Source organism: Leuciscus leuciscus (genome assembly GCF_965113295.1).
Source record: "Leuciscus leuciscus genome assembly, chromosome: 16".
NCBI lineage: Eukaryota > Metazoa > Chordata > Actinopteri > Cypriniformes > Leuciscidae > Leuciscus > Leuciscus leuciscus.
In genome coordinates, this window is record NC_138740.1 from 39,510,105 (window position 1) to 39,654,283 (window position 144,179).

The window sequence follows — 144,179 nt, forward strand, 5'->3', positions numbered from 1 at the left end:
ACCACATTTCTTCCCCATTCTGTACAAATGTCTGTACAAATCTGTGCGTGTTTTGAATAACAGAATATATGAAATATATGAAACAGGTTTGGCAGGACTGATGTGTCTGAATCTGGCTCAGATCCAGTGTTATTCTCTACATGATCAACTTCATGAGGATAAAATGAGTAAAATGATTTTAGAGCAGAGGAAGAGCTGATGACACAAATCTGACTGAATAATAAAAGATTCATGAAAACTGATTAATACAGTAACAACTTACAACTTTACTATGATGTGTAAATATTTACTGCTAATAAAGACTGAGCAGAAAGAAGAGCTTGTGTTTGAGTGTAAAGTGTTATTGTGTGTCAAATGTGGGTCTGTAAAATTATTAGAAAACATGAGATTAGTTTCCACTGTTATGCTTATTAATAATCAACTATATATTTCTTACAGACAAAATGACATTTGTATATTATCCAAGTTACCAGAGTGTGTTAAAGATATGGATGACCAGTAATGTTCTTATAATAAATGATGATAATCATAAATAACCTGATATTATTGATTGTCCATAATCCTGTCCACAGAATCTCTTGTAAACAATCTGCATCAGTGTGTGTTTCTTCATCATGTCCAGTTAAAGATCTGGCTGATCCTTCAGCGTTATTCACCTCAGAAACACCAAAATACAGAACATGTTTCTGATGCAGAAAAGTTCTTACCAGATCAAGAAAATATCATCATATAACACATAATTTACCATCTCCACACTGGTTATCTGTTACTGACTTAATTATGTGTGAAATAAGTTGATTTACAGATAAAGACAATGCTCAATTAACACAGAGAACGAAACACAGGGAATGTCTGTGATGCTCCATTGGCAGAGGAGGCCCTGCCTAACAGTGCTTTGTTCCTCCTACATCTGTAGGTCTTATATAAACGAGTGTGAGATCAGCAGTGTGTTCTCTGTATTCAGTTTCTCTCTGTATCTACTGTTGTCACTTCATGACTTTATCTTTATAGTCTTCTCTCTTCTTCTCACAGGTGAGAAACATGTTTCTAAACACATGATTTAATTATTCATTCAAGCTTTACTGAGGAGCTTTATTTTCTGACTGGATTATTTGCTATTTTACCATAAATGCTTTGATCGCTGCCACTTGTAAATTACTGAATGTTTGTAATACTATAACAGTGTAATCATCATGTCTCTCTATATTCATTGTCATTGTTTAAATTAGATGTAAACCAGGAAGAAACACATGAAGACAAAGGGTATGGAAGTAAAATAATGGCAAATGTTTTTGAAACAAAAAAAGCCTGTTGAATTGCACTGCTAAAAAAAAAAGCATTGCATTAGCCATGCTTGCATTTTAATGCATCGTATTTTTAGGGCTTGCATTTTTATGGGATGAAATTCAGCATGGTTGAATATTTAAGCTGTGAATATTTCAATTCAAAACATTTCAAACACATTTTCATCATTAAAATTTAAATCATCCATATTCATCTTTCATATTTCACTTCCAAAATATTCAGACTGTTTAAAAATACAACCTATAATATTCAACAGGCAATTTTCGGTCCATTTTATTTCTCTTTGCAAATACGCTTGCACAAATTTAATGGTTCAAATTGCTGTTAGTCTCACCAGCAGGAGGTGCAAGCGTGTGTTGACGCATTCCCCCGATGCGGATGTACAGATCCAATGTTACATTTGAGGTTGACATATATTTTTCTTGGTTGTTTAGTTGCCTTAACTTTATATTGTGGCGATGTGCTGCATGCAGTAGGCTATAGGATTTCCCTCAATACTTCAGGACAAATAAAAGCTTAACGTAGGTTAATGGACTAATACAGTGATATAAAATACCAAACTCGCAGGCAGGCAGATGGACTCAGAATAACTTAACGCGCAAAGTTTAATGCTGAGCGTTTCCCAGTGATATACTGGCATAAAGTTGACTTGACGTTTGCACATAACTTTAAAGACGGTCCCTAAATGTGCAAACGTCAAGCCAATTTTACATTTACATTTAGCAGACGCTTCTATCCAAAGCGACTTACAGTTAAACTAACAATAAGAGGACAACAATATGCAATTGCTATGACCCTTCCCAGTTTAATCTAATGCAGTACATGTAGGCATACTATATATATACTGTATATACAGTATATATATATATATTTATATATATATATATATATATAGAATAGAATAGAAGAGAAAGTGTTAGTAATTGATCAAGTGTTGATTTTATGCCAGTATATCACCGGGAAACGCTGAGCATGAAACTTTGCGTGTTAAAGGTATAGTGGAGGATTTTCCCGAATTTTAGAAAAGAACCGCCCTCTCCACTTTTTGAAAAAATGCACACGCGCAACACTCTACCTGCTCCCGAGAGGGAACGCCTATTAAACGTGTGCACAAGAGAGCATGCACGAGCCTAGTTCTCCTCGTGCACGCTCTGTTTACAAGTTGCTGCGTGACTTGTGCCAGGGCTAGCATCGCTAATCATAGCCTACATTAACTTTTACTAGCAGTGAATTGGATTTCTCCAAATAGCATGCCAAACTTTACTTTGGGCATCAGTGGGAAGCCCAACCTGTGCTTTTAGCGCACGCCAGCGTGTGAAATATTCTCCCAGAAACACTCTGGTCTTGTTTCTTTCTTCAGAGACCTTTCTCTTCTTGTCATACAATTCGTAGACACTTTTTCTCTTGCGACCCTCAGACATTTAGAAAAAACCCGGTGAGAACGGCGAGCTTCAATGAATGGCTGAAACCGTAGCTCACCACACACATACACCTGAAAGTGCGCATGCGCAGAAAGCGAAAACTACCTAGGGACGAGCACCAGAATGATTGACAACTAGGAGGACCAATAGTCTTGATGATCCACCCGGAAAAAGAAAATCCTCCACTATACCTTTAAATTCATATTCTGAGTCCATCTGCTTGCCTGTAGCCTATATAGTACAGTCTACATCACCAATAACGTGCGAGTTTGGTCTTTTATATTAGTCCATTAAGCTACGTTAAGCGTTTTGTCCCGACGGAAGGGGAATCCTTGAGTATGATGAGGTATTGAGGGAAACCGATTACAATCCTGTTCATAGTAGAGAAAGCTGATAACATGTAGGCTACACAGGGAAAGTAACAATGAAGTTATTGAATGAAACATAAACACAGCTTTTGTGTCTTTTATCATCTTTTCTGCATACATACTGACCCAGATAATCATCACAAAAACTTAATGCATGCTCAATTGCTGTAAATGAGCTTGCTCTAACTGTTGCTATGATCTTCGTCAACAACACGCGCTTGCACCTCCTGCTGGTGAGGACGACTAACAGCAGATGGAGAGTATGCTCGGCAATCTACTGCTTTTCCTGCAGTTCCTGGATGTCAATGTTTAAGTTACCTGAACCACTGAATTTGTGGAAGTGAATTTGCGCAAAGCGAAGATTATTTGAATATTATAGGTTGTATTTTTAAACAGTGTGAATATTTTGGAAGTGAAATATTAAAGGTGAATATGGCTTATTGAATTTTTAATAATTAAAATGAGATGAAATGTTTTGAATTGAAATATTCACAGCTTAAATATTCAACCATGCTGAATTTCAGCCCATAAAAATGCAAGCCCTAAAAATACTATGCATTAAAATGCAAGCATGGCTAATGCAATGACATTTTTTTTTTCCAAGTAGTGCAATTCAACAGGCTTTTTTGTTTCAAAAATATTTGGCATTATTTTACTTCCATAAAAGGGCCCTATGTTGCACCCAGCGCAATTGACTTTGTACCCCGACGCATGTATCATTCCTATTTTGCACCCGCGCACAGCAGACTTTTCCCTCCACAGACGCACGTCGGTAAATTAGGGAATGAACTTGCGCTCCTGGGGGCGGTTCAGCGCAAAGAGGAGGCGTGTTCCGGCGCAAACGTTCCCTGGTGCTATTTTGCAGTTTCAGAAAACAATTCCACCACAGACCAGGAAAAACCTCGTCTAAAGTCAGTGACGCGTTATTTTAAGGGCGCATGCTTGGCCATAATGTAGCGTGTGCACAACGCAAACACACTTTGCTTCTCTCATCTACACACACGCAGGCAGCAGTTCCAATTTTTGCAAACCATACATAATCACATGGAAAAATATTCCACACGAGGGAAATCATTGTGGTGTCCATGAAGATGTGAAAAAATAGGCATAAATCTAGCTTACACATTTACCCAAATTATACACCTGTTTAACCGAAGCTAATTTGACAATGTCACTTCTCTGTGTTTTACGGCCCTGACGAGAACGTCGGTCTCCTCGGCTGTGAACCGCTCCTGGCAAATCCGCCGTTATAATAGCAATCCACCATGGAACAAGCACGCCTGCTCTTAAAGGGAATGTGAGATGACGCTCTGATTGTTTTATTTCACGTTACGCCCAAACCACACCTATGAGTAATGAAGCTACTTCAGACCAACCCATTTTAGATTTGCGATCCCGAGATCCGCCCACAAAGTTGCGTTTTAGATCGTTAAAATAGGGCCCAAAGAGTGAAAACATAGAGAAGACGGAGCAGCAGGAGTGAAAGCAGATTAGTGAGACTAATATAGTAGACTAATATCTGTATAATTTAACCATGTGAAAACCATCTTCAGCTATTTATTCATGAATATTCTGCATGAAAGGCTTTATAAACTGACATACATAACATTTTACAGCTATAACATGAGTGAATCTATTATCTGAATCTAAAGCATCAGTTCAGTCACTGTATTATAATTATGATGATAACGGGTTGTTTTCTTCATTTCCAGTCTCTGTTGATCCAGTCGGAGCTGTAAAGTGTCGTTCTGATGAATCAAATATGATCAAACATGAGGTGAGAAGAGAAAGGACTCACATAAAATCACATTTATATATTTGTCATTTATCATCAACATATACTTATCTTTATTAAGAAAGAATATTGTAGTGTTAATATCAGATGTTGTAATAACACTGAGCTCATTGATCTGGAGTTGATCTGATGTCGTGATATAATGTTATATCGCTTTAATTAAACTGTGATTGATCTCTGAATTCAAATGGAGTGTAGAAAGAAAATCTCATATCCAGAAAACTGCTGGAGCTTCAGAAACACAGAGCAACAAAAAACAAGAAGACCGAGAGAAAAATGGAGGACAGAAATGAGACACAAACCAGTGAATCACCAGAGGAAAGAGGAGAGAGACTTGATAGACGGGAGAGTATAGAAATAAAGCCAAACTGTGAGTGTTTGATCATTTTGGAACTTCAATCCTTCATCATAGTTTTACTGTTAGATTTACTGTTGTTATCTTTCAGTCGTTCTCTCGACGTTACGGTGGACCAACGAATAGGAATCTCGCCAGAGAGCCAATCTACTTCGAGTGTAACTTAACGAGCCAATGGACATTGGCATGCAATGATTTGCAGCGGCTGCTCTGCCACTCAGCGTGGGTATGATGAGCAGAAGGTGCAACTGCATTTTTAGGCTTTCGCTGAGGAGCCGATCATCTGTTGCTCCTGCTTCTGAAAAATCTAATCATTTCGAGCCAAGGGAAGAAGCTTCTGATCGCGGTGTTTTGGCGTTACGGTGCTTGCAGCGGTGGTCACACTCAGAGCAGTTCATTCCCCCTGCGGAGAATAGCTGGGATGATCTTTTAATTCATAGCAGTTATTGTGGCATTTTGTTTTCTTTGTGGCATACATTTTGTTTTTATACTTTGTTTTGTGGCATTATATATTTTATATATATATATTTTATATTTTGCATTATATTATTGTCATTATATATATATATATATATATATATATATATATATATATATTTTTTTTTTTTTTTTTTTTTTCCTGGAAAGCACTTTGATTCACCTTGAGTGTTGTAAAGGGCTGTATAAATAAATGTTGATTGATTGATTGATTGATTGATTGATTGATTGATCTCAAGATTTCGGTGAGGGGATCTTCGGAAAGCCCCTCCCTCTTCCACACCGCAGCCAGTTGAGTTTCCGAGGGAGCGTGCCGGACCGTCTAAGCGATGTGCACCAGTCGTTTCCTTCGGGGCTCCAGCTAATGACCGGATGTCAATCGCAGCATTGGAGGGTGAGCTTAAAGGTTTCTGGGGAAGAAGATTCGGCTGCACTGCCTCCTTTGGGGACAGTAGCGTTGTTCGACTCTGACTCAGAAATGATGGCTTTGCTTTCTCCGGGCCGCTGAGAGCGGGGGTCTCATGTGGAATCCTCCACCGTGTCCCGAACCCTCGAGGCTGGATGATTGGTTTCTGGGGTCGGACCGTGCTGGTTCTCATCGCCTCACCTCAGTATCTTTCTTCCCGGAGGAGCAAGATGAGATTACTAAGTCATGGACGGCACCTTTCACTGCCCGAAACCGGCTTGGTAACTCCCCCCTCGCTACCCTTGATGGCGGGTCCGCTAAGGGGTACACGCAGATTGGACGGGACGCGGAGGTTCTAGGTTACCTACCTCATAGGGGTATTGAACACCATCACTTCAGCACAAGCAGAGTCTACGGAGAAGACCCCTGAACTTGCTTGATCAGAGCCGTGCTTTCCTTCTTGCAGCAGGGGTTGGAGCGAAGGCTGTCTTCCTCCACCCTTAAAGTCGATGCTGCTGCCATCTCAACTAACCATGACTTGGTGGAGGGTAAGTCAGTTGAGAAGCATGACCTGGTCATCAGGTTCCTTAGGGGGCAAATGAGATTAAATCCACCCCGCCCTCCTTCTTTACCCTCTTGGGATTTGTCTCTGGTGCTCAGAGCACTCCAGAATGCCCCATTTGAGCCCTTGCAATCAGTAGACTTGAACATCTTGACTCTAAAGACATTGCTCCTGGTTGCACTGGCCTCCATTAAAAGGGTAGGAGACCTGCAGGCTTTTTCGGTCAAAGAATCATGCCTAGGGTTACTCTGAGACCTCAACCTGGCTATGTGCCCAAGGTTCCCACCACTCCCATCAGGGACCAGGTGGTGAACCTGCAAGCGCTGCCCGTGGAGGAGGCAGACCCAGCCCTGGCTTCGCTGTGTCCTGTCCGCGCTCTGCGACGGTAAATGGACCAGATGCGTAGCTTTAGGACCTCAGACCAGCTCTCTCTGTCTGTTACATAGGCCAGTAGAAGGGAAAGGCTGTCTCAAAGCAGAGCTTTGGCTCGTTTAGTTACACTCGAAGTAGATTGGCTCTCTGGTGAGGTTCCTATTCGTCAGTCCAAAACAATGGTTCTGTTCCTTCCTTCTGGCAAAGAGGGTTACATACAGTACGTAACTGAGACGTTTTCTCACCTGTCATAAAATGGCACATTCAGACAGATTTATCAGATTGACTTTCTGCAGTTATGAAACATTTACATATTATATTTAATTGAGAGATTAGTTACTGATCAAGAACATATTAAATGTATAAATTCAAAGCAATGTTTATAATGATCACCTAATATGTATATGCATATTTCTAGTCTAATGATCCAGACGGGCCTGTAAAGTTCGATTCTGATGTCAAAACTGAAGTGAGATTCTCTCATCAAACCCTTCATCAGTGGGACAATCAGCAGCTGCTGAATCCTCATCCTCATCCTCATCACCATCTTCTTCATCATCATCATCACCACCATCACAATCATTACCATTGGTCTGTTCACTCCTGTCTTCTGGACTCTTCTACACACTCTTCTGAACACAAACACACTCATCAAGAACTTCTTTCTCAGTCCGAACTCTCATTTTTCTCCATCACTAATCTATAGTATTGATCTACTGTAAATATTTTACACACACTGTTTTCTTAGCTCTGATGACAGTGACTGATGAAGCTTTCAGTGTCCTGTATATAAGGCAAAATACTCACAGTCTTTTAAGAGAAACACTCAAAGACATTCAGACTCTAACTCTCTCTCACACACTCACACTCACACACACACACACACACACACACACACACACACACACACACACACACACACACACACACACACACACACAGCATGTGTTTTGATTGAGTGAAACTGAAGCTGCTGCAGAAACCTGAGCTAAAACTCCAGGAGAACAAGCAAACACCACAGAAACATTTCAGGACTCAAACTGGGACTTCATCAGCGTTATCACCTGTTATTTTATTTTTTTAATGTAGATGGAAACAAATGTCTTTCTTTATTACTTTTGCTCCATTAAACATTATCTCAAAACTTCTTGTAGCTTTTCCTTGTAACAAACACGTACACACAAAGTTCATACCTCGTAGACACAGCACAAGAGTAACTCCTCTAGCACACTACACTGCAGTGCACTCACAAACTGTGTGCTTCCTTATTACCAACCGCTCACACACTTGCACTCAGATGCTCTAATTATACACGGTCACAGCGCCACTCAGTGGACAACAGCAGCCTGCAACACAACAAATGGCTAATGAGTTTAGGTAAAAGGGAGCAGAGCCAGTGGTTGTTCTGTAGGGCAAACGTCAGTGACTTGAATCTGATGCGAGCAGCAACGTGCAACCAGTGCAATTTTGTGAGGAGAGGAGTGACATGTGCTCTCTTCGGCTGGTTAAAGACCACTCTGGCTGCAGCGTTCTGGATCAGTTGCAGAGGTATGACAGAGCAAGCTGAGAGACCGGCCAGGAGAGCATTACAATAGTCCAGTCTGGATAAAACAAGCGCTTGGACAAGGAGTTGTGTAGCATGCTCTGATAGGAAGGGCCTGATCCTCCTAATGTTGTACAAGGCAAATCTACATGACCGGGCAGTTCTAGCAATGTGGTCTGTGAAGTTTAATTGATCATCAATCACAACTCCAAGTTTCCTGGCTGACCTTGATGGAGTTATGAATGATGAATCTAGCTGAATGGTGAAGTTGTGATGAAGTGTTGGGTTGGCCAGGACCACAAGTAGCTCTGTCTTCGCAAGGTTTAGTTGAAGGTGGTGGTCCTTCATCCAGCCAGATGAAAGGTCTGTAAGGCAGGCTGAGATACGATCAGCTACCATCAGATCGTCAGGCTGGAATGAGAGGTAGAGTTGTGTGTCATCAGCGTAGCAGTGATAGGAAAAGCCATGTTTCTGAATCACAGATCCTAGTGATGTCATGTAGATGGAGAAGAGAAGCGGTCCCAGCACTGAGCCCTGAGGCACTCCAGTAGCTATATGTTGGAGCGCGGTTCCCGAGATGCCCTTCATCTTTAGGATTGACAGGAGGATCTGGTGGTTAACTGTGTCGAAGGCAGCAGATCCAGCCGGATGAGAACTGAGGATTTAGAAGCTGCTCTTGCCAGTCTCAGAGCTTCAATTACTGAAAGCAGTGCCGTCTCAGTTGAGTGTCCGCTTTTGAAACCAGACTGATTGTTGTCCAAGAGGTTGTTCTGTGTAAGGAAAAGCTAATTTAAAGCTAATAAAAGACAGAATAATGCAATTATTTCTGTACAGAAGATGTTAGAAAACGTCAATCTAAGATGAAAATAAATCAACACGTTCACAGTATATATAAAGTACCTTTTTAACAGTTGTGAAGTAATAACTTCTTCAGAACAATATCTCCTCTGAATATCTGATGTGAGACGCAGCCGTATTGTTTCCTGAAGAGTTTCAAGAGTCTGAATGTTAAATGTAAAACTCAGATCTGATAAACTCCATCAGCTGCTCATTTAATCATCTCTGATTTATTAACACTGATTTCCATCAGCAGAACATTAGTGACTTTAACAGACGAACTGAAGCTGTTCAGAACAACAACAGATCAACACTTACTCAATACTCAATATCTACTGTTCACAAACACATCATAGTATACATTAAAGCAGAAGTTGCTAGAAGTTCAGTCATTCACACAAAATGTAAAATCACATTATTATTTGTGAGTTGATAATGAATGACATTCAGTGAATTAAACTGAGAGAATGTCACTTGTTTAAAATAGAAATGAAGGCATTGTAAATAAATCTGTATGAGTGTGTGTTTTCTATTCCTCCTAACACACAGAATATGATCTGCAGTTTTCATCTTTGTCCACTAGATGTCAGAAGTAGATTTGAGGTGAAACTCAAAGGCCTTTAGTTTCAGGATCAGAGACAGTGAAGAGAAATCAGAGAATCTGATCTGAAGCTCAATGAGGATCATCATGTGTCTCATATGAAGCAGAAAAAGACTCTCATCTGATGTGAATCTGGAGGAGAAAGTGTCCCAGTAACGGAGGATAAACAGTCTGAGGATCATATCGAGATCTCTTCTACACGCTTAAAGAACAGAAACGACCTTCAAACTTAAGCGTATCAGCAAATCACTTTAGAGATTAGAGAGGCCTCTCGATTTCAAGTCTCTTTATAAACTTCCCTGTTTTCTTTAGTATATTCATTCTTTTCTTCGGTTGGTTTAACTAATTTGGTAACACTTTAAAATACGGATCCTTCGTTAATGAATAACTACACAGGAACAAATGAGTAACACAATATTAACAATCTAGTAACTACAGTTAACTAACAAGTAACTCTGATTAACGAATTAGTAAGTAATAGCACACAGATTTAAGTGGTAGTTCACTATTAACTAATCAATAACTACTATTTTTTTATATTTCACAGAGAACTACTGAATTTTTTTACAGATTTAAGTGGTAGTTCACTAATAACTAATCAATAACTACTATTTTTCAATACTTCCCAGAGAAATAATGAAAAAAATTCACAATTCATGCAAAACTAATTAATAACTAATGCAGGACAAATTACTAGCACTAGATTAACATTACTGCTAGATACTGTACACTAATTATAAATATGTAATAGCGTAGCAGACTTATGATTTGGGAAAGCTGTCAATAATTATCCTATGCACTGCTGTCTTTTAGAGAACTATTCATAAACTAAATTATTGTTTAATTAAAAGAATTGTTTTTATAAATGCACTTGTCTGGAACACTTACCCTGTGGCCGATTTTCCGGCATTCCTCTGGACTGGCTTTGAATAACTAGACTCATCATGGTGAGTACTGGAACATACTGAGTCATCAGCCATCCAAATACCAGTTATTTTATTAAAGCTTGAGTCATTTGAGACACTTGAGTCATTACTAGTTAGTTAACATGATCTTCACTTTAGAATACGGATCCAAATAGGGGTATGTAGTAACACTTGAGTCATTACTAGTTAGTTAACATGATCTTCACTTTAGAATACGGATCCAAATAATTAGTACAGTAGTTCCTATAGAGGTATGTAGTAACACTTGAGTCATTACTAGTTAGTTAACATGATCTTCACTTTAGAATACGGATCCAAATAGGGGTATGTAGTAACACTTGAGTCATTACTAGTTAGTTAACATGATCTTCACTTTAGAATACGGATCCAAATAGGGGTATGTAGTAACACTTGAGTCATTACTAGTTAGTTAACATGATCTTCACTTTAGAATACGGATCCAAATAGGGGTATGTAGTAACACTTGAGTCATTACTAGTTAGTTAACATGATCTTCACTTTAGAATACGGATCCAAATAATTAGTAGTTCCTATAGAGGTATGTAGTAACACTTGAGTCATTACTAGTTAGTTAACATGATCTTCACTTTAGAATACGGATCCAAATAATTAGTAGTTCCTATAGAGGTATGTAGTAACACTTGAGTCATTACTAGTTAGTTAACATGATCTTCACTTTAGAATACGGATCCAAATAGGGGTATGTAGTAACACTTGAGTCATTACTAGTTAGTTAACATGATCTTCACTTTAGAATACGGATCCAAATAGGGGTATGTAGTAACACTTGAGTCATTACTAGTTAGTTAACATGATCTTCACTTTAGAATACGGATCCAAATAATTAGTACAGTAGTTCCTATAGAGGTATGTAGTAACACTTGAGTCATTACTAGTTAGTTAACATGATCTTCACTTTAGAATACGGATCCAAATAATTAGTACAGTAGTTCCTATAGAGGTATGTAGTAACACTTGAGTCATTACTAGTTAGTTAACATGATCTTCACTTTAGAATACGGATCCAAATAATTTGTAAGTCCTATAAAAGTATGCATTAACACTTGAGTCATTACTAGTTATCATGATTCCATGCTGTAGTTACTAATGAAGAGCCAACCCGAAAGGGTAGAATCATCTAATCATTCACAGGATATATATACACACACATATTTATATATTGGTTATATATTATACAGTATATATATATATACATATGAACAAAGAGACATACATAAAAACAATTTTGAGAGGTAGGTTAAATAATAAAATAACTGGTATTTGGATGGCTGATGACTCAGTATGTTCCAGTACTCACCATGATGAGTCTAGTTATTCAAAGCCAGTCCAGAGGAATGCCGGAAAATCGGCCACAGGGTAAGTGTTCCAGACAAGTGCATTTATAAAAACAATTCTTAAAAATTATTTAGTTTATGAATAGTTCTCTAAAAGACAGCAGTGCATAGGCTAATTATTGACAGCTTTCCCAAATCATAAGTCTGCTACGCTACTACATATTGATAATTAGTGTACAGTATCTAGCAGTAATGTTAATCTAGTGCTAGTAATTTTTCCTGCATTAGTTATTAAGTTTTGCATTAATTGTGAATTTTTTTCATTATTTCTCTGGGAAGTATTAAAAAATTGTAGTTATTGATTAGTTATTAGTGAACTACCACTTAAATCTGTAAAAAATTCAGTAGTTCTCTGTGAAGTATTAAAAAATAGTAGTTATTGATTAGTTAATAGTGAACTACCACTTAAATCTGTGTGCTATTACTTACTAATTCGTTAATCAGAGTTACTTGTTAGTTAACTGTAGTTACTAGATTGTTAACATTGTGTTACTCATTTGTTCCTGTGTAGTTATTCATTAACGAAGGATCCGTATTTTAAAGTGTTACCACTAATTTATATTTGAGTCTTATATTTGCTACTTCTGTTTTATGGTTACTATTAGCTATTTTTGCTCTTATTTGTTTTATTTGTTGTAATGCATGTTATATCTTCTTCTAATCTTGTTGTTCTGTAAAGCACTTTGGTCAGCCTAGTGGCTGTTGTAAATGTCCAATATAAATCAAATTGAACTTGAATATATAACTTGATATAAAAAAAGGAGCTTCCAACTAAAGCCTCTTATAATGAGACACTGCCCCAAACTGATCATACAGGAGCATACCTGTTTCTTAAAGGACCCACACAGAGGAGGATCACGCTTATCTTAGAGATCTTAGAGATCTTAGAGATCGATGTCGCTGATGGAGATCAGGGGCCTGTACCATGAAGGTAGCTGAACAAACTCGGGGTTACAGGATTAGTTTTGAGTTGACAAATCCAAACCGTTGCGATCAGGCTTTATTGGTACCATGATGCAGCTCATCAACTTTCTCTGTCAACTCAGGCTTTGATCCTTAAGCTATGATTACTCCACGCGCGCGTGCACATAAAAGAGTGACGTCGACACTGAACAACCGATCGCGGGAAGCGAGAGCGATATATTTTTCCGCGGAGGAGCAAGAGATAATCATTCAGAATTACGATGAATTTAAATATGTATTTCAAGCTCGAAACAATACGGTCTCTGCTGCCAAAGCAAGAGAAGACTGTTGGAGAAAGATTGCTGATTGTTAATGCGTAAGTTAAACAAATACGTTCTATATTTATGTAAAATTATGTATGTGTAGCCTATGTGTAATATAGCCTATAGCCTATTTTTATAATATATAAAAAATGTGCATGTACTAAGAAAGATTAATATTCATTGATTTTTAGATGCAACCCCAACTCCAAATGTTCTTGGCAGCAGATAAAGACAAAATATAAAAATCATAATTCAAAGTGGTGAGTATTTACCACAACCTTTTATTACTTTTGTGAACATTTTATCACAAACACTTGTTTGCAGAAAACAGAAATAAAGAATTAAATTCAGAAAACCAGAATACACTGTGGCGGAGGAGTTGGCTCTGAGTAGGCAATAAGGGACGGCCGATTATAGATGGGATTACAGGTGCTGTACAATCTGACCCTGGTGCTGGCTCCTCTAAGCAAGTAACACTGGGTACGTGTGCAATACATTACTACTTTTTTGAATACGTTTTAAATATGACTGACTGTATGTTCTGCAGTAGAGGGAAATACAGTGTCCCTGTTGAAGCCAGCACACACACAGTCTCCCACACAGAGGTCAGTATGCAGCAGACAGAACACCAGAAACATAACCTGCTTTACAACAGTTATTCTTTACATTGGCCTATTTTTATTTATTACTGTGGAGGAAATGATGAAGACACTCTGTCTGTGTGTTCTCAGACAGTTGCTGAGGTGAATGCACTGGGCTTTTTATTATGGCAAACATTTGAATGTGTGGCATAAAAAAGGGACTGGCCCTTACACATCTCTTTTATTGTAGGATTTTTCACAACCTGCCCCAGAAACTGAGGCCTCTACCTCAATGGCCTTCAGAAGGAATGTGTAAGGATTTAAAACCCTTGACATAAATTACAGTCAGTCCTGTGTTTGTAGGAAGTCAAGGAACTTTTTGTGATTTTGATGAGCCTCCAGAAAACTTGTAATGATAATGTTTGTGGTGGAATTATGTTTCAGGTGGAAACAGACTCAGTCAGGGCCCTGTACAAAAGGAGACTCGAACTAGACTGCACACTAAAGGAGTCTTGAACTAGACTGCACACTAAAGGAGACTTGAACTAGACTGCACACTAAAGGAGTCTTGAACTAGACTGCACACTAAAGGAGACTTGAACTAGACTGCACACTAAAGGAGACTCGAACTAGACTGCACACTAAAGGAGTCTTGAACTAGACTGCACACTAAAGGAGACTTGAACTAGACTGCACACTAAAGGAGTCTTGAACTAGACTGCACACTAAAGGAGACTTGAACTAGACTGCACACTAAAGGAGTCTTGAACTAGACTGCACACTAAAGGAGACTTGAACTAGACTGCACACTAAAGGAGTCTTGAACTAGACTGCACACTAAAGGAGTCTTGAACTAGACTGCACACTAAAGTAGTCTTGAACTAGACTGCACACTAAAGGAGTCTTGAACTAGACTGCACACTAAAGGAGTCTTGAACTAGACTGCACACTAAAGTAGTCTTGAACTAGACTGCACACTAAAGGAGTCTTGAACTAGACTGTGAGCTGAGGAGGCTCCAAACAAAATCAAACAGCTGGATAAAACTGATCTCAGTATGTATAGTTATATAGAATATATAGTATAACTTATTTAACCAAGTAACACTTTAGTATGAATATTTATTAATGCAACTTTCTCTTGCTCTCTTTCTCCCTCCCATCCCACAAAACCAATAAAACAGTTTGAGACCTGTCTGCAGTTTCAGTGTGCTTTTATTAAGTGTAATATTGTATGGTGATTGCCTCTACATCTGCACCAGCTGGGTGGTCAAGTGTGATCGGGTCAGTTTCATCGGGGAGAAGCTGGTTTTGTGGTGGTTCTCGCTCCTTTCTAATGGTGGCTATGATGCGCACTATGCCACTATCTGTGATGCCCGCTCTGGTGACTCTTAAGCGCCGAACACAGTTGAAATGTGCCTTTAGGATGCCAAAGGTCATCTCTATCTTCACTCTGGTTTTACTGAGGGCCACATTGAAGCGGTGCTGTGGCCCTGTCTGAGGTCAGGGGGTTATTGTGTAGGTTTTTCTATCTCAGTTCAAATTAACAGTGTTTTGTACTGTACCAAATTTAACTTGCTTTCCTCAAAGCGCTGACACAACACAGACTCATGGAAAATTTGTGAGACAAGCACTGGAGCCAGGCCATTTGGCATCCAAACTTGATCATATGTTCATGACCACAAGTCGTCTGCAGATGAAATGTTTAGTAGATCATTGTTATATCTGTTAAAGTTACTATTAATTTAAAGATTCATCTCACAGAAAATAATCATCTCACATATTCACATCATCTCTGCCTGAACATTAAGGCTGTGATAGGATTCCCTATTAACATAATCTGCCTCATGTTCCCCTAGAGCAGTGGAGATTGGAGCAATAGACTACATACATGTTGCAATGACTCTAGGGAATCCTATCATAAGATTAATAGATGAATAATAAAAAAGATTCAAAATAATTCTTAACATGTATTGTATAGTACATTTGTGAAATTTGCTCTTTTTTTTTTAAAAAAAAGAACAAAAAAGTGTTCATGTGATATGTCACCCTATCAATATATCTTACCGGCAATTTGATAAAAGCCCTCTTTTATGGACATGGTCGATAAATGTCCGGGGAACACTATTAATGAAACTTTTCATGTACTCCTGCAGAGCGAGGACCACCTTGCGAATGGTTCGACAAACATATGTTTTCCCCCAGCTTCTGTGCGTCACCCACCATGCAAGTATGTACCACTTGCAAAAAAAACAAAAACGCAACGCAATACCATTTGCGGTACAGTAAGTGCATGAATTCGACGTGTTAAATTATTTATGTGCGGCTCAAGAAGTTCGCAAAGATAAGAAATTCCTTCCGCGGAAAATCTGTATCTTTCATACAAGTAACTATCAGGAAAGGCAAGGGGATTTTGTCAGGCTAAAAACTCTTTCTTTACAAAGTGCTCGTCTAACAATTTGCGCTGAGATGTCCACCGGATTTGGAAGAAAAGGTGAAGTCATTGTAACAGACAAGTTACGTCACCTATATGTTTCTTTGCTCTCAGCTGATTGGTCAAACTTCAGTCTGAGATCTTGAATCCAGAACATAACCTGCCCCGGAGCAGGTTAGCCGTGCAGCGTAAGATACCATGGCAACGAACACCGATTAAAGCCGAGGTACTTTCATAGTACCTAAAACCCAGGGTTGACGGAAACTAAGCTGAAACATAGCCGGCTAGCCACCTAAACCGGCTTCATGGTATAGGCCCCGGGTTAGGTTCACAGAGTAAGTTACCATGGTAACTGACTCTGAGTATAAGTTACCTCTCTTTCAGAAACGGGCTTGACTTACTCTGCTTTCTCAGGTTTAACATACCTCCCATTCTGAAACAGAAAACTCAGAGTTTCCCTCATTTCAGGGTTAACATACTCAGAGTTTTCACTTAGGCCTAACCTCCTTTCTGAAACAGGCCCCAGCATCCGCTATTTTTAAAACAGCTAGAATGTAAACACACAGATTATAGCCTATATATTTACTCCATAAACTAACTATACAAACATGGAAAACAGTGATAGATGGGTCTCTAAACCTTTATGCTGAAGAGAAAATCCAACGCAACTTTGAGGGGACCAAGCCAAACATGATTATGTTTATCTGCCCAGCTAGCAACAGTACTGTAGAGTAGTAACTAGCAACAGTACTGTTAGACAGATCGCTAACTAATAAACACAGAGAATGCAAGCAGTGTTTGCTCTGGCGTTCTCAGCGCCGCCAAAATAAAAGTCAGTCGCGCCGTCAAAATAAAAGTCACCGTGCTTGCATCACTCCCTTACCCCTCCTACCAGTTCCTATGGCCACTTGGCCAGTGCGAACGCAAACAGCGAAACCGAGTTTGGGGGAGAGTAGTTCTTAGAACTGTTTAGAAGTGGACAGTTCCTAGAACTAACCCAGCTGGCATTTTAACGTAGAGTCAGCGTTGAATCAACGTCAGGTGTCAGTGTTGGATAACCGTTGGATTTTGTTTAGATTTTGCAAATCTAATCAACGTTGAAATAGCAACGTCATTCCAACGTCAATCTAATCAACGTTGAAATAGAAACGTCATTCCAACGTCAATCTAATCAACGTTGAAATAGAAACGTCATTCCAACGTCAATCTAATCAACGTTGAAATAGCAACGTCATTCCAACGTCAATCTAATCAACGTTGAAATAGAAACGTCATTCCAACGTCAATCTAATCAACGTTGAAATAGCAACGTCATTCCAACGTCAATCTAATCAACGTTGAAATAGCAATGTCATTCCAACGTCACGTTTCTCAACATAGGTGAATTTGCCAACGTTGAATCAATATTGATTTTAGTTTAGATTTTGCAAATCTAATCAACGTTGAAATAGCAATGTCATTACAACGTCAATCTAATCAACGTTGAACAGTCAGCTAGGAAGAAGCCAATTGGTCAAAGCAAGACCAGGAAGAAGATTAATAAAGACATTTCACTGACGTAAGAAACATGCTTTATTGCATGGCTGCAAGTGTGCCAACATTTCACACAACATCATTTTACACGTGTCGAACTTTAACCTTTAGAAAAACGGCCCAAACATTGGGCAACATTGAACACGGCTGGTTAAATCTTCCCTTCTTGTTACTTCTTTCTGCCACCGCCACCTATCCTCTCTGGTGCATATTTCAAGTATTTGGCCATGTATTCGTCTACTTTTGTTGTAGTTGTATCAAATGAGCTCAAGACAGCGTCTGATGAGGGGGGGGGGAAACAGATCAGTATTAGCAAACGTTAACCTCTCAAATTAAAATATTTTGCAAATATCAACTTTTGTGGAATTGCCAATGTTTCAAGTATATAAATTAGTATTGATCAATGTGCAAGGTCATTGATAATCATGTGCTTGGGCAAGCAACAAAAGGCAGTTGGTAGTAACCAGTGCTGCCAGTAGAGAAGTTAGTCTAGAGCCCAGAATGGAGTACTGTATATAATATTTGACCATGCTCTGTAGAGTCCTCCAACTAAAATGATTTCTTCATTTCTTATGAATTATTATTCTGCTTACTATATTCAATTATTTAAAACACTGTTACAAAACTACTATGTTAAAGCAAACTCACCACAGATTATCTTGTAGAGACGGGTCTTCATGAAGGCAACCTTCCCACTTCTTCCTCTGAGGCTCATTATGGCCATCATTTTATTTGTCACAGTTCTGCCATGGTTAAACAGATTTATATTAGAATATTATATTGCAATCAAGTTCATTATGAAAATGTAGCAGAGAGTGAGTAAGTGGGTGTGTGGGGGGAGTGCATGACAGTATATGACAGGGAACATCACTGTAAACTAATGCAAAAAAGGAACATAAAGTTACTTACGCAGCCATTGACTTCTTCACATGGTCTGCAGCATCAACGCCTCCCAACATCTTCAGTTGTTTACTCGGAAAAGAACAAGAAACAAGAAATTAAAATTATAACCAGAAAATGTGGTCAGAGTCAGACCTCCACAAAGCAGGCACATGATGAGGACGAGGAGTTTGTAGTGGTCACCAAAGTGAACAAGCCAATTGTCATAATGAAACTTTGCCAGCACTTTACAAGATTAATTATTTAAAACTTACCAGTTCTACTCCCTCATTCTTGTCCTCCAAGTGATTCTCTAAAGCTTCAAGCTCTTCTTCAGTGTTTGCCGGCTTCACTTCATAACTTGTTCCAGCAGAGCTCTTGTCCCGCTGTCTTCCCGTATAGTATTTTCCTATAAAATATCCCGAAAAATGAAAATTTCAACATTCATCTTTCTGTTGCTATCCCTCTGCTGACAGCAAAACTGCAGCATTAACTATGCGAGTTGTGAAGCTAGGTCTAACGTGACTTTGCTTACAGATTGGCATGAAATCGTGCTCTCACAACAACCACGCTGTTATCTTAAAAAGGCCAATATCACGCTAAGGTTGACTTCAAGTAAGCAAAACGATGCTTTGAAAACATCTGTTTCGCTGAAAGGGCAAGGGGGTAGAAACAGGACAACAGTGCAGAGACTGACAGGTCCGATGGAAGGGCTAACATTAATGTTATGAGAGTAAGGTATTAAAATACGGGATATTTGACAGGAAAATTTGTCCACATACTGGTCCCTGGTTTCCCCATTTAACGTATCCCGGTAAATTCCACATCCTTTTCGGGATTCTAGCATCTTTTTTCTTTCTTTTCTTCTCCCTACTCTGTTTCTCCTCGTTCGACTTGCTGTATGTTTACATTCGCGAGGCCATCAACATGGCCGCCACGCCAAGTATGACGTCACGACGCCCATATTAATATATGTGACAGAGTCAGGCACACACAACATTTATCTAGGAATTTTCTAGTTATAAAATGTGACTTCAAAAACTTTGCTTACCGTTTGAGATGTTACCACCAAATTCATTCCGAACCCGTCCAGGTCAGAATCTGCCTGACGATGACAACACAGACCCACTTCGCGCATGCGCAATCGGGTGTTGTCTGGAACCGTCAGAGCCAATAGAATCACAGTTGTGTGATGGACAACCGCCGTCCTCCAATCAAGCTCTTGTGTTGAACGATATTCCAAAATGATCAATCAGACTGGAGTTGCTCTCAAAGTACGCCAGGAGATGTAGAAAGCGTCTCAATTCTCTTTTGGCTGATGTGTATTTATTTTTATTTTTTATTCCTTATGAAAACATGAATTGTATCTAAATGATGTATTACAAGATCAATTTCTTTTTTCGGCAAATTGTAACAAATGTGTTATGCAAAAAAAAAAAAAAAAAAAAAGAAAAGATGTAACGTTAGAAAGCGCTTTTATCACGACTCAACAAACGTTTAATTCAGAGTTGATCTTTCAACGTTGTATCATTATTCATGTATCAACACTTTTTCAACACTTTATTGATCAGCATTGTTTGGATGTTGGAACAACGTTATTTTTCTATTGATATATTTCAACAAAATGTTTAAAAGTCATGGTTGTAAAAAAACAATGTTGATTTGACGTACAACTAAAACAAATATTTTTATTTCTATGTTGAATCCGTGAGTTAACAACACCACTACAACCATTTAGTGTTCAACGTTGTTTTGACGTTGAATTAATGTTACTTAACAAACGTTTAATTCAGAGTTGATCTTTCAACGTTGTATCATTATTCATGTATCAACACTTTTTCAACAGTTAATTGATCAGCATTGTTTGGATGTTGGAACGTTATTTTTCTACTGATAGCCTATATTTCAACAAAATGTTTAAAAGTCATGGTTGTAAAAAAATAATGTTGATTTGACGTACAACTAAAAAATTTATTTTTATTTCTATGTTGAATCCGTAGTGAGTTAACAACACCACTTCAACCATTTAGTGTTCAACGTTGTTTTGACATTGAATTAATGTTACTTAACAAACGTTTAATTCAGAGTTGATCTTTCAACGTTGTATCATTATTCATGCATCAACACTTTTTCAACAGTTAATTGATCAGCATTGTTTGGATGTTGGAACAACGTTATTTTTCTACTGATATATTTCAACAAAATGTTTAAAAGTCATGGTTGTAAAAATAATGTTGATTTGACGTACAACTCAAATTTTATTTATATTTCTATGTTGAATCCACAGTGAGTTAACAACACCATTTCAACCATTTGGTGTTCAACATTGTTTTGACGTTGAATTAATGTTTTTCCATAAACTGACATTATTTCAACCACATTTAAACGTTTAAGGTCAGTCGAATGCCAGCTGGGAAGTTCCTGTAACTACTTGGTCAGAAAGCGGCTATTGTTTAAATTAGATGTAAATCAGGAAGAAACACATAAAGACATAAAGAGTGAAAACATGAATCTTGTGAAGTTCATCAGACGGAGCAGCAGGAGTGAACACAGATCAGACTGTGAGGAGATCACTCATTTATTTATATATATATAAATCAGTATAATTAAATTTGAAACCAAGCTTAAATAATTTTTAATGTTTTTGCATGAAGGGCTTTAATAGCTGACACACACACATTATACAACTATAACACGAGTGGAATCTGAATCTATGATCTGAATCTATATCATCAGTTCAGTCTCTGTATTATAATTATGATGATAACGGGTTGTTTTCTTCATTTACAGTCTCTGTTGATCCAGTCGGAGCTGTAAAGTGTCGCTCTGATGAATCAAATATGATCAAACATGAGGTGAGAAGAGAAAGATGTTTATTATCAGGACTCACACATAAACTCACATTTCTATATTTGTCATTTGTCATCATCATTGATTATTGTGAATATTGTAGAGTTAATCTGAGATGCTGTAATAACACTGAGCTCATGCAGATGTTGATCAGGAGTTGATCTGATGTCTCGTGATATGATGTTATATCGCTTTAATGAAACTCTGTCTGTGTGATTGAACAGATTCAAATGAAGAGGAGAAAGAAAATCAGCAGAAATCACAGATCAGCAGAAAACAAGAAGACTGAGAGAAAAATGGAGGACAGAAATGAGACACAAACCAGTGGATCACCAGAGGAAAGAGGACAGAGACTTGTTAGATGTGAGAGTATGGAGAGAATAAAGCCAATGTGTGAGTGTTTGATCATTATTTCAATCCTTCATCATATTTTTACTGTTACATTTACTCTTGTTTCTCTCCTGTCATAAAGTGTCACATTCAGACAAATTCATCAGATTTAATTTATTGTAATTTAATTTAATTCTGTTTAATTGACAGAAAAGAACATATTAAATGTATAAATTCAAAGCAATGTATATGATGATATTCTAATATATATATTTCTAGTCTAATGATCCAGACGAGCCTGTAAAGTTTGATTCTGATGTCAAAACTGAGGAGAGATTCTCATCAAACCCTTCATCATGTTCACAAGAACACACAACATCATCATCATCATCTTCATCATCACTGATCTTCATCTTCATCATCACTGATCTTCATCTTCATCATCTTCATCATCATCATCATCTGTTCACTCCTGTCTTCTGGAATCTTCTACACACTCTTCTGAACACAAACACACTCATCAAGATCTTCTTTCTCAGTCTGATCTCTCATTGTTCTCCATCACTAATCTATAGTATTGATCTACTGTAAATATTTCACACACACACACACACACACACACACACACACACACACACACACACACACACACACACATACACACACACACACACACACACACACACACACACACACACACACACACTCACTCTCTTCAGGGCTCAAACTGGGACTTCATCAGCGTTACATTCAGACACCCGTTATTTTTCATGTATATAATCATTTATTTATACTATATTTATTTTATATATTGAACATATTTTTAATAATATCTACAAGCAAGTAATATTCACCTCATATTAAAGGCAACATTATATCTGATAGTGTTTGGATGTTGTCTTTAATGCATATTGTAAAGAGTTCTGATGCTGGACTGACTCGAGCCAATCACCTGAGCTGGAAATGTCACATGACCGACTCTAGAGCTGCAGGGAAATGACATCATGTCATCACTGATTGGCCAATGAATCAACACATCATCATCTATATACTGTAATCTGTACAATACTGTATAACACTGTAAGATAATATACTGTAATCATCTTTAATGTGTTCATTGTTTCTATAAAGCGGCTCCAGATTGCCCTTTGACCCTGTCCTGCAGTCTCGTGTCTCCCTCTACAGGAGATCATCAGAATCACAGCAGAGTTAAAGAAGCTACAGATGAAAATGTGTTTTACAGCAACAAATGAAAACACTTCCAGATTTCAGTTCATCAGGGAATATGAAAATCAACAAGTTGTAATTTGAAGGGAATCATTATTGAAGTCAAACACAAAGATGTCAAATGTGCGTCACTATAAAATATGACTTCTGCTGTTTTGATATTATTCTGAAGGTTTGAATGGTTTGATCAGAATCAAGATCTCTTTAGTTCCAGTGAATTCTGTGACGCTTCCAGCTTTAATATCATAAAGCAGCCTGTGATTATGATGATGAGTTTATGACAGAATCACTTTTATTCTCCGCTTTCTCCATCATGTGCTTCATCTGTCGTTTCACACAGAAGATCTCTCTGTTTCTCTTTCTGATAGAGTTAGAAACAGGGAATAATTGATGTTCTTCCCAGAGACTGTGTTTCTGGATTCTTCTGTTAGCAGAAGCTGATGATGATGTTTCATATCAGGCAAATCTCCATCAGCTCCTGATTCAACAATATGACAAACTCAGATCACTCATACATGCATTACAATCATGAGTCTCAGTATAATATGTTTTCCTCATTTAAAAGCGACTGAAAGATGTCATTTCTCTAGAAGATGAAAATAAATCCACACATTCATTCACACAGAACATACCTTAGTACTTCTTCAGATCAATATCTCCTCTGAATATCTGATGTGAGACGCAGCCGTATTGTTTCCTGAAGAGTTTCAAGAGTCTGAATGTTAAATGTAAAACTCAGATCTGATAAACTCCATCAGCTGCTCATTTAATCATCTCTGATTTATTAACACTGATTTCCATCAGCAGAACATTAGTGACTTTAACAGACGAACTGAAGCTGTTCAGAACAACAACAGATCAACACTTACTCAATACTCAATATCTACTGTTCACAAACACATCATAGTATACATTAAAGCAGAAGTTGCTAGAAGTTCAGTCATTCACACAAAATGTAAAATCACATTATTATTTGTGAGTTGATAATGAATGACATTCAGTGAATTAAACTGAGAGAATGTCACTTGTTTAAAATAGAAATGAAGGCATTGTAAATAAATCTGTATGAGTGTGTGTTTTCTATTCCTCCTAACACACAGAATATGATCTGCAGTTTTCATCTTTGTCCACTAGATGTCAGAAGTAGATTTGAGGAGAAACTCAAAGGCCTTTAGTTTCAGGATCAGTCGCATAATCAGATTCATCACATTCATCAGAGAGATCATTACATTTCACAGTATAAACTGATTCATATCAGATGAGTGTGAACAGAATAACGGCTGAAAGTCAATGTAAAACCATTAAAGAGTTTAATTATGTATAGTTATTGTTGTAATATGCCAGATGTAACGTTTGCCTGAGGTGAAGGAGTAACAGTGGAAAAGTAAAAAGATTTGAGTTGAGTTTTTATTGATTGATTGATTTATTGATTTATTTGATAAGGACCATGCATATTAATGAACATTGTTGTATAAAAATACACCATGTAAATATGCCAGAATTTGTAAAAATAACTACTTTTCATCTGCAGTCCCTCGGCCGGTAACACAAGACTAACATAAAGACAGCCAACAATCATACAGCATTCATTCACTATAACAAAACAACATTGACAACAATATACATTGACAAAACAAACAAACAAACAAAAACAAAACAAAAATACATGATGACAAAGACATTGTTCATCCACCTCTATACTGCATTTAATTTAACAATGATAAATGTGTGACAGTTAAAAGTGAATTACATCTCTGGTTTTCTAGGAGCCACTGTTTTAAGTGAGTTTTAAATGTGTTGAATGTAAGACACTCTCTTATCGGGAGGGGCAAGCTATTCCACAGCTCACTGCCTATTATTGACAATACGTTTTGTCCAAAAGTGGTGCGTCCATATCTGATCTTTCACCTGATTTAAAAGTGAGTGTGACCAGGGCCATCTTCCATGCTGATGACACAATGGATTGTCTTAAAGGAACACTCCACTTTTTTTGGAAATAGGCTCATTTTCTAACTCCCCTAGAGTTAAACAGTTGAGTTTTACTGTTTTCGAATCCATTCAGCCGATCTCCGGGTCTGGCGGTACCACTTTTAGCATAGCTTAGCACAGATCATTGATTCTGATTAGACCGTTAGCACTTCTCTCCAAAAAATGACCAAAGAGTTTCGATATTTTTCCTATTTAAAACTTGACTCTTCTGTAGTTACATCGTGTACTAAGACCGACGCAGGATTGTGTTCTACATCACCAGCAAGAAGTAATAATACGGTGAGTTGAACGAGCCCATGGTATGGGTTATGGCTTGTTTCCACTGAACGGTACCGTACGGTACTAGTACTCCTCGGCTAGTCCTTCTGACGTTTGCGTCTCTGTAGTGGTTAAACATGAGATATAATTCATCTTGTGTATATCTAACGGGCGATTTTTGGTCTCGTGAATCTATAATTTCTTCCCTGGCCAATCGTTTTGGCTGAGGGCTGAGTGAAGTTTCATAACTTTATAAGCTATTTAACTTTACCGTTGTAAGGTTAGACTAGAGTGCTGACTTTGTATGTTTGACTGAATTGTTTGCTTTATTTCTTATTGTATAGCTTCTTATACCTTTTACTTTTATAATGGCGGCTAATATTGATAAAACTGAAATTTAAGTTTGAGTTTTGTCATTTTGTCATTTGTAATGTTGTTTACTGCAACATCTGTTGTTTAGTACAAATGCACATATTGCCTGGACCATATTAAAATGTTTAATATTTTTATATTATATTTAAACGAAAAGAGGCAGGGTTGTGTTTTATATTTCGTTTTGTTATAAATAGGCTAACGTTACATGCCGTGAATATAATCAATACACGTTGCCTGAACCACATTTGTGTGGCAATAATGTTTAAGATTTCTTTAAATGAAAACGAAAAGAGGCAGTGTGGTGTTTTATAACATATTTCGTTTTATTGTTGCCTAAAATGTACATACAGAGATAACCGGAGTAGCAGAGCGAGACGCGCGCTGTTCCATTTGCAGAATTACCGGACTCGTGTCCTCGGGATTCTTTCTCCTGAGCTGGACTTGGCAATTAAGTCCGAACTTTGCATACTTGCTATCGAGAAACGCCTAATGTCGGCGCTTGGCTTCTTGTGACAAACATGCCGAGAAGTAAGAACAAGATCTGCTGTATGTCATCCATTGTTGTTAGGCTACACCACGCTTATCAAGTAAGGGTATTGGCAGTGGAAACGCTAGCCGATTCATGGTTTACCGACCCGAACCGTACCGTACTGTACTGTACCGTACCGTACCTTACCGCTCAGTGGAAACGAGCCATAATACGCCTAATGTGGCTTAAGAAAGTGATACTGAAGCACCAAATTTAGTACACAATATAGGCTTACCTTATTAATAAAGCATACTTTGTAGAAGCAAACAGATTAAATCAGATTATGAACAACACCCATAGAAAACCATTATAAAACGCTTAAAGTGCAATAGCGCGTTGCATGTTCAATAAGGTGTATAGGCTGCTGAGTTTTATTATCACCGCCTTACTGCATTAACGTTGAGCTTTTTCTCGCTCTATGGGAGGAAACTATATATACAGACAATAGCATATATGAACGCGATGCGCAATAAAAAGAAAAAGCTTAATGTGAAATTTCGCAGTTGAGTTCATATTATAGGCTTATTTTTATCGGACTACACATTGTATAGGCTGCATATAAGCTTTGGAATTTGAAAATGTCTGTTTTTAAATGTTAAAAGTCGATTTTCGTCTGACATTTGTTTTCCCTTGACCCTTGTAATAATATTACATTTAATTTATATAGCGCTTTATTATTATTATTATTATTATTATATGATTACTTGATACCATGGGCGTCGGAACCATTGTATATGGGTGGGACAAGACCCACCCACTTTTTAAGACCAATGATATTATACCCACTCACTTTTACCGTCTCTAATTCAGCGCATTTGTCTGTTCGCTTTTCAGAGCGCCGTCAGTCAAATCCATTCCACCTGAGGAATTAAAATTATTATTTTTTAAGTAAAATTAATAAATTAAACTCTATTTCCGCTGAATCGCTACATTATATTTCTCAACGAGCCGCAACTGACGAAAGTAACCGCCCGTTGTACCCTTCCAGTCAAATATTGCGTCGCAAACATCAATAACAGCTTTAAGTTGTCAATGCTGGCAAATGACCATGGTATTAGGGGGATAATCCATGGATTGCTGTGCATTTAATGCACGACATAGAGGCAAAGAACCGCCTGACATTAAGTGGAGTTTAGTTTACTTGTTTAATTAAAAGGCACCAGAATAAAGTTACATGAAATGGTATTTACTCCAGTAACATTTTTCTGCGGGAGGACCCACCCACTTTTTTTTTTTCTTCCACAAAAACTAGTGTTGACACCATCAGGTAACGTTAACTGAATAGAACAACACCACATGAACTGCCGGGCTTTGTCCCTGTTACTAACGTTACAAATTTTACCGGACGTTACCGAGGCTAAAGAACCGTTAGCCTAATGATAGCCGTTAACGTTGAATTAGCCTGCTTAACTTATATGCTAATCGCTAATGCTTCCAGCTCGAACACCTAGCTAGTCTTGCAGTTATCTTAACTCAGTAATTTGCCATCTAATTAAATGTTCACCGTGCTAATTAAAACACTCTTACCTCTGTAAAGCCATCAGACGGAGGTACCGTGACCTAAGCCTAGTACGCCCTCTGCTGACGTTTTTTCGTAGGCTACACCGACACATGCTTTTCTTACATTCAAAACTACCAAAATGTGAAACACTTCAATAATTAATGAACCAGTCTACACACTCCACTATAGGCTAACTTAAAATCAGAATCAGAAATACTATATTGATCTTTATTGATGCTATTGATAACCCGGGGGACAATTCTTGTGTCACAGTTGATGTGCACATCAAGACATTTAAAGGAATATAAATAATAATATAAGTTGGTAAATAAACAAGTATATACATGTAAAAAGTATAAATATAGGCTATAAAATATGAAGAAGAATTATAAAGGACTATGGATATGCAGCCTACAAATTCACATTACTGTATTAACAGAATTGTGATGAACAGTACTAGTAAATAAATAGAAGCAGAACTGCAGCAAACTATATTGCACACTGAATATTAAAACAGAGAATATTGCACAGAATGTGAAGTATTGCACTACAGGGTCCAGTTTAATAACAAAGGGTCCATGTGTCAGACACTTTACTATCTTGAGGCCACGAGTTACTATCTTGAGGCCACGAGTTACTATCTTAAAGGCCACGAGATACTATCTTGAGGCCACGAGTTACTATCTTGAGGCCACGAGTTACTATCTTGAGGCCACGAGTTACTATCTTGAGGCCACGAGTTACTATCTTGAGGCCACGAGTTACTATCTTGAGGCCACGAGATAATATCTTGAGGCCACGAGTTACTATCTTGAGGCCACGAGTTACTATCTTGAGGCCACGAGTTACTATCTTGAGGCCACGAGATACTATCTTGAGGCCACGAGTTACTATCTTGAGGCCACGAGATACTATCTTGAGGCCACGAGTTACTATCTTGAGGCCACGAGTTACTATCTTGAGGCCACGAGATACTATCTTGAGGCCACGAGTTACTATCTTGGGGCCACGAGATAGTTATAATAAATTTTTTTTGACAAAGTGGGACTGGGGGGCTCCGTACTAATAGCACAATTAGTTTTAACAATATGCAACCATTGTATATCGACATGAAATATTCATTGAAAATCACCTAGCTGCATATGTAGGCTATAGGTCCATGAGAATGCTTTGACGCGCATGCATAAGGGAACATCTGCCAATTCCACTAACTGCGTTAAAACGTATAATTTGTTTTAAATAAAATTACTTTTAATATTTAAAAACTGACATTTCCCAATTTCAAAGGTTGTAGAAGGTCGTACACATTCATTCAATTTAGAATTTTGCACACGCAAGTTGAAAGGCATTTGGTTGTGGATAAAACATATCTGCAACACTTATCAAGTTCATGGATAATTGTGCTTGCGTGTGTTAATCATTTTAATACTATATTCATCCCATAGCTGTTGGACAGTGTCACTTTAGAAAAACAGTGATTTATGTCATATTTTATTGTCATATTTTGTAATATTAGCGCTTTTTTATTTTTGTACTATGGAATATTTTCTCCAATTTTTTGAGGAGGCATTGCCTGTCTTGATCAAGTTCACAGACAGAAAATGTTCTTAGATTGAAATTTTCTATCATATCTTCTACAGAGATTATTGCATTTTTACATCTTTTAGTAAATTTTTAAATAAAGAAAATAGGTAACAAATTATTATAAGGTTATTATACACATAAGTCTTAATTTGCTTATGTACATGTGGTGTGTGAGAGAGATGAAGTATGTCACGTTCTTGAGATTTTGCAGTAGGCCTTGGTTCTCTTACGAGAGGTTCTCTCGTATTGCGTAAGTTTAGCTTACGCTACGGGTAAAGTCATCTTTTCTCGAGATATGAAGCCAAAAATTATCCTTAATTTTTATATCTTGTCAACGCAGTGCGGCAGCAAGCAGACCTAGAGCAGGCAATCTAGCGTGCTGATAGGCTGCTCTGCGGCAACTGCAGCAGCCTATCACTGAGCCCTTGGCGTGACGTCACGCCCAATGAGCGCGAGCAGCGCGCCTACGCGTCACGGCCCGAGGCGGGGCGTGGCAGAGGGTATAAATATGGGCTGAGAGGCTGCTTTCACTGATTTTTGTCTTTTCAGCGAGGCTCTACGCATCGCTGATCTCCGAGGAAGCCGCCGTTGAAACCAGCGCCTTGCAAGCCGAGGATTCTGCCTGAGGAAGCCGGCCGCCTTCGCCGCCTTCAGCAATCCCTGCCTGCTTCGCTATCCGGCGAATATATCCTTTTCACTATGCATTGTATTTCATGTAAAGCTCCGCTCAGCGACAGAGACCGCCATGTTATCTGCACTCTCTGCCTGGGACCGGACCACGCCGCCCTCGCCCTCGCGGCGGGCGGCTGTGAACTGTGCGAAGAACTGCCGATGTCGACCCTGCGGGCTCGACTCGCGTTGTTCGACGCTCCAACTGTCTCTCCGTCTGCCTCCACCGGGCCGCGCAAGAAGAAGCGCCGCTCTCAGAGGCCACCGGAATCCGCAGCAGCAGCTGAGCGCTCGCCGGAACCCCTCCCGCGAGCCTCGCTATCTCCTTCCCCTCCCCCCCCTCCCGACGCGCAGCGGCCTGCCTTCGCCCGCACTGCCGTCGCCTCGGGGGATGAAGCGGACGACGCTGCTTTAACGGACAGCTGCTCTCTCCTGGCCTCGGACAGCGAGGAGTGGTCTGGATCTCTCCGCTCCACCTCCTCTGCACAGGAGTCTAGCCGGTCCCGCGCCAGTGTCGACGCGGAACTTCTCCGCCTCCTCACCAAAGCGGTTGACCAATTGGGACTCGACTGGTCCCCACCGAGGGCGCCCGCGCCTAACCGACTCGACGGGTGTTTTCTGCCTAGCCGCCGCCCAGCGCCTGCCTCTAGGTCAGCACCCTTCCTGCCTGAGCTCCACGCTGAGCTCTCTAAGTCGTGGAACGCCCCATTCTCCGCTAGACTCCGCTCACCGGTCTCTTCGACCCTCTCCCAAGTGGACGGGGCCGTCGAGAAGGGATATACACAAATTCCCCCGGTGGAAGATGCTGTGGCAACGCACCTTTGCCCGCCATCCGCGAGATGGCGCTCAAAGTCTGCCCTGCCGTCCAAGGCCTGCAGGACCACATCAGCACTCGTCGGCCGCGCCTTCTCCGCCGCCGGCCAGGCTGCTTCCGCCCTGCATTCTATGGCTGTGCTCCAGATCCTCCAGGCCGATCTCCTCCGCGAGCTGGATGAGAAAGGCCCGGATCACGCCGTTCTCACGGACCTGCGCAGCGCGACGGACCTCTCCCTTCGCGCCACAAAGTCCGCTGCACAAGCCATCGGGAGATCTATGGCCTCGCTCACCGTCACCGAAAGGCACCTTTGGTTGACGCTGGCGGATATGAGCGAATCTGAGCGTTCCGTGTTTCTCAACGCACCGCTCTCTCCCACCGGCCTGTTCGGCCCAGCGGTCGCCGGGATCGTCGATCGCTTCTCGGAGGTGCAGAAGGCGTCGCAGGCGATGAATCTCTTCCTGCCCCGCCGCTCGAGCTCTTCTGCAGGCCGCTCTCAGAATCAGCCTCCTGCACGAAGCTCGTCTCAGCGCTCTGCCCAGCCTCCTTCTTCGCAGCGACGACAGGGCGGCCGCCCTAGATCGCGCTCAACCAGCCGTTCAAGACCGCCTCCCCCTCGGGGACCCCGGCCCAAGGTGACGCTCAAGCCTGAGCCCGCGAAGTCCTCCTAGCGGCTGCAAGGAGGAAAAGATGGCTGGGTCCCGCTGCGGCCGGACCGCCATCAAAGCGCCCAGCTCTGTCAGTCCCCTTAGAAAAGGCTACTGCAGCAGCTTACATCGCAGCCAACGAGCCAGTAATACAACTCTCTCGCCTGCACACAAACGCCGTTTTCACAGCGACCCAGAGAAATCTCATAAAGAGTATGGTTTCGGGTTTTTCGGCTCATGCCGAAGGTGTCATGAGTGTAGAATATGTGCCCACGCCCCAGTGCTCACCACTACACGCAAACACGATCTCCCCGGTAACGCTCACAGAGCGCACTCTCATAAAGCGGGCACGCGCCGCTCTAGTGCTAAAGGTAGAGAATGTGCCCACTCTCCCGTGCCCACACCTACCCACTGCCCGCTCTGTCACACAGTTATCCCGGGATGCAGATCCTCTAAAGCTCCCTTACACTGGCCGTGTTGCATATGTAAGCCCTGTGCCCGCTCACGAGCGCGCGCACTTACTAACAAACACGTTAAATCCCATGCCGCTCTCGCGCCACGGGTTTCTAGCATCAAAATGTGCCCCGTCCCCAGTGACCGAGCCGTTATGTGCTGTACAGCCAGTCACCATTGTTCGCGAGCCCCCGTATTCGAGCACCGGCAGCGCGCGCGCCGCCCCGTCCTCTCTGATAGAGGTTCCCCATCCCGCCCAACGCGGCGATCCGAACCCAGAGATCATTCGACCCCTAGCTATGTGTGCGAAAGCATGGCAAGCTATCCAGGGCGTGTCAGAATGGGTGCTGAATACTATAATGCACGGCTATTCGCTTCAATTCGCTCGCCGTCCCCCGCGCTTTCTAGCACGGACAGAGACGAGAGTGAATACAGAAGTAGCGCATCTGCTTCAGGCAGAAATAGCAAAGCTGCTGCACAAAGGGGCTATAGAACAGGTGCATCCTTCTCTGAGCGAGTCGGGCTTTTACAGCCGTTATTTCCTCGTACCCAAGAAGGACGGAGCGCTGAGACCTATTTTAGATCTGAGACATTTGAACAAAGCTCTCATGAGACGGCCGTTCAAAATGATCACAACCAGACAAATCCTCGCGCAAATTCGCCCGGGAGACTGGTTCATCTCTCTCGATCTAAAGGACGCATATTTTCAGATTCAGATAATACCCCGTCACAGGCCATTCTTGAGATTCGCCTTCGACGGTCGGGTATATCAGTACACCGTCCTGCCGTTCGGTCTATCTTTAGCACCCCGTACATTTACGAAGTGCATGGACGCGGCTCTCTCTCCTCTGAGGAGACAAGGAATGCGGATACTGAATTATCTGGACGACTGGCTAGTTCTCGCGCAGTCAGAGGCAGAGCTTTTGTCTCACAGAACAGCGCTTCTCAGCCATCTGGAATGCTTGGGTCTCTCAGTCAACTGGACCAAGAGCTCATTACTGCCCCGCCAGTCGACTTCCTTTCTCGGAATAGAACTGGACTCGGTGGCTATGACGGCCAGATTGTCAGAGCAGCGCGCGCGCCGCATTCGACATCTCGCCGCGTCTTTCCAGACGGGCAGTCAGGTTCCGCTGAGGACATTCCAGCGAGTCCTGGGGCATATGGCCTCAGCTGCAGCAGTGCTCCAGCTGGGCTTACTGCGCATGCGCCCGCTTCAACGCTGGCTGAAAGCGCGAGTGCCTCACCGAGCCTGGACGGCCGGCTGCTTACGAGTCAGAGTGAATCATGGCTGTATTTCAGCCCTGCAGCCCTGGCTAGCAGCCGAATGGTATCGCACGGGAGTGACGATGGGAGTTGTCTCGCACCGGAAAGTTGTCTCGACAGATGCGTCCAACCTAGGTTGGGGAGCGCTATTAGAGGGCAGACCGGTCTATGGCCCTTGGTCAGACCAGGAGAGTCACCTTCATATAAACTGTCTAGAGATGCTGGCGGTCGAGAAAGCGCTCAAGCACTTCCTCCCATACCTACAGGGCCACCATGTACTAGTCCGCACGGACAACATGTCAGTGGTAGCCTATGTGAACCGTCAGGGCGGTGTCAGATCCAAAACACTCTGCGCCCTGGCGGAACGCCTCCTTGTGTGGGCTCAGCACTCACTGCGCTCGCTGAGAGCCGCGCATGTGCCGGGTCTCCTGAACGAGGGTCCAGACAGACTGTCCAGGGACAACGTTCCCCTGGGGGAGTGGTCTTTGCATCCCCAAACAGTCCAGTCACTGTGGCGCCGTTTCGGCAGAGCGAAAGTCGACCTCTTTGCGTCAAAAGACAATGCGCACTGCCCACGGTTCTTTTCCAAGAGCGAGGACGCGCTGGCCCAAACCTGGCCCAGCGGCCCGCTTTACGCTTTTCCCCCTGTCTCTCTGCTGCCACAAGTCATCGGGAGAATCAGGGAAGCGCGCCACACGGTGCTCCTCATAGCCCCGTATTGGGAGAATCAAACGTGGTTCCCAGATCTAATACGGCTGGCGGACACACCCCCCTGGCCGATACCGGTGAGAAGAGACCTTCTCTCTCAAGCCCGCGGCTCGATCTGGCATCCTCATCCAGAGCGCTGGTCTCTGCATGTATGGATAGTCAACGGATACCCGTTGACTTGCCAATAGGGGTTGTGAACACGATCACACAGTCTAGAGCTCCCTCTACGAGACGGCTCTACACATCTAAATGGTCTGTGTTTAATAAATGGTGCACCGCCCAAGGGCTGGATCCACAAACATGTGAGGTGTCGCGTGTGCTTTGTTTCCTCCAAGAGCTGTTGGACATGGGCAGGTCCCCCTCCACGCTCAAAGTATATGTTGCGGCCATATCAGCTTTTTCCGACTCGGCGCTGGGCCGCGCATTAGGGAGGAATGAGTTCATTATCCGCTTCCTTAGAGGAGCTAGGAGGATGAACCCCCCGCGACCCCCCTCGGTTCCTATTTGGGATCTTTCCCTGGTCTTAGAGGCCATGAAAGCGCATCCCTTTGAACCCATGGAAACTGTGGATATGAAATACCTCACGCTCAAAACCGTTTTTCTGATAGCCCTGTCTTCAGTCAAACGTGTGGGTGACCTGCATGCGTTATCAGTTAACGCGGCATGTCTCGAGTTCGGACCTAATGACTCTAAAGTCATTCTCAAACCGAGACACGGTTATGTCCCCAAAGTGTTGGGCACACCCTTCAGAGCACAGGTCATTTCTCTCTCAGCTTTGCCGGCTACCGGCAGCGAAGTTGACAGTAATCTCCTTTGCCCTGTCAGAGCGCTGAGAAATTACTTTACGCGCTCCGCCGCCATGAGGCGCTCGGAGCAGCTTTTCGTTTCGTTTGGTGGGCGCACCAAGGGTCTCGCCGCCTCGAAACACACTCTGTCCAGATGGATAGTGGACGCTATTGCAGCTGCTTATGCGTCTAAAGACCTGCAATGCCCTTTGGGCATCAGAGCCCACTCTACTAGAGGCATGGCCTCGTCATGGGCTTGGTCTAGCGGAATTTCTATTCATGACATTTGTACGGCGGCGGGCTGGGCCTCCCCGTCTACATTTGTTAGATTTTACAATCTAGAAGTTCCCGCCCTGCAGGCTAAACTTTTATCAGTCTAAATCTCGCGTAGGCCGGCCCACTTCTGTGCGCGGGCTACTGCTGTTTGATTTAGCCCTCCTGGTTGAGCTGTACAATATAAGGGTTGGTTAGTCAGACCGGCCGCGCTGTTCTGTTCCCCCTACTATGTGCTTATGTACTTGCGCTAGCCATATCATTGGCCGCCTGGCTCACACTCTCGTGTTCCCCGGGCTTCCCTGGGACTCATTCAGTGGATGCCGGGCGCGCACGGCGTTGACAAGGGAGTTCCCGTAGCGTAAGCTAAACTTACGCAATACGAGAGAACCTCTCGTAAGAGAACGTACTCGGTTACCTAACGTAACCTCTGTTCTCTCTAGAGAGGGAACGAGTATTGCGTAACCCGCCGTGCTCGCGCCACGAGCTCACTCGCTTCTGCGACAAAAACCAGTGAAAGCAGCCTCTCAGCCCATATTTATACCCTCTGCCACGCCCCGCCTCGGGCCGTGACGCGTAGGCGCGCTGCTCGCGCTCATTGGGCGTGACGTCACGCCAAGGGCTCAGTGATAGGCTGCTGCAGTTGCCGCAGAGCAGCCTATCAGCACGCTAGATTGCCTGCTCTAGGTCTGCTTGCTGCCGCACTGCGTTGACAAGATATAAAAATTAAGGATAATTTTTGGCTTCATATCTCGAGAAAAGATGACTTCACCCGTAGCGTAAGCTAAACTTACGCAATACTCGTTCCCTCTCTAGAGAGAACAGAGGTTACGTTAGGTAACCGAGTACGTTTTCCACGTTCATGAACACGTCACATGTTTTCCTGTTTCTGCTGCTGTGGTTTGTTTGCTCATGCAGGGTATTAAAAGGTTCAGGTTTCAAGTTCCCTCACACTGCAGAGACTCAGCTGTGGTTCGCTGTGGCTTGCTCATTAAAAGGGACAAGTTCTCTCACACTGCTGAGACTCAGTTGTGGTTTGCTCATGAAAACACACAAGTTCTCTCAAACTGAAACTCAGCTGTGGTTTGCTCATGAAAAGGGACAAGTTCCCTCACACTGCTGAGACTCAGACGGAAGTTCTGTCTTGCTGGTGAATGTCAGTCAGAACAGTGTTGTGGTGGAGATATAACTGTTGTGTGGTGTGTGGTGTTAAGAGAGTTACTAAACTAACAAGGGCTTTCTTGAATACAATTTATTTTGCAGGGAAGAGGATGACTTTAATTTGTGTGTGCCTTTTTTTTTTTTTTTTTTTTTTTACAGTTGATTTAAGAAGTTGTTTTCTAAACATTATAAGGAAGGATGATTTTTGTTTGGCTGTCCTATTTTTATTTTTAACTGTTTTTATTGCAGTATTTGGACCTGAAGTGAGAGAACTAATTTAATGTTAACATGAGCAGACATGAACTATTCTATTTGAATTAACTAACAAAACTGAATATTACAACAAATGTGTTAATGAATTAAATAATAGAACCTTACACTGACTGTTGTAAAGCAGATGCCAACCCATGAGAAAACAAAAGGCTCTCCTGAGAATTAACATTTGAACTACAGTACTGTGCATGTTAATACCCCCCCCCCCCCCATTCTGTGCCCATTCTGTGCCCATTCTGTCACAGTAGGTTCACACACCTTCATTGAGTTCACAGTGATTAACTTCCTAGCTGCCATTAATAATATATATAATACAAATAAGTAGGTTTTACTGAACTGATCCGAGGAGAAACCATCAAGAAAAAAAACAACAACAAAAAAACACGGTGCATTGATATATCTCTTCCTGAGACTTCATTTACAGTCTCTGTTGATCCAGTCGGAGCTGTAAAGTGTCGTTCTGATGAATCAAATATGATCAAACATGAGGTGAGAAGAGAAAGATGTTTATGATCAGGACTCACACATAAACTCACATTTCTATATTTGTCATTTCTCATCATCATTGATTATTGTGAATATTGTAGAGTTAATCTGAGATGCTGTAATAACACTGAGCTCATGCAGATGTTGATCAGGAGTTGATCTGATGTCTCGTGATATGATGTTATATCGCTTTAATGAAACTCTGTCTGTGTGATTGAACAGATTCAAATGAAGAGGAGAAAGAAAATCAGCAGAAATCACAGATCAGCAGAAAACAAGAAGACTGAGAGAAAAATGGAGGACAGAACATCACTGACAAAGTATCTATGTGGCATGATTTCCTGAGTTAAATGGTTGGGCTGGGCATTTGAATGTCATCAATTGTGCGGGCTATAAAAGCCATTGTCGAAAGCGTCATTTCCCGGATGTGGTGTGGTTTCCACGTGATTGAACGTGTGATTGAACGTGACTCGGGTTCGGTAAAGGAGAGCGGCTGTGTTTATGGCACGGGGCAATGTTTCGGAAAACACTGAAGCTTCCCCGGGCGCCGCCATTGATTAGCGGACCCTCACCTGCTGTTAGCATTCCATTGACTCCCATTCATTTTGGCATCACTTTGACAGCGAATAACTTTACATCTGAGGCGTTTAAAGACTCCATTTGTCCATTATTTATTTCTAAAGAAACACGACAATGTATAAAATGCTCCATTACCTTGTAGCTTATGTTATGGCCCTGTAGAAGCAGTTTTTGTAAAATTAGGCTAACGATTGCGTCATAACCACGCGACTCTCTGTCGCACAATAGAGAGATTACCGTATGGACAGGAGAAGCTCGCGGGCAATCGGGGGGACGTGGAGGCTAAATGACAAAATAATTAATCAGAATACTTAGCAAAAGTTTCTCCTGCTCCAAGCTCATGGACAGCTCCTACTCACACTCTCCGTCTCTGCAAGTTTCGGAAGGGAATGATTCAGATTTCTCTTGGCACAGCTACTAGAAGACAGACGGGTTGCTCACGTTACATCTACGTCTTCAAGCTCAGTTTGAGTCTGCACAGTCACTCAGCCATCAGGAAGTGAGAGCTTCTAATTGACTTTTCTCCGTTGAAGTCTATGGGGTCGCTGTGTCCATTTCTTTTACTGTCTATGGTTTATGGCTGCTTCGGCGTTTGCCGTTTTGTCACAGCTGCTCTAATCGGCTGACGGCTATGAGTTTGCATCTGTCCTCCTCCAGGTATGCGTTTAATTTATTATATCCGTTTATCAGCTGTTGAAGTGGTGCGAGTTGCAGTTTGTGTTTTATTTCAGTTGCTGTTTTGTGTACGGGTGACGGCTGTTGCAAATAGGCTGAGTAATTAAACTTACAGCTACATCCCGGTTCCCGCAGCTGTCATTTGGTAAGTCATAGTTTTTCTTGTTTTCTTCATAGATTATTGAATGTTAATTGTATGTTTTTGTTGCGCAGATTGCAGGGTGAATAACATTCTTGTAGTTGCAGCACCGCTGTCTCGTCCTATGGTCAACTTGCATTGAGTCCGTGTGTGTTTTGGGTCGCGGTGGTGTTTGACCCGTGCCAACGAATTGTGTCTTAGTGTGTACATGTTTTGAGTGTCTTTATTTTGTGTTGTACTTAGTTTTGTTAAATTTGTTGGATTCTTCATTTATTTCACAAGTTCACACATACATGAAATCAGATGCGTATTTGGCATGCTGTCCGGGGGAGGGCTCCGAGCTCGGAATTTGGCAGAACCCAGAGTACTCCCCCTTTTTACTGGGATAGAAACCAGCCGAGAGTGAGGTGATGGGGTGGTGGAGGGATGCTGTGAAACTTGACATGAGACAGAGGTGAGGAAAGGCTTTATTTATATACCGGCTTCCTCTTGTGCTGATTGGTTGATTACCTGAACGTGCTCCTCCCGAACTTTGTTACATAAAACTTCATTTAATTCAAATCAGTTTGTATTTTGCGTATCAGAATTTTTGTTTGATCGTGGTTTTGTAAATTTAGTATTGATTCGGTTTCTTTTGTATAGTAATTTAGTTTTCATTTAGTTTAGTTTTTGTATAGTAATTTTTAGTAATAAAGCTGCAGGCATTATTGACCAGGGCGACCATTCCTCTATAGATGGTGGTGGTGTTTCTTCATTGTGTGCTGTGGTCTGTGGCGTGCACTGGGGGTTCTTTAATTGGTATGTGAGTGTGCTGTACAGATTGGGAGATCCCTTATTATTGAAGCATCTTCCCTGTAGTTTGGCCGCAGCTCCATGACATTTGAAGTGACTTATGTAAGTCTGTATTAACCCTCTGGGGTCTGAGGGGTTTTTGGGGTCCTTGAGATGTTCTGACATGCCCTGACATTTGTGCTTTTTTCAGTTGCTTATAAACATATTAATGGCAAAGGTGTAATTTCACTCTAATTAGCACAAACAGGGCTACCATAATATGTGAACAACATGCATGTACATGTTTGTATTTTTGAGAGAATAATGTTTATGCATGGTTTTTGAAAAAACTAAAAACTAAAGTTTCTGAAATAAGGCCACAAAACACATAATAAATATGTGTCAATAAGACTTTTGACTAATGGATGTCGTTGCCTAGAGTTTTTTCTTCAAAATGATGTGAAAATCATCCTGCCTAATCATTGACATAACACAATACATTGATTTGTATTGTAAAACACTTTTTGTTTGTAAAGGCAATATGCGCAAGGGGCGTCAACAATCCAACACCATCGTGCATATTTAGTGGTTCACACCTGAGGAGACAATGGGGCCCGCATACTTAATGAGCCATTCATTCAGGTGTGTCACCTATAGCCACAAGAAAGAATGCAAGAGCAATATATATATATATATATATATATATATATATATATATATATATATATATATATATATACATACAGTATATAAATATACAGTATATATATATATATATATATATATATATATATTCTACAAAATTGGTTCACAATTGGAAGCATCTCAATTTTTATTTAATTTTTTCACAAATTGTGCTTGCAAATTGTATAATATCCAAGGAAAACATGTCTAGTAATTGTGCAGTTAATTCTCATACTGTATTTTCAGTTTTGGAATATGAATCCTCTCCCCAAATTTGTCAATAATAAAACACAATAAAAATTATTTAAAGAAAAGGCTTATATTTACCTTTTAAAATTGGTTTACATCTACCTTGTAAATATATTTTTTTATTAAAAAGGTTACAATTACAACAACAATTCAAGTGTAATCTTTCTTTGTAAAAACTAAAGTATACATTTCATCATGCATATTTCAAAGTTAAGGATTCATTACTTTGGATTATAGCCTACATTGACAAAACATACTATATTTAACATATTAGCAAAAATTGGCAAACAAAAGCTTTTTTGAGGTGGCAGATATTTTTACAGTAAAAATGTGTAATCTATCCAAAACTAGTCAACGAAATGTTGTCTTTCATATGTCTGTAACATAGGTCTTTCGTTTTTATTATAAGGAATATAAATGTTAATTTGCAGTTTAATACGTTGCTTATACAAATACATTTTATTTCAACATATTTCAGTCGATTTTTACTCAGTATATAGCAAAATAGTTTGCTAAAAGCGAAACATTCATTCACACACAGAAACGCAATTCAAATTTAAACCGTCTTTTTGCGAGTTGTGGTAAACAGCACATCTCTGCCGTTCATTCATTCACACAGAAACGCGATTTACTTGAGAATGAAAAAAACTTACTACAGTATTCCATCCGTTGCTCCTCGAAATAGCAGCACTTCTGAGTTACATTTTCCATTATTATTATTCCTCACAGCGCCGCAAGACGGTATAAACAAGTACAATGATCTGAATAAACTTGATGTGTTTTCTCGAGCTGATATGGGGGCGTTCACAGTTTGCATGAATTGCCTCAGTCATTTGCGTTTGAATAGCGCGCGCTCTCCGTGGGCGGGGCAGATTAATTTGATCGTCTCAAATTTATTTGCTAAATTTACCTGGGCCACACTGGGCCTCGGGTCATATACATGGGTCACGGTGGTGCTATATATGAAGAGCTCTTTTCCAAAACGCAATAAACGCCATTTCACTAGTTCACACTTACAAATAAGTCAGATAGAATAAATGCGTATTTGGCGTGCTGTCCGAGGACAGGGCTCCGGGCTCGGTATTCGGCCCGAACCCAGAGTACTCCCCCCGTATTCTTGGCTGTAAAAGAATGAGCCAAGAGTGAGGAGTCGGGGTGGTGGAGGGATGCTGGAAAACTGTCAAGGAATGTTAGGTGAGTTGACAGAGTGGATATATATATAGGCCTAGGGGAGAGCGGGGTAAGTTGTCACACGGGTAAGTTGTCACTCTGTCCATAACTCCAACACTAGAGGCTCTATCTCAAAAATCAAATAGCCACTTTATGTGACTTCTTCTTCTATAGTCAACTTCCTGTTCACATGTGGTCAAGATTACTGTAATCTGAGGTTAGCACAATTTTCTTATTTTTCTGCTTAAAAAGTAAAATAAATTCACTTTACATTTTATGCAATACAACTTTGTTAGGTATGAATGTTTAAAATTATTATTTTGCACAAAATAGAGGAGACAGTAACGTGTCTTTTGGTACTTTAGCTAAAGTGATATGTTGAGCTAAACTTGAGATTTAGCCAACATTAGCTCACATGTCAATATGGGGAAAGTTGTCTCAATTACTTTGGGGCAAGTCGTCACATGCGATAACTTGCCCCTGTACAAATAAACACAGCACCAGCACCAACCCTGTCCTGCCTAGCACACCCAGTTGCTTCTGCTATCACCAGCTCACCCTTACCCAGCAATGCTATTGCTGACAGTGGGCTACCAACTCCAGTGGACATCCGGCCATATCCAAAAGATGGCCCCCGAAAACCAGCCAGCAAAGGAAGAAAACGACGCAAATCAGCAATACTTACTAACACGCCAGTGAAGCAGCAACTAGAAATAGAAAAGAATAAGTCTCAATCTAGCAAAAAGCTGTTTCAGAAGAAAGGGAAGCAGAAATCTGGACCTATGAAAAACAAGGAAGCTACATTTACATTTAGTCATTTAGCAGACGCTTTTGTCCAAAGCGACTTACAAATTAGGACTAATTTAAGCGGGTCATTGTGAAGAGGCAAAAAAACAAACACAAGAAGTGCTCAAAATACGAAGTTCAGGCATTTTTCAGAGTAGCATATGCGTAAAATGTGTAAAATGCAACAATTGGGACCATGATGCTTGCCCCTCGGGCTAGGCAATTTATGTGTGTCAGAATTGTGACTCTGGAGATGAGTCCGATTAGTCAGATACAGGGCATCTGTTTTGTTCAGAGGTTAAGTTAAGCAGGTTATCTGCAGCATTCCATTCAGTTATCAGGATCTATGTGCAAGCCATAGAACGTTTGAGTTTAAAGTTCAAAGTAAAGTGGTTTTGTCACTTAATTGAAATGTGCATTATTTGGATTGAAATAATTGTTTTTCCAGGTTCTCCAGGCACCGATGTTTATATTTCCAGGTCTGTTTTGAGTTCAAAAGTTAAAATCAATATTCACAATTAAGTAGGTGTGTTCTTATTTTTTAGATAATCTAGTGTGACAACTTACCCACCCTAGTGTGACAATTTACCCGCCGATGGGGCAAATTGTCACAAGTGCACACTCGCTATTCAACAGTCTACAACTCCGTAATGAGATAAGATATGAAGATGTTATGAAAAACAACATATGTGCCCAAGACTTCCTTCTTTCATTTGGTATGAGATTTATACCATTTTGATGTATGGTGCTCAGTAAATGTTAGACAGTGTGAAAAGTGTGACAACATACCCCGCTCTCCCCTACTTCTTGTCATGCTGATTAGGGTAGACATAATTGTTTGATGACGAGTAGATTGGATTGATTATTTGAACGTGCTCCTCCCAAACTTTGTTTATAAAACATTTTTTTTTTTTTTTTAAATGAGTTTGTCGTGTCATTTTGCTGTGTACTGAACCTATTCACTGCTCCATCAACGTTTCATGCCAAATCGCTATATTTCCTTGTTTAAAATGTACTGCAAGTTGCAGTTTCTTTCCAAACCGCGATAAGCGCCCAACAAATTTTTAGCCTAAACGCGATATATCCTCTGGACTAATAAGAATTCTCTCTCTCTCGCTCGCCCTCTCACCCTCAAATCACTCGCGCGTATCGCGCCAGACGCTCAATTCGCCTCATTCGCGCGTCCGCACCGCGCTAAATTCACGCCTCAGGACCTCCAGATGCGCGTAAACGCGTCTTTACATTGACTTAACATGAAAATCACTTGCGCCAGACGCTATTCGTGTTTGGTGTGAACGCCACTCAATCACATACACAAGGTCATGTCGTGATTTGTTCTATGTAAAGTGGACAATGGTTCGAATTTTTATGGGTTCGACACTTTACTGAATGCCAATGTATTTATTATGCCTTTTTTTTTAAAGACAAACCATCAATTTTTGGAAAAAGTTGATGGATTTATAGCGTTTTGGAAAAAATAATATTAACTTTGAATTTATCATCAACAATTTTGTTGTTTGATTTAATAATCATTGTTCAACATGTTCAGACTGAGCCAAAAAAAAAAAAAACATTTTAAAAGGATAAATTGAATATTCACAAAATGTGTGGGTCTAGGTAAAAAATGTTATTTTCCTGAAAACTATAAATAGATTTATAGCGTTTAGGAAAAGAGCTGCATATATATATAGCAGTCTTTAGGGAATGCTGCACATGTTTTCACCAGAAGTGAAACTTCCTGTACAGGAAGTGAAGAATGGTCACACTTCCTTAAAGAACTTGGAAGTACCTCCCAACCAACAGCACATGAATGAACCAACAGGAAATAACTAACTTATGTGGTTAAAAATGATTCAGACACCAGATGTCATTTTTGATATTTGTTTACTAGTGTGTGTAGGTCACTATAGTTCATTAGTGTAAGTGAGGAGAGCAAAATAAAGTAAACTGTGACATATACCCAAATATTCTTCATACAGTGACTACCAGTAAAACTTATACAAATTATAGCATTTTTCATAGACTTTAACCTGATCATGTTGTGCCCAAAGTTATCTGACATTATCAAGATGGATTTGTTCTGACACAGTTTAACTCTGAGTTATTGTCATATTTTATTACCATTTTTTAAACTGAATAAACTGTTATAATGTGGGAAATGTTGAAAGTGTCTGAATAAGTGGTTCCTGTGCACAGGATGCCTTGAGTATTAATTTAATGACTGTATGAAATAAATAATGATTGACTGATATATCAGCTGATAACTGATGCTTGTCTGGCTAAAAAAGATGTAATTTTCTTTGGTGTCAGTTGAAAATCTGACAGTGTTTGTTACACAGAGTGTGTTAAAGACATTAAAGACTGCTATATAATAATCATAACTCATAACCTCTTCAAGACATTAGAGCCTCTCACATTTGACTCAGTGTTTGCTTCTCAAAAACACTCTCTCTGTTTAAATCTAGATTAAAGTCAAATGTCTTTGGCCAAACATTAAACCATCAAGATGTTCAGAGAGGATTAATTGGTGGATTCTGCCTTTGGAAAAGTTCAGGCTGGGAGTGTGTTGTCATACACCAATCCACAACATTATTCACATCAAGATACTGAACATGGAGGTTTTTGTATTTACATAAAAATGCTGTACAGAAAATGTTTAACACCTTTTCAGAGTAATTTATATTTACATGTTTACATCACTGCACAGTGCTGGTAACACCAAAGAATCAAAGTTATTTATATGTACATGTTTACATTATTTACATTTCTACAAATAAATGCAAATTCTTCCATCCACAATTTCTCAACTAAATATTATTTTAATGAATATATTGTGCTGTTCTTTTTTTATTGTGAAGACTATGAATGCACTCTTAATAGGAAGTAATAGCAAAGGCCAAAGGGTATAATATGCAGAAGATGCAAGACCTTTAATTCATGTGCCCCTGCCGACTGCATTCATGTACATACAAAACTGCAAGTACAGGAAGCGGCCTGTGGTGCAACGACCAGCCATTCAAAGTACAAAACTACGCCTCCTTATATCTGATTGGCCGGTTGTGTTGTTGTGAGTGGGCGTGTCTTCATTAGGTTATAAACTCTCACATCCTGAAGCTCAGGCACAACAGCAGCAGAGATGTCAGATCTACTCTCTTCAGCTCATCACAAGGTGAATAAATCACTTTATCTTTTTATTCATTCATGAGGTGTGTATTACAATATGATTTACAGTATGATTACAGTATGATGTCAAAATACAGATTTCTGACCATCAGTGACAGGACAGAGAAACTGCTACTAAAAATAATGATGATGATGATGATGATGATGATGATAGGGTGACCACCATCAAACAAACCAAATGTGGGACGATAATAAGTTTGTGTGGGACAATGTGGGACATGTTACCAACACTAAAACATAATCTGAAACTGTTATATAATGTTTATCTAACTTGATAAAAAACATTGGTATTCTGCCTTTCAGCTGATAAAAGTTCTTTATTCTTTAGTCCCTTCCAGAAAACACCATTACATCACAATGTGTAAATACAGCTGTTGTAAAAGAACATAACAATTCTTTAAGGTAAATGAAAATTAGCAGTTTGCTTCAATAGTCTGTAGTAATTTATGGAATTACAGTAATGAGAAAAAAAAGGTAGAAACTAAAAGTACATACTGTAATTCGAACAAATAATTGAGGGGCTAATCCTGCCTCTCTCTAGCATCAGGCCACAGGCTTTCATCAACATCACATCTAATGTTCTCTCTTGCCATGCACCTGGGGAAGAACCCTCTGGAGTGCCTTATCCATCCCTGGCTTTCGAGCTCTACCTATATAGATATGTGTGTGTGTTCACTAACAAGTCTAAAACAAGACACCTGCTTAGCCTTTCAGCTGAAATTGCACTCAGCAGTGTGTGAAAGGCACAAGGCTGACATCTCTTCTGTTTTGAATGTGTGGTTCACAGGTTTGACAGCAGTGTGTTAGCATTAGAACAAAGTGCTGTAAATCCACAGTGTTGTGCAGGTTGTGGTTAAAGTCATGGGATAAGTGTGTAGAGTTTTGAAAACTGTGTTCAAGCAATGAAAAACGAACTAGAGTTTGGTCCACATGAGCTGCTGCTGTGCAGACTGTAGTTAGAGTTTTGCACATGTGACTCCAGTTGTGCCCACTGTCGTTTAGCAATCGAAAAAAAAAAAAAAACTGTAAGAGTTGTGTTGCTTGGAGTGAGTTTTGCAGGTGATGTGAACTGTTTAGCTCAGGTGACTGTTGGTAGTGCAGACTGTAGTTAGAGTTTTGCACATGTAGCGCTTGTGCTCTACACCAGTTGTGCTCACTGTCGTTTAGCAATCGGAAAAAACTGTAATGATGAGTTTTGGGTGAACTGTCTCTTTAAGAGCTCTGTGATCATACAGTGATGATTGACTGATCAGAGTAACTTATTCCAAAATCATCTTATGTCGTTATGTCTGTGTGATTGAACAGATTCAAATGGAGAGTATAAATGAAATCAGCAGAAATCACAGATCAGTAGAAAACAAGAAGACTGAGAGAAAAATGGAGGACAGAAATGAGAAACAAACCAGTGAATCACCAGAGGAAAGAGGACAGAGACTTGATAGATGTGAGAGTATGGAGAGAATAAAGCCACACTGTGAGTGTTTGATCATTATTGAACTTTAATTCTTCATCATATTTTAGTTTTACTGTCAGATTTACTGTTGTTTTCTCTCCTGTTATAAAGTGTCACATTCAGACAAATACATCAGACTGACTTTCTGCAGTTATTAAACATTTACAGATTGTGTTACTGATTAAGAACATAATAAATGTTAAAATTCAAAGTAATGTATATGATGATAATCTATTATATATATTTGTGATTTCTAGTCAAATGATCCAGACGAGCCTGTAAAGTTTGATTCTGATGTCAAAACTGAGGAGAGATTCTCATCAAACCCTTCATCATGTTCTCAAGATCACACATCAAGAGCTTCTTTCTCTTCTTTTTAGAAAGATCCTAAAAACATGAAAAATGATAATAAAAAAATATATCCTAAACTCATGTGTTATGAGTTGTGTTGTAAGTCTTCTGAAGCCATATAATAGCGTTTTTTTGTCTAAAAATACTAAACTTGAAGTTATAATTCAGAGTTCAAATGTCTTATATTAAAATGCAAATGATTAAGGTATAAGAAAAAAAAAAATGCATAGCATTATTGGCACCAAACCTGTAATATTGTTTTTCTGAGTAACATGAATGAGATTCGAGAGCATGAGGGAATATTTTCAGAGAATAACTGATTAAAAAACACAAGTACACAGTCAAACAATACAGTTTCACACAGAGAAAGTTCATAGTAATAAAGTACTTGCATGTGGTGTAATTCAGTGTTGCCTCTAAATGTTCAGATTATTTTAGAAATGTAGGCTAATGGTTGTTCTGGGGATACAAAAGAACAAAGCTGATTAGATCCCTTCACAACATAATATTTATTGGCCAGTAAAGGGCTTTAAAGGGGTATTGAGGGAATGAGGACACCTGTAGTGAATAAACAAAAACAGACCAAACTAACATTATATGAACCACTTGTGTTATTCATAACTAACAACAATGAGACAGCAGGAATCTGCTAAATTAGTTATATCAGCAATCTGAAGACACAGTCGTACACAATACGTTGAATCGAATGACTAAAACAATCTAAGACAATAAACGAGTGGTAAACACTGTAAAAACATAGTAATGTATAATAAATTTAGTTTATATATGTATGTGTTTGAATATATAGACTCTGTATTTGTATTTCTTTAGCGAGTTTACAAACCTTGTAACGACTATTGGAGAAACGGCGGAAGTTTTGATGAGAGGACTGGAGCCGTTACTTTGATGACAATCAGCTGAGCTTTGTTGGGCTCAGCCAAGCAACATGATCTGCGCTCTCAGAGGTTGAGTGGAGAGGAATACTGTAGCAGCAGTCTTTTCCAGAATCCCCACTCCTTCGCTCCTTCAGTCTTTAATGCTGGTTTGAGCAATAGTTCATAGATTACACACACTTTAACATTACATTCAGCTCTGTTCAGTTTATCAGCTGACCAAACATGATGAAGATACATGATAGAAACACAAGTAGATGAACAGCAAAGCAGATCGTGTGTGTGTGTGTGTAGCCCCTTTCACACAGCGCATTGAGCCCGGGAAATTGCCGGCAAATTGCCGGAACGCCTTCTGTGTGAACGCAAACACGACCTGGGATTGATGCCGGCATCGATGCCGTGTTGGGGACCTAGTAACATTGCCGTGTTCAGTCCCGGAACGCGCGCTGTGTGAACAAAAGCCGTAATAATGCTGTGTCGCAGTGATGACGCTGAAGCCGGGATCGTTCGCCAGCTGTGAAACGGTACGAAATGCGCAATTTTATGATCGAATCAGAGAAATAAATGCACAAGTGTGGTTTCTCGAGAGAGAAATCGCAGCTCATAAGCAAACTGAAGACGCTGCTGAGACATTACAAGTCACATCGATGTCACGTGTCTTTCCGGGACATACACGGGTTGTGTGTGAACGCTCTCTGATTCCAGAAAATCACTGGCAGTGTGAATGAACCAAAATCAAACGAACCCGGGTCAAATCCCGGGTCACTTTATCCGTGTATTTTCCGGAATCTCTGTGTGAAAGGGGCTTGTGTGTGTGTGGCCTGGTAAACCCTACATTATGGGGACAAAATGTCCCCACAAGGATGGCAATATCCGAAATCCTTGTTCGTGTGGGGACATTTTTTGGTCCCCATGAGGAAAACGGCTTATAAATAAAAAAAAGTTATGTTTTTTTGAAAATGTGAAATTGCAGAAAGTTTTCTGTGATGGGTAGGTTTTGGGAATAGGGTTAGTGTAAGGGAATAGAATATACAGTTTGTACAGTATAAAAATCATTATGTCTATGGAAAGTCCCCATAAAACATGAAAACACTACGTGTGTATGTGTCTGTGTGTGTGTGTGTGTGTGTGTGTGTGTGTGTGTGTGTGTGTGTGTGTGTGTGTGTGTGTGTGTGTGCACGTGTGTGTGAGAGGAGTGTAGCGTATGAGCAGGTCATTCATTCATTGGTTCTGAATTAATGAATCGTTACTCTCTCATTCGATTCCTTCTAAACACATTCTTTGCTAAGATTACTAAAGCTTTTAACCTCCTGACTCTCAGATGCAAATTATAGCCTGAACGGCAGAAAGTCTAGGTCAAATACCCCTTGACTCCTTTTATGGGCCTGCTGAGTCAGGAAAAGCAGACATTCCACGCGAGTCACGTTTGCCAGCTTCAGAGAGATAACGAAACCTCCACACACCCACCCACAAACACACAAACACACACACACTGACACACACAAAAACTTACCTTGCATTTAATTCAGAATGATTCAGAATCTAAGATGATGTATTAAGGCCTGCATGTTTGGTTAGCCCTTTCATGCCATAATTATGATTTTCTGATTTGTAACTTGGAAGTGTTTCTCCTAATTAATGTTCTCAAATAGAATCATGGTCTTGTAACCTGACCCCCCTGCTGTGTTGTTTGTTTCGAGTGTATATACATACATATTCTTGTAGTTCGATGTATTATTAGTTCAATTATTAAAACCATTATGTTCTTGATTGCTTCTGTCTAAAATGCTACAAAGTCAATGAAATGTTTGATCCTAGCTACAAAGCTTTTATTATTTACTACGTTGAGTAGTTTAATTTTATAAACACAGGAAAATGAATGTTCACGGCCATAAAATTAATATTTCTTGGAGTTTGTAAGAAATATTTATTGGTATTTGATAAGGAAGTCTTATGCCTGGTTCAGATTACACGATTTTAGCCCGATTTTGGCACGATCCGTTTGACGTAGGGTGTCGTGGGGATTCGTAAACGACAACGGGCGTCGGGACGCAAGATTCGATCGTTTCATCTCGTATAGTGTGTCATAGTGGGCGACAACCTACGTCGCATCTGCGATGTATCACGACATCACGACAGAAAGACTCGCATGTTTAATTTTCAAACGGTCCTCCACGACGGTTCCGTCAAGAGTGAGTGAGTATGTGAGCGAGAGTGAGTGTGCGAGAGTGAGTGTGCGCGAGTGAGTGAGTGAGCGAGCTACAGTGAGTGTGTGTGTGTGCGTGCGCGAGTGAGCGCGCGTGTGTGTGTGTGTGCGTGCGAGTGAGTGAGCGAGCGACAGTGAGTGTGTGTGTGTATGTGTGCGAGTGAATGTTTGCCAGTGAATTGTGTGCATGTGACGGCACGCGATGACTGGTCGGAAAGCAATGTGTAGTCTGACATGTTTCTTGTCCATTACAGGACAAGATTTTAGGAGTCAAAATCGTATAATCTGACACCGTGACTATCATAACAGACACAAAAATCTTGTAATCTGAACCAGGCATTACATAGAGTTTGCGGGACAAACAGTAGGGTAGAGTGGGGGAAAACGCCCCCCTGAAGGAAAATGTGACATTACAGTGAAACAAAACATAAATGTGACTAGAATTGCCATCCCGGTTTTGAGTGACTATGGCAGGAGTTATTCACCAAATATTAAAATTGCTCCGCCTTCATAATTAATTAGTATTTTCACTGAAAATATTTTTGTACAAAGGGGGCGGTGGGGTAAAACGCCCCCCAAGGTGGGGTAAAATGCCCCCTTTCTTACCAACCAGTTTGCTTCATAGATCAACAGCAAAATTAACAGACAATAGTTTTTAATCTCTAAAGGTAAAAGGCAAGTAATTTATCAACATGTATATATATTAATATTTATTTCAGCAATGTTCAAAATAGGCAAAATTAACTACCTTCCATCAGTGAGCTAACTGTGCTAGCAAGCTAGCTAGTTAATGCTCACTTGAGGTAATTTTTTCATGTTTTGTTCAAATATTTTGATTTTACCACCTAGTTATACTGCATTAAGTGTAAAACAAAGGATTTGATAGACAGAAATATTTTATTATAGTAATTATGATAGAGAAACTATGCCCCCAGGGGGGGGCATTTTACCCCTCAGCGTAGGGGGCGTTTTACCCCACAAGCTATGAGTTTTTAAAAAAAATGTTTAATTTTTAAAATATAATTATATTCCTTATAAATAATATATGATCTCAAACTTCACTATTCATCTATCATACATCACTGCGATATCCTGCAGAACAATATTCTCTTAAACACTTATTTACTAATATCTGAAAATTATAGCATTTACCATGTAATCCTCTTCTCTTCAAATATGTCGCTGGTGTCAGCTTCTCCATAGAGATTTGTATATCCCCGTTATCAACGTAGTGCATAGCAACAGTAAAAATGTATCTTGACTACTTTTAGTGGTTATTTTGGGAAAAACAGGTGGGGGGCGTTTTACCCCAGGGGGGCGTTTTCCCCCACTCTACCCTATGTTTAGATAACTGAAATTAATTCTGAATAAAAGTTACCCTGACAAATTGATCAAATATTCCCTTTTTGGGTAATTTAATCTGTGTAGATGATAAGCAAAATCATATTCATAAACTCATGAATATTCCCCTTCATTTGAGTTAGCCTAATTATTCCCCAGAAGTGATTATCACTACAGGAGTAAGAGACTCCAGACAGAATCAATAGACCAACAGTCCTCTATATACTGATACTGATATACACCTGTTTAACTGTCTGTATAAATGATATTTCAGTGATTATATGTCATCATTATATCATCATCATTACTCCAGTCTTCAGCGTCACATGATCCTTCAGATATCAGTCCAATATGATGATTTATTATCATTGTGGAAACAGTTGTGCTGCTTAATATTATTTTGGGAAACTTTTTTCAGGATTCATTGATGAATAAAACTAAAAAAAATAACATAATTTATTCCAAATATGTATTACAAAATGTTCTAACAATATAAACCTTTACTATCACATTTGATCAATTTAACACATCCTTGCTGAATAAAAGTATTCATTTCTTTTAAAAAAAAGACAAAGAAATTGTAGACCCCAAACTCTTGAACAGTGTATATTGTTACAACATATTTCTATTTTGAATAAATGCTGTTCTTTTGAAACTTTTTGTTTTAAATATCTTTAATCTTCTAATTATAGGAATAAAATCCCAGATTAGTCATAAATGCATTGCAAGGAGTTTCACATGATGGAAACACTTTACAGTGAGTGAGAGTAAAGTTATATTATAGTTAATGCATTAACAAATTTGTTATTCATTTTTGTTAGTTAATTCAAGTACAATTGTTCATTGTTTGTTCATGTCTGCTTATGTTAAAACACCATTATGCTATATGTTATGACATAAAATTAGTTAATGTTGAAGATTTTATTATTTAAAAAATAAGTAATTTAGCCACATATTTGTACACTATTATTTCCTTTGTGTGTGTGTGTCTTTGGTTTGACTTTGGAAGCCTGAGAGCAGGAATGTGTTGCAGCAGAGAATTATATTTCAGTAATGTCACATGGTACAAACTATTTCTCAAAATAATCTATAGGAGGTGACCATTTGTGGACAAGGAGAAGTGTGTATATATGTTAAGCTGGACACTTTTTCTGGAGTGCCTTTTCTGCAGAGGAGGCGTTTGGCTTTGTTTGTTAATAAAGTCTAATATTTCTGCCATCAAAGATCTCTGAAGTCATTTCCCTGGAAAGAATGAAACCACAACATTCTCTCATCTCCGGGTCCAAATAGGCTCCCAAAACAATACAGGACGTAACAGCCTCATTGTTCTCAATCTCCCTGCACATTTCGCCAAGTGCTTACTGTACGAATAACAACTTCCGTTTAATGCAGTGGGAAGAACCTTGAAATTTAAACCTTTTAATACCCTGCATGAGCAAGCAAACTACAGCAGATCTACAGGAAATTAAACGTGCATGCGTTGATGAACGGGGAAAACCAAGTAGCCTACTGCAAAATCTCAAGAAACTGGTATACTTTATCTCACTCACACACCACATGTACATAAGCAAAATAAGACTTATGTATATAGTAACCTTATAGTAAATTGTTATTTTTCTTATTTAAAAATGTACTAAAAGTTGTAAAAATGCAATAATCTCTGTAGAAGATATGAAAGAAAATTTCAATCTAAGAACATTTTCTGTCTGTGAACTTGATAAGACAGGCAATGCCTCCTCAAAAAATTGGAGAAAATATTCCATATTACAAAAATAAAAAAGCGCAAATATTACAGAAATGACAATAAAATATGACATAAATCACTGTTTTTCCTAAAGTAACACTGTCCAACAGCAACACAGGTAAAGTTACAGTGGGAGTCTTGCCTCATCTGAGCCCATTGGTGGGAGGTAATTGAGAATGAATATAGAATATATCAGATATATGTACAATATAGGCTACGTGTACAATAATAATTTTCAGAAAAACTGACATATGTCCAGAAATAATTTTCAATAGTAGCCTACAGTGGGTTTCATTTGTTGTTTAATGACATCTACAAATAAATATTGTTAGTGCCGGGAATTTTGACGTGAATGCATGGGAGATTTCAGGGGGGCACAGGGGGGACCAAGAACCATTGAGGGGGGCCCATGGGAAATCAGAAAATTCAACTGGAAATAAATACTTTTTTAGAAAACATTAAGCACGATTTCAATGCCCTTTGCCCTAAGATGGTATTAAATGTGGCTCTGCATTTATTGGACCACACAGTTTTGTTCTAATAAATAAAAAACAAAAAAAGACCATAAACAGTGACGTGTCGACAGGGCCAGCCCTGACCAATTTGTTGCCCTAGGCAAGATTTTACCTGGTGCCCCATGCAGCCTATTTTACCCGTCATTGTGTTCATGATTATTTAGCCTATATATATATATTACATGGCTTGTTTGAATTCTAATGTAGAATGCGGTGTGTTATTTCTTGATATCAGGCCGCTGCGAAGTATAACACACCGTTGCCATGAAAAACAGAGCGTTGCTATGGACGCAGGATTCTAACCGTAGAGACGGAATGGACTATTTTCTTTAGCGAAAGCAATACAATCGTTTTTAAATCAATATTTTGTGTCAAATTATTGATTAATTTGGTAGGTAGCCATGTAATAAGCAGGATAATGTAGAGCGAGACGGTTGTTATAGCGAATACAACCTTCAGGCTGATTCAAGCTCCGCTTCATGTCGGGGTCCCGATCAGCATGTCGGGGTTGTATTCGCTATAACAACTGCCTCGCTCTACATTATCCCTTATATATATAAGGGATAATGTGTATGTGTGTATATATATATACACACACACATACACATTACAGCCTAAACACAAATAGCAAGAGCATTACATCTAGCATTCAAGTCAAGGCAACCTTATTTATATAGCGCTTTTTACAATACAGATTTAATGTATATTTAAACCTGTATATAAATATCATTACTAATTTTGGCAAATACATTTTAAAAATGCCATATATCCCCCCCAAAACTACACAACTGTAGAGTAAAACATTAATTTAAAAAAGTGATACAAAATGTGTCTAAAAAACTGACATGATTGTTACAAAAATCACACTGTCTGGGGGCTCTGGAGAACTCACAACAACTGCTAGCATAAAGTTTAAGGTAAAAATAACTGCCATTAAACTATAGTTTAATGATGACTTGATAGCTAGGACTGTAACTGTAGCTAGTTGAGAATAAGTGACCACTGTGGTGCTTCGGTAAGAATGCAATCGAATGCTCTTCAATGGATTTATTGACAGCCAGCAGATGATTATCTGTCTTCGTGAGTGTACAGTATGTGTGGTTATGTCTCTGAACGCACACATGCACAGATAGCGACACAGACGACAACTATGCACTTCAGAAATTTCTCATTATCTCATTTCCTGGTTTCGGAACGTTCGAAATCTCCAAGCAGTGTCCTCGCTCTTCCGGTGGTTACTTAGTTACCAGGGAAACTCTGGCTTCCTCCTCTCGCCGGTGCTATTGCAGTGTGCCGGGCTGCTCAAAACAAAGGTTCCTTAGCTTCCATGACTTCCCAAAGGACGAACACCTCCGCAAGGCTTGGGTGAGATTAATAAGGAGGGACAAAGGTCCTTCGTTCCATATAAATTTCTACAATGTGCTTCCCGGCCACTCTCACTACTAACTCAAAAACGAAACTTATCAGTCAGCGCAAAACAGGTGTCCTCTCTGTGACCCCAAAACAAAAGCGCTGATTGGCTGATCCCCGTTACCCCGAACATAAATAGCAAGTCCTTCTTTTCATATAGTTTCTTACTACTATGCAATTATATAAACTGTTCATTCATTACATCACTTTACCTCTGTCTTTATCCCCTTCACTGTAAAAAATTTGTAACACTCCCAAATCAAAAATTTCAATTGACTGATAACATCTACATTTTTCAATTGGCCCAAGTGAAAATCTGTACATTTAATTTTAGAATTTACAGAATTTCACTTGGGCCAATTGAAAAATGTAGATGTTATCGGTCAATTGAAATTTTTGATTTGGGAGTGTTACAAATTTTTTACAGTGTTTTATCCTCTTCTCTTCTTTTTGGCACTGTATCTATTGCAGACTATAATGCTAATTTATAATGTGTCATGTTAATTCAGCCATCTGTCACAATCAGGTAACATTCACCGTGTCTAGACCTGGCGCGATCATGGGAGAAGAGAAGTGTCACACCATGAAATGTAAACAGAAATTTACTGGAATTCAATGTCAGGGTTCTGCCCTGGCAGCTTTGTCTGTGTCTTTGTTTCATGTATCTATGCTTGTGTTGTACTTCAACATGGCTCTTTGTTTGTGTTGGCCATGTGCTCCTCTGTTCCTGCCTCCTTGTTTCCCTGTACAACTGCTGCTCGGCTAGATACAACGGCTGTCATTGTGTCTCAGAGCACATTGCCCTGTCCAAACTTAATTCCTTCCTTATCTCTGCATCCCCCTCTCTCTCCACCCGTCCTCTCCCCCTGAGTCAAGTCGCCAAAAATGTCTTTATATCACATATGATGTATCTTGTGAATCTATTCAGGCATATGATGATATTGTCTTGATCTGGTAATAACTCTAGCTGCTGTATTTTGCACTATAACTGTAGTTTGTTGATTGATAATGATCAGGATAATCTAGTAATGCATTACAGTAATCCAGTCATGAACGCTTTATGAGCTTTTCTGCATCAGAAACATGTTCTGTATTTTGGTGTTTCTGAGGTGAATAACGCTGAAGGATCAGCCAGATCTTTAACTGTACATGATGAAGAAACACACACTGATGCAGATTGTTTACAAGAGATTCTGTGGACAGGATTATGGCCAATCAATAATATCATGTTATTTATGATTATCATCATTTATTATAAGAACATTACTGGTCATCCATATCTTTAACACACTCTGGCAACTTGGATAATATACAAATGTCAGTTAGTCTGTAATAAATATATAGTTGATTATTAATAAGCATAACAGTGGAAACTAATCTCATGTTTTCTAATAATTTTACAGACCCACATTTGACACACAATAACACTTTACATTCAAACACAAGCTCTTCTTTCTGCTCAATCTTTATCAGCAGGAAATATTTACACATCATAGTAAAGTTGTAAGTTGTTACTGTATTAATCACAGTTTTCATATAATAGATTCATGTATCTTGTGACAAACAACATCTCTCGGGTTTACAGAGTAAACGTGATCCTGATTGGATCTTCTGTAGTGTTTCTGTAGTGTTTAGTTCCAGATTCACTCTGAGCGAATACTTACATCAGTTTATCAGTAATATCTTTAACAACAGTCTTCATCCTCACAGTGATGTCTGTCTGATACACAGGATTGATTAATATGAGATTAATATATACTGTTGGTTTATTAGAGCACATGATGATTCTGTCTGTAGTCTCTTACACACTTCATGTAATTATAGTGTTTCTAACATGTTACTACATCATGTTTGGTCTCTTCTGATAACTTATAAACTGAATAGAATTGTGGTGAACATAATAAAGATATTAAAATACTAATGTACAATCTAGGAAATATTGCTCAAACAAGCAATGAAGAGGAATTGAAATGTGTTTCTCTATCAGCACTCGTCTCGTCTGGCTTTTGGTCTTGTAGTTTCATATCATTCGATTTCCTCTTTGTGAAGACTTTACACAGTTAACACAAACCACACACACACAACCTTTTCCCTTTTGGTCCTTCCCACCAGCACACACTCCCTGTGTCTCCCTGCGCTCATGTCTCCTAGTTACTGTCAGCATCTAAACATCTGTTCTCCTATCAGCTCTGAGAAACACTTTTACATGTAGGAACAAGACAGTCAAGAATAACGACTTTAATCCAGTCACGTTCCTCCTCTGGTCTGAGGTGTTTTCTGGATGTGTCCTGATGTGTTCTGACATGCTCTCACTGTCTTGACACCCAAGGTACAGTAGTGAGCACTGAAACAATAATGCCACAATGTGGTTGCAGTGTTTTCCCACAGAACACACTCTAAAAAGTTTAAAGGGTAACTAAACCCCTGGTCAGAGCCTGACTCCACCCACTGGCAATATTTGAAAAATACTGGAAAAGTGGGCAGAGCCCAGCGGAGATAGAGGGGAGGAGCCGAGGGCGGGGCCGAGCGGGGGGGCGTGCACCTGAGACCCGCTGTCAGACTCTAAAATGGAGAGCGACTCACAGGGTCGCAAGACGACGTAAAGTACATGCATCTGATGAGTTTTATCGAGTTGATGTCAATAGCGCGCGCTCTCTGTAAGCATATTCATAATCATATTCATAGGCCAAGTGCATGCAACCACTGGCGCCTAATTTCTAAGTCTGCTGGAAAGCTATACAGTCCAGCAGTGCTGTTGCAAACCAGCAACACTACACCTACGTACCGTCCTGACCACTGTATAAAATACAGATAAATCTACGCTAACTTGAAGCTAACCTAACTGATGCAATACTATGTGTGGTAGCTCGTACCAAGGGAGGACGTGGTGAGCTGGAACCTGCTTACGTCACGTACCACCGCAAACATCCAATAGGAAAATTCAACTGCAGTAGCCACCGTTCAACCTGAAGAGGGCAGCACTCAGACGTTTTTACACCATATACTGTATTGTAGAATTAAAACACTTTATATATACCCAAATGTCAAAAAAGTTACTCGAATCAATGAACAGCACTAATAAAGCCCCATTCTTACAGATCATTAACTAAAAAAAGTTGGTTTGGGGTTTAGTTACCCTATAACTATGATTAGCTCAATTTTTTTGGTGAAACATTTTTACTCTCAAAAAAAATTAAGTAAATTTTAAAGCTGTGAAATCAGTGAAATATACTGTATGAATTGAGTAAATGCAAGTAAATAAATTAAGTAAATATGAGTATCTGAATCTGGCACATTAACAAATACAATTGAGTAGAAATAATTTATCATTTAAACATTTAAAAAACAATATTTATGAGTAATATAAACTGTTTTTATTATGAGTATTATTATTTTTTTTTATTTCCTCTAAACCTTTGTAAAATAGTATTCCACACAACCACCAGTATACATGACATTGGCCTTTATTGCCGAAGAGTACAGCAATACAGCACATTTTAACATGTATACAATATTGCCTACATTTAAAAGCTACTGAAAGATGTCATTTCTGTACAGAAGATAAGTTAGAAATTTTCAATCTAAGATGAAAATAAATCCACACATTCATTCACACAGAACATACCTTAGTACTGCTTCAGAACAATATCTCCTCTGAATATCTGATGTGAGACGCAGCCGTATTGTTTCCTGAAGAGTTTCAAGAGTCTGAATGTTCAGTCATTCACACAAAATGTAAAATCACATTATTATTTGTGAGTTGATAATGAATGACATTCAGTGAATTAAACTGAGAGAATGTCACTTGTTTAAAATAGAAATGAAGGCATTGTAAATAAATCTGTATGAGTGTGTGTTTTCTATTCCTCCTAACACACAGAATATGATCTGCAGTTTTCATCTTTGTCCACTAGATGTCAGAAGTAGATTTGAGGTGAAACTCAAAGGCCTTTAGTTTCAGGATCAGAGACAGTGAAGAGAAATCAGAGAATCTGATCTGAAGCTCAATGAGGATCATCATGTGTCTCATATGACGGCCATTCCCAAACTGTGGTCCGCGGACCACTAGTGGTCCGTGAGGGTACTGCAGGTGGTCCGTGGAAAGGCTAAATAAAATATAAAATAATATTTGTTTACCTTCATTTTACCAGGAAATTGCCATTAAAAAAGTAAAAAGAATATGTAGGCCTGTACTGATATACAATTTAAATTAAACTGTCAAGTTATTGTGTGATTACTGAAATAGGCTAGTGGCGCTCGGCCGTGATGTTCAAGTTCAGTGCTGTTAGAACCACAACATGGATCGGTGAGTAGCAACAGGTTCTCTGAAGAGAAAAGTGGCAGAGGCAGATATGTTCTCATTATCACATCACACGCATAGCCTTTAGTTTATAGGCAGTTTATGAAACGAAATGTTTATAAATGGAATGAATAAGGCCTGTTATTATTTTATTCAAGCCTAACGTTACTTTTTGAGGACTTGTAAAACTCGGAAGATTAATAATCCCCTAAAATCGCCAAAGGTTTTGAAATGTTGACTATATCCAAGTGTTCTTATTACTACTGTATAGATTTCATACTCCATTGCTATGGAAATATGCATGTTGTTCAAATGAACCTGATTATGCCCTCGGGTGCTTGAGTAACGTTAAATAAATAAATAAAATATGTGGCAACCGTTGTGAGCAGTAAACTTTCTTTTAACAAACCGTATACTGATGTGATGACCAGTTATAGTTTTAGTGCTAGTAAGCCTATTTAGAGGTGCGGATTAATTCAGGTATGTGTAGACATATTTTATTATGTGTATTATGAGGTGGTCCGCGAAAATTCTTGATTACAAATAGTGGTCCACACACACAAAAAGTTTGAAAACCCCTGTCATATGAAGCAGAAAGAGACTCTCATCTGATGTGAATCTGGAGGAGAAAGTGTCCCAGTAACGGAGGATAAACTCCACAGTCTGAGGATCATATCGAGATCTCTTCTACACGCTTAAAGAACAGAAACGACCTTGAAACTTCAGCGTATCAGCAAATCACTTTAGAGATTAGAAAGGCCTCTCAGTTTCAGATCTCTTTATAAACCTCCCTGTTTTCTTAATTTATATTTGAGTCTTATATTTTCTACTCCTGTTTCATAGTTACTATTAGCTATTGTTGCTCTTATTTTTTTATTTTATTTGTCGTTATGCATGTTATATCTTCTAGCCTTGTTCTTCTGTAAAGCACTTTGGTCAGCCTAAAAGGAGCTTCCTACTAAAGCCTCTTATAATGAGACGCTGCCCCAAAGTGATCATCCAGTGATCGTACAGGAGCGTATATTCCTGTTTCTTAAAGACCCACACAGAGGAGGAACAAGCTCAGCCTATAGAGACATAAACTGAGACATAATCTGAAGAGCACGTCCACCGGGGGGAAACAATCCAGCCCAGCCTATTAGACGTTGAATAGACGTAAATCTTCAACGTCTAATTACAACTTTTCAACGTTGAAAACAAGCCAATCTTCAACGTCTTGATGGAATATGTAAAACTCCTTACATTTATTTGAGATAATAATGAACATGGTTTGGTAGTTTGTTTTTCTCAGTTATTTTAGCATGTATAACAGTCTTATCCTGTCTTAGATTATCAGTTGAAATCACGTCGTGAACCAGTCCAGCCGAAACTACTTAGTTGAAATCACGTCGTAAACCAGTCCAAGGCGGACCGACTTATTTTCAACCATATTTCAACGCTGAAAGACGGTAATCGTTTACTGGGAACGTCTCCATTGACTTTGTATTGTGTGAGGCTTCCTTCTTGTCATTTCTGACTTATAACAAAAACTAAACAAAGTCTAAAAGGTGTTCAGCAAACAAGCTAAAAAAAACAGAAATAAGTTTTTATAAACTGTCGACCCCAAAAACACGAGCGTTTAAGGAGACAAAAGTGGATCCAGGCAATAAGACGTGAAGCATCAGCAGGAACTAATGGGTAAATTGTGGGAAACTCAGTATGCACTAAAAATACATGTGTGCAGAAAACATTTTGTCACTGGTAAGTCAAATATCTAAATGTCAGTTTTATATATTATATTTCTGTAAGATTAGCTAACCCTGTCCTGATTATGTTCCCCTCAGTGGGTGTAAGTCAGTTCTCAGAGTAATATGACACTGTCCCAATTGCCTGTATCCACTTTTGTGTTCTTAATGCTCCATTTGGGGGTTATTTCTAGTTTTTTTTAGCTTGTTTTCTGTACAGCTCGTCACACAGCAGCTTTTAGACATTGTTTTATTTATTGTTATAAGTCAGAAATGTCAAAGAGGAGCTTCACACAATACAGAGTCAATGGAGACGGCTGGATTGTTCATTTCCCCCGGTGTGGCCTAAATGTGGTCTCTATCTTAGAGATCTTAGAGAGCGATGTTGCTGATATGAAGCTCAGGTGAGTGGACGCCTCAGAAGAACAAATATCTGTAGTGAGAGGAGGACAAACAGGAGCCATCTTAACGACATCTATAATACATCTCATCACTGCAGAGAGAAACACCTTCATATCTCTGTCTAGCTGGAGCTCTACTGTATACAGTATTCAAACAGCAAAAGCACAAAAGATCAATGAAAACTGTAAGACTGCAGAATCAAAGTGAGTGAGAGATTGATGATCAGCGTCACGTCTTCATGTTGGTCCTCAGGAGAGCATCATGCTTTACCAGTGAGCATTGTGAGAACTCATGACCCCTCGATACATGAAATGCTTGAGGACAATGAATAATAAAGTGTTCTCAGGCAACATAGGAATGTTTGTGGAAGAGTTGTAGAAAGGCTCAGGTTGAAACGGATAAAGTGCTGGTTCACTATAATGAACAGAAACCCTTGGCAGTGTTTGAGACTCTTGGGCTTCAGGCTTTATTCCACATGGTCTTAATGGATGAATTATGCCATATTGATAATGAAGCTTTGGTGAATGTTTTTGCTGTCAGGAAGTTTCACCAGTATCTCTCAGGCGCATTTCGTGATTTTTACCAACTATAAACCCTATACTGAGACTCCTGCACTATTCCCAGCCAATGCCATCCTTTCAACACTAGAGTTTAATCACTTACGACTATATGTTTCCATCACCCTGTTTTCAAGCGTATTCTGAAGTATCGCATCAGAAACAAGTGATGCAAATGCCAAATTTTAGGGAAAAAAAACTTTAATTTGCAGAAAAGCTTTTCCATTTTGACTGAAGAGTTAATGTGAATAATGGGAGATGGAAACGCATTTGCCGAATAAATTCTGATAACGGATAGCCGGTTCAGACTCTTCCTCTCAAGTATCTTACAATGCCTACCCTAGTATACAGACAATATATTTTACAACAATTTATAACCCTCATTTTTTATTTATAACCAGCCTTCCACTCCAGTGATGTAGAAATAATACTGACAGTTCTGGTGTAATGTTGTCTTGTAGAAAGCAGCAGTCGGCGTCACTAACACTCATCAACAGAGACAAGATCATAGTTAACACCAGCAGTTTTACTACGAGAGGAATGTGCATGAATGTATTAATATATGCTCATATAGAAGATGTGTTTCTGAATAATCTGATTCAGTTGTACAGTAATCACTGATGTAATCTCTGTTTTTACTGTATGACACACATGTAGATGTTGAGGAGCATCACAGTAAAGTGTCAGCTGATGTTAAACTAACAGTAATACTCTAATGAGAGTTAGTCGACGAGTAGTTGCACAGTTTCTTACAGGCTAGTTAGTACAACGTTTTTAAAATAGGCAAATAGGTTATTTAGTATCTGACTCTAATAGAGTTAACCTGACTGCATTAAAGTTGTTATAACGTCTTGTTCCTGGTAAAAGTGTTTCTTAGAGCTGATAGGAGAACAGCTGTTTAGATGATAAGTAAGGGATAATGTAGAGCGAGGCGGTTGTTATAGCGAATAACAACACCGACAGGCTTATCCTCCGACGCGAAGCGGAGGGATCTTGAATCAGCCTGAAGGGGTTTTGTTATTCGCTATAACAACCGCCTCGCTCTACATTATCCTGCTTATTCTACCTACAAAATAAATAAATAATTTTATTTGACACAAAATATTGATTTAAAAACGATCGTATTGCTTCCGCTAAAGAAAATAATCCGTTCCACGTCCATAGCAACGCTCTGTTTTTCATGGCAACGGTGTGTTATCAAGAAATAGCAGACAGCATTCTACATTGGAATTCAGCCAAGCCATGTAATAACAGTAAACAATAATGTGCGCAGGGAGGTGTTCATGCACTGGAGAGTTTGTGTGACCAGAAGGAACTTCCTCATAAAACTCTAGTGTGAATGACATGGCATATCTGACTCTGCATGTAAGCTGGAATGACACAATAGGCCATAAGCCTGAAGGCAGATTTGTGCTGACAGAGAAACACATTTAATCTCCTCCTCACTGATTGTCTGAGCAATAGTTCCTATATTGTACATTAGTATTTTAATATCTCTATTATGTTCACCACAATTCTATTCAGTCTAGAAGCTGCCAGAAGAGACCAAACATGATGTACATGTTAGACACACACATATAGCATGTACAGCAGATCATGTGTGCAGTAATGATAGAGACGTGTGTGTGTGAGAGGCTCCAGATTCACACAAATAGTCGTTTCATTTCTGCTTCGTTTGTGCCGGTAAACATTTATTTTGTGCTGCTTTGGTTATTAAACATAAGACACTGAATTAAACTACAGTTCACATTTTCATAATAGTTTATTGGCATTGGGTGAGTACAGTAATCTACAGCAGTGTCGACAACAACGCCTGACATAAACCTCTACAAGTGTATCTGTGTCCTAATAAAACAGATATAAGCTGGTGTGAGTATTTCAACTTCAGTTTATTTATAAAGCACAATTAAACACAACTACTGTTGACCAGTGTGCTGTAAAAACCAGTAACAGAATAAACACAGCAACAAAGATAAAAACAGCATCAACAGTCATACAGTATGTCTGTCCCTCAGCCATTCTCCAAGCACACCTGAGACTGATCCTCAACTCAACCCAGATCTGACAGATATGAATGACAAGCACACAATGACTCATCCGTAAAATATAATTTGTGGATGTGTGCCAAGATGCTTATCTTCCTGCACACAGATCTCAGAAGACAGCGCTGGATCCTTCTTCTTTACAGCTCATCACAACTCATACATTTGCTTTTTATATTTAATGGTTTTTATTTAAATCTGAGCATTGCTGACTGTATTTAAACTGAGACCATGTACATTTGGAAAACTGTTTGCTTTTAACATTACCACACAAAATCTCTTTGATGCTCTAAAGTTGCCTAACCAACTGATTTCAAATGTTATAATGTCTAAAAATATACTATTATAATTTTATTTCAGCTATTACATTTATTACCATTCTTTAAATGTACAACGGATCATTTGCTGTTCAAAAGCAGAACATTAAATATCCCACAGTTCATCATAAATATTAAACAATGAAAAACCAGCTCATTGTACAACTGTAAAGACAAAAAACTTTCTCTCAGTGAGTTTAAGTGTGTAACTCACACACTCGTGTTTATTTACTCAATGGAGCATCAGATGCAGTTGTGTCCTCCATCAGTTATTTTATGAAATATGATCATTTTTAGAGGACAGAGTAAAGTTTATATGCAGTTTTAGATCATAACAGGACAAGAAGATGTTCAATGTTAAAGAAAGAGGGTGAAGTGAACTTCTTTCCCTAAAATAGACTTTGTTGGATATCTTCAGATTAGAGAAGCGTACGTCCTCTGAATGTTCCCCAGTGGAAGAGGACACTGCATGTGTGGAGCAAACATTACAGGTCAGGTGAAGCACAGTTCATCAGTTCCAGCTACAGTCTATCCTTTCCTAAATCAGTCACAAATGTCCAATGTCACCCACTGCTGATCAAACTATTAGAACTATTCAGTGTTTGGATAGAAACAGAGCGACACGAGTATTAATCTGAAAACCATTTCTGGTGGTGGAAAGACAATTATAACAAAAGAACAATGTCTAAAAGCTGCTGTGTGACATGATGTACAGCAAACAAGATAAAGAAACAGAACTACGTTTTTATATATACTGTGGGATTTTTTATTTTTTTTATGTTGTTTGTGTCTGTACAAATGATATTTCAGTGATTATTTGTCATCATTAAATCATCATTATATCAGTGGTCAGCTCTGGATCTCTAGATAACAGTTTCTGTCGGTCACTGAAACACAGGCCTATTGGTCAACATATAGAAATAATACCTCGTATAATACAGAACACACAATAACACACACAGTTACAGTAACACACTTTTACTCTGTAAACTCTAGAGATGTTGTTTGTGGAAATCCCAGTGGATCAAGAGTTTCTGAACTCAACAATAATGACTCAAGCACAGTTACTTAAACATCCTTTATTCCCCGGTCTGATGCGCGTATATGAACTTATGTGTGTTTTGCTGGAGGCATTTATCCATCGTGAGAATGAGAATGGTGACTCACGAGTTATTAGGTTAAGCTGATGCATTGTGCTAGATAGGCTATAATGTTCAGCTGATAGACTTCATCAATAATGCTACTTTATACAGTATATGTAACACTTATTACTGTTTTGTTTGTTTGCAGCTACACACATACACTCAATTACATAATGTAAACCAACCTTTCCATCAATATAAGCTGAGAGGCAACTACTATATTCAAATCTGCACCTAATGTGAAAGTGTGGCATCGCTGTGATCAATCAGTAATCAACTCAGGACAAGATAAATAACAGCAGAACCCACCTCTGTTCATTGACAGTTTATCAGCATCCCACCTCCACCCCATCTCCTCACTTCTAGTTCCATCTACTCTTACCAACGAGGGGAGTACTCTGGCTTCGGGCAGAAATTCCGAGCTCGGAGCCCTCCACCCGGACAGCACGCCAAATACGCATAACCTTTACCGTAATAATTATATGTAGATGTGAACTCATGAGTGAGAGGTTTGGAGAGAGGTATGTTAAATATGGGATACATCTGGTATAACTTAAAGAGGCCATACTATGCTCATTTCAGGGGCTTTTAGTATGGTATTGGACCTCAGTGGAGCACATATGAAAGTTTACATCAACAAAAAACTATGTTACTATTGCATACAAGCTGGCTGTGTATTCCTCCATTCTGGCTCTTTCCTGCTTTGTTCTCAGATCTAGTGCTTCGCCCCTCCCCTCCGCTGCATGCAGCAGCCCAGGGGGAGGTGGGAGAGACGCTTCTGCTCACATTCGAGGAAGTTGTCACACCCAGTATACAGAAATCGGCTTGTTTACTGTTACAAATGTCGACTTCATCCATACAACAGTACGTCTTGAACCCGGAAACTGACCCAGACAACAAAACACACAGCCTGAAACTGAGTCTTAGCAGGTGCTCTAGAATAAGTATCCAACATTTTAAACATGAAAAACTGGAAAAGCAATAACTGGTTTAAAACTACAGTCTTTGTTACATTGATGTCACATGACAACAGTGATGTTGTCATGTGACAGAATACAGCAGAAATAGTAAGATAACTGTATTAGTATGTTTTATGAACATAACCCAAAGTCATGACTGATAATATTATTATGGCAATGCTATGATAGGATTGGTCAGTAACGGCTGAGGTTAGTTAAGGATAATTTACTGGTTCATTCCTGTTTCTGCAGGTTTTAGTTTCATAACGTTTAGATGTTTGCATGTACAAATTGTAATTTATGAATCTTTTTTCAGAAGTGTCTAGTAACGCATGCACGTGAATGACTAATGAGTTTTGCACCTGTCACGTGATAAAACCCTGTGTATTTCCTGATAGTGATCCAACAGGGGATTCCTTCTGTAAGGTATTTAAGGCGAGACACTACAGGTGAATAGGGTAAAAATTTTAACTAGCAGACATTAAGATGAGAAAAAATGTATTACAAGTTTTCTGTAATTTAATGTTTAAATATGCAAATTCTTTCTAACTAATCTATCTTTCTTTCTTTCTAACTAATCTATCTATCTTTCTTTCTAACTAATCTATCTATCTTTCTTTCTCTCTTTCTTTCTAACTAAACAATCTTTCTTTCTCTCTTTCTTTCTTTCTAACTAATCTATCTTTCTTTCTTTTTTCTAACTAATCAATATTTCTTTCTTTCTCTTTCTAACTAATCTTTCTTTCTTACTCTTACTCTTTCTTACTCTTTCTCTCTTATTTCTTTCTAACTAATCTTTCTTTCTTTCTAACTAATCTTTCTTTCTTTCTAACTAATCTATCTTTCTTTTTTCTTTCTTTCTTTCTAACTAATCTATCTTTCTTTTTTCTTTCTTTCTTTCTTTCTTTCTTTCTTTCTTTCTTTCTAACTAATCAATCTTTCTTTGTTTCTCTCTTTCTAAGTAATCGTTCTTACTAACTTATTTCTTTCTAACTAATCTTTATTTCTATCTATCTTTCTTTTTCTTTCAAACTAATCTTTCTTTCTTTCTTTCTTTCTTTCTTTCTTTTTATTTCTTTCAAACTAATCTTTCTTTCTTTCTAATTTATCTTTTTTTCTTTCTAATCTATCTTTCGAACTAATCTTTCTTTTTAATTTATCTTTCTTTCTTTCTAATCTTTCTTTCTTTCTAACTAATTTATCAATCAAAATTTAAACTACTTTAAACCTCAAACTACTTCAAACTTCTAACTACTTTAAACTTCTTCAAACTCTCTGGTCCGGCTTTCTCAAACCAACTTAAAGTTTGTCTCAAACTTTTTTTCTAGTTTTTTTTTCTAGTTTTGTCTTTCAAAAGGTTTACCCTCTTACACACCCAATGGCCCGCGGTCGACCCGTCAGAACACCGACTATTTATAAAAAATTAATTAAAAAAAGTACTCAAAAAACAAGAGAACAAAACTAGTTTGTGTTGATTCACACTGATAAGTGACTGTAGTCACACACTCACACCCAGACGGATTCTCACTTAAAGCAACAGACGCCTGAGGCGATGACGGTCTCTGCCCTCAGCCACACCTAAAGCCAGGGCCAGCCCGCGGCATAGGTGGAATAGGCAAATGCTAGGGGCGCCACTCATCCATAGGGGTGCCAAAATGAGTGAACGACTGATTAAAAAAAAATATATATATTATTATTATTATTATTTTTACTAATACTATTTTAAAACCATTAAATCGAAATACTACCAAATAAAGCAAAAAAAAAAAAACTTAACTAAGTCCCCCGACTCCGGTCAGGCACATCAATCTTCCCCTGCCCAGCGAGTGCTTGAAGTGCATCAGAAACAGAGCGCGCACGATCAGTTGTTGGTAATTTGTTGTGTAGCGTCGCCTCTTGCCGCATCCAATGTAGACAGCACTGCTTTTGTTTGAGGGCGCTTTACACACTCACACCGTGTCCTAACTACACGCGACGCGACGCCGCGACATGCGATAAAAGGTATCTTTTCCATGTTAATCAGATTTTTTGTCCTAACCAGCCGCGACGGCGACACGCGACAATTCTAATTTAGAAACGGTTTCTATTTTTCTGCGACGTCGCGCTGGAACAACAAACACAAAGTGTGGCAATGATAATCTCAGGTACTGTTTATGTGTTTTATTTAATTTTAAAAGCGTGTCATGTGACTCTGAATATCATTAGCCGCGTTTCCACTGTCGGGCCAGGGCCGGGCCGTGCTAGTGTGTGCCAGGGCCAGTCGCGTTTCCACTGTCACTTCCGGGGCTTGATCGGGGCTTACTCGGGGCCAACGGCCAGGATTTCTGGCCCGTCGAATACCTTGGGCCAGAGCGGGCCAGCTCGGGCTAGAGGAGTGGTTACGAACAGAGGCGGAGTTTACCTGAGTCGAGAGACGGCAGCGCCGGATAATTCTGTCAGCACTCAGCATTAAAGACTTTTAAAATAATTTAACTCGCGTTCATGTTTGAATGCCTTGTGTTTGTGATGCAAGAGACTATGCGCGCTAACCGTTACCATAGTAAACATAGTAAACGCTTGAAGATACGCAGAGTAAAAAAACATACGCTTGAAGAAATCCGACCAATCTTAAAGGCTATCACAGTCATGTTTTTATTTTATCTGTCAGTAGCCTACGTCTCGTCTCTTTATACCGGACTATCATAAAATAAAGCAACTTTTTTTTCGGGAGCTTCCTCTGTGCAGAAACGAGGACGTTATAAAATACATCGTTGCTGAACTTGCTAAGCTAAGCATTCAGTGAACAACGCTTCAAGTTCGGGAAAAAATAAAAAAGTTGTGGGCGCAGTACAAGGCGATTAAAACGCACAATGGACAAAGCGGTGCCCAGAGAAGGAACTTTCCATGGTTCGACTTGATGGACGGTGTGCTGGGTCACCGTCCATCTGTTAGTGGAGAGACAAGTCGGGACACTATGGCAGCCGCGGACGGTGAGTTAATACATGCTATCTTCTTAAAATCTAAGTTTTCTAACTTCCTGCCTGAATGAACATCATAATTCCCGCTGAAATGGGTGGGGTTGTATGACGTTTGATCCAGGAAGGCGTGTTAAGGGCGGGGTTTAGGGCAGCGCTGCAGGGCTAATGGCCCGGCAGTGGAAACGCAAGCCCGGTGCTTGAGGCCCGAGGCCACTGGCCCGGCTCGGCTCGCTGTTAGCCCTAGCCCGGCCCTGGCCCGACAGTGGAAACGCGGCTATTTAGTGCTCCAGCTTTGTAGCTCTAAAAGCAACAATGGATAATTCACCTCAGATCTTGAAATTAAACAAATGGAAACATGAACGTTCAAACTGTGAACAAACAAGTGTATTATTTGACAAAGATTGTTTTAGTAACTCAGTAGCCTATGTATTTTTTAAATGGTGTAATATTTGTGAATTTGATTATGTAGCTACTTATCCATTTTCTTGCGAGTGCCGTCAAGTTTACTCTCTATTGCTGTGCACTCGCCGCGAGACTCCGCCCACACGCTGTTCTGATTGGCTGTGATTTTTGCGTCTAGAGTGGACAGACACACTACTATGGAAAGCCTTTAGGGCCAAAAACGAGTGAATTTTAACGCGTATTTGACGCGTATTTAACCTGCATTTCACGCGTTAAATACGCGTCAAATACGTGTTAAATACGTGTTGTTTACGCGTGACAAATTAGCGCGTTAAATACGCGTATTCGACGCATGAAATACACGTAAAATACGAGTTAAAAATCAGTTTGAACGCGTCAGTATCATTGGCTGCTGAAGACTTGGGTCTAACCATTTCTGTGAGCTTAGGGGGGTGTACTGTTCAGACTACCACCATTTAACATGCTATCAGCTAATTCAACTTATTCAGCCTATTTATTTTGTCCTTTTTTTGTATAACCTATAGAAATAATATATTTAAATTGCAGTTTTATGAAAATTTTGATACAAATAAAATTGCCTTGTTTTTCTCCACTCATGCCTTTTTGTACATAAACACATTAGTGGACATTCTAGCTTTAACATCAAAGCATTAGCATTTGTGTGGGGAAATCAGTTACAGTGGAGGTTAGCAATCAATGCAGGTATATGATACAGACAATTCAATATCTGTCTTTGGAAAACAACGTCTGTCATGATTCTGCCTTCTTGTCTCTGATTTTCCCTGGTCTTGAGGCAGGATCATGACAGGCCCATGTTTCATGCGCAGCACATGGCCATTTGTTTGGCCATGTGCTTGCGTTGTCTCGTCATGTAACCCCGCCCCCTTGTTTAGTCATTATTGTTTCACCTGTGTCCCTGGTTAGATTATTGCTTTACCTGTGTCACCTGTTCCTGATTAGTTTCTCCCTTTTTAATCCCCTCATGTTTTCTGTCCTGTGTCGGTTCATTGTGAATACTGCTGTGATGTTACTCTGTGAATCTTGCCTGTGCTATTATTTCATGTGAGTCATTGCAAAATAGTTCCTGTGAGTATCCTGTCTTCGTTACGAGTCCTGTGAAGATCCTGTTTGTGTATTTGCTGTTAGTTAGTGTCTAGTCTTCTGTCAAGTTTATAGTCTAGTTAGTATCCTCAGTCTTGTCTTGTTTTACCCCATTGTGGGCTTTATTTTCCCCTTTTTGCCTATAATAAATCGTGTTTAGTGTACTTTGTCTGCGCCTGGGTTCTCCTTCCTCATCATCATAACAGAATGAACCGAACATTAAAGAACCCAGCAGACGGTATGTTCTCCCAGCTCCAGCGACAATCGGAATTCCGTGAACAATGCTGGTTGTCAACTCCCACCGACAGAAAGGTCAACCTTCCATTCTCGTCCCAGGGTGAGTGGATCCTGAAGAATTATGCCCAACTCTGGGATTGTTTCTCTCGGGAGGAGCCGCAGTCTTCTTTCCCGAGGTCTCCACCCTCTGTCAAGCTTCCTGTGATCCCTGAGGGTCGTCTGCTAGCCGTCGCTACACATGGGGACCAACCCAGACCCGCCGCTACTCCTGAAACACCGTCCACGTCCATCAATCTTCATGGTAAGCGTGGAAGACACCCGTCGTGGGAGTCAGCATCGGAGTCTTCCTGCCCGGAGTCCTCCTCGCCTGCGCTGAGCTCCCCAGTTCCCTTAACGGTTCCCGCTTCACCTCCCTCTCCTGTCACCAGTCCGTCCATGGCATCTGCTCCGCGGCCTAGGAGAAAGAAGAGGAGAAAGGGAGCCTCTCGTTCTCTGTCTCTGTCTGTTCCTGAGCCCGCCACGGCAAGCGCTGTTCCTGAGCCCGCCACGGCAAGCGCTGTTCCTGAGCCCGCCACGGCAAGCGCTGTTCCTGAGCCCGCCACGGCAAGCGCTGTTCCTGAGCCCGCCACGGCAAGCGCTGTTCCTGAGCCCGCCACGGCAAGCGCTGTTCCTGAGCCCGCCACGGCAAGCGCTGTTCCTGAGCCCGCCACGGCAAGCGCTGTTCCTGAGCCCGCCACGGCAAGCGCTGTTCCTGAGCCCGCCACGGCAAGCGCTGTTCCAGAGCCCGCCTCGGCAAGCGCTGTTCCAGAGCCCGCCTCTGCAAGCGCTGTTCCAGAGCCCGCCTCTGCAAGCGCTGTTCCAGAGCCCGCCTCTGCAAGCGCTGTTCCAGAGCCCGCCTCTGCAAGCGCTGTTCCAGAGCCCGCCTCTGCAAGCGCTGTTCCAGAGCCCGCCTCTGCAAGCGCTGTTCCAGAGCCAGCTTCTGCAAGCGCTGTTCCAGAGCCAGCTTCTGCAAGCGCTGTTCCAGAGCCAGCTTCTGCAAGCGCTGTTCCAGAGCCAGCTTCTGCAAGCGCTGTTCCAGAGCCAGCTTCTGCAAGCGCTGTTCCAGAGCCAGCTTCTGCAAGCGCTGTTCCAGAGCCAGCTTCTGCAAGCGCTGTTCCAGAGCCAGCTTCTGCAAGCGCTGTTCCAGAGCCAGCTTCTGCAAGCGCTGTTCCAGAGCCAGCTTCTGCAAGCGCTGTTCCAGAGCCAGCTTCTGCAAGCGCTGTTCCAGAGCCAGCTTCTGCAAGCGCTGTTCCAGAGCCAGCTTCTGCAAGCGCTGTTCCAGAGCCAGCTTCTGCAAGCGCTGTTCCAGAGCCAGCTTCTGCAAGCGCTGTTCCAGAGCCAGCTTCTGCAAGCGCTGTTCCAGAGCCAGCTTCTGCAAGCGCTGTTCCAGAGCCAGCTTCTGCAAGCGCTGTTCCAGAGCCAGCTTCTGCAAGCGCTGTTCCAGAGCCAGCTTCTGCAAGCGCTGTTCCAGAGCCAGCTTCTGCAAGCGCTGTTCCAGAGCCAGCTTCTGCAAGCGCTGTTCCAGAGCCTGCAGTCATGAGGGCTGCAGAGCGAGCAGCGGCCGATTCAGCTGCTAAGGCTGTTTTGCGGTCGGTTTCGGCGAGCCACGAGATGCCAATTGTCATCGCTGCAAGAGCCTTGTCCGAGTATCTGTCCAGTCTAGCCAAGATTCTGGAGATGCCTGTCCCAGCTGATGTGTCCAGTCCTGTCCCAGCTGATGTGTCCAGTCCTGTCCCAGCTGATGTGTCCAGTCCTGTCCCAGCTGATGTGTCCAGTCCTGTCCCAGCTGATGTGTCCAGTCCTGTCCCAGCTGATGTGTCCAGTCCTGTCCCAGCTGATGTGTCCAGTCCTGTCCCAGCTGATGTGTCCAGTCCTGTCCCAGCTGATGTGTCCAGTCCTGTCCCAGCTAATGTGTCCAGCCCTGTTCCAGCAGATGGGTCCAGTCCTGTCCCAGCTGACAGGAGGATGTCTGTGTCCAGTCCTGTCCCAGCTAATGTGTTCAGCCCTGTCCCTAATTTTGTGTCCAGCCCTGTCCCAGCATCACAGTCTACATCTTTCTCCGCTCCCTTACCACCTGCCACACCCATTGTCTTCGCTCCGCCGCCGGCTGTAGCGGTTCCCTCTGTCACCCGACCTCTGTTTGTTTCCCCTGTCACCACTTCACCCCGGACTGTTTCCCCCAAGACTGTTCCTCATGTGTCCCCATCAAAGTCTGCCCGGACCCCTCGCCCTCAGCCATCGTCCTGTCCACCCAAGACCACAGTCCCACCCACCCACCCTGGACTATCCCCCATGAACTCTTTGTCTCCACCTCCTCTGCCTTGTTTGTTGTTTTTGATTTTTCATCCCAACCCTGTTATAGTTTTTTCTTGTTTGCCGTTGTTGTTGTTCGTCATGTTTTGTTGGTTTGTGTCCTTGTCTCAGTCTGTCATGTCACGTGTTTAGTGTTCCCTTAGGGAGCGTCTGGAAGCCGCTCCTTAAGGGAGGGGTTCTGTCATGATTCTGCCTTCTTGTCTCTGATTTTCCCTGGTCTTGAGGCAGGATCATGACAGGCCCATGTTTCATGTGCAGCACATGGCCATTTGTTTGGCCATGTGCTTGCGTTGTCTCGTCATGTAACCCCGCCCCCTTGTTTAGTCATTATTGTTTCACCTGTGTCCCTGGTTAGATTATTGCTTTACCTGTGTCACCTGTTCCTGATTAGTTTCTCCCTTTTTAATCCCCTCATGTTTTCTGTCCTGTGTCGGTTCATTGTGAATACTGCTGTGATGTTACTCTGTGAATCTTGCCTGTGCTATTATTTCATGTGAGTCATTGCAAAATAGTTCCTGTGAGTATCCTGTCTTCGTTACGAGTCCTGTGAAGATCCTGTTCGTGTATTTGCTGTTAGTTAGTGTCTAGTCTTCTGTCAAGTTTATAGTCTAGTTAGTATCCTCAGTCTTGTCTTGTTTTACCCCATTGTGGGCTTTATTTTCCCCTTTTTGCCTATAATAAATCGTGTTTAGTGTACTTTGTCTGCGCCTGGGTTCTCCTTCCTCATCATAACAACGTGAGCTTTTGTTGTGCTTAGTACAGCTATCACAAGCAGGTGGCGCTAATTGAAACCTTTTTGTTCAGAGATTGGGCACTCATCAGACAAACAGTAATTAAGTACACAGGTGATATTAACAATTTAAATTAATTTAAAGACTTAAATTATTTAAATATGGTATTTAAGACTTTATATATGAAATATTTAAGACTTTCAGGATTAGAATGAGAGCTTGTGCTCAGCTCAGGACAGGTATAAGAACTTGATTTGGCTTTCCTGACTGCAGAATATTCTACTGTACTAAAGTAGGCCACCCTAATAATTGGTATTAAAGCAATTTATCTGTAAAAATTATGAGGCAATTTGTTAAAGCACTTTTATAACATTTAAGTAAACATATAAACGTAAAAATACTAAGTAGCTGATTATGTTTTTTGTTTTTTTTAGAACCACACAGTTTATATCTGCAAGTAATCTGGATTGTTACTATTACTTGCGAAGCCTATTGTACACTTCATAACAGCTAGAATTAATTTTACGGCTGCTTTTGTGACCGTTTATATGCTTGTTTAGCAATGTGACAGACTTGATTGGCTTACTGAAAGAATTAAAAGGCTAGGAGAAGACTAATTGTACTGCACACTGCTCAAGGACCTACTGTATACCATGAAGGTAGCTGAACAAACTCAGGGTTAAAGGATTAGTTTTTAGCTGACATAACCAAACCAAAGCAATCAGGCTTTGTTGATGCCATGAAGCAGCTCATGAACTTTCTGTCAACTTTGATCTTAAAGCTGATCTTGAATATCTGTAATATTTAATGTTATTATATTTACTCTGCATTTTCTGTTTCTATAGAAAACCACACACTAAATACACCCACAACTAAGGAGAACTATTCAATCCTTGTTAACTGAGTTGTTGTGGTGACAAATAAACAGGTTACTCTCAAATTTCCAACATCTTTTCACCAAGTCTCTTACCGGACACTCTGTGAGATTTCAAACCTAACCAGCAGTTTACTGAGATGAGACTGTGCTATTAAAGCTAACTCATTTTTTCAGTCCTCCACTTACTTTACGTTCCTCAAGCACTGACAGAACACAGACTCTGACTGAGCCAGGCCAGTTGACATCCAAGCTTACATTCATACAAATCATCTGCATGATAAAATGTACAGCGGGTCGGTCAGTTTGTTAACATATACATTACTAACATATACATTACTATTTTAAATCAGAATTTATGTCACTGAAAATGTATTACATTTTGAAAAAAAAAATAAATAAAAAAATAATAATAATTAAGCTGAACTCTGTAGGGCAGAGGGCACTGGCCCTCCAGGACCATGTTTGCCCAGGCCTGCATTAGTGAAACCTGCTGATGTAAAAAAATTGTAAAAGGTTAAATTCAGTCATTGCAGTGTCACCTGTCAATGTATCTTTCTTAGCTATTTTATTAAAGTCTTCTTTGATGGACAAAGTAGATAAATGTCCATGTAACGAAACTGTGAATGTACCCCTGCAGTGTGAGGCCCTCCTTGATATATGGCTGCATACATGACCACACACAAGTATATACTGAAAATAAATAAATAAAATAAATGAAATAACTTTTATATTAAGTGTCCTTAACTACTATGTACTAACATTGAAATAATGAAATAATTTGATACAATGCACTTATTGTGTACATACATGTTTTTACATTGTACTTTTTATTTAAAAAATTCAAGTGTAAGTTCAAGTTCTCATCAACTTTGTCTGCTGTCTAAAGTCAAACCTTTCCTTAATCATAAAAAACTCTAGCGATGGCTGTTCATGCTTTTATCACCTCATGTTTAGACTACTGCAATTCACTTTACTGCTGGATTTCAAAGTCTTAAATTGCTCATTTTTAAATTTTGGGTGAACTATCCCTTTAAGATAGGACGTTTCTGTAATTTGGGCCCTGTGAAGCATCTTGGTGGCACCCTGCTCACCATAGCGATACATTTAATTAAATTAAAAAAAAAAGTTCATTACAATTGCATTGATCAAGAACCACATCTGTACACTTTTCCCCAACCAAATGTTAGCTTTTAATGTTAGAAAACTTGAGGTGTGGTGAATGGTGTTACAGATAGAATGCTACTAATGTGCAAAAGGGGGCAATCTTATCTTGTTAAAAATACAATTTGGCCTACACAAGAAAACGATGAAAATGGAAAAAAAGAAATAGGAGAATATTTAATTGTGGTAGCAGTAGAATACTTCTGCAGTCAGGAAAGCCAAATCAAGTTCTTATACCTGTCCTGACCTGAGCACAAGCTCTCATTCTAATCCTGAAAGTCTTAAATACTTTATATATAATGTCTTAAATACCATATTTAAGTCTTTAAATTAATTTAAATTGTTAATATCACCTGTGTCCTCAATTACTGTTTGTCTGATGAGTGCCCAATCTCTGAACAAAAAGGTTTCAATTAGCGCCACCTGCTTGTGATAGCTGTAAATGTAAGAACAACACAAGCTCACGTTGTTTTCCAAAGACAGATATTGAATTGTCTGTATCTTATACCTGCATTCATTGCTAACCTCCACTGTAACTGATTTCCCCACACAAATGCTAATGCTTTGATGTTAAAGCTAGAATGTCCACTAATGTGTTTATTTATAAAAAGGCATGAGTGGAGAAAAACAAGGCACTTTTATTTGTATCTAAATTTTCATAAAACTGCAATTTAAATATATTATTTCTATAGGTTATACAAAAACAGGACAAAATAAATAGGCTGAATAAGCTGATCTATAGCATGATAAATGGTGGTAGAATGGTACACCCCCCTAAGCTCACAGAAATGGTTAGACCCAAGTCTTCAGCAGCCAATGATACTGACCCATTCAAACGGACTTTTAACGCGTATTTCACGTGTATTCAACGCGCTAATTTGTCACGTGTAAACAACACATATTTAACGCGTATTTGACGAGTATTTAACGCGTCAAATACGCGTGAAATACGTGTTAAAATCCACGTGTTTTTGGCCCTCATGGCTTTCCATACTATGCCTGTTGCTGGAATTTTATCGCGTCGCGTGTAGTTAGGACACGGTGTCAGGCTCCCCTGTAGAAACGGGCCTGGCAGCTCGCGCCAGATCTAGACATGGTGAAAGTTCCTGATTGTGACGGATGGCTGAATTTACATGACACATTATAAATTAGCATTATAGTCTGCGATAGATACAGTGCCAAAAAGAAGAGAAGAGGATAAAAGGGGATAAAGACAGAGGCAAAGTGATGTAATTAATGAACAGTTTATCTAATTGCATAGTAGTAAGATACTATAATTTAATGGCAGATAAAACTCGTTAGCGCCAACTAGTGGCTGATTTCTTTCAAAATTCTTACAGACCTCTAGGGCCATGAGTTGAACATGCCCATCGAGTTTCGTTCCGATTTGCCTCCGTTAACCTTGTCTAATAGATGCTCAAATTCATTGGCCGATAGGATTTTGTAACAATCACGTCAGTTTTTTAGATGCATTTAGACCTACTATCACTTTTTTAATTAATGTTTTACTCTTTGTGCAGGTTTGGGGGGATATATGGCTTTTTTTCTTTTTGCCAAAATATGATATTTATATACAGGTTTATTACAATAGCAATGTTTTATGTAAAATTCACATTAACCCATTTAATCCCACCGGTCACAATAGTGACCGTAAAGTTTTACAAAGTGAAAACTGAGGTGTTTGTCAAAGACCTGATCTGACCTGATCTGTGATAAAAGGGAGATAGCTCATAAAACTGTTGATAATCATCTGTCTGTTTCTGTAACCCACACACTATGAAGAGAAACTCTCTTTCCTGCACTCAATGAAGAGGATTCCCTCAGTGTCTGTCATTCGAAGGTGATAAGAATCAGCTTCTCATTGTTCTTGTGGTTATGATTGTATGTGTGAGAAGATTTTTGAAGTTATTTGAACTCTTGAAAATAAAGGTTCCAAAAGAGGATTTTCACAGTGATGCCACAGAAGAAACTTGTTTGGTTCCTCAAAAAACCTTTCAGTGATTTTTCTTAGTTTGAAAAACATTTTAATAATCTGAAGAACTCCTTCAGCTTTTGTAGAATGGAAAGATGTTAAAGATTCTTCAAGCATCATCAATGACAATAAAGAACATTTATTATGACAAGCATAGCAAGCGAAAGCGGTCATATAGGGATTGTCAAAGTTTTGTTTTTCTTTTTTTTTCGTCATCTACTGAATTTTTCGTCAACGATACCAGGGACACCGAAACACCGGGGAACATGAAATTTGGTGGGCATGTAGCCCCACTAGACTTTTACGGAAAAATTTCGTTTGGTCCCCGGGGGCCACTACAGCCAAATTGGCGCAATACAGCCAAATTGCTCCACGTCATTTATTTTTGTGGAAAGCCAGTGCAGGCCTGAGCGGCGGTCATATTTTGTACCGTCATGCGGTACATCTAGTTTTTAAGAGTGTATCTTGTAACGCACATCAAATAAATGTTACATATTTCCCTGTTTATGGAAATCTTTCACAAACCTCCTGAAGCCAGTAACGGTCACCAGCTGGAGTGCCCTTGAGAGTCTCCAGAGGGCAATCCACACCAGACTCTCATGTTCACTCACAGACTACATATCCCATCATTCTCTGCCTGGACTCATGAGCACTCATTATCACATTCACCTGTATCTCATCTTCTTGTTTAGTTCACCCCTTATAAGCATGGTTCACCCCATCACTCACCACGAAGTTGTGTATGTTGTTGCAGTGCACTTCTGAGTGTTTTCCCTGGTTTTGTTGCCGCTTGGTTTTTGGATTTCTTGCCTGTTCCGTGGATTACTCTCTTGCCTCTGACCCCGGCCTGTTTTGTTTTGTTTTGTTTTGTTTTGTTTACTTGTGTTTTGACCCTTTGCCTGTTTATTGGATTTCGTTTTTGGATTACCCCTTAATAAAGCTGCATTTGGATCCTCAACCTTCGTGTCTCGGAGCAGTCGTAACAAGCCAGTGCAGATATATTTAATTTTATTTTTACCTTAAAAAGTCTCTTTTCTCTTGAAGTTACTCTGAAGTGCAGCACCTTATGCAGTTTTATTTATCGAGTTTGTTTAAATGTCGTCCTCTGTGAAACACATCACTTCTGATAAAACTGTAATGATTAATGCGTTCTTCCAAGATAAAATTGTTGACATTCTTAACTTTAGCTGAAGCATGTGGTGCCCTCAGTCACTGTGTGTTACTGTCACTCCAGGCTGTAAGTCTCAAGAGCTTCTGTGTTGTTGTTCACTCGTTGAGTCGGTTTACAGAGAAACCGTTTACACTCATAGACGCTCTTAGCTCTTGTTCACCTTCCTCCAGTTCAGATGATCTAATATCTTGAGAGCGCTAGCAGAAGCACAGCAGCAAAACCAAGACGACCGTTTTCTATAATGAGTCAACATTAATCATCATAATCAGCTGAAAGAGGATTAACATCAAAGTTATACATTTCGCCATCCCCTTAGCAGTTTTCATGAGGTCTTAGAGATAAAATCAATTCTGTAACCCACACACAATGAAGAGACATTTGGGTTTCTGCATACAATGAAGAGGATTTCCTCAGTGTTTGTTATTCGAAGGTGATAAGAATCAGCTGCTCATTGTCTGTGTGCGGTTATGATTGTATGTGTGAGAGGTTTTTTGGCACTGATGATTTCTGAGCTTTTTTGAACTCTTGAAAATAATGGTTACAAAAGGGGATTTTCACAGTGATGTCACAGAAGAAACATTTTTTGGTTCCTCAAATAACTTTTCAGTGATTTTTCTTAGTTTGAAGAACTTTCACAAACCTCCTGAAGCCAGTGCAGATATATTTAATGTAATTTCACCTGTCTTAAAAAGTCTCTCTTCTCTGGAAGTTACTCTGAAGTGCAGAAACTTATGCAGTTTTATTTATTGAGTTTGTTTAAACGTCGTCCTCTGTGAAACACATCACTTCTGATAAAACTGTACAGGAAACATAATGACAGAAATCATACAGACATAAGAAGAAATAAAACATCAGGTGAAGAAACAGGGAACACACCTGAGCCTCCAGATTCATGTTTAAGTTTTTTAAGAATCATTAAATGCAAGTGACAAATATCAGTAACGGAATCGGCCAAAACAAATTCATTCCCAATTGGCTCACCGCCAAAAGCACAGCTTATGTTTGACATCCTTTACTTGTAGAAGACAGAATGTGGGATAGGAACGAATGTGGTGCCGTCAGTCACTGTGTGTTACTGTCACTCCAGGCTTCAGGCCTCAAGAGCTTCTGTGTTGTTGTTCACTCGTTGAGTCGGTTTACAGAGAAACCTTTTACACTGATAGACGCTCTTAGCTCTTGTTCACCTTCCTCCAGGTGCACAGTTTTCTATAATGAGTCAACTTTAATCATCATAACCAGCTGAAATAGAGGATTAACATCAACGTTATATGTTTTCGATAATAGCAACTACTGGACACCAATACTAAAATTTTCTATATGTCACAATCATTTGTTAATAAACAAATTCATTACTTCAATGAGCTCATTGTTTCTGCTTTAAATTATTACATTGTTTAATATCTCTATTATGTTCAACACAGCTCTATTCAGTCTAGAAGCTGCCAGAAGAGCCCAAACATGATGTACATGTTAGACACACACATATAGCATGTACAGCAGATCATGTGTGCAGTAATGATAGAGACGTGTGTGTGTGAGAGGCTCCAGATTCACACAAATAGTCGTTTCATTTCTGCTTCGTTTGTGCCGGTAAACATTTATTTTGTGCTGCTTTGGTTATTAAACATAAGACACTGAATTAAACTACAGTTCACATTTTCATAATAGTGTATTGGCATTGGGTGAGTACAGTAATCTACAGCAGTGTCGACAACAACGCCTGACATAAACCTGTACAAGTGTGTCTGTGCCCTAATAAAATAGAGATAAGCTGGTGTGAGTATTTCAACTTCAGTTTATTTATAAAGCACAATTAAACACAACTACCGTTGACCAGTGTGCTGTAAAAACCAGTAACAGAATAAACACAGCAACAAACACACAGATATAAACTACAGAACATAAAACAGGACAACAGCATCAGTCATATATTCATGTGTGGCATTATTTGTGTTATTCTTCATTTATTTTGAAGACTAAAGCTTTAGGAATGTAATCAGAAATCAGAGGAAAGAATTGTAAAGCAAGATTGACAGATCTGATGTGTCTGAATGTGACTCAGATCCAGTGTTATTCTCTACATGATCAACTTCATGAGGATAAAAATGAGTAAAATGATGTTAGAGCAGAGGAAGAGCTGATGACACAAATCTGACTGAATAATAAAAGATTCATGAAAACTGTGAATAATACAGTAACTTACAACTTTACTATGATGTGTAAATATTGACTGCTGATAAAGATTGAGCAGAAAGAAGAGCTTGTGTTTGAGTGTAAAGTGTTATTGTGTGTCAAATGTGGGTCTGTAAAATTATTACAAAACATGAGATTAGTTTCCACTGTTATGCTTATTAATAATCAACTATATATTTCATACAAAATAACATTTGTAAGTTGCCAGAGTGTGTTAAAGATATGGATGACCAGTAATGTTCTTATAATAAATGATGATAATCATAAATAACATGATATTATTGATTGTCCATAATCCTGTCCACAGAATCTCTTGTAAACAATCTGCATCAGTGTGTGTTTCTTCATCATGTCCAGTTAAAGATCTGGCTGATCCTTCAGCGTTATTCACCTCAGAAACACCAAAATACAGAACATGTTTCTGATGCAGAAAAGCTCATAAAGCGTTCATGACTGGATTACTGTAATGCATTACTAGATTATCCTGATCATTATCAATCAACAAACTACAGTTATAGTGCAAAATACAGCAGCTGGAGTTATTACCAGATCAAGACAATATCATCATATAACACCAGTTTACCATCTCTACACTGGGAATCTGTTACACTACTGATGTGTGAAACAAGCATTTATATGTGGGTTTCATTCTTCTTGAGGTGTAATGCGGTAATAAGATATTTCAGGAGGAGTGGAGTGTGGTCACTGGCGTGGGCATTTGTAATAAAGTCTCAGTTCTGCTCCTCAGACTCTCAGTAACACTGGAGCTTCTCTCTGTCCAGATCATCACAAGGTAATTAAACACTTTCATCTTTACACATTTTGTAAGAGTATTTTTAGATATTAATTATGAACAGAGGTGTTAGTGTACAAAGTATTGTAGTGAAACTGAAGATAAATATGTATTAAAAATTGTGCAGAATCTGAACACAAGAGAAATGAATGCATGACAGGAATATATCTGGACCATCACAAACTACAGAAGAAGGACTTTATCTTTATATATTCAGTGTGATTTAATAAACTCTGGATTATTCTATCTCTCTTCTTCACACAGGCGAGAAACATGTTTCATATTTCATTTCTCATCTTTACTGAGGAGCTTTATCTTCATATGATGACTGGATTATTTGCTATTTTATCACAAATGTTTTAAATTCTCTATTTTAAGTGCATGTTCTCCGTTAGATGATCTGAGTCTATATCATCAGTTCAGTCACTGTATTATAATTATGATGATAACGGGTTGTTTTCTTTCTCCTCTTCATTTGAATCTGTTCAATCACACAGACAGAGTTTCATTAAAGCGATATAACATCATATCACGAGACATCAGATCAACTCCTGATCAACATCTGCATGAGCTCAGTGTTATTACAGCATCTCAGATTAACTCTACAATATTCACAATAATCAATGATGATGACAAATGACAAATATAGAAATGTGAGTTTATGTGTGAGTCCTGATCATAAACATCTTTCTCTTCTCACCTCATGTTTGATCATATTTGATTCATCAGAACGACACTTTACAGCTCCGACTGGATCAACAGAGACTGTAAATGAAGAAAATCAGCAGAAATCACAGATCAGCAGAAAACAAGAAGACTGAGAGAAAAATGGAGGACAGAAATGAGACACACACCAGTGGATCACCAGAGGAAAGAGGACAGAGACTTGTGAGATGTGAGAGTATGGAGAAAATAAAGCCAATGTGTGAGTGTTTGATCATTATTGAACTTCAATCCTTCATCATATTTTAGTTTTACTGTCAGATTTACTGTTGTTTTCTCTCCTGTTATAAAGTGTCTCATTCAGACAAATTCATCAGACTGACTTTCTGCAGTCATTAAACATTTACAGATTGTGTTTAATTGACAGAAAAGTTATTGGTCAAGAAGATAATAAATGTAAAAATTCAAAGCAATGTATATGATGATAATCTAATATGTATATTTCTAGTCTCCTGTGATCCAGACGAGCCTGTAAAGTTTGATTCTGATGTCAAAACTGAGGAGAGATTCTCATCAAACCCTTCATCATGTTCTCAAGATCATCATCATCATCATCATCATCATCATCATCATCACTGACATCCATCAGCAGCTGAAGACCTGATCATCTATTTATAGATTTTATTTATGTGAATAAACATCATTCAGTCTTTATATTGTCTGTGAAAGTGTGTTTAAATAAGACAAAGTGTGTCTGAGAAGTGCTTCTGTTTTTAACCTGTTAATGACCTTTCTAGATGTTTGACACTGAAACACAAGAGATGAATCTGGATCTGTTATATTACAGGACCAGTGTTATTTAAAATATATAATCAGCTTTATGAGGATAAACTGGTTTTAGAGAGAAAGGAAAGAGTTCATGACACAAATTTGACGATTTTAAGGTGATGGAGAACATGTATGAAAGAAATGAAAGTTCAAACACACACACACACATCAGAATGTCCCTTCAGCCCTGTGACAGTGGAGTGTCGCCCTCTGCAGGAGATTACCAGCATTACAGTTAACACACACACACACACACACACACAAACAGGTGCAGCTGTCCCCTTACACTAACCCTACCCCTAAACCTACCCATCACACACACACACACACACACACACACACACACACACACACACACACACACACTAACCCTACCCCTAAACCTACCCATCACAGAAAACTTTCTGCATTTTTACATTTTCAAAAAAATATCATTTAGTATGTTTATTAACCCATTCCCCTCATGGGGACCGCTGGCTGGTCCCCACAATGGAGGTGATCTCAGGTTTTACTATTCTTATGGGGCCATTTGGTTCCCACAATGTAATATAAACATACACACACACACACACACACACACACACACACACACACACACACACACACACACACACACACACATCAGAATGTCCCTTCAGCCCTGTGACAGTGGAGTGTCGCCCTCTGCAGGAGATTACCAGCATTACAGTTAAACGAGTTTTAAAGTCCACATGAATTCAAAATTGACCATATTTACTTTGTTTGCCTAAATTGATCGTTTTGTGGTGAACAATTCATCCATCCAAGTCAATCCACACAAAAAAAATTTTTGGCTTCGTAATCTTTAATCAAAATCTGAAAATGCCCCTCCCCTCTGCATTGGAGGACCTTCCCTGATGACGTATGTTTGACGGCTTGGTTTGGGAAACGCTTATCCACTCCCCTCAAACCGTTAGTCTGCTATGAGCGAGAGATGGAGAGGAGGAGCGCTAGAGTAAAACCCTGCCCTCTGTTCAATATTCCTTTTCACTGGGAAATACGTCACAGCACTGGAGAAAAGTTGTTTGCAACTTCCGGTTCACGCGGACTTTAAAGGAATTGTAATTGTATTTTAAGGGAAGCGTTACTGAAGTCAAACTCAAGGATGTCGAATGTAAAAGTCAAACGGCTCATTATATCAGATCAGTCCTGCTGTTTCTGTGTTATATTGAAGCTCTCAGTCATTTCATCAGGATCTAGATCTGTTGTTCCAGTGAACTCTGTGTTTAGAGCTTCATTTAAAGCCTCTGGTCAGTGTTCAAGATCTGAATTAACTGAGTTTGTGTTTCTGACAGAATCATGTTTATTCTCAGGTTGATTTTCTCTGTTATTTCAGTAAAACACACAGAAGATCTGTAGCATCTTTAATCCGCTGGTATTGGTAATAGCGTGAGCAAGTTTTAGACGGCGTACTAACAGATGTAAGATGCAAACAGTGTCTTTCTTTATTGGGCTTCAGTTAATAAACATCGCTTACAATTCGCTTCCTATGGTGTCATTCTTTCAAGTTAACAGAATATACATCTCAAGCATGATCATGATGAAACACACACACACACACACATACACACCACGCTAGAGCGCCACCCAATGGACAAATATAGAATCGCATAAAATGGCCCCTACTTAAAGCATTAGTTCACTCCAGAATTATAATGTCCTGATCATTTACTCTACTTCACGTCATCCAAGATATTCATGTATGTCTTTCTTCAGTGGAAAAGAAATGAAGGTTTTTGAGGAAAATGTTCCAGGATTTTCCTCCATATAGTGTCTTCAATGGGGTCCAACGGGTCGAAGGTCCAGATGTGAGTTTCAGTGCAGCTTCAAAGTCTCGACACGATCCAGCCGAGGAATAAGAGTCTTATTAGGCTAGTGACAATGCCCCCGAATTTTTGAGATACCCTTACCGGAGGTAGAACTAAATCCAACAATGTTTTTCCTCATCTCTAAGGTCTCCCATACATGAAATGGATTCTTGGCTCAAAATATTTTACTGCTAAGATTGTTAAATTAACAGATATTGTTATACACCCCAAAACCAAAAAAGGACTAAAATATTGCCTGTCCGTATGGGAGTTAAGGCATATAAACTAATGCAGATCAGTCACACAAGCCCTGAGAGCTTTGAAACTTGGCATGTCTGTAGTCAGGAAGTTGGTTTACCTACTAGAAAAGACTGGATGTGAATATCTTGATGTATGGAATAAATAGAGACATATAAACACATACCTAAAATAAGCGGACATGCACAAATTGAATATTTATGCAGAATGTTTTCATTTACTTTGTGGTTGCTTTGCCTGGGATTATCATAGAAACACACATCATGACTTGTTGGAAAGATGGGGTTGTGCTGAATCCAGCAATACCAAATATGTAAATATAGCATGGCAAATCAGGGTGTTCTGTCACTCAATGTATGAGGTGTCTAAAATGAAAGAAAATGGAACACTGACATAATTTAGTCCAAATCACATTATCAGAGGTGAGAAGAACGGTGATAAATTCTAATATAAGATACATTTAATAATGAAACATTTCATATGGCACCTTGTACTATATGGAAACAAAGATTGATATCGAAAGATAAGACCTTACCATTGCACAAACAGGAGAACAGGAGTCAGGATTGCAGTTTGACCTTAATGAGCCTTTTAATAAAACTATAACTTAAAGGGATACTTCAGGATTTAGCATTAAGCTTTGTATTAGTAGAAAACCTGTAGTATTTTCGAATTACCGTGCTTTCCACCCTCATATCCCCCTGAGACGAGAGATTTATGTATTTTTTTGTCTGGAAAAAATCCTCCAATGACGCAAAAATCATCATTTTGCGTCATCAGAGGATTTTTTGGCCAGAGGCTAAAGACTACAGCCAGTAGTAGGGGCTGCCCCGCATGTGTTCAACCCGCCCATAGAGGGTGGGATCTCACTCACAGAATGTACACATAAGCCGTTTCTCAATACCAAGTACGCAAAGTTTCGGACTTGAGTCCTTGGTAGTTCGGACTTGACAAGTTCGACTCAGGAGAACGAACTCCCGAGGACGGGAGGACGCAAGTCTGATAATTCTGAAATGGAACAGCGGCGTTCTTGATAGCGTCACTCAGCTCGCTCTGGCTTCTCCGGTTATCTCTTTATGTATATCTAGGCTGTGGTTCAGGCAACGCAATTATCTTCACTGCATATTTATAACAACGCGAAATATAAAGCACAACCCTGACTCTTGATGAATGATGAATAAAAAAACTTTATAATATTGATCATTAAAACTAACATTTAGCAAAAAGAGACAGGGTTGTGTCATTTTATTTTATTATGTACATACAGTGAAGAGAATGTAGGCTATAATAAAATATTTTATATGTTTTAAGTATATAAAATAAAATGACATAACCTTTTTTTATTAAATGTCAGTTTTAATGATCAATAATAGCCATTATAAAAGTATAAGTAGCCTAAAAGGTATAAGAAGCTATACAATAATAAAGCAAACGATTCAATCAAACAAAAGTCAGCTCTCTAGGCTACAACGTTAAGTTAAATAGACTAAATAAAACTATGAAACTTCACTTTGCCCTCAGCTTAACGTTTTGCCAGGGAACAAATGATAGATTAATGAGACAAATAAAATAAATAAATCGCCCGTTAGATATACACAAGACGATTTATATCTCATGTTAAACCACTAGACTAGAGACATCCGAGCCAGCGGCAAGTCAGCAGCACTTAGCCGAGGAAAGGCTGTTCTCGGCGGGGTACGAGCGCCGCACGGCCGATTGCCTGGTTCTCACAACTCAGATCAAACATCAGATCAAATTTTCAAATAGGCGCTATCTTTATAAATAAACCAAAGATTTGATCTTTAAACAACTACATTCTCGCCTGAAATACTCTTAAAACTATATTTCGTGACACAATTACAGTAGTATTTTTAAATTACGCGGGGTTTCTCCTCCGCTATTGACGCTTGCTGGTTGGTGTGAGATGCATTCTGGGATACCTGGCTGTCTCAAGTCCGCACAAGTCACCTCTCGATGCATCCTCGGTAAAAGAGGCGGATCAAGAACACATCCGGGGATCTGAACTGGACTTGGCTAGATGTGAACTTTGAATTGGAGAGACGCACCGGTCTCGTATCTCTCACGGAGGAGCGGGAATTTTCTTAGCAATATTAAAACGCACATCAACCGATCACTTGTTTAGCGTTCATGTAAACACTACATTCAGATTCACAAATCGGAATGAATTCAGTTAGATTGAAACAAAAGGTGTGCATGTAAACACTGAATGGCGACTGCAGAAAGCAAAAGCCGAATCCCGGACATTTTGGACGATCTCGACAGCCGGACATGTCCGGGAAAAAGAGGATGGTAACCCCTACTACTCAGCTTTCTCCACAGAACAAGAGCCTGCTAGCTTAGCTTCCAAAGAAAGACGGCTGACACTATAGCCGTTTCTCAATATGCGTTCTTGTCTGTACTTGTGTTCTTGTGGACTTGTGAAACGTCATCAGTCGCTGTCCAAGTACTAGTAATCACGCCACCGGCCTCTCATCGTTCTCCCGCGGCCGTCAGCCTCGTCCTGCTCGCCACAGTAAACATAATGAATGGCGACTGTAGAACGCAAAAGCCGAATCCCGGACATTTTGGGCGATCTCGAAATCCTGGGCAGACTCGTCACGGAGATTCACTAGTAGCCTAGCCATGTTCGCGCTCTCTTACCGGTAGGCGTGGCTTGGGAGTGGCCTCCTAGGGCAGCGAAGCAAGTGCATTCTGGGAGTTGTTGTCTTTCAGCCACATAAGCCAAAAATACATTTTCTGGCTTTTCTCAGTCTAGAAAGCTCCAAATTCAAAAATAATTTCACATTTCTTCTACATAAATGACCCATTTTAAATACACATTCATCTTTTCAGAGGTGAAGTATCCCTTTAACTTAACATAATACAAATTAAATTACTGTCTTAAATCAAACAAATGGCAATCTAACAAAACAAACACTCTAAGGGGGAATGAGCCCTCTCTTTTTTTCTAGCAGGAACCATTTGGAACATGAACTGCTTTCGGTAGCCATGCTGAGGTCAGCCCCCCATGATGTTACAACTGCAACACACCAATGTCACTCATCCACTTTGTCATCAGTGACAAAGTGGGTCATATCTGGACAGTCTGGGAAAGCCATATCTGGACAGTCTGGGACAGTCTCTGAGCCTCCATCCTCTACCAACTGGGTTCCAGAGAAGAGGTTTGGCCAGGTGGCTGTGACGCCACACTGCTGTTTGGTACAATGCTCTCAGCACATGTTGCTGGAAGGCATCTTCTGTTGGGGGTAGATTTGCTGCTGTGTGTACCTCAGCCTCATCCAGGTTGGTTCAAGGATGCCCATCCGCCTTTTTCTTTTGGCCATACAGGAGGAGGGCACACCTTCTTGCCACAGTGTGCTTTGCTTCTTGCAAAAGCCTTTCCTTTTCTAGGCTACCAGAGAGTCCTAATTTGGTCATTTCCTGTAACTTACAAAGATGGATCTTCAGTCTTGTGAAGTCAGTGGCCTTCCCAATTCTGTACAAACTGCTTGTGGTGTCACAACCCGTAAGGGCATGGCATGCAGGTAAACACTCACAAAGCACTGCTCCAAGCTTCTGAGCGATCAAACAGATAGGGACGAATCTTTCCTTAATGCCATGTCCAGAGTGCATAAACACTGCTGAGGATCCAAACATCCCTTTGCTTGAATAGTACAGAAGCAAAACTAGTACATCTGTATCATCACATTTGACAATTAGACGAGAATGTGACTGTGCAAGATGTATTGCATGTAACACCAGCCTCGTGTCAGCCTCCTCCTGGTCACTGTAAAGATCTTTCAAGCAGTCAATTCAAATTTCAAGCCCAGAATTTGGAGCCCCAACTCGGCTTGGCTCCCGAGATACACCCGGTCTAACTTCCAGCTTGACTCCAGCTACAACTCCAGTCAAGCCAACTAAAAGCTCCAGACCACCGACCACTAACACCTACCCCTCCCACCCAGGGCTTTAATCAAACATTAGCAAAAGGATTTTTTTTTTATTCTTCCCTGTCACTGAATAAATATATTGATGTTTTACTTCTTTAAAAATCAATAAAAAAAATATATATATATATTTTGTGAATCAAAGACGATGTGGGCTTATTTGGAACACATGCGGGCTTAAATGGTGCCAAAGTACCAATTAAGCCCATGCCAGACTTCTGACTTTATTCCTAAATTATCTTAATTTTATATTCTAAAATGTACATCAACTAATTAATAAATTAATAAATATAAAATATAAAATATAAAAATAAATTTTCAAATGAGAGATTGATCTTGCATTTTAACAAATTATTTTTCTTATAAACTATGTCAATATCTATAAAAAAAACCTAGATTTAGATTTTGGTGGGCTTAATGGGTACACTTACACAGCAAAAAGTCCAGTGTTGAATGAACTCTCACAGAGTTGATTTCAACACTTTTTGAGAGTTTATATAGCTCCACACTCTCTGGAGTTAAATTAACACTTTCACAATACACTGTAAAAAATGGCTGTGAAATCTACAGTTATTTACTGTAGATTTCACAGTAACAGTACTGTATAATATTTTACAGTAGAATATTGTAAAGTTTACAGTAAGACCGTAAAAATCACAGTAGTCCAAACATTACAGTTGAAATCACAGTAGTCAAATCATTACTGTAAAAAAAACACAATTTAGCCACTATAGTACTGTAAATATTAAAGTAAGCTACTGTATTTTCCTTTTTTTATCATATCTTTCTTTGTACCCCTTTCACACGGACGGCCCCAGATTATTGTTGTTCAGAATTCATTACCGGAATATGATATAAATACTCGATGGTGAGCTTTAAGTAAAAGTGTTTTAATAAATTAAAATATGTCATGTAACTTGTACTCTGCACCTGCTGCAGGAGCTTTCTATTCCATACAATATCTTTTTTTTAAGAATTCACATAAGATTCCAAGAATATTTTTTGTTTGTTTGTTTTGTGACTGTAAATGGGTGTTTGGGTGTAAATGGGTGTTAACAGGGAAATAAAATATTTGATAAGCGTTAGTCTCCCCAAAGTCATACCCAAAGTCTCCCTTGACATGGTCTAACAATATAGGCTTCATAAATGCATAATTTTTTGAGATATCATCCTCAGATTTGAAATGAAGCATGACCATTGGTTATAAGTTGCAATAGTATATTCAAATAATTATGTTATTAATATTAAAATATTCATGTTTTTTATACATTTAATAAATATATTCTTAATATTTGTTGTTTTTATTTTTGAGCTTATATATCTCAATATTAAAAACATCTGATTAATTTTGAGTTTTAAACTTGAGCCAAAACTCTCAAGCTTTCTAAGGTTATGTGTCTCAGAATGACTTTTATTTTGGGTAGGCAAAAATTGGGGCTGTCTGGTTAACTAATAAATACGTCCCATGGGATTTTTATTTTACAAAAATCAGTGTTATATATTTTTTTCTTCGGAAGCAGGAGAGATAAACATGCAAAGCTGTTTCTGAGATGCAGGGCGAAATAAGGCGCCGGCAGAGTGGGCGGGGTTTACCCAGTCTAGAAAGTTCTAGAATCTGTGGGAAAAAAGCGCGAAAGAAGCAGCACTTGAATTTCTGACTCGTCGTCAGTGACAGAAAAGCTCCGTTAATTCTCAAATGTACGTTTATTTACACACGGCTTTGTCTTGTGGTTGTATTTATTTTGTTTTCGTCTTTGTGTTGATTTCTTTCACTTTTTGCCTGAGAGGAATTCAGCGAAAACGTTTCCGTGAGAGCTCCCCGACCGACGGAGACGTTTTCACAGCCGTTACAGACTACTCAAATTTACGTTTCTTTATACACGGCTTTGTCTTGTGGTTGTATTTATTTTGTTTTCGTCTTTGTGTTGATATATTTCACTTTTTGCGTGAGAGGAATTCAACGAAAACGTTTCCGTGAGAGCTCCGACGGAGACGTTTTCACAGCCTTTAACGTTATGTATTTTTCCCACCCGTGGCCTCTGCTGGAGTTTCCATCTTGGAATCGCGGATCCTTCACCAACTGCTTATCGGGACTTCCAGAAAATCAGTAAGTACATTTACCATCACTGACGTACTATATATGTATATAATCTACAAAGTCTAGGTCGTCCAGTTGTGTAAATGGGGTCCATTGGATCCCATTGCGCCTGTTGTCAGTGGCTTGCCGCATGATCTAACGTTAACTTAGTCGGCCGCATGATCTAGTCGGCCTTCGAAGAGGAATGGTAACGTTAATCGAGAAAGTAGACAGCCTTGACTAACTCCTGTTGGGATGTGAAATGCCTCTGTCTGCTGGCCTTTATGTATGATTCTACATTGCTCACTGCACTTACAGTTATTCATTAATGTGTACATATTGTCCCATCCCCTAACTCCTATACTCATGTTCATAGGTTTTTAGTCAGGATCAATCCTGACTCCAACAAGTGCACTGCCAAGGAGCAGATGAGCAAGACGACAGGGAGAGTGGTGAAGCGGAAGACTTAATACATGAACCCCTATGTAATATCCTTCATCAGGGACTTCACGGAGTTCTATTTGCTAACTGACTAGATACAGGTGAGGTTCTGATAATAGCTTTAATAATAATTATAATATAATTAATAATATAGGTATATGTGGGTATAATATAATTAATAATAATTTGATAATAATAATATAGGGATGCACCGATACCGGTATCGATATCGGGCCGATACTGAGCTCAATGTACTCGTAAAAATGATTTTTGTACTCCGATACCAACAACCGATACCAGGCGTGTAAACAGTGTTTGTGTTTAGAAAACGCGTGAGCTGGTCGAGCGCATCCCTTTAACCAGACGTCATTGGAAAGTTTGTAGTTCAGTGTGATGTAAATGGCAAAGAAAGTCAAACAAGACATAATGTAGCTTATCAACGTTAACTGAGAGAGAGAGAGAGAGAGAGAGACTTGTTGATTGCTCTTGATTGACTAAATCATATATGCAAGTAAAACATAAACTGTTATTTATTAGGGCTGGGTAAAAAAATATAGATTTTTTTATTTGAATCGATTCTCATTCTTACAAAACTGATATCGATTCTTAAAAAATTTTCATAGAGACATAAGTAGCTATATTACTAATATCAGTGATACACGCCTTCATTCATAAAAATATTCCATTAACATATAGGGCTGGGTAGGGATGGGTACCGAAAGCCGGTATTAAATGATCATGAAAATCGGTTCTGCTGTCAGTACTTGGAAAAATACACGTAATGTTATTATTGCTATCCACCTTATTCTGCTCAGTCTAAACAATGCGCGCTGCCATGACGACGACTCTGGTTGCCTACTTCCGGTTCGTAGCGCTTGACCTGTACTAGCAGCGAGAGAATGAGTTCAAGCTCCTCATGTGCTGTTGTTGTTTGTTTTAACAATTCAAATAAGATTTCAAACTTTTTAGAAACTGTGTTTCGAGCATAAGATAAGAAGGAGATAAGAATTTATTTTTTAAAGAGCTGTGAGTCAAAAGAACCGGCTCTTTTCAGTAAGCTGAGTCAAACGAGCCGAAATGTTTACTTCACATCACATCTCACATTTTTAATTGTCCATAACAACCCGAAAACTTGCCTGCTTGCCTTGCACATCTAATTAATTGGCAAAGTTTTCCGACTTTTTTTCTTATGCTTCAGTTTTAACGCTAACCACTCTAAACGTTTACTTTATTGGATGTATCTGATACGGAACCGGACATGGGCATTATCTCCTTCTTATCTTATGCTCGAAACACTCAAGTTTGAAATCTTCTTTGAATTGTTAAAACAACAAACAACAGCACATCAGGAGCTTGAACTCATTCTCTCGCTGCTAGTACAGGTCAAGCGCTACGAACCGGAAGTAGGCAACCGGAGTCGTCGTTATGGCAGCGCGCATTGTTTAGAGCAGAATAAGGTGGATAAAGACGTTTTATCTCGCCAGCCATTTCTATATAGGCTACCATAATATTAAACCATTTGTCTGTGATGCATTTTTGCTATTCGCAGTCCAAGAGAGAGAGAGAGCTCCACAGCGCGCACAACATGACAGCCCTAATGAGTGATGACGGAGGACAGAACTAAACATTCAAACGTAGCCTGGTTACACTTCAGATTTGTGATTAGTCTGATTTTATTTTAGATTTTGGCTTCCAAAGATTATAATAATAATATATTTTATAATATAATATAAGATTATAATAATAATATATTGAGGTAAAACCATTAAAAACTATAGCTGCATTCCCTTCACAGCAGTAGGCTACGCTCTCATTTTTCCCTAAAACTCAAACGTAACGACAGAATCAGATTCAGCATTCAGTGATTGTTGTAAAATGCAGGCTAGCTACTGTTGCTAAATTGCGGGACACGTTTAATAATAAAAAGAGCTATTAATAGCACAAAAATATGCTCATGAGATGCTGTTCCCAAGGTGGCGCGCGCGCTCCGAAACACACCGCAAAGAGATGAGCAAATTTTCGGTTTCATGTGCAAATGATTTTAATGTTTACGTAAACAAAAAGTGCATATTGATGCTAGGGCTGAACGATACATCGAATTTTCATCGTCATCGCGATATGAACTCGCGCGATGAACACATCGCAACAGACAGCCTGACACGATGAATAATGCCTGGTTCAGATTACAAGATTTTTGTGTCTGTTACGATAGTCACAGTGTCAGATTACACGATTTTGACTCCTAAAATCTTGTCGTGTCGTGGACAAGAAACATGTCAGACTACACGTTGCTTTCCGACCAGTCATCGCGTGCCGTCACATGCACACATTCACTCGCACGCACACATTCACTCGCGCACACACACACACACTCACTCACTGACCCTCACTCACTCGCTCGCACACACACACGCTCACTCGCACACACACACACTCACTGTCCTCGCTCACTCACTCGCGCACACATGCTCACTCGCACACACACACACACACATGCACGCACTCGCACACACACACACACACTCGTCTCGCTCACTGGCGCACACACACTCTCGCTCATACTCACTCACTCTTGACGGAACCCGTCGTGGAGGACCGTTAAAAAATTAAACATGCTAGTCGTGATGTCGTGAAGCATCGCAGACTTGGCGTCGGTTGTCGTCCACTATGACACAGTATACGGGATGAAACGATCGAATCTTGCGTCCCGACTCCCGTTGTTTTTACGAATCCCCACAACACCCTACATCAAACGGATCGCGCTAAAATCGTGTAATCTGAACCAGGCAGGTAATAAACGTTTGACCTATCACGCAAAGAACCTATTAAAGCACTAAGACATGGGAACAGTATAGCTAACATACACATTTGAATATTTATCGCAAATCATATCGTCATCGCAATATTAAACAATGTTATCGCACATCGCAGTTTTTCCTCATATTGTGCAGCCCTAATTGATGCTAATCAATTTGTTATTTGCTGTTTTTCAACATACAACTTGTTGAATTGACTTCATTCTGTAGTATTAGTACTTTTTGAAAAGGATTCTGTGATAACCGTGATAATTTTGGTCACTTTAATCATCTCATCATTTCCTCTCTAGTTATGATCAACTATGATCAACTAAAATCAACAATAATTGTGTTTTTACAGTATAATATGCAAAAGTACAATTTTCTATTAAAAAAATATCTACCTCTCCCTCTCTCTCACACACACAATCAGATAGTCCTAGATAGATAGAAAGATAGATACTCTAATGATCCCGAGGTAACTATCTAACTTGGATAATGCGTCGTGTAGGTGTTAAATTTCAATCTTTATGGTCTTAAAATGTCTTAAAAAGGTCTTAAATTTGACTTACTGAAACCTGCAGAAACCTTGTAAAAAAACGTTGCCTTATGTACTCTGAAAATTGTTACGCATCAGCTGAAATAAAAACACTTTCAATAAACAAACAAAACTATCCAGTGATGAAATGTTTCCTGTGTTGACAAAAATCTTGTGCAATGTCCTAAACTCCCGGGATAATAAAACGTGTGCCATAGTCCGCTAATGACACATCCGATTCTCGAACTAATGACTCCTTTGAACCGATTACATTTAATGAATGGTTAAAACAACTGACCTGTCCAACACTGAACTCACGAGACGTCTGAATCGGTGTATAACAAATTGGTAACACTTTACAATATGGTTCCATTTATTAAACTCTAGTTAACTACATTAGTTAACATTAACTATTAATAAACTGCACTTCTACAGCATTTATTAATCTTTCTAAATGTTAATTTCACCATTTACTAGTAGCCTACATTATTTAAATAAAAAGTTGTATTTGTTAAAAGAACACTCCACTTTTTTTGGAAATAGGCTCATTTTACAACTCCTCAAGAGTTAAACAGTTGAGTTTTACCGTTTTCAAAACCATTCAGCTGATCTAATGTGTTTTCTTCTTTAATTTCAGGGCTCCAACTAGGATTCTAGGTCTCCAAGGTCGGGGCATGCAAGAGGTCATAGACCTTTGTCAAGTGGCAGGGAAAGTTTATTTTCCTTTCTGTTTTAAATGTTCATGCAAATGTTAAATATTTTATTTTTTAATGTTCAATGTTTTATTTTATTTCAATACTGCCATAGTGTTATTTATTGCTCTTTAGAATGTGGTAATAATCAGTTATTTGCATGGATTTAAAGTAGTTAAATTTTTTGACCGTATTGTATCAATTTGCATTATTGTTCCGTCATAGCAACCAGTCATGCGGAACTAGTGAATGAACTAGTAACAGTTTGCTCTGTAACTTTACAAAACTTGTAATGAAACAGCCTCGTTTTGTAAAATCTTCTTCAGTCGTAAATTAAATTTAGCAACAGTGTAATAAGCGGGATAATAGACTTCACGCCATTAGACTATCCAAAGTTAACACACTCCGCTGGGCGTTGTGGCCGCATTACAAACATAGAATGTGCGTTAACTTGGATGGTATAATGGCATGTTGTCCAATGTCCATTATCCCTTTATGTTGTACCTGTTTTGTCATTCCTGTTCACCAAATGTTTTTAAATAAATAACTATTAACAATTTTCTTATTGTCTGCAGCTGATTGCAATGTTTTAGAATATGGGTGATTCTTTTAATGATGGCTAATATTAAATCAGTGATACAGTATTTAAATTGTACAGTGAGAAACTGAATTTACAGTGATTAACTGTTATCTACTGTTTATAGTACTGTATTGCATACAATACATAAAAAACAGTGCTCAATTGTTTTTTGTATGTAAATGCAATTGAAATCACAGTATTTATTTTTTTCTGGCAACAATTAGCCAGTAAGTTACTGTAAATACAACTAAAATCACAGTTTTTAATTGTTTTTTATTTTACAGTGAATACACAAAATACTGTAAATGGAAGTACAGTACCCTTACTGTAAAACATATTCACAGTAACTTACTGGCAACAATTAGCCAGTAACTTACTGTAAATACAACTAAAATCACAGTATTTAATTGTTTTTGATTTCACAGTGTATACATAAAATACTGTAAATGGAAGATTTGCCAGTAAGTTACTGTAAATTTTACGGTAAATTTTTTACAGTGTAGTTAAACATTTAACACTATACCAGAGTTCCTTCTTTGACTCTATAAAGTGTTAAAATAACACAGAAAAACAACACTGTTCAGAGTTACATGTTTTATTAATTATATGCTACAGGTGACTAATAAAAACAAGGAGGCAGTTTAACAGACTCAACTTTACTCTGTTCATAGTGCAATACTGTCTTGTTCCTTGCTTTCTGAAGAAGCCAAACACACGTCTGCATCTGTCATTACAAGTGACATATCATGAAACTCTGACTTCTCCCGTGTGTAAGTGCTATAATCGGCTCCCAGTGCTTCTACCAGCCCTGATATGAACCCCTGGCGTATTTCTGTGCAGTGTGTGTGTGTGTGTGTGTGTGTTTAAACCTGCAACATGGATCAAGATTGTTCATAGTTTCACTGCAGAGATACACCCTGAATACCAGACCTGACAACCTGAAGACATGATCATAAAACCCCAATCTTGGCTTCACTTCATCGGCTGACAGTCGATTTGAACATTCTTTTATTAGTTCACAAGTGTTTGAATAACTTTGCAGCCCTTCTGATCTTCTGTCTTCACACAATCCTTCTAGAGATCAACACTTTTATCTGTTCCTATACAGACTGAAGTAAGGGGACATTGTGCATTTCTATTGTGTGATACTATTTCTACAATAGGGGAGGGAAGGGGTTGTCAGTGGTTATGAATAAAAAATGAGGGTTATAAATTGTTATAAATATATTGTCTCTATACTAGGGTAGGCATTGTAAGATACTTGAGAGGAAGAGTCTGAACCGGCTATCCGTTATCAGAATTTATTCGGCAAATGCGTTTCCATCTCCCATTATTCACATTAACTCATTTTCACACAAGTCAAAACATAAAAACTTTTTTCCCTAAAATTTGGCATTTCCATCACTTGTTTCTGATGCGATACTTCAGAATGCTATTGAAAACAGGGTGATGGATGGAAACATATAGTCTTAAGTGATTAAACTCTAGTGTGAAAGGATGGCATTGGCTGGGAATAGTAGTTTGTAGTTTGTAAAAATCACGAAATGCGCCTGAGAGATACTGGTGAAACTTCCTGACAGCAAAAACATTCACCAAAGCTTCATTATCAATATGGCATAATTCATCCATCAAGATCCATGTGGAATAAAGCCTGAAGCCTGAGTCTCAAACACTGCCAAGGGTTTCTGTTCATTATAGTGAACCAGCACTTTATCCGTTTCAGCCTGAGCCTTTGTTCAACTCTTCCACAAATATTCCTCTGTTGCCTGAGAACACTTTATCATCCCACTGTCCTCAAGCATTTCATGTAGTCGAGAGGTCATGAGTTCTCACAATGCTCACTGGTCAAGCATGATGCTCTTTTTAACAATGACACTGTGAACTTTGAGCCGTTTGAGCCGTTGTGTGTCATTCATGACATTGTGGAGCGAGTCCTGAGGACCAACATGAAGACGTGACGCTGATCATCAATCTCTCACACACTTTGATTCTGCAGTCTTACAGTTTTCATTGATCTTTTGTGCTTTTGCTGTTTGAATACTGTATCTGTACAGTAGAGCTCCAGCTAGATGTCTTTATAAGATGGCTCCTGTTTGTCCTCCTCTCACTACAGATACTCGTTCTTCTGAGGCGTCCGCTCACCTGAGCTTCATATCAGCAACATCGCTCTCTAAGATCTCTAAGATAGAGACCACATTTAGGCCACACCGGGGGAAATAATAGGGGAACATAATCAGAGACAGGGTTAGCTAATCTTACAGAAATATAATATATAACTTACTAGTGACAAAATGTTTTCTGCACACGTGTATTTTTAGTGCATACTGAGTTTCCCACAATTTACCCAGTCGTTCCAGCTGATGCTTCACGTCTTATTGCCTGATCCACTTTTGTCTCCTTAAACGCTCGTGTTTTTGGGGTCGACAGTTTATAAAAACTTATTTCTGTTTTGTTTTTAGCTTGTTTGCTGTACACCTTTTAGACTTTGTTTAGTTCTTGTTATAAGTCAGAAATGACAAGAAGGAAGCTTCACACAATACAAAGTCAATGGAGATGTTCCCAGTAAACGATTACCGTCTTTCAACGTTGAAATATGGTTGAAAATAACCTTGGACTGGTTCACGACGTGATTGACTACATGTTTTCAGCTTATCATCTAAGACAGGATAAGTCTGTTATACATGCTAAAATAACTGAGAAAAACAAACTACCAAACCATGTTCATTATTATCTCAAATAAATTCAATGAGTTTTACATATTCCATCAAGACGTTGAAGATTGGCTTGTTTTCAACGTTGAAAAGCATTAATTAGTCGTTGAAGATTTACGTCTATTCAACGTCTAATAGACTGTTTGCTAGCTGGGTTGGATTGTTCCCCCCCGGTGGACGTGCTCTTCAGATTATGTCTCAGTTTATGTCTCTATAGGCTGAGCTTGTTCCTCCTCTGTGTGGGTCTTTAAGAAACAGGAATATACGCTCCTGTATGATCACTTTGGGGCAGCGTCTCATTATAAGAGGCTTTAGTAGGAAGCTCCTTTTAGGCTGACCAAAGTGCTTTATAGAAGAACAAGTTAGAAGAAGATATAACATGCACAACGACAAATAAATACAAAAAAAAAGAAGAGCAACAATAGCTAATAGTAACTATTAAACAGGAGTAGCAAATATAAGACTCAAATATAAATGAGTTAAACCAACCAAAGAAAAGAATGAATATACTAAAGAAAACAGGGAGGTTTATAAAGAGACTTGAAATCGAGAGGCCTTTCTAATCTCTAAAGTGATTTGCTGATACACTGAAGTTTGAAGGTTGTATCTGTTCTTTAAGCGTGTAGAAGAGGTCTCGATATGATCCTCAGACTGTGGAGTTTATCCTCCGTTACTGGGACACTTTCTCCTCCAGATTCACATCAGATGAGAGTCTCTTTCTGCTTCACATGAGACACATGATGATCCTCATTGAGCTTCAGATCAGATTCTCTGATTTCTCTTCACTGTCTCTGATCCTGAAACTAAAGGCCTTTGAGTTTCACCTCAAATCTACTTCTGACATCTAGTGGACAAAGATGAAAACTGCAGATCATATTCTGTGTGTTAGGAGGAATAGAAAACACACACTCATACAGATTTATTTACAATGCCTTCATTTCTATTTTAAACAAGTGACATTCTCTCAGTTTAATTCACTGAATGTCATTCATTATCAACTCACAAATAATAATGTGATTTTACATTTTGTGTGAATGACTGAACTTCTAGCAACTTCTGCTTTAATGTATACTATGATGTGTTTGTGAACAGTAGATATTGAGTATTGAGTAAGTGTTGATCTGTTGTTGTTCTGAACAGCTTCAGTTCGTCTGTTAAAGTCACTAATGTTCTGCTGATGGAAATCAGTGTTAATAAATCAGAGATGATTAAATGAGCAGCTGATGGAGTTTATCAGATCTGAGTTTTACATTTAACATTCAGACTCTTGAAACTCTTCAGGAAACAATACGGCTGCGTCTCACATCAGATATTCAGAGGAGATATTGATCTGAAGAAGTTATTACTTCACAACAGGGAAAAGCTTTTAATAAGTAAACTGTATTATGTGTGTAAGGATGGACTTTTACTAAGACTGAATTCAAGAATCCTAAACCGCAATAAAACAATAAAACTCACTAATCTGAAGAAGAGATCTATGGGACAGGGAGCACAACACAACTTCTCCAATCTCGTCTCTTCCCCCCATGCTGAGTTCCTGACTCCTCACACTATCTTCTCCCCCCAGGTCTCATTCAGTCATGCAAAACACACACACCTACTGTCTCCAGTTGTTTTATGAGAGGTCAAAATAAATACTTCTGGTGCGAGTGGTAAAGAAGTTTCATTCCCGCAGCAGCAGAACAGTCAGAACAAAGAAAACAATGCCTGTTCTTCTGATGTGGGAAGATGCCCCAATAAAGATAATAGATAACCATTTGTGTTTATCCCCCAAACTCAGGCGTGACCACTTGGGCACGAGAAAGGGTCCAGCAAAAGCTGAATAAATATTTGGGTGCTAGATGTTTATTGTTCTTTTATTCCACTTGGGTATTTAAAGGGAATTGGCAAACCACTCAAGGAAGCATCTGTAAACAGAACTTCCCACACTGTTGCTGTGTGTCTCTATTGCCAGGTATGCTGACTCTTTGAAACTATTTTTGATATTGCATTTTAAATGTTGTCTCTATTATATGCTGATGAGTTGTGTATTATGTATTCTTTTTAATTCTTTTTATTGGATGTTTAATTCTGCCTGGCAAAAATAAATGTTAACCTTGATTTATTCTGCATTCTTCTGAAATCATTATTTCCAGTAGATTAATGTGTAGTCTGGTGTTTCCGCAAAACTTTGTCCAGAATAGATCAAACTGAAGGCACTTTGAATGGACCATGGGGCACATCTTAGGAAGACCTCCTGATTTCTGACTATTCCCTGACTTAGCATGTTGTATGCTGCAAATATTATATAAATTATGCCTATGGGTCTGTAGTGTGCGGCCGCATAGGGTAAAATATTTGTACTGCACCCTCTGACTATTTCAGGACTGGCTAGTTTGTGATCGTGAGCGCGCAGTCGCGACGTGACGTCTCAAAGTGACACCAGGTCCGTAATGAGCGAATATTTGAAAGTATGAGATGCCTAGAATAATTCTTGGTCTAAATTAAATCACAACTAATCTGCGGATCAGCTGTTAAGATAGACAATTGGAATAAACAAAGAGTCACTTAAAATTTGGAGTCAGATTAAATTATTCATGGAGTCAGAATTAAAATTGGAAATCCACTGTTTAATAAATTAAAGTGATTTTTCCAGAAGCGCCCGAAAAGACATACACGCTGAATTCCCTTCGAACCAAGACACTGGACACCGTCTTTGGGCCGGTGATTGGAGCTTACATGTGAGAATCCTCGTAATGCATTCATCACTAATCAATGATTTTATGAATATTGTTCAATTAAGAGATGATGAAGATTTGCTTGATATGAAACATCATCATCATCATCATCATCAGATGAATCCAGTCTCTGGTAAGAACATTAATTACTGTTCTGTTCCTGTTTGATTTCTAAGAAACTCTTCTGATCTTATTAAAACTCATAATGTGGATCATATTCCCTGATCAACTGTAAGATCTGTACATGTGTTTCATTTATGATGCAGTGAAATATTTGCATATGGAGATTTAGTAATTCTGCTGTGATCCTGTAGAGAGAAACACTTCACTGTTTTTGAGGCTCTTAGAGACATTTATTTAGAATAAAAGCAGATATGTGTCCTGTCTGCTGACAGTAATACATTTTTAAGGTGCATTTCCCTCGTTGGACTTGATGACTCCAGCGCCAGTCAGCACAAACTCAATAACCTGTTTGGTCCCCATCCACATCATCTGGAAGGGCGTCCCTAAGACCAGTTCAGCTACAGTCCAAACTGGAAACCAGTAAACAGCATGAGATCACAAGCAACAACACTGTAACACACACATTTTTGACTTAATAAACTATTTTTAAAATTTTGACTTTGATCCTTTCCCATTATCATGCTCCTGCTTTTACAGTACATTTAATCTTTTAGCAGACACTCCAAAAGTGACTTACAAATGAGGAGAACAATAGAAGCAATCAGAGCAACAAGAGGACAACAGTGTTAAAGTGCTGTAACAAGTCTCACTTAGTTAGAACGCATAGCAAGTTTATTTTTATTTTTTTCAGAAAAAAATTCCCAAATAGAATAGTGTAGTATAGAATAGGAAAGGTAAGTGCTAGTATTAATCGGTCAGCTGCTGGCAAAAAATACAGTACTGTAAGTGTCTTTCAGCATTTTTTGCAAACGGCAGTCCACCAGCTGGGACCGGTCCAGGAAAAGGTCTGCGAGAGTGAAGGTTTCACTCCTCTTTTTGGCGCGATGATTAAAGCAAAAGAAAATAGAAGTTCAAAAACACTGAGTTATGTGGTTATTTTATTTCGTCATAGGCAGTGGGTTTACATTTTTATTAGAAAACAATAGCTATGATCTTGGTATTTAAAGGGGCGGATGTTTAATAGTTTATTTGGTTCTGTGGAGTAGACATCGGTGGAGAGATGATTATAAAGGTTAGATCAGACTGTAAATACAGCATGTGCATCAAAATATCCTTTATGGCCACTAGCAGAAGAGCAGCGAGATCCTCACAATATGGAGCATGAGCAAAACTATCACCCACAATTAAACACAGCGTGATAGCAACTTCACATTGTCTATAGTCTCATTTTCTATTCACATCTTTATTCGTATTTACGTTAATTTGCAGTATGCCTATCTTACAATCACACACACTTGCCAGTATACATTCATCTGTCGTTATAATAGAGTTGCTCTGTTCCTGAATGTTAATCTGGATTTAAGCACGACTGCAGGAGAACGGCTGATGCTAAATCTACACATTCATATAATGAAGAAGATGAAGCCGAGTTAAGGTGGAAATACATATAAGAGTGTTTTATCTTAAAGATCATAAATACTCACAGTTTGGTGTGTCCATTTGTCTGCTCCAAACAGCACCGTTCATGATTCTAGTGCAAGACAGATTTACATAACATTTTCACCAATGCAAACATCAATGTGGAGTAAAATGTACTCAATTAAAGATAATAGTGTTGTAATCACCACTGATGAAAGAGTGGATATCCACTGTAGATCTGAGATCTCTGATGTTCAGTCTGAGCTGGAGTGTGTTTCAGCTTTAGATCCGCAGTTCCTGTAACACACACCTATAACACACACACATGTAACACACACCTGTTGATCTGGGCGTGCACACACTGGTTTGATCATTTGGGATCAGAGGTGGACAAAGTACACATTTCCTTACTTGAGTGAAAGTACAGACACTACTGGTCAAATATTGCTCCGTTACAAGTGAAAGTTGTAAAGACCGATTTTTACTGTAATAAAAGTATAGAAATACTCGGTTTTAAAAGTACTGTAAGGAGCAGTCTGTAGAATGACAGATAGTGTTTTATCATATATCTCATAAGTACACAAGCTGATACTGATATAGAGAGCCAGCGCTTCATGGCTGGTACAGTAATGATATATGATTATTACTGAAATAAAATCAACACTATTTTTTTCTTTCAAAATATTCACTCAATTTACTAAAAGCTTGAATTTGAGATCAGAACATGTTCTTCTCTTCTGGGTTTTCCAGGAGTTAATGTTGATTTAACTGTCGGGTTTGGGTGTTTTTTTTTAGAAACAGAGGAAAGATGTGGACAATAGTCAAATATTTACCAAAAGGTATTTTCTAAAAGAATTGTGCAGCTCTTAAACACCATTCATTTTCTTAATGCACTCAGTTCTTTTACAGTTTGCACTGGGTTTTTGCTGGACAAAATTCATGAACTACAAAAGAGAAAACATATTCCATATTCCAATAGCTTCAAAATAGTGAGACCCCTAATTAATGTATCATGACTGATCCATGATTTTACACATATGCTTATGAGATTATATTTGTGGAAAATAAAACCTCAATAAAATCTCACTATCTACTCATAATTTGCAACAAAAATATAGTTTTTTTTTTTTAAACAATTGCTAAGACACTAAATTCCATCATACACAGGGCAACTTTTTGAGCAATGATGCTGTCAACGGCCAACAGAATGAGACACAGGGCCCACGACTGATCTAAATTATCCAGATAGAAATGTATTTCCCATTTTCATTGTGAAAGTGCCCAGGCAATAATCGCTCGGCAAGATTGCCCAGCAACGACGTGACTGCGAGATGCGTCTAAATCAATCAAAACCCACAGCCAATCAGAACAGCGTGTGGGCGTGTCTGGTTTCTGTATACGCTCAATCTCAAGCAAGGCAAGGCAAGTTTATTTTTTATAGAACATTTCATACACTATGGTAATTCAAAGTGCTTTACACAGATAAAAGGTTATTGTCCATGTTAATCGAGTGTTTGTCCTATATCATCAAAATAAGAATCGCAAGCATCAAAAAAAAAAAAAGAAGCCATTAAAGCTACATTCAATGCGTTTTTTTTTTTTTTTTTTTTGATGCTTGCGATTCTTATTTTGAGGAATATGTTTTACTCTCATTCCAAAATTCATTGCGATGATATAAAGTGTGAATCGATGGAACTTTTTCTAAATCGTTTACATAGATGGGCCTATTTGTGGGGTAAGCACATTTATCCGTGCAGCTTTTAGTGGGCAGGAGTTATTGGATCGATGGAGTGGGAAAAGAAACACTGATGATACACCACAAAAATCTTCAGCTTACATAGGGTAAATGGTGTCAAATGAATCTAAATTAATTGTTATTTAAAATTTTAGTTAAACGTTCTAATTAATATAATTAATATAAATTGAATTTCACAAAGCATCTGAAAGTTGTGTTTGAGAGCGGTTCACGTATAAATAGAGTGTTGCGATGAACTTTTTCCAGTTCGGTAGTGAGGTTTAAACACTTTAATATGTTTGAAAAAACATACATAACATACATTTAACACTTTGATATGTTTGAAAAAATAAAATATGTTTGCCCAGTTTCACAGACAAGGCTTAAGCCTCAGACTAAAATGCATGTTTGAATATATCAGTGCCATCGGTTTGTCTCAAGATGCACACCAATCTTTTTTTTTCTCTAAGTTTTTTTTTCTTTTCTTTTTTTCTCTACTTCCTGACCTGGGCCCCAATTTGTAATTTTTTATCTCTAAGACTATGAGCCAAATTACTAGAGAAAAGAGCAGCACCATCCCAGAACGGATGAATACCATCTCTTTTCAACAGGTCAGGTCTGCCCCAAAAACGTTTCCAATTGTCTATGAATTCTATATTATTTTGCGGACAAAACCGCGACAGCCAGACATTGAGTGAACACAATCTGCTAACTATCTCATCACTCCTGCGAACAGGAAGGGGGCCAGAGCAAATTACAGTGCCTGACATCGTACTTGCGAGTTCACACACCTCTTTAATATTAATTTTGGTGATCTCCAACTGGCGGAGTTGAACATCATTAGTGCCGATGTGAATAATGATCTTAGAGAATTTACGATTAGCATTAGCCAGCACTTTTAAATTTGCTTTGATGTCAGGCGCTCTGGCTCCCGGCAAACATGTGACTATGGTGGCTGGTGTCTCTATTTTCACGTTCCGTGTGATCGAATCACCAATTACTAGGGCACAATCAACAGAACTCTCAGTGGGTGTTTCACTGAGCGGGGCAAATCGATTTGTTATGGTAATCGGAACGGAAGAGTGTTTATTTGATCCGCAACTAGAGCGATCCCTCACTGTCACCCATTTGCCCGGCTGCTCAGGCTCTAATTCAGCTGGAACCGAATCATGTAAAGAGTTCGGTAACACTTTATATTACGACCCGCAAACAACTGGGTAAGTAAACCGAAATTACGGTGTATGTTTCTGTAATTATAGTGTACTTCCGTGTAGGTATAAGGGAACAATATGTTAAGTTTTGGGTAATAAAGGGGTAACAAGCAGATATACAAGCAAATTATTTATAATGTAATTATTTTGAAACTAACAGGTACCTATTCTGTTATATTCCAGGCAAAAATTGTACATCTGTTGTAGCCCATATAAAAGTTTTTATCACATTTCTAGCAAAATATGTTCTTGTGCAATGTAGTTACAGGGTAATTTTGACATCTGTGGGTTGTAAATTAAATACACACACACACACATACACACACACACACACACACACACACACACATATATATATATATATATATATATATATATATATATATATATATATATATATATATATATATGGCTGTATGTAAGCACAGTATGATAAAAATTTAATTTATTGGCTTTTCTTACTAAACTACTAATGTTAAGCCAAAAAAAAAATTAGTTTCTGCTATGATTTTAATTTAGAACGTACCATGTAGTACTTACCTTATCACATTGTATTGCAATGACACTTAAATGTCAGGGCAAATATACTGTGTAATTAAAACGTTTAATGTTTTCTTAATAAGAGTACCTTTCTCTGTAATTGCTGTGCAAATGGTGTTGTTTCGTATTGTTACATAGTAAGTAGTGTTTGTTACCCGTTTCAACTGTGTATTTAAAGGGTAAGTGTAACTCCTGCGGGCTGTGAATTAAAGTGGAGCTTGTTACCCCCTTGTTCTGTGTAGTTACAGGGTAAGTGTAACTCCTGCGGGCTGTAAATTAAAGTGGCGCTTGTTACCCCCTTGTTCTGTGTAGTTACAGGGTAAGTGTAACTCCTGCGGGCTGTAAATTAAAGTGGAGCTTGTTACCCCCTTGTTCTGTGTAGTTACAGGGTAAGTGTAACTCCTGCGGGCTGTAAATTAAAGTGGAGCTTGTTACCCCCTTGTTCTGTGTAGTTACAGGGTAAGTGTAACTCCTGCGGGTTGTAAATTAAAGTGACGCTTGTTACCCCCTTGTTCTGTGTAGTTACAGGGTAAGTGTAACTCTTGCGGGCTGTAAATTAAAGTGGAGCTTGTTACCCCCTTGTTCTGTGTAGTTGCAGGGTAAGTGTAACTCCTGCGGGCTGTAAATTAAAGTAGTGCTTGTTACCCCCTTGTTCTGTGTAGTTACAGGGTAAGTGTAACTCCTGCGGGCTGTAAATTAAAGTGGCGCTTGTTACCCCCTTGTTCTGTGTAGTTACAGGGTAAGTGTAACTCCTGCGGGCTGTAAATTAAAGTAGTGCTTGTTACCCCCTTGTTCTGTGTAGTTACAGGGTAAGTGTAACTCCTGCGGGCTGTAAATTAAAGTGGCGCTTGTTACCCCCTTGTTCTGTGTAGTTACAGGGTAAGTGTAACTCCTGCGGGCTGTAAATTAAAGTGGCGCTTGTTACCCCCTTGTTCTGTGTAGTTACAGGGTAAGTGTAACTCTTGCGGGCTGTAAATTAAAGTGGAGCTTGTTACCCCCTTGTTCTGTGTAGTTACAGGGTAAGTGTAACTCTTGCGGGCTGTAAATTAAAGTAGTGCTTGTTACCCCCTTGTTCTGTGTAGTTACAGGGTAAGTGTAACTCCTGCGGGCTGTAAATTAAAGTAGTGCTTGTTACCCCCTTGTTCTGTGTAGTTACAGGGTAAGTGTAACTCCTGCGGGCTGTAAATTAAAGTAGTGCTTGTTACCCCCTTGTTCTGTGTAGTTACAGGGTAAGTGTAACTCCTGCGGGCTGTAAATTAAAGTGGCGCTTGTTACCCCCTTGTTCTGTGTAGTTACAGGGTAAGTGTAACTCCTGCGGGCTGTAAATTAAAGTGGCGCTTGTTACCCCCTTGTTCTGTGTAGTTACAGGGTAAGTGTAACTCCTGCGGGCTGTAAATTAAAGTAGTGCTTGTTACCCCCTTGTTCTGTGTAGTTACAGGGTAAGTGTAACTCCTGCGGGCTGTAAATTAAAGTGGCGCTTGTTACCCCCTTGTTCTGTGTAGTTACAGGGTAAGTGTAACTCCTGCGGGCTGTAAATTAAAGTGGCGCTTGTTACCCCCTTGTTCTGTGTAGTTACAGGGTAAGTGTAATTCCTGCGGGCTGTAAATTAAAGTGGCGCTTGTTACCCCCTTGTTCTGTGTATTTACAGGGTAAGTGTAACTCCTGCGGGCTGTAAATTAAAGTGGAGCTTGTTACCCCCTTGTTCTGTGTATTTACAGGGTAAGTGTAACTCCTGCGGGCTGTAAATTAAAGTGGAGCTTGTTACCCCCTTGTTCTGTGTAGTTACAGGGTAAGTGTAACTCCTGCGGGCTGTAAATTAAAGTGGCGCTTGTTACCCCCTTGTTCTGTGTAGTTACAGGGTAAGTGTAATTCCTGCGGGCTGTAAATTAAAGTGGAGCTTGTTACCCCCTTGTTCTGTGTAGTTACAGGGTAAGTGTAACTCCTGCGGGCTGTAAATTAAAGTGGCGCTTGTTACCCCCTTGTTCTGTGTAGTTACAGGGTAAGTGTAACTCCTGCGGGCTGTAAATTAAAGTGGTGCTTGTTACCCCCTTGTTCTGTGTAGTTACAGGGTAAGTGTAACTCCTGCGGGCTGTAAATTAAAGTGGCGTTTGTTACCCCCTTGTTCTGTGTAGTTACAGGGTAAGTGTAACTCCTGCGGGCTGTAAATTAAAGTGGCGCTTGTTACCCCCTTGTTCTGTGTAGTTACAGGGTAAGTGTAACTCCTGCGGGCTGTAAATTAAAGTAGTGCTTGTTACCCCCTTGTTCTGTGTAGTTACAGGGTAAGTGTAACTCCTGCGGGCTGTAAATTAAAGTGGAGCTTGTTACCCCCTTGTTCTGTGTATTTACAGGGTAAGTGTAACTCCTGCGGGCTGTAAATTAAAGTGGCGCTTGTTACCCCCTTGTTCTGTGTAGTTACAGGGTAAGTGTAACTCCTGCGGGCTGTAAATTAAAGTGGAGCTTGTTACCCCCTTGTTCTGTGTAGTTACAGGGTAAGTGTAACTCCTGCGGGCTGTAAATTAAAGTAGTGCTTGTTACCCCCTTGTTCTGTGTAGTTACAGGGTAAGTGTAACTCCTGCGGGCTGTAAATTAAAGTGGCGCTTGTTACCCCCTTGTTCTGTGTATTTACAGGGTAAGTGTAACTCCTGCGGGCTGTAAATTAAAGTAGTGCTTGTTACCCCCTTGTTCTGTGTATTTACAGGGTAAGTGTAACTCCTGCGGGCTGTAAATTAAAGTGGCGCTTGTTACCCCCTTGTTCTGTGTAGTTACAGGGTAAGTGTAAAGGCCATTGCACACTGAGTCCGAAATTCGCATCCGAAATTTTCGCACGTTAAAAAAAAAATTCGACCTCACGTTATGTCAATCACGCTTGCACACTGTCTACGAAACTTTCGTCCGTAATAAAAAAATTCGGATCGGGTTCGATTTTCTGCGTTTTTCGCATCCACAGCCAGTATTTTGAGAGGTTTTTTGGACAATTCAGAGCCACCGTACAAGCGAATGACAAAATCTACAATGGATTGAGCAGCCAATTCGATTACTAATCATGTATTATTTGGGTATAAAATATAACCTGTATACAGCTGTTCTGTCTGCCCAGCGCTTCCGCCGGCCGTGTGTGTGTGTGCGTGTGCGTGTAGGCTATGTGTATGCGTGTGTGTGTGTGTGTGTGTGTGTGTGTGTGTGTGTGTGCGCGCGCGCGCCCATACCTTAGACATGCCAGTCTCTGTTCAGGATCGATTGGTTCACGGAAATTGGTGGTCTTCTTTTTGGCTCCAGTATCGCTAGCAAAGCATCAAACTGATCCACTGACATTCTGTGGTAAATTTTGAATCGTTTGGGATAATTTCGCAACTCCTTGATAAGGAGGTGAAACTCCTTCCTCTCGGCGCAATCTCAGGATTGGATGGACCCAATATTTCCTCTTTCTTTTTCTCTTTTTAAGAAGAAAGAGGGCAACAAAAACAAAATCATCCTCACTGCTTGACGAATCCATTTTGTATTTTTTGCGTTTTTTCCCGCAAAGGTTTAATAAATACGCATCGGACTCAGTGTGCAAGGTTTCTGTGCGTGACGAATTTTAAGGCTGACGAACACGAAAAAACGCATACGAAAATTTCGGACTCAGTGTGCAATGGCCTTAACTCCTGCGGGCTGTAAATTAAAGTAGTGCTTGTTACCCCCTTGTTCTGTGTAGTTACAGGGTAAGTGTAACTCCTGCGGGCTGTAAATTAAAGTGGCGCTTGTTACCCCCTTGTTCTGTGTAGTTACAGGGTAAGTGCAGTAAATATACAATAAAGGATCCCATTTAATTTCTGACTTTTATTTTACAAAAAAAATTCAAAACACCTTTTTATCTTATTTATCTTGTCTTTTCTACAGTATACTCAAACAACAAAGTAACACATTATATCCCCCATAACGTTTTCCTGAGATGTTGGTTTATAAAATACAATTTGAAAAGTAGTCCGATTTAAATTATAATTACAATATATTATCATATTTCCTACATTTGATCACTAAATTAATGTCAGACATTTTTAAAGGCCAAGGAGAAGTTGTTGTCATGGTGAAACCTCCAAACATTTGGTGTTTCTGAAAAGTCCTGAATGTGCTCTTTACAGGTCACACAGGTGTGACATGTGACGTGTATGATGTCAGAGAAATTCACTAAAATATAATGTCTACAGTGGACAAAAGTCTATTTCTGGGTCCCAGGAGGATAGTGAGTGTGAATGTGCGTTGTTAAACTCACCGCTGAACGCACTAAACCTTTGCGGGGACTTTGATATCAGATTGCGAGGGGTTTTAAACATCAAAAACCAGTTGGAGGGCCAGATAAAAATTATCTGGGTGCCGCCATTTGACTCGCCCTGGCATAGATAATATTTTGTAGCCCAACGAGAACAAAGGGAGTAAATAATTAAAACAAAATGAACAGCATTAGCTGCTACGTGTGAAAAGAAACCTGCTTTGGATGTATTATGTTAAGGACCAACGTAATAGCACTGCTTATACAGTATGTTGGCATGTAACGCAATTGCGATTTGTAAAATAGCTTTCTCAGAACGTATTTCATTAGTGATACAGGGTTGTAAATTGTAGTGTTTGGCCAAATCTTGTGTTTGACTTCTCGTACTTGTGTATATTTTTCTGGCTTGAGTCACATGGCATGAATACTGTAGTTCAGAGACTGACTGAATCTAAAGGGTACCGTAATCTTTAACGGTAGTTGTGTTTAATTGTGCTTTATAAATAAACTGAAGTTGAAATACTCACACCAGCTTATATATATTTTATTAGGACACAGACACACGGTTTATGTCAGGCGTTGTTGTCGACACTGCTGTAGATTACTGTACTCACCCAACGCCAATACACTGCCAATGAACTGTAGTTTAATTCAATGTCTTATATTTAATAACCGTAGCAGCAATAACAGAACTTTAACCGGCACAAAACAGCAGAAACGAAATGAGACTATTTGTGTGAATCTGGAGCCTCTCACACACACACGTCTCTATCATTACTGCACACATGATCTGCTGTACATGCTATATGTGTGTGTCTAACATGTACATCATGTTTGGTCTCTTCTGGCAGCTTCTAGACTGAATAGAGTTGTGCTGAACATAATAGAGATATTAAAATAGTAATGTACAATATAGGAACTATTGCTCAGACAAGCATTGAGGAGGATTTTAAATGTGTTTCTCTGTCAGCACAAATCTGCCTTCAGGTTTATGGTCTATAGGGTAGACTGTGTACAGTTGAGACACTTTTTGAGTTTTGATTTTTCACACAAAAATACATACGGAAAAGAATTGAATTTTCACATGAAATGTGACATTACATTAGCATGTAGATTAATATATTATCAATCAGTAATAACCATAAGTAGTTTACATTTTCCACAATTAGCGAATAAAAATAAGGTGCTTTTTGTGTCAACTCTGTCTCAACTGTACCTATGTACGGGACAGTTGAGACAGTACTATGGTACAGTTGAGACACCCATTTTTAATGAGGGAAATGTAACAATGTTCATTGCAAATATAATAAAAAAAGACTAATGAAGAGATGAAGCTCTTTTCTTTTTTTCACATATCGGGCCAGTGAAGCAACAGGAATCGTTATACTGTTTTGTTTTTTTTGTCAAATTAAATAAACACAGATATTAAGGCTCTGTGTTTCCTTTGAAAAAAAAGTGTTTCATTTGACCCTGAAAGTCCCTCCACTGAGAGCTTGAACAATTAACTTACCCTGAATATAAAAAAATAAAAATTAATCAGTATTGTCCACATTAATAAAAGAAAAGTGATTTACACTAATATGATTTCATGCACAAAGTTTCAGATTCAACACTGAATCTAGTTCAGTTCTCTGATCCAAACATCTTTACTGATCTAAGCTCTGTGTTCATTGATATCAACATTCATAACAGTAGTACTGATGATTATGATAATATGCAGACAGATGATCATCTGTTCAGTTCTGCAGTGGCTCATATGTTCCTCTAGATGGCGTAGTTTAGTGCTCTTTCTTTAAAGGGTTAGTTCACCCAAAAATGTAAATTCTGTCAGTAATTTCTCTCCCTCATGTTGTTTCCCCGTAAGACTTTCGTTCATCTTCGCAACACAATTTAAGATATTTTTGATGAAATCTGAGAGCTGTCTCACTCCTTCATTCTACAGTATGAACAGATCCCGGCTCCGCCACTGTTAGGACTATGTGCCCATTAGTTCATGCAGTGATATTTGTATAGGCCTGTATTTATTTAAATGACAGACTATAGTTTGGAGGTTTTGTTAATGGTATTTATTCCTGCAAAATAAAAGGATAATAACTTGCACTTTGTGATTAAGAAGATTGAGTGAATGTAGGTAATAGTTCTGGTGGATGAAGGGCCCCTCATGAGGTTATAGTCTTATAGTCTTAGTGTGGCTGCCTGCAGGGTCAGGGTACTTACTGAGACTGAACACACACACACACACACACACACACACACTTCTGTCAGAGATCTAGACTAGTGTTCTTGTGTTATTCAGCCTAATGTTGGCGCTATAGTGCTGATTGACAGGCTTAAGTACACATGACACACACATAGAATACTACTTAGAATTTTGATTCATAATATTATAAGTTGTTGATGAATTCGGGTGAGGAAAAGAAAGTCATGTCTTTTCCAGAACAAACATGAACACAGCAGAACTATAAAGGCTATTCACACGAGCTCTTTAAACAGAAAGATTTGTAGTTTTAATAATTTGATACACTACTCCACCACATTAAAAATGAACGTGACTAATGACAACAAGCGGGCGGTTTTAAATCTCTCAGTTAGAGCTGCAGATCCAGTTTCCACCACAGACTCTCACTGGAATACAGAGTGGCGCTGTAGAGCTGGAGAGACTCACACACGCTTATCATCATATCTCAACACACACACATATTAGTTGTTGAATGCGTTTACGATTTACTATTGACTCAGTTTTGTTACGTGGCTCAAAATGGACGCAACAAAATAGGGACACACAAGAAAGGCAAACATTTAAAGCAAAAAATTTATTATCAAAAGGAAAACTAAACAAACGGTGTGTAATAGAGGTGGGAATCAGAGGTTAACGCAAGATACGATACTATCACGATATTTTGACCACGATAACAATATAGCACAACATTAGCGATTCTGTGACAGACAATATATTGCAAGAAAATCATCCACGCTATATCACGATATCTGTAAATGAAGACCAAAAAGTTCATGATGTATATAATTTATTAGCAGTATATATCTATTTTATAAGTGCATAAAGAAAGTAAAAAAAGGTCACATAGCAAATTCATCCAAAAAAAATATATATATAATAATAATTGTGAAGGCATACACGTGATGGTAAAAGAAAAAGACCTATAAAACCTTCTGTAACAAAATAAATCACATTTTAGTTTCAGGGGGTAGCCTACAATTAACCTGTATTCTGTAAACATGTACATTGACTCGAGTGTTTTCTAACAAGAGCTTTCTGTATATTCACAAATTTAACGGAATGCATAGTTGATAGAAAAAATTGGATGACTAATAATTTCCTACTACTAACTTCTGAAAAACTCTTCTTTTCTCTGAAACATCTTCTAAAACATCTTCTAACTTCTGAAAAAAAAACAGATTTGAATTATTGGACAAAAAACATCCTCAAGTAATAATCTAGAATACTGTCTAACACTTGATGGCTGCTCTGTTAAGTCTTCGTCGTCGGTTAGGAACCTGGGTGTGTGTGTGTGTGTGTGTGTGTGTGTGTGCTCTTTGATACCAATCTTTCATTTGAAAGTCACGTGTCTAGTATCTGTAAAACTGCATTTTTCCATCTTAAAAATATATCTAAATTACGCCATATGCTCTCATTGACAAATGTGGAACAATTAGTTCATGCGTTCATGACCTCAAGGCTAGATTATTGTAATGCTCTACTGGGTGGTTGCCCTGCACGCTTAATAAACAAACTACAGCTAGTTCAAAACGCAGCAGCTCGAGTTCTTACCAGAACCAGGAAGTATGACCATATTAGCCCAGTTCTGTCAAAACTGCACTGGCTCCCTATTAAACATTGCATCAATTTTAAAATATTGCTGATTACTTACAAAGCACTAAATGGTTTAGCTCCGCAGTACTTGAGCGAGCTCTTAACGCATTATAGTCCGTCACGTCTATTGCGATCTCAAAATTCCAGCCTGTTAATAATACCTAGAATATCAAAATCGACTGCGGGCGGCAGATCCTTTTCCTATTTAGCACCAAAACTTTGGAACAGTCTTCCTAACATTGTCCGGGAAGCAGACACACTCTGTCAGTTCAAAGCTAGACTAAAGACACATCTCTTTGACATAGCATTCACATAATACATTATAGACTTCTATAATTCAGTGTTAGGCTGCATAGATTAGGTCAGATGGAACCGGGAACACTTCCCATAACTCCTGATGTACTTGTTACATCATGAGAAGAATGGCATCTACGCTAATTTTAGTGTCTTTGTTTATCCCGAGGTTTTCCCGCAGCCTGCCGGATCTAGGCCGTATCCAGATCAGGGTTATTATAGTTTTGCATTTTTCATTAGTTTTTTTATTTTTATTTTAATTTTACTTTTTGTTTTCAAATTCAGTTTAGTTTTAATTAGTTTTTAAAGTGGGTTTGCTAGTTTAGTTTAGTTTTTATTTTTTGAAAATGCTTAGTTTTAGTTTAGTTTTTGTTAGTTTTAGTGTTAGTTTTAGTCTTTTTTGTAATTTGGGTTATTTGTCAGGGGCAAGATTCAAAAAGGTCAGAAAAAGTATTATGTAATAATAATAACTCAATAAAAACATAAAATTTTAGAAAAAAAAAAATCACACCCCATTGAAATTCCTTTACCTCTTACAAAATCCACACGCAGTACCAAAAATCTACACATCTTCTATACAGAATTCACACCCTATAACAAATACCACAGCTGCAGGCCTACAATTTTCACACCCTATACTAAATTTACCCTATACAGCCAATAGCCTAGTCATCTGGATTGAAGCAGCAAACATTCAGTGTAAAAGTAAAAAAATTACATAACATTATTTAATATTTGAATCACAGCTTATATAGTGTTTGACATCGACAACCACAACCAAAAAGTGCATTTTACCTCAAACTTGTGACTAGTTAACTTTCTAAAGAAGGCGCAATCGCTTCTCGGGTCGACATCAACACACTGACAAAATTATATTCAGAATTTAAAATATTTTTATAGCTACCACTTTTGAATGTGTGTTTGTGTAAAGGTGTTCATGATATAGAGATACCAACCTTTCGCGAACTTGCTTTCAACGTCGAACGAACACTCGTTCTCATGGAGACGCGGTGTGCACGGAGGGGAGGGGAGGTGCTGTGTGTGTGTGTGTGTGTGTGTGTGTGTGCGCGCGCATGTGAGAGACGAGTGACAGCGAGGCGGAGGGAGAGCAGGGAAAGGAAATGCAGCGTGTTTTAAATAGCGTTAAAAAATGAAAGACCTTGACGAAGACGAAAACTAAGGACATTTACTCTATAATTTTATTTTATTTTAGTTAGTTTTGCCAAACACACATTATAGTTTTAGTTAGTTATCGTTTTTTTGTAATACCTCGTTTTTATTTTTATTTCAGTTAACGACAATGTTTTTTCCCACCTAGTTTTCGTTTTTTCGTTCGTTTTCGTTAACGATTATAACCTTGATCCAGATCTGATGAAGGACCTTCGCCTGGACCCTATGACAACGCAGTGCTGAAGTGCCAGCTAGTCTCTCCCTATGGAGGATCCCTTTACCACTCTACAGATAAAGGGTTGTCTGGAAAATTTCGTTTGACATACCTACCCCGAAGTGACAAAATAAAATTTTGTATCAAAATTTATAAGGAAAGTCCAGTACATTGTTTAGGCTTGGTTTGTAGGGAATTACAAATCAGTTTTTCGGGAATTTGCCGCTGGCTCTTATGTAGGCGTAGACAGAGGTTAAACATGAGATATAGTTAATTTGGGGTCCATCAAACGGGCGATCTTTAGTCTTATTAATCTTAAATATTTAATCCTATCTTAAATAATGTGTAGTATTTGCTATTGAGAAAGAATCCTGATATGGACTTCAGGGAAAGTTACATTATTACGCCTCTAGATGGCGGCAAACACTCTCTTTATGAGTGAGTCAGAACAAGGAGTTTGTTTTAGCAGCGCTGTCATGTTTTAGTCGTAGCCGTGCGATATCGGTGTATATGATATACACCGATATCGCACGGCTACGAGTGTGATATTGCTCATATAAGCATGTGCAAGTGTTCACTATCAGAGGCAGAGAACACTAGTGTGTCAGTAAAGCAGAAGTGCAGGATTGAGACACACATCTGAGGAAGAAACTGTTCATGAGTCCAGGAGTCCAGTCAAGGAGAGTCATGATGAAGATGATGATGAAGATGATGATGAAGATGATGATGAAGATGATGATGATGAAGATGATGATGAAGATGTTCAGGTCTTCAGCTGCTGATGGATGTCACTGATGTTGTGTGATCTTGAGAACATGATGAAGGGTTTGATGAGAATCTCTCCTCAGTTTTGACATCAGAATCAAACTTTACAGGCTCGTCTGGATCACAGGAGACTAGAAATCACAAATATATATCAGATTATCATCATTGCTTTCTGTTTGGTTTTTTTTATGTCCTTGATCTATAATATATTCTGTCAACATTTAGTATACATCTGGAAACATTTACCTGTGACTGTAGAAAGTGATGATCTCTCTGAATGTAGAACTTTATAACAGGATTATGAAGACAATAGTAGCAACACTATAAGAGTAATCAGTGGCGTCATGCCCATTCAAAGTGAGGGGGCACGTGCCCCCTCAGATTTTTCCTCCCTGATAATTTTTTTGTCACAACTTTATTCCTATTATGCTCCATAACATACCAGAGCCTATAACGACTCAAATGTATTCTTCTGGATGTGTAATAATAAATCGGTCAGCATAACTGCATCAGCCCTTTTTCCTAATATGGTGTCTGTGTATCAAAGATTCTAGAGCGCTACACGCGTAGCGATCTAGAATTTTTGCTGTGCATGTTCAAGCAACTCACTCGTCTCGCACGGTGAGCTGGCAATGTTTTACAGATGGTCTGTAAGTGGTAAGTGGGCAAAGCAACAAATCAGCATTGAATTAGTTATCGGATGATATTAAAAGGTAGTGGGATTATTTGTGGTTGACCTGGAAATTTTAACTTGATCAAAAAGTTATGGATTTGATATTAGCTGCGAATTCAGAGCATTAACTTAAGTTGTGTCAGTGTAACTTTATCGATAGCTAGCCTAGTCTAACCGTAAACTAGTTGGCCAACGTTACTGCCATACAAAGCCATAGTAACGTTATCTGATCAGAACATCTGTTCTGTTTTGTCTTGTGTCAAAGTCTCCAGCTGGTTCAATTGTTTTCAGTTTCATAGAAACAAGGGTGTTAAATTTGTTGTAGGCTAACTACAAAATCCAACCTAACGTTATCAAGGCATCGACTTGATGTTTCTCCCATAGACTGTTATTCACGGTTCTTCACGGATCAGGCAGCTAATTCAAATGCAGTGAAAAAAGATAGGCTACCCGTTCGAAAGCTACAGCATAGCTACAGCATAGCTGGGACACTTTTAAAGTCCTTCATCACATATTAATATTAAAATAACTTAATTTCAGAGCACCACAAAGTTAGACCTCAGCACCTTCATGTACCTTTAATGTAAGATCGTTCTTAGGTCACATACCAATTTAAAATCATAACATAAAAACTGCAATGGTACTGTTTTTAAAATCATGTGTAGTAGGCCTAAGTGTACAGTAAGTGTGTGTGTAAACATGCTTTAATGAAGTAGACTTCAAAAGCTTTTGAATTTGAGCTTACAGTTCTTTCATCAACCTGTCTTTTACATAAACTTACAAAATAGATACTTTAACTTAGTCCTCAGATAGAGGAGGGTTGCTGCTAGCTCCGTTAAGGTATTTCTGTCCCTCCCAAACTGCATTGAAATGGTATGTTTAGCAGCCAGAATTAAAAAAATTTCAGGGGGAGAAACCCCCTGACCCCCCCTAACATGATCCATTTCACCCGTCAGAAAACAATTTCAACGTCTCAGATTGTGCCCCCCCAGAATTTTGGCTTGCATGACGCCCCTGAGAGTAATAATGATCAAACACTCACACATTGGCTTTCCTCTCTCCATACTGCTCGATCTATCAAGTCTCTCTCCTTCTTTCTCTGGTGATTCACTGGTTTGTCTCTCATTTCTCTCAGTCTTCTTGTTTTCTGCTGATCTGTGATTTCTGCTGATTTTCTTTCTCCTCTTCATTTGAATCTGTTCAGTCACACAGAAAACAGTTAAAGCCAGTCAGTTCAAGTGCAGGTTCAGTTTATATCATCCATAGCAGTAACAGATATTAGTCAACTGTAACTTTTAATCATTCTGTTCAATGAATGAAAACATCACAAAACATCAAGACGCCCAGATGAACGACAGAGAAGAAAATAAAAGTGCAGTGAACATTCACCATCAGCATCAGTCTTTCCTCATGTTCTAGTTCATCTCTCTACAGATACGAGGGAAAGAAACTAGGACTAAATTAATAACTTTTTGTAAAACCAAAATTAACCATCACAGAACTTCCTTAAGCTGGACTGAGACGCTATTTTCTTCTGGAAACAAACTTTTTTCCATTATTTTCCTGTTATCTCTGTAAAGCTGCTTTGAAACACTCTGCACTGTAAAAAGCGATATAAATAAATGTGACTTGACTTGACTTGAGACAATCTACTTAATACAGACAACTTATTATAAAGAAAAACAACAAATACAAAAAAAAATATTTTAGTGAAACATTTAGTGAAAAAAAAAACATTATTTAGTGGGGAACAAATAAGAGACAATAAGTGTAGTACTAAATCAGGTAAAACATCACACATTGCTCTTTGTATTGTTGTAAAATACATTCATGAAAAACAAGATTAAAAAATCTTGTTATAGTGTTACAGTTATAGTGCAATAACTGTCTAAAACTAACACCAGATGGCATTACAAAAACTGCATTACTCGTCATGTTTCAGTTCTTTTGCATACAATAGAACATATGAAACAAAATCATAAAGCATAGTGTTTCAACAGCAGTGGTTTTGCTCTCGAGGAGTTCATCATGTCTGATCTTGTTCAGAAGCACCATCACTATTATCAGTCATAACTGATCTCTGATTATTAAAAGCTTCATTGATGAAAAAACTAACTTTTCTCACTGAGGTTCAGTCATAGAAACACAACATACAACAAGAAAATAAACAAACTGATCCAGTATTTTACATTTTACACATCAGTGTTTAATCATACAGTTCTGTAAAGCTTCATTACAGAGATTAATTCATGCACAATATGAACAAACAGTGAATTTGGTGAATATTCTCAATAGACCAATATTCACACAGCTTCTGGTGATATCACGTGTCACGAGAACTCTCTGATTATGATGTGTGAAACATCTGAATGAATCACTTTAAACCAAACCTGAATGTGCTGCGTATCTGCAATAAACAATAAATGCTGAGTCAACCTGACACTTTCTTAAACAGAAGCTGGAAACCAGAAACCGCACATCAACATCACAACAGCAAACAGAACAGTGGTGTAGTCTAGTTTACATGTTAAAATAGGCACAAAGATGTTACCACAACTATTTACACACACACACACACACACTCACATACATCTTTAGGTTTCTTTTCACCACTAACAAAATAAATGTGTCAAAATTGTGTCAAAGTCAATCAGAATGATCTTTATGTTCATGCAGAAATTATTCATGTGATCACTCTCTGTGTCTCTGTTTCTCTGGAACCAGAAGCTGAAACTGAAGCTCATCTTGTGTTTGAGTTGGGTTTACTTGTGTGGAAACTGAAGCTCGTCTTCCAGATCACTGACTTTAACCCTCGCCTGCCTCGTGTTGTTGCTCTGTATATTGTTGCAGAGACGATATTGTGAAATACTTTTAAAGTTACGGGTAATTGTAGCTTACTGAACTTTAACTCACTGTTGTTGTCGCCACTATGTGTTTAAACGCACTGGAAACCGTTTTATTTCTGTAAAACCCCTTTCTCCTGTGTTTGGCTGTTTAAGGAGTTAGTGAACATTTCTGCTGTATATATGAAAATGAAACTCCTCAATTAAGTAGGCTAAAAATAATCATTAAATTATGTAGCCTATTTAAAACCAAACATATATCTCACCTGTGAGAAGAAGAGAGATGTGGAATGATTTGTTGATTTGGAATAAAATCCCTGAATATTTATAAAGGAAAAGTCCAGAGTGAGAATCCCAGAGTCAGCGAAGATTTGCAGAGATTCTCCTCAGACTCAATGAGCTCAAAGTCAAGATCACCGGGGCAGAAAACACACCTGAGCGGGGCAGAAAACACACACACATTCTTCTCCCTCTCCAATTCAAGGGCGTAGCTTTGATTTTGAGTTGGAGGAAGAATCTGAGGAATCAGGAAATGAATAGGATTGCATGTTTCTGCACGTATCTTCCCACGGCGAAGTCATTTGGTTTTCGCAAGCAACACCAGTGTTACCAGTGTAAATTAAAGCTTGAACACCTCAGGTGTTAAAAGTACATATACCCGTTCAATGTCAAAAGTTCAAACAAAGCATGTAAGCTGTCCTGTCGTCACTGCAAGACGAGCACTGAACACTATCTGAGGATTTTAGTCTATATTGACCTTAATAATACGTTCATTAATGAATTGTGTAATGCTACAGGTGACTAATAAAAACAAGGATGCAGTTTAACAGACTCAACTTTACTCTGTTCATAGTTCAATAGTGCAATACTGTCTTGTTCCTTGCTTTCTGAAGAAGCCAAACACACGTCTGCATCTGTCATTACAAGTGACATATCATGAAACTCTGACTTCTCCCGTGTGTAAGTGATATAATCGGGTCCCAGTGCTTCTACCAGCCCTGATATGAACCCCTGGTGTATTTCTGTGCAGTGTGTGTGCAGTGTGTGTGTGTGTGTGTGTGTGCAGTGTGTGCGTTTAAACCTGCAACATGGATCAAGATTGTTCATGCTCAGCAAGTTTAGTGTCACTGCCAGAGTTACACCCTGAATACCAGACCTGATAACCTGAAGACATGATCATAAAACCCCAATCTTGGCATCACTTCATTGGCTGACAGTCGATTTGAACATTCGGTAACACTTGAATAACTTTGCAGCTCTTCTGATCTTCTGTCTTCACACAATCCTTCTAGAGATCAACACTTTTATCTGTTCTATACAGACTGAAGTAAGGGGACATTGTGCATTTCTATTGTGTGATACTAGCATTTCTACAATAGGGGAGGGAAGGGGTTGTCCGTGGTTATGAATAAAAAATGAGGGTTATAAATTGTTATAAATATATTGTCTGTATACTAGGGTAGGCATTGTAAGATACTTGAAAGGAAGGGTCTGAACCGGCTATCCGTTATCAGAATTTATTCGGCAAATGCGTTTCCATCTCCCATTATTCACATTAACTCTTTTTCACACAAGTCAAAACATAAAAACTTTTTTGAAAAACAAATTTGCCATTTGCATCACTGGTTTCTGATGCGATACTTCAGAATGCGCTTGAAAACAGGTGATGGAAACATATAGTCGTAAGTGATCAAACTCTAATGATCTGTGTTGAAAGGATGGCATTGGCTGGGAATAGTGCAGGAGTCTCAGTGTACGGTTTATAGTTGGTAAAAATCACGAAATGCACCGGCGAGATACTGGTGAAACTTCCTGACAGCAAAAACATTCACCAAAGCTTCATTATCAATATGGCATAATTCATCCATCAAGATCCATGTGGAATAAAGCCTGAAGCCCAAGAGTCTCAAACACTGCCAAGAGTTTCTGTTCATTATAGTGAACCAGCACTTTATCCGTTTCAACCTGAGCCTTTCTACAACTCTTCCACAGATATTTTTCCTTTCACTATAAGGTTGCCTGAGAACACTTTATCATCCCACTGTCCTCAAGCATTTCATGTAGTCGAGGGGTCATGAGTTCTCACAATGCTCACTGGTAAAGCATGAGGCTCTTATTAACAATGACACTGAGCTTTTCTGAACGGCTCATATTCTGCACAGCTGGTTTGATCACATCATTAGAATCAAGTGTGAACACTTTTGAGCCGTTGTGTGTCATTCATGACATTGTGGAGCGAGTCCTGAGGACCAACATGAAGACGTGACGCTGATCATCAATCTCTCACTCACTTCTTCAGTCTTACAGTTTTCATTGATCTTTTGTGCTTTTGCTGTTTACTGTATTTGTACAGTAGAGCTCCAGCTAGACAGAGATATGAAGGTGTTTGTCTCTGCAGTGATGAGATGTATTATAGATGTCTTTATAAGATGCTCCTGTTTGTCCTCCTCTCACTACAGATACTCGTTCTTCTGAGGCGTCCGCTCACCTGAGCTTCATATCAGCAACATCGCTCTCTAAGATCTCGAAGATAGAGACCACATTTAGGGGGGGGGGGAATAAACAATCCAGCCGTCTCCATTGACTCTGTATTGTGTGAAGCTCCTCTTTGACATTTCTGACTTAGAACAAAAAACAAAACAATGTCTAAAAGCTGCTGTGTGACGAGGTGTACAGAAAACAAGCAAAAAAAAAAAAACTAGAAATAACCCCCAAAACGAGCATTTAAGAACACAAAAGTGGATACAGGCAATTGGGACAGTGTCATCCCTTGTGAAAAAAAAGTGCACTTAAAGCTATAGTAGGTAATCCTTTTCAGAAACACTTTTTTTTTATACTGGGTGAAATGGTCCTTCCATTCTAAGAGTAGTCAATACATTATGTGTTCAGAAAAAGGAATGAAAACAATCAGACCTCTGTAGCAGCTGCAGGACAGTAAAAACTCATCACTGCCATTCGGTGCGAATGTAAAGAACCAATCAGATGCCTTCAGAGCCAGGAGGAGTGTCTTAGCAGTGTCAATCAAGTTCGCGTACGCGCTGATCGCCCCTCTCTTGCACAGCGCGTACCGTCATTCAAAATCAAGATTGCCGGTGTGCCGAGCAGCTGTGCTAATGGCGGACAAACAACCAAAACTGCCAATTTCTCGAGTGGAACCTGCTCATACAACAAAGACAGGTAAACGGAAAAAGACAGATGACGATAAACAAGCCCGTCGGAGCCCATTGACTCAGTGTTAAAACTCTAGCCGCATAACATACAGATAAAATGTCACGCACTGTGCAAAGCAACAATTGAAACCTGCCAACCTTATATCTAGCGACCTTATCCGTCGTCATCGGTGACCCTGCATGTTTACTAGCCTGCGCGTTCACGGCAGGCTCCGCTGTGGGGGGAACTTTACATAACAAAATACATGTTTAACAGCTAGTAGGCCTAACGTTATATGTTATAATCTTACACGAAATTCATCTTCATCACAGTGCAACTAATGGAAATGGAAAAACGTGTATCAATGCATCCTATTTTTAGCTTTGCCTTATAGTTATAACTAGCTCGTTAGCGAATCAAAAAATATATATTTTAAACTTTACCAATATCGATATGATAGCTTGATAGTGAGTAGGCTACTAAAATACATCTTATTTGTTTATATTCATAATGATAAAGTTCGATTTTTTTATTACATGTGATTCTGACATGATGCTACATGCACTGCGCTCCTTCCTCTCCGCTCGTCTCAGGTAAATAATGCGTCTTCCAGCTCAGCGGTCGGAGTCGCGCGTTCATGTGTTTTGGGGGCGTGGCTTTGGAAGGACCCCAGAAGGGAGAGGGTGGACTGAATGGAAATAATGAGCTGTCTTTAAAACAGTCGTTAGAGGTCTACATACACTCAATTTTTATACTTTCTTTTTCAGAATACTTACATTTTAATTATGTATTGACATATACATAAAGTTTAAACAAATTTGAAAAATAAGTTTTTTAGACCATTCTTACCTACCCCAGCTTTAACTCAGAGTCAGTCAACTCAGAGTTGATTGAACTAACTCATTTCAGCTGTTCTGTAACCAAAAACTCAGAGTTTCCCATCTCAGGGTAAGTCAACTCAGAGTTCAAGTTTTAACTCAGAGTTGGTTGAACCTCCTTATTGAAACAGGCCCCTGAACAGCCTCAGTTCTCACTAAAGGCACTGATGATCTGCTGATGTAATCAGGTTTGTTAATAAGAGTTCTTCAAGTTTAAACACTTTATAAGTGGTGTGAATTTAACCTGTAGATCAAGACCTGAAATGCTTTAGGAAATAAAGCATATAAACGAATATTCTGAAAAAAAGTATATGCTCTAGATCGTGACAGTGAGATTTACCTTCACGGACATTTTATAGGTCAATTGGTTATTGTTGACTGCTGTAATGATTTATGTCTGTGTTCCTCTCTCCTGTCCCGTGTTCAGCAGTTCCCCGTTATGTTGATTAGTCTCCCCAGGTGTCTCTGATTAGCCACGCCCCTTGTTATCTTGTTTAGCTTGTCTGTCTGTATTTAAGCCCTGTGTTTAGTTCAGTCTTTGTCAGTTCTTGTATATTGTTGCACCATGGTGGTTGTTCTGTTCCTGAGTCTCAGTCCTGAGTTTGTGCATGTGAAGTTTTGAGTTTATTTAATAAAACACTACTACATGTGGATCCTGCTTCCTCCTCTGCTTCAACCAAGACGTAACAACTGCATATATTTTCTATTTTTAGATGCCTTAAAACTCTGCTGTGATCATGATGATCTCCTGTAGAGGGTGACACTTGTACAACAAATAACTATTGACAAAGAGCAGGTTTTCAGCATTTAATATCCAAATGCAGTTTGTGATTTTGCTTTTGTGATAAATGAAAATGAATGAAATGTATGAGGCAGTGCAAAATGAAACAAACATTTTATCAAACAAAACGAGTGTCTGTTTGGGCATTAATGATTGTGGTGTAAAAACAGGTTTGCAGTATCAGATAACGTTGCACTGATTCCTAAGTGATGTTTAGATGAATATGTGAATATGTGCTGCGCTTTCCTCTCAATAACTCAATAAACACACAACAAAAATGAGAAAACTGCAAGCTTTTTTAATAAACCAGAAGAAAAGCATCTGAACACGTCACTATTATTTTATAGCAGCTTTACAGTATTAAAGATGAAAACAGTGTCAGTGTCTCGTTTCATCAAAAGTAAAACTTCATTTGCCTGTCATCAACAGATTATCAGCTTTATCATCATCATTATTATTATCTTGTGCAGTTTTAGTGTTGTATGTGTGTGTTCTGTCTCTCTTTAAACTGAAGATAATATTATGTTTCTTCATACACAGTTTCTGTGGATCCACACACTCCTGTAAAGAGTGGATCTGAATCATCAGAGAAGATCAAACATGAGCTGAGATCATGATATCTGAATCAATGATGTGAGGAGGCCTGAAACTAATGTAAGATCATGTTTGGCCATCATTTCTGTGATCATACACTGCAGCTCTGATGATCAGATGATCAATATTTTATTTATATTTCAGTAAATATTGATGAAGATGAAGATGAACACGGCATGTGTCTCTTTATAAAGTTTCTTCTGGACTCTGGAGATCCGGACAGCATCTTCATTCATAACAGAACATGATGAACTAATATTTCCAGACCTTCAATCTTCATCAGAGAACAAACCAGCGGGAGAAATCAACTGTGTCCGTTTATTAGGCTTTGGAATAAGTGTAAATGTTGTTATACTATGTAGTTGTGTAGTTTTTTGTTCTGAATCTAAAATTCTCTTTATGTCAGTTATCAGTGAAATACTGCATGTTCATCTGGTTGTGACAGTATTGTGTTTTCATGTTAAATATGATCCTCCTCATGTGAGGTTCTCTGATACACACACACACACACACACACACACACACACACACACACACACACACACACACACACACACACACACACACACACACACACGTTTGCATCATTTACTCCTGCTGTTTTCTGTCTTTATCTGCATTATGTGTCATTTTGTTTTCCCTGTTTAAGATTCTTTGTCTAAATCAAGTTTCATTTCTTTGACACAGTTACTGTAACAGTAAACTAAAGACTGAATTAATCATGGCAATAAAAGTCCAGATACAGACACACTATTATAAATAAAAAGCATAAAATGATCAGTTGTGTGTTTGTACTGAACACTTTCTGAACTCATTTTCTCCACGGCTCATTCAGTGCCGGTTACACTCATGACCTTTATTCTCCTGACACACACAAGATCATCTTTTACAGTAAAATAACAGATCTGAGTATAACTTACAGTCTAATCTCACACAGCAGAATATTTAAAGTGTGTGTTCACCCATTAATGAAGTTTCTGTCAGTAATTACTCTCCATCATGTCCTTCCAAACCTGTAAGATATTCGTTCATCTTCGGATCAGAAGTGAAGATATTGTTGATGAAATCTGAGAGGTTTCTGATCAGACTATTGTTCATGCGCTGCAGAAAAGACAGAGACTAATCAGAGGCCAAGCATTAAAATAATAATTAATGTGTAATGTAATGCATTCAGGACTGCAGAGATTTCTAAGACATTTATGGGTCAGAAAACAAAGTCTCTGAAGAATGTGTGAGAAAACCTGTTTATCCAGGAGGGTTTGAGACAAAAAAAAAGTATTTTTCGCTTGACCATCCAGCAAAACTCACTGACTGAGACTCACTGGTGATATTTATTTGTAATCTTTCTGCATGACTTTCAATATGCTTAGAGACGGATAATATGGAGGAGGCTCGTCACCTTCAGGTTTTTCTGATTCATGTTCTGAGTATCTCACAAAGAGGTTAAACTGAAATGCATGTCATATCTCTGTGGGAAAGCACTGAAACCACATTGTGGCGTTATTGTTTCAAAGCACTCACTGAGCACGTAAGAACACATCATGTCACCTCCTTTACTCTGTAAACCCTAGAGATGTTGTTTGGCACAAGATACGTGAATCTATTACATGAAAACTGTGAATAATACAGTAACTTACAACTCTGATGTGTAAATATTTCCTGCTGATAAAGATTGAGCAGAAAGAAGAGCTTGTGTTTGAATGTAAAGTGTTATTGTGTGTCAAATGTGGGTCTGTAAAATTATTAGATACATTAAAACTCAAATTTTAATCCCAGGGCCATTTAACTATAAAATAATGCAATCTTTGTTAAGAGGCTTTCATTCTGTTGGCAAAGGCTTCAAAATTGAAATTTTTACAATTTTTTACGAGATGATGCCATTTTCTCAGATTTGGCCTATAAAGCAAACACTCGCTTTATTCCTGTTTTCTGCTTCTGGATATTATAGAGCCAACTGGATCAATCATGTAGTGATAATGTGTGTGTGTGTGTGTTGGTATGGATGTCACAGTGTGGTTTGTATGCGTGTAATAAAGAAGTTGTGTGTGTTTCAAAATAGGCTGTCTGCAGGTCACCAGCCGTCAAGGTGGACGCAGAACCGGATAAAGAAACTCAAATGGACCAGGCTGCAGGCGGGTGAAAGGCACAGGTATTTGCTTTCAGAAAGTGGACACTGGGAACGACAAGCACTGACTCCACTTGGCAGAAACAGCAGCACAGACTAGCAGGCTTGACACAGGATAACAGGTGATATCTCTCGTCTGAGGTGGAGAGAGTACTTCAACACCCGACTAAAGACAAAGAACAACTGGAATGAACTGCCACAGACAGATCCTGTCCGAGGACCGACTGAGAACATCACAGACGCAGAGATTAGCTCACAACTAGAAAAGATGGCAGCTAACAAGGCACGAGGACCAGATGAACTATAGAGCTAGTAAAGATGATGAAAGGAACAGGGATTAAATGGATGACATCTTGTTTGAGGGAATTTGGAAAGGCAGGCATACTATCTGAATGAGGAAAAGCAAGATTACACCCATATACAAGGAGAAAGGAGACGCCCGAAGCTGTGGAAACTGCAGAGGAATTAAGCTCTCTCAAGCTATGGAGAAGCGAGAATAAGACGTGTAGTCCATCAGCGACAACCAATACGGATTTGAGAAAGGAAAATCGTCCACCGAGCCCATGTTCTGCCTGAGGATGTTCCCAGAGAAATATAGAGAATTTAACAAGGAGCTACACATGGTGTTCATAGACCTGGAGAAAGCACACGACACTATCCCAAGAGACCTGATTTGGCACTGCCTCAGGTTAAGAGATATACATGGATATGTATATAGATATGCAAGGACTCACAACGCAGGCTATTACCAGGGTTGGAGAGACAGAGGAGATGGAGACTGAAGCTGGACTACAGCAAGGTTCAGCACTCAGCCACTGCTATAATCATGGATGCGATCACGGAAGATATACGAGAGGAGACACCATGGGCAATGCTGTCAAGTCAAGTCAAGTCATCTTCATTTATATAGCGCTTTTAACAACGTAGATTGTTTCAAAGCAGCTTCACAGAGATAAGCGTATAATTTAAGGTAACAGAGATTGTTTTGGCTTTATAGCAGAGTTAAGTTATTTTCCATCTAAAGTTAGTTTTGATTGATTTGCTTCCGTCGCAACGATCATTTGTTATTAAATTAGGGGCCGCTAAGACGACACCATTCCCTCTACACAGACTTTAAACGCGAACCTGTGAGAAACGCTGATGGCGTTCACATGTGCATTTAGAATGGGTTCTATAGTTATGTGCGTTTGAAAATACGCAGGTTTGGAATTCCCTACAAGCCAAGCCTAAACAAAGTACTTGTCTTTCCTTATAAATTTTGATAAAGAATTTTATTTTATTTTGTTGCTTTGGGGTAGGAACGCAAAACAAATTTTCCCGACAACGCCTTATCTGTATAGTGGTAGAGGGATCCTCCATAGGGAGAGACTAGTTAGCACTTCAGCACTGCGTTGTCATCGGTCCAGGCGAAGGTCCTTCGTCAGATCTGGATACGGCCTGGATCCGGCAGGCTGCAGGAAAACCTCGGGATAAACACAGACACTAAAATTAGCGTAGATGCCATTCTTCTCATGATGTAACGAGTACATCAGGAGTTATGGGAAGTGTTCCCGGTTCCGGCTGACCTAATCTATGCAGCCTAACATTAAATTATAGAAGTCTATAATGTATTATGTGAACGCTAGGTCAAAGAGATGTGTTTTTAGTCTAGCTTTGAACTGACAGAGTGTGTCTGCTTCCCGGACAATGTTAGGAAGACTGTTCCAGAGTTTTGGTGCTAAATAGGAAAAGCATCTGCCGCCAGCAGTCGATTTTGATATTCTAGGTATTATTAACTGGCCGGAATTTTGAGATCGCAATAGACGTGACGGACTATAATGCGTTAAGAGCTCGCTCAAGTACTGCGGAGATAAACCATTTAGTGCTTTGTAAGTAATCAGCAATATTTTAAAATTGATGCAATGTTTAATAGGGAGCCAGTGCAGTTTTGACAGAACTGGGCTAATATGGTCATACTTCCTGGTTCTGGTAAGAACTCGAGCTGCTGCGTTTTGAACCAGCTGTAGTTTGTTTATTAAGCGTACAGGGCAACCACCCAGTAGAGCATTACAATAATCTAGCCTTGAGGTCATGAACGCATGAACTAATTGTTCCGCATTTGTCAATGAGAGCATATGGCGTAATTTAGATATATTTTTAAGATGGAAAAATGCAGTTTTACAGATACTAGACACGTGACTTTCAAATGAAAGATTAGTATCAAAGAGCACACACACACACACACCCAGGTTCCTAACCGACGACGAAGACTTAACAGAGCAGCCATCGAGTGTTAGACAGTATTCTAGGTTATTACGTGAGGAAGTTTTTTGTCCAATAATTAGAAACTCTGTTTTTTCAGAATTTAGAAGTAGGAAATTACGAGTCATCCAATTTTTTATATCAGCTATGCATTCCGTTAATTTAGTGAATTGGTAAGTTTCGTTAGGTTTTGAAGAAATATAGAGCTGAGTATCGTCGGCATAACAGTGAAAGCTAATTCCATGTTTCCTAATGATATCTCCTAATGGTAGCATGTACAGAGTGAACAGCAGCGGTCCTAGTACTGAGCCCTGTGGTACGCCATACTGAACTTGTGATCGATGAGACATCTCTTCATTTACTGCTACAAACTGATAACGGTCAGATAAGTATGATTTAAACCATGCTAGTGCATTTCCCGTAATGCCAACATAATGTTCTAGTCTATTTAAAAGAACGTTGTGGTCGATAGTGTCAAATGCAGCACTAAGATCGAGTAACACTAATAGCGAGATACAACCACGATCGGATGATAAGAGCAAATCATTTGTGACTCTAACGAGAGCAGTCTCGGTACTATGGTATGGTCTAAATCCTGACTGGAAATCCTCGCAGATATCATTTCTTTCTAGAAAGGAACACAGTTGTGACGATACTGCCTTTTCTAGTATCTTTGACAGAAAAGGTAGATTCGAGATCGGCCTGTAATTGACTAATTCTGTAGGATCAAGTTGCGTTTTTTTTAACAAGCGGTTTAATCATAGCCAGCTTAAAGTTTTTTGGTACGTATCCTAGAGACAAAGACGAATTAATGATATTAAGAAGAGGATCTATGACCTCTGGAAGCATCTCTTTCAGTAGCTTAGTCGGTATAGGGTCTAACATACATGTTTTAGATTTAGATGATTTAACGAGTTTAGTAAATTCATCCTCTCCTATAGACCTTATGTAGCTCCGCCCCTTTTCAGCGCTGCGCTCATTGTCTTTTGACTTCCGGTCTGTATTTTCACAGCGTTTTGCGTGTTTATTAATGAACGGCTCGTTTCAAAATCTTCCCGGTCGATTTACATTTGTTAAGTCATCTGCTTTAAACATTACAGTCCTCATGATAACTTTCGTTAACTTTACATTAAGTAAATCCACTTAAAAAGCTAATTACTCCTGGACAGAAATGCCATATAAATATACAGAGCGACCGCAAAACGGAAGTTAAAAGACAATTTTCCAAAGATGGCGGCGCCCTTGTTTCTCTGGTGCATAAGGTCTATAGCAACGAATGAATCAAATTTTTCCTCAGGGAGACTACAATGCACTGCCTGATGCGATACTGTAGTAGACGGTTGCATAGTTATAATTTTGTCCCTGATATTATCAATCTTGTTAGTAAAGAAGTTCATAAAGTCATTACTGCTGTGTTGCTTGGAAACTTCGGTGCTTGAAGCTTTATTTTTCGTTAGTTTAGCCACCGTTTCAAATAAATACCTAGGATTATGTTTATTTTCTTCTAATAGGGTTGAAAAATAAGCAGATCTAGCAGCTTTTAAAGCCTCTCTGTAAGCAATCGAGCTCTCTTTCCATGAAATGCGAAATACCTCTAGTTTTGTTTTCTTCCAGTTGCGCTCCATTTTTCTGGCTGCTCTCTTAAGGGCCCGAGTGTGCTCATTGTACCACGGCGTTGGACTATTTTCTTTAATCTTCTTTAAGCGCAACGGAGCAACTGTGTCTAAAGTGCTGGAAAAGAGAGAGTTAAACGTTTCTGTTGCAATATCTAGTTTTTCTAAGCTATCTGGGATGCTGAGATGATGAAACTGATCAGGAAGATTATTAATAAAGCTATCTTTAGTGGCAGAAGTGATAGGTCTAACATATTTGAAACACGGAGTCGGCTTTGCATCCTTGGCTAAATGTAATTTACACGAGACTAGATAATGATCTGAGATGTCATCGCTCTGCTGCAGAATTTCAACGGCATCAACATCTATTCCATGTGATAATATTAGATCTAGAGTATGATTACGACAGTGAGTAGGTCCTGACACGTGTTGTCTAACTCCAATTGAGTTTACAATGTCTTTAAATGCCAATCCCAATGCATCTTTTTCATTATCGATGTGTATATTAAAGTCGGCATGAAATCAAAATGGACCCTATTTACTTTGTTAGCGCATATTACTAGTCTTGTGGTGAACAATTAATCCGTGCAAGTTAAAACACAGAAAAAAATTTTTTGGCTTCATAATCTTTAATCAAAATCTGAAAATGCCCCTCCCCTCTGCCTTGGAGGACCTTCTCTGATGACGTAGGTTTGAGGACTTGGGTTGGGAAACGCTTAACCACTCCCCTCAAACGGTTAGTCTGTAATGAGCGAGAGATGGAGAGGAGGAGCGCTAGAGTAAAACCCTGCCCTCTGTTCAATATTCCTTTTCACTGGGAAATACGTCACAGCACTGGAGAAAAGTCGTTTGCAACTTCCGGTTCACGCGGACTTTAAAATCATCAACAATTAGTACTTTATCTGCAGTCAATATTAATTCTGATAGAAAGTCCGCAAATTCTTTGATAAAATCTTTATGGTGCCCTGGTGGCCTGTATACAGTAGCCAGCACACATCTCAAACGTGATTTATCATTTATACTATATATATTTTACATTAAGTACTAACACTTCAAAAGAATTATATTTAAAACTTGATTTCTTAGTGGTTTTGAAACTATTACTATAAATTACAGCAACACCACCCCCTTTGCGTTTAAGACGAGGTTCATGTTTATAACAGTAGTCTTGCGGGGTGGACTCATTTAAAGTAATGTAATCATTTGGTTTTAGCCAGGTTTCTGTCAAACACAGCACATCTAGGTTATTATCTGAAATCATATCATTAACAACGAGTGCTTTTGTAGTAAGCGATCGAATATTCAGCAACCCAAGCTTTAGCATTTGCTCATCTGTATTATAGCTGTTTTTTATTTGTTGAACATCAATTAAATTTTTAACCTTAGATGGGTTTGGAAGTTTTTTGGATTTCCAAGTTCGGGGAACAGACACAGTCTCTATGTGATGATAGCTAGGTAAAAGAGGCTCTATGTGATGGGATTTATCTGACCTGGGTAACGCGAGGCCGCTAGCGGACGGTCGGTTTAGCCAGTCTGTCTGCTTCCTGACCTGAGCCCCAGATTGTCATGTTTGAGCTCTAAGACTATGAGCCATATTACTAGAGAGAAGAGCAGCACCATCCCAGGAGGGATGACTACCATCTCTTTTCAACAGGTCAGGTTTGCCCCAAAAACTTTTCCAATTGTCTATGAATTCTATATTATTTCTATTTTATTTTATCTCATCACTCCTGCGAACAGGAAGGGGGCCAGAGCAAATTACAGTGCTTGACATCGTACTTGCGAGTTCACACTTTAATATTAATTTTGGTGATCTCCGACTGGCGGAGTCGAACATCATTAGTGCCGACATGAATAATGATCTTAGAGAATTTACGATTAGCATTAGCCAGCACTTTTAAATTTGCTTTGATGTCAGGCGCTCTGGCTCCCGGCAAACATGTGACTATGGTGGTTGGTGTCTCTATTTTCACGTTCCGTGTAATAGAATCGCCAATAACTAGGGCACAATCATTCTCAGTGGGTGTTTCACTGAGCGGGGCAAATCGATTTGTTGTGGTAATCGGAACGGAAGAGTGTTTATTTGATCCGCGACTAGAGCGATCCCTCACTGTCACCCATTTGCCCGGCTGCACAGGCTCTACTTCAGCCGGAACCGACTCATGTAAAGAGTTCACTATGCTAGGCGCATCCAAAACATCTGAAGCTTTAGCACTCTTACTATCCTCAATTAAAGTTTGGATGCGTGTCTCTAGTTCTGAAATCTTCTTCGTCAACCTAACTGTCTCCTTACATTTATCACATATAAATCCTATATTGCCAACAGAGAAGGATATGCTAAACATGTGACATGAAGTGCAGGTGACAATAACAGGACAAGACATTACTCACCGTGTTTGTGTCGATTCTTACTCACCTGAGCTTTTTACGAACTCAAAGGCGCGGACGCGCGAGAGAAAAATAAATAAATAAAAATAGCTGAGTGCACGGGTGGCGCATTAACAGGCTAGCGAATTACTAGCGTGTTGTGCTAGTAGTACTAGTAACGGAAGCTAGCGATGTCAGGTTAATCTGAGATGTTGGGTAAGATGTATTTTAGTAGTATAAACAACTAGAAATTGTAGTAAATGATGGTTCAAAACAAAGAAATACGAGGCTTAAACGGAGCTTACAGCACCGAAGCAAACACACTCACAGCAGGCAGCGAGGCAGACAGGAGCAATCGATCAGCAATCAGGGATGACACATCACATTCACGAGATTAGAGAACTAGAGTTTATTTATAAAGCGCTTTTCACAGATAAAATCACAAAGTGCTGTACAAGAGAATAGGTAAAACAAACCATATAAAAATGTATACATGTGTAAAATTAAAGTGACACTAGTGAAAACCCATCAACCAAAAGCTTTCCTAAATAAACATGTTTTCAGATCCTTTTTAAAGAGACAACAGAGTCTGCCAGACGCATGGACATTGGCAGGGCGTTCCACAGTCTGGGAGCAACAGACTGAAAAGACGGGTCCCCTCGGGTCTTATAACAAGTCTTAGGGACTACAAGCAGGTTCTGGCCAGAGGACCGAAGAGTGCGGCCAGAGGAATACGGCTTCAAAAGGTCCAGGATGTTCTGTGGGGCCTGACTGTTTAAGGCCCTGAAAGTCAGCACTAAAATCTTAAAATCAATCCTGAATTTTACAGGGAGCCAATGGAGAGCCAACAAGACTGGAGTGATATGAGACCTTCGAGGGGCACCTGTTAAAAGTCTAGCAGCAGAATTTTGAACAATTTGCAGTTTGTTCAGAGCAGACTTATTCAGACAGGTAAAAACAGAGTCAAGTCTTGGTGATATGAAAGCGTGAATTATCATTTCCAGATCCTTCTTTGATAACATTTTGCGAATTTTAGAGAAAAGCAATTTCGGACGAGCTGTTTTGAGTGTGTCTCCAAAGACATGGCCTGGTCAAACACAACCCCCAGGTTTCTGAGGCTGGATTTGACGTGCTATTACACGTTAGTTGGCTAGAAAAAAAGAGCTATAGAGATTTTGCTAAATATGTGTAGCCTACTATATTATGTATTTATTATATTTTTACTTGACATATTTTATTTTACTTTTACTAAAGTTGTTACTTTTAATAAAAAACGCATTATATTTATTTGAGTTATTTTTAACCCTAAATAATACTACCAGCTGATAGGGCTCTGTATGTTTACAGCATTAGGTAAGATTTTTTTTTTCTTGAGAAAAATTAACGCCTATCTTGTGTACCTAATATTAATCCAAATGATTCAATATTAAATCAAATCACAAGAATTTAATTTAATTGAAATCATGAAATTTGTGTCAAGCAAAAAAAAAGTAGCTTACCAGTAGGCTAATTGTACCATATAAACATTGTAACATGTTGTCACTAAACCTAATAAAATTCAGTCTAGTTACTAAAATGTTTTGACAATCACAATACACTTATGACAATAACACCCCCCATCCCCCCTTCTGTGAACACAGAAACACTGAAACAGGAAAATGAGTGTGGCATGATTGACTGTGTATTACCGCATCCTGAGAAAACCACATCATAATCTAACCAGAGGAGGAGTGTAACCTTCACACTGTATAAAAGCTGAGTCTGATCTCTCAGCGCTGCGCTGGATGTGTCCTCTCTTCTGCTCATCACAAGGTGACTAAAACACTTTATCTTTAATTGTTCTCTAAAGAGATTTTTATTAATTTTTTTAATCCAGACATTAATGTCTCTATTATAGTGAAACTGAAATGTAAACCTGTATTGCTCAACAATCATTAACTGATGTCAAACTTAACTCTGAACTGAACTACTGTATTCTCTTGAACAGATATTACCAAAGTCAGAATATATGAGACATTACAGCATGGAGAACATGTGTTGAGCTTCACAAACTACAGGATAAATTACACATGTGACGAGAGAGAACAAAAAGTTACAATCTAACAAACCAAAACAGGAAATGACGCAGAGTCTAGTCAGACACAACAGCATTAACAGCGGTGAACCAAACTGAGTATTTATGATGTTTAATATCAAACACTGTTTTTGCATCGTTATTTATGAACAGTGTTTCATCTTCTAGTGTCTGAATGTGAAAACAGCATCAGTTCTAAACTCTAACTTTTCATTCACTCTATTGGAAGAGCATTATATATATTATATAAATCATTTACATTATCCACTCCATAAACTATAACTCATGTCATTGTAAACCCGCGCTAAATCGGCCCAATGGAGGCATCCGACCAGCACGGAAGGTCTTTACGTGTTACTGTCCTTTTCTCGAGGCAAAGTATTTTTTGATTAAATGCAATATATTAATCATATATTTACTTGTTAATTCATCTGACTCCATAAATGAAAGGTTCTAATAATATCTGTGCCTCACTAAAAGTGAGCGAATGTTTGACTATTCCTTTTAACCATTAAATGAACAATGTCAAAATCAGTTAGAATAATCACATGTAACAATTTAATATTTCAGATATCAGAGATCAATTCCACAATCAATTCAAATATCTAGAACATGGTTATACATTGGTTACACCAAATAATCTTACCCAGCTTGTACCTGAGAGAGAGAGAGAGAAAGGGAAAGAGAGAGAGAGAGAGAGAGAGAGAGAGAGAGAGAGAGAGAGAGAGAGAGAGAGAGAGAGAGAGAGAGAGAGAGAGAGAGAGAGAGAGAGAGACCCCCTATTCAATTCGTATCCAGCAAAGAAGAGCCCAGATAGAGCACGCACACCTTCCTTTATCCTGTTTGACCAGGTGACATGAGGGATGGGGGAGACCACCCTCAAATGGCTTCTATTCAACGAAAGGGGGGTTGCCTTATCTGGCCTTATCTCCGAACCAGTTTTCTCTAAACTTCTCTAAACCTTATTACCTTTTATTTTATCTATCTGGATATGAGATATCTGTACCACTCACTTTGAGACATTTCAAATGACACCAAAAACATAACCGTCAATGATAAACATTCACATTAAACCATGTTCGTGTGTGAGTTCCTAGTTGTTTTCCGAGAGGAAGTGAGGTTGTATGGGGGAGGTTGAATGTTAATTAGCCAGCAGGGCCCTTTTGTCTCAGACCAGGCCTCAACCAGTATTTTCAGTCTTCATGGAGCCCAAGACTGGTTTCCCCATTATGATGATAATACACAGATTCCTGACGCAGACGCACACATAAAATCACATTTATATATTTGTCATTTATCATCATCACCACATACTTAAACAGCTTTATTAAGATCTTTTGAACATTGTAGAGTTAATCTGAGATGCTGTAATAACACTGAGCTCATGCAGATGTTGATCAGGAGTTGATCTGATGTCTCGTGATATGATGTTATATCGCTCTAATGAAACTCTGTCTGTGTGATTGAACAGATTCAAATGAAGAGGAGAAAGAAAATCAGCAGAAATCACAGATCAGCAGAAAACAAGAAGACTGAGAGAAAAATGGAGGACAGAAATGAGACACAAACCAGTGGATCACCAGAGGAAAGAGGACAGACACTTGTTAGATGTGAGAGTATGGAGAAACTAAAGCCACACTGTGAGTGTTTGATCATTATTGAACTTTAATTCTTCTTCATCAGTCATTAAAAATTTACAAATTGTGTTACTGATCAAGAAGATAATAAATGTAAAAATTCAAAGCAAAGTATATGATGATAATCTAATATGTATGTGTATATCTCTAGGCTAATGATCCAGACGAGCCTGTAAAGTTTGATTCTGATGTCAAACCTGAGGAGAGATTCTCTTCATGAAGAACCCTTCATCATGTTCTCAAGATCATCATCTTCATCAACATCATCATCATCATCATCATCATCATCACTGACATCCATCAGCAGCTGAAGACCTGAACATCTTCATCATCATCTTCATCATCATCATCTCTTGACAAACATTATTTATGACCCACAAAAGCAACACACTTGAGCTGAAACTGTGTTGCTTCAGGCCTTTATACACTGTAAAAAAATTCTAACCTCCCTAACTCAAAATTTTCTAGTGACTGATAACATCTAAATTTTTCAATTGGCCCAAGTGAAATTCTGTAAATTATCAAATTAAATTTACAGAATTTCACTTGGGCCAATTGAAAAATTTAGATGTTATCAGTCACTAGAAAATTTTGAGTTAGGGAGGTTAGAATTTTTTTACAGTGTATGTATAGATTACAAAATGTAAAAATACAATTAAATGTATTTAAAACTAAATTAAGATCAGCTGTGAATACAAATTTATGTAATCCTTGAAATATTTATGTGAAGAAACATCATTCAGTCTTTATATTGTGTGTGAAAGTGCTTGTTTTTAACCTGTTAATGACCTTTCTAGATGTTTGACACTGAAACACAAGAGATGAATCTGGATCTGTTATATTACAGGACCAGTGTTATTTTAAATATATAATCAGCTTTATGAGGATAAAATTGGCTTTAGAGAGAAAAAAAGAGTTCATGACACAAATTTGATGATTTTAAGGTGATGAAAAACATGTATGAAAGAAATGAAATGTGGATTAATTATAAGTATGTCCAGTATAATAAATAAAATGCCATGTAAGATAATTAAGACAGTTTCAACTTTCATAAAGAAATAAACTATTGACTGTATATGTGAATACTCGTAGAGTATTAACTGTCTAAAACGGCAAAATATATGTAGTGAAGTCAACAGGCAGTCATGTGTGCAAAAGTGTTTCTGGAAACCGGTTTTAAGAGGTTAATAGAGGAGAGGAGAGGGAAAAGCTGGCAGCGAGTCATTATAACTGTTGTTTCATGTCAGTTTTCCTGCTAAACTTCTAAGTCTTCAACTTCCTACAAATATCAGGAAATGCAGCCCAATAAACCCTCACTAAACACATTTAAGAAACGTATAAAGATACATGTAGGCCTATATATAATTAGAAACCATAAATATAATATACAAACAAACAACTGAATCTCCTTATGACTCAAACTCAGTGTTAAAGGTCAAACACACACACACTGTTCAGAGATTCACACACACACACACACACACACACACACACACACACACACACACACACACACACACACACACACACACACACACACACACACACACACACACACACACACACACACACACACACACACACCTGTGTTTCATTAACCAAGTGCCCTAATACACCATGCCAGAGCGCCACCCAAGGCACAAATATAGGATTGTGTAATGGCCCCTCCTTAAAGGGATACTCCACCGTTTTTTCATATAAAACTATGTTATTCCCTTAACTAAGACTAGTTGATACCTCTCTCATCTCTCTAATCGCTCTAGCACGCGGTGACACTCTGATAGTACTTACTTAGCTTAGCCCAGTATATTCAATGGTATCTAACAGCAATGAATTTAGAAGTGACCAAACACATCAACGTTTTCCCTATTTAAAAACAGTTACACGAGTAGTTAGATGACCAAGTATGGTGACACAAAATAAAACGTGGCGCTTTTCTAAGCGAGTTAAAAAGGAACTATAATGTATGGAGGAATAGCACTTTTGGGAGTAGTTCGACTCGGCGCAGTAAGAAGTCACGCCTGATCCTCTTCCCACTATTTACTGCGCCAGTCGAAGTACTCCCAAAAGTGGATAGCTATCCGTTTTATTTTGTGTCACCATACTTGGTCGTATAACTACTCGTGTAACTGTTTTTAAATAGGGAAAACGTTGATGTGTTTGGTCACTTCTAAATTCATTGCTGTCAGATACCATTGAATATACTGGGCTAAGCTAGGTACTATCAGAGTGTCACCGCGCGCCAGAGCGATTAAGTGCACGCACTGAGATGAGAGAGGTATGTATCAACTCGTCTTAGTTAAGGGAATAACAGTTTAATATGAAAAAACGGTGGAGTATCCCTTTAAAGAATTAGTTCACTCATTCTTCCATCTAAAGATTAGATGGGTTCACTCCTCCCGAAATTACGTTGTGAACTTCACTTTATTGACCAATGTACTTGCTTTGGACCTTCGATGATTCAGTTAAACCATAAGCAAAAATGACTACAGATTTTTTGTTTTTTATTGGTAATGTAAGTGTTAAACTGCATCCTATTCCTCCGTTATCCAGAATAACAGCAGCTGAAGGGTTAGTTAGTGAAGAGTGTGTGAAGATTCAGACAAACACCAGCATGAAACTACAGATACTTCTTCTATAGTGTGTTTGTGTGCAGGACTGACTGAAGATGGAGAACAGAAACACAGGCTCTGTCTATTCCTCCTGTTAGTGTATACCACCACCTACTGCACATCTACACACACTGCACATATTTGACCTTAAAGCTACACTATGTGTGTGTCTTTGAGTTAGTCTGCACATCTCGTCTGACACGTCATGAAGTGTTGAAGGATCCTTGGAAGACAGTCTTCGTTTCCATCCTTCATTCGGCCTGTTCTGAAGGAGTCATCATATCCTTCGTGTCCTTCACAGCTGAAATTCAGCATCATTACTCTAGTCGTCAGTGTCACATGATCCTTCAGAAATCAGTCTAGTATGAGGTCAGGTCGTGTTTCCACTGTCTCTTCCGGGGCTTCCTCGGGGTCAAAGGCCAGGGTTTGTGGCCCGCCGAATACCTCGGTCCAAAGCGGGCCAGCTCGGGCTGGAGGACTGGTTACGAACAGAGGAGTTTACCTGAGTCTGGAGCATTAAGCATTAGCATTAAAGACTCATTTTAGTAAGTGTTTGAATGCCTACTGTTTGTGATCCGATATGGATTCTGATCACCGTATAAGGCAGAAATATTTGTGATGCAAAAGACTAACCATTACCATAGTAAACATGGTAAATATGACTGCTTGAAGAAATCAGACAAATCATAGGCTATCACAATCATGTTTTTATTCTATCTGTCAGTACGTCTCGTCATACCGGATTGTCTGATATCCATATTTAGCTCCGCATAGCCTATCTTAATAAAACAACTTTTTTTTCAAACTCTGTTCCTCTGACTGAAAATATCACTGTACTGGGAGAGAGTAAACTCGTGTCAAACTGTAACCTAGTGTTGGGTCCGAGTCCACCTTTGTCCAGTCCGAGTCGAGTCCAAGTCCTTACCAATCAAGTCCGAGTCCAAGTCCGAGTCCAAATGGGCCCGAAGTCGGACTTGAGTCCGAGTCCTTCACATCCGAGTCCGAGTCGAGTCCGGCCGAGTCCACAAAGATTTCAATAATTTTGAAATTGACCTTTCACAAAGACCCGCCCCTCTTAGTTACTGTTGCTACGTCCGACAAGCCATTCTGCTCTCAATCCACACAGTGTTCTCACACAGTGAAAAATATATTGCGGAGCAAAGAGGATACTGACAATGCGCCAACAGACAAGACAGAGCAGGCTCCTTTTGGTATAAAATAAAGTCTCAGCTTTAAAATTGAGTCATTTTTTTGTGGCGCTTTAATGTATTAGTTCAAGCAGCATGTGAACTGATCATCTATTTTAGTTATAGCACGATTTAAACATGAGTGAACATTAGAAATGCAAAAAGATGTCAATACACACCTTTTGGTTTTGGTTTGGTTTGTTTGTCAGACAAAAATGGTGGATATCTGCTTTATGATTGGTCACATATTCAGAATCTGCAAGGTAATGCTCAAGAGTATGCAACACCATGCATTAAGAGCCAGGGGTAAACGTTTGAGCAAGAAGATGGTGATGTGTACATTTTTCTTATTTTCTTTTATACAGTATGTTAATATCTTATTTAGCCTCTGAAGGGCAGTATTAAATTAAGGAATTATTAATCAAAATAAGAACAATTTACACACCCTGGCTCTTAATGGATGTTTCCCTTTTGAGCATCACTGAATGTTTGCAGTGTTTGTAATAGTTGTGTATGAGTCTTTCAGTTGTCACCAGTGTGAAAAGATGGATCTCAAAATCATACAATCACTGCTAAAGAGTCAAATATGCAGAAGATGCTGGAAAAGCAAAGAATGTGCAGGAGCTGGAGGATTTTACTGAAGGCCATTGAGCAGTTTAACTGTTCGGGACAAACAAGGGACTCACGAACAACCATTACAAAAAAACAAAACAAAAAAAACAGTTGTGATCATTCAGGTAATGACACACAGTATTAAAAATCAAGCTTATGTAATTTTTCTTGTATTTTGTGTTTTTATTTGTCTTGTGGACTAGGCTTTACTTAAACATCTATAATGTGAAAAAGTTTTTTCAGGGCAGTAAAAAAAAAAAATAAAAAAAAAAAAAACTTCCTTATTATTAAAAAATAAATACAAATAACATTTTGGAGGTTCTGCAAGGTGTATGTCAACTTATGACTAAAGTGTAAATGTAACAAAAAATCATAACATTATTAGACGACAAAATGTTGCTATGGTTATCACGTTCTCATGTTGCTATTGGAAATCGT

The 144,179-nt window shown here is 39.1% G+C and overlaps 2 protein-coding genes and 2 long non-coding RNA genes across 4 annotated transcripts; 3 read left to right on the plus strand and 1 right to left on the minus strand.

The window, feature by feature from the left end:
* Positions 1-15,366: 15,366 nt before the first annotated feature.
* LOC309477566 (uncharacterized protein) lies at positions 15,367-16,561 on the minus strand (the record flags this gene model as incomplete). Its single annotated transcript, XM_082140840.1, has 4 exons — positions 15,367-15,645; positions 15,714-15,740; positions 15,948-16,003; positions 16,372-16,561. Coding segments are annotated over 4 exons (552 nt in total), but the record flags the coding sequence as incomplete, so codon positions are not given.
* Positions 16,562-21,500: 4,939 nt separating this feature from the next.
* On the plus strand, positions 21,501-84,205 carry LOC309477567 (uncharacterized protein; the record flags this gene model as incomplete). The annotated part of the gene is made up of 4 exons (XM_082140841.1): positions 21,501-21,555; positions 21,785-21,849; positions 22,069-22,237; positions 83,901-84,205. 4 exons carry the CDS (start codon positions 21,501-21,503, stop codon positions 84,029-84,031), a joined length of 420 nt encoding a protein of 139 aa, XP_081996967.1. The 3' UTR covers positions 84,032-84,205.
* On the plus strand, positions 45,353-47,255 carry LOC309477039. The gene is made up of 3 exons (XR_014198490.1): positions 45,353-45,391; positions 46,711-46,879; positions 47,116-47,255. It is a non-coding gene; the product is annotated as an uncharacterized lncRNA (long non-coding RNA).
* Positions 84,206-92,602: 8,397 nt separating the features above from the next.
* Positions 92,603-97,353, plus strand: LOC309478576. The gene is made up of 2 exons (XR_014199041.1): positions 92,603-92,870; positions 96,740-97,353. It is a non-coding gene; the product is annotated as an uncharacterized lncRNA (long non-coding RNA).
* The last annotated feature ends 46,826 nt before the right edge of the window (positions 97,354-144,179 follow it).